At 42.4% G+C, this 144179-nt stretch overlaps 2 protein-coding genes across 6 annotated transcripts; one reads left to right on the top strand and one right to left on the bottom strand.

The window, feature by feature from the left end:
• Positions 1–7851: 7851 nt before the first annotated feature.
• CALM1 (calmodulin 1) lies at positions 7852–19390 on the bottom strand. Of its 2 annotated transcripts, none has more exons than XM_077819258.1 (6): positions 19199–19390; positions 15303–15333; positions 14047–14190; positions 10844–10950; positions 9241–9376; positions 7852–8968 (listed from the first exon to the last, which is right to left on the bottom strand). In XM_077819258.1, the coding sequence occupies exons 1-6, from the start codon at positions 19199–19201 to the stop codon at positions 8940–8942; spliced, it is 450 nt and encodes a 149-aa protein (XP_077675384.1). In that variant the 5' UTR covers positions 19202–19390; the 3' UTR covers positions 7852–8939. The 2 variants fall into 2 exon arrangements, with proteins under 2 accessions (XP_077675384.1, XP_077675385.1); XM_077819259.1 differs by lacking the exon at positions 19199–19390 and adding an exon at positions 15437–15941.
• A 44326-nt stretch (positions 19391–63716) lies between these two features.
• On the top strand, positions 63717–143257 carry NRDE2 (NRDE-2, necessary for RNA interference, domain containing). 4 transcript variants are annotated; one of them, XM_077819256.1, is made up of 14 exons: positions 63717–63866; positions 79937–80045; positions 89107–89334; positions 91625–91774; positions 99189–99645; positions 99926–100331; positions 105746–105879; positions 109084–109207; positions 114651–114823; positions 122221–122604; positions 123804–124732; positions 126690–126828; positions 139461–139532; positions 140190–143257. In XM_077819256.1, the coding sequence occupies exons 1-14, from the start codon at positions 63788–63790 to the stop codon at positions 140313–140315; spliced, it is 3510 nt and encodes a 1169-aa protein (XP_077675382.1). In that variant the 5' UTR covers positions 63717–63787; the 3' UTR covers positions 140316–143257. The 4 variants fall into 4 exon arrangements, 3 of the variants coding, with proteins under 3 accessions (XP_077675382.1, XP_077675381.1, XP_077675383.1); XM_077819255.1 differs by having other exon boundaries at positions 89104–89334; XR_013346417.1 differs by lacking the exon at positions 140190–143257 and having other exon boundaries at positions 89104–89334; positions 126695–126828.
• The last annotated feature ends 922 nt before the right edge of the window (positions 143258–144179 follow it).

Raw genomic sequence — 144179 nt, 5'->3', positions numbered from 1 at the left:
TGGTGATGAGCATTGTAGTGATTATAGGAGGGGTGGGTATCACTGCCTATTTTTAAGGTTGCCCGACACTTCCCATTATAAGACCCTCTTTTCAGTTGCTTATAACTTTGCCAGGTATAATTGTTCGGGCTGAAATTTTCCTTGCTGGGGGTCTATCTCAGGCTTAAATATTTTGGAAAATTTCAGCCAAAACAGTTCAGCTCTTTCTGAGAATAAGGAAAAATAAATTGTGCTGCCCACGTTAACAATTCTGGTGACCTTTTCTTTGAGAAGCTCTAGTGTCCCCATGCTTTGGAGCAGACACTTGAAATTTGGCAGAGAGAGGCCTTTGTTTCAGGGATGTGCCTTTTGCCTCCCCATGAAAAGGAGCCAAATATGACAAAATTATAAGCCTTTGGAAAATCACAGTTCGCAGATGTTTAATAGAGAATTCTTAGATTTCTTAGTTAGATTAGCTACCTTCCCTGAAGAGTCCATCTGCCCTGGTCATGCTCCAGCCCTGAGATAAGCAGGACTTTCCCTGCAATTGAAGCTTGGGCTTCTGCAGGCTGATCCAGGTGCTGTCCAGGCACCGGCAGTGCTACCAGGGAGACTCTCTTGTGCTCTCAGTGACCCCCTGCTGGGCTCAGGCAACTGTAGGGAAGGAAGTTGCCTGATTTCAATGCAGAGGGGACAAAAGCCAGATATGTAGATAGAAGGATGGGAGCGGGGAATAGATTGGAACAAAGAGCCTGTGATGAAGCAGAAACTGGCTGGTCATGGAAACTAGAATTGGGGCTGGAAGCCAGAGGCAGAAGACTAGAACAGGGAGTGGTGGGGTAAATGGAGGGGAGAAGACTGTGATTTGCTGTGCAATGGACTGGGACTGGGAGCCAGGGATGGCCACAAGGCAGGAGGAAAAGAGAGCCAGTCGATGGCGAGGAAGACTGAGATCACATGAGAAGCCCAGGGGCTGGGAAAGGACAAAAGACTGAGACCTGTTGGGAAAGGAGACTGGGACTGAGAATACAGAAGACAGGGAGAAGGTGATGAGGGGGAAGAGGAGACAGATCTGACAAGGAGCCAGTGTCCAGGGGAAGAACCAGTACTGGTTAAGCAAAGAGACTGGGACAAGAAGCCAGGGAGCCGGGGACATTGTGTTTGGATGATGAGCATGTGTAAGTAGATTGGGACTGGGAGCCAGTGGGTATGGGTTATGTAGGGGGTGTGGAAACTAGAGGTCAGGGTCAGAGTGAGAGACAGATTGGATGAGGAGTTGTGGGGGGTGGGGAACTGGGAGGGCAATGAGACTGGGACTGGGATTGGGAAACCTGGGACTGTGATGTGGAGTCCAAAAGGGTAAGATTAGGACTTACTTGGCAATGAGACTGGAAGTGGGATGGGAAGCCTGAGGTATGGAGACTGGTGCTGGGATGAGGAGCCAGTGTGATGAAGAGACAGAACAAGGGCACATTGTAGGGGACAGAGTAGAAGAGAGTCACACTTTGGGGGAATGGTCAGAAGAGCTTCTGTCAGCTAGAGCACATTCACCTCCAGAGCCTGGAACGGAACTCCGGATTCCTGAGACTCAGCATTCTCTGCTGTCTGCAAATAACTTTGAAACACACTGGCAAACTGTCCCATCTCTCCCAGTGGTGCTACTACTGTTGCTATCAGTTATGCCAGTGGCTCAAGTAGAAGATGTCTACGTGCTGAACATAAAGGTTCCAACCTTGCTGATGCCCCATGTGGGTGTCATTATGATGCCAATTGAGGGAAAAATAGTATGTGATCATGTAATTAAAGAGCAACCTATAAGCATGTCAGAATTGCTGGACAACCAGCTGAGACAGGAGCAGATGCAGGCTGGAATAGGTGTTGGCTAGCATGGAAACAGGCACAGGATTATGTTGGAACAGAAGCAGGAGCAAGGGTGGCTACAGCTGGAGAAGAAGCAAGGGGCAGGGACTGGAGCAGGAGCATGGTCACTTTGTTGAAACTACTAATAATGGGAGTACTCCCAGCCAGCTAGTGATATTGAGCAGACAAGAGAGTACTTCTCCTAGGAGCCTATATACCAGCCTTGGGATCACCTGGGTGGGTCCTTGTCTCTGGATTGGCTGAATCCTGGTTGAATGGCATGGGGCCTGTCAACAGACCTGCTGGTAATTGCTTCTGCTAACTCATCAGACTCTCTGACTCTGGGATGAATCATCAGGTTTAGGTAGGTTCAGGCTCACAGGTAACTCAGGCTTAGGCAGGCTCAGAGGTAACTCAGGGATGAGTCATCACAATGTCCAAGGGGGCCAAATTAAGGTTGTACAGGCAACCTTAACTCTGGCATTTCCTAACTTTTGAGAGCTTGACTTTTCAATCTTAATGATGTTCTTTTAATGCATGTTTTTTATATATGTATGTAGAGTAAATCAAAAGAATGACACCCTAAATTGGTGGTGAAATGGCAGGGTCTTTCACTAGAAACTCATTTGTTTGGAAAATATTATGCATAATAGCTTATTTTCACATGTTAACTATGCTTCTGTAAAACATCTTACCTGGCAATGGAAGAGATAAATTAACTCAGTCAGTAAATCAACAAAAGTTATTTTCTTTCAATACTATTCTTATGCTGCTGGATGGCTATCACCATGTGATTATGAGTTTAATTAATCATAAGGACACCTGGAGCTTGTGTGTGGGCATTTCTGATGTACTTACATCTATTAAACAAACATAGTTATTAAAAGAAACCCATCTAAGTTAAAGTCTGAATGCTTGGGGAGATTTATATTTTATTACACTCCACTGCATACACATACACACACAATATACCCAGCAACAACAAAACCTGGCAGTAGTTCAATCAAAACCCATCTAAAATCACTGTTGTGTTTTGCCATCTACCAGAAAGAAAAGCTCAGCATGGGGAGAGCACCTGTTTGACAAGTTTTAGCCTGCAGCAGGTTGACAGCTAAGAGAGTTTTCATAAATGTGTCTGTGTGTGTGTACATGTATATACGTACATAAAGCTGGATGGGAGAAGGGTATATTTTAATGAAAATGTGACACTGAATGACAGCACTGCTGCTAGAGAAAGTCACTCCCCAGCAAGCTTCCATTCAAAATCTGTAGCTTTGTTTACAACAAAATGCTTAAGAAATGAGACAGTATCATGCTCAAATCTCTCTCCTCCCTCCCCATACGCATTCACTATACAAAGGTAACAATTCTTTAATGAGTTAGTATGTACTGCATAACTCTCTGTAAAACAGTTAAGTATGGAAGGATGGGGGATCAAAAGCAGGATTTTTATGGCTGGCTGAATTGAGTTAATTTGTTCCCTTTTGAATGTTTGTTTTTTAAACGCTGCTGGGTGTATTTTTCTAATTAAGTGTTATGGCAACTACAAAACTTGTACAGGAAAGAGTTCTGTGGGGAAATGTTTTTTATTCATTTCAAAAGTGAAACCCCAAAACTCCTTGATATCCTGAACCAAGGATTTTTGGAATATCTACCTTATTGCCTGGAAAAGTTGTGTAGTCAATAACTCCTTTAGTAGCTCAGCAAATGCTGACTTATGAGGCAATTCAAATTAAAGTGGGTTGAAGTGACTTTCTAGAGAGATGTATAAAAGATTTCCCAGCTACATTGTTGAACTGTTTATATGAAAAAGCATAACAGAATAGCAAGACCAAGGCAGCATCAGGAAACTACACCTACACCCACAGGATGCTAGGAGAAAGGGACTAAAACTTCTCTGCTGTCACTGTCTCCATTGTGTGTTGTCTGGCACTGTCTACACCAGGAGATGCTGGGCGAGATGTTTTAAAACCCTTTTCTGCCATTATGATGCAGTGCCATCCATCTTCACCCACTCCAAAGGATCCTGGGAGAGGTTTAAAAGCTGTTTGTGGCTGTATTCTTCACCCCTTTAAGCAAGAGTTTTTGCTCTTCCTGAATATTTTGTCTTTATTACTTGTTACCATTAATTGACTCTTTTCCCCCTTTGAACTTTATAATGTTGAAGCTAAAAATTTTAGAAGTGTACCTCTACTCTGAAAAGTAAAAATCTAGAAGTGTTTTAAAAGGTTCCCCTTTATTATCTCCCAAGGACTTCTGGGTCAAATCTGCTCAATTTACAAAAACAACAGTGGTTTTCCTAACTGTCTGCCCTGCAAGCTCCACCTGGATTCTGAAAATCACCTGTGTTCATTTTCTTGATCTCTACACATGTCCAGCAATACATATTCCACAAACAGAACTTGTTCCCTGAACCTGTAAGAATTGTTGTGTGGACTGATCCTTGTGGCTACACATAGATAGGTGCTGGAACAATGTTTATAGTGGGCGTGCTGAAAGCCATTAAACAAAACTGCAAACTCTGTAAATGATAGAAACTACTTCAAACCAGGGGATGCTGCTGCACCCCCAGCACTCCTACTTCCAGCACATATGTATAGATCCAATGAGTTCACTGGGAGAAAACTTATGCAGTTCTCCTTGAAGAATCAGTCCCCAAAGGGGCTTGGATATTTGAAAATCCCTGGAATAACATTTTGCTCAACAAAGCCTGAGTTAAGTGCCTAGTCTCCCTGTACAATGCGTAAGATGAGATAGGTGCCTAAGAAAGCAATTCACAAAAGCCAGTATGCTAGGCAGGGAACTGCCTAAACTAGCCAATGGGAGATATTGATGAGAGTGGTGGGTCTCATGCACCTCTTAGGAAGTATGGCATCTTAAGTCCAGACTGCAGGGAGATGTCTTTCTCTATTTTTGTTCCACACCCAGGAACACCTGTCTTGGTGTCAGGTGGCTTAGGCACCCAAGATATTTATTGTGGGAAATGCCTCACTCCACACTTGGCAGTGGTGCCCACCTTTTTTTTGCCTAGTGGTTACAGTGCTTGTCTGGGATGTGGGAGAAGCAGGTTCAATTCCTACCTCAGCCTGAGGGTGAGAAAAGATTTGAAGAGGGATCTCCCATCCCTTTCAAGAGGGCACTCTAACCACTGAGCTATGGGCTAATCTAACAGGGGACCTACCTCAGTGTCTCCAGTTGAAGCTATTCAAATGTTAATAAACACTTGTCATTAGGCCAGTAAAAGAGTGAGTGACTGTACAGCCTGGTTAGGGCACCTGCCTAGAAAATGAAAGTCCCAAGGTCCATACCCTTCTCCAATGATTCTTTACTTATGCAACGTGAAACAGCTTTAACAGGAGACACTGAGGCAATCCCACATCAGACTATCCAATAGTTCAGAATTATAGCACTCTCCTGAGAGGTAGGAGACACCTGTTCAAATCCTTTCTGCCCCCTGGAGTGGGGGGTAATTGAACCCAGGTTCTCCCACATCCAGGCAAGTGTTCTAACCACTGGGCTAAAAGTTATATGGGGTCCATTCACTGCTGAGGCACCTCCTTCTGTCTGTTCTAGGGATTAGCTCATTCCCGGTCTAACACCTCCTTCTGCTTCTTGCTTAATCTTAAATACAAATTTTCCTGTATTTATCTTAAACCACTCAGATTTGCAGGGGAAAAAAGTGGCTTCATGTTGTGAGAAGAATTTTCTTTTGCAGGCCTGGTCTACACTAGAAAATTAGGTCAGTTTAGCTCCATTCAGGGGTGTGAAAAATCCAGGTGGTGTTAAGCCACCCCTGTGTAGATAGTGCTTGGTCAATGGAAGAATTCTTCTGTTGATATAGTGACTGCCTCTCAGGGAGCTAGATTATCTATGCCAATGGGAGAAACCTCCCCTCAGCGTAAGTAGTGTCTACACTGAAGCACAACAGTTGCACCTCCAGCATTTTGTGTGTAGACAAGCCCTTAGAAGTTAGATAGTTCATTATTAACTATTCAAAAGTCTCTCCACTATCACAACTTCAGAGGGAAGAAGTTTGATCAAAATTTTTATAATTCCATTATTTGATTGGTTATATTAGCCCTGTATTTGAATGAAATAGTTGAGGGTTTGGGGTTGGTGTTTTGTTGTTTGTAATTGTGTGATCCAGAAAATAGCATTTGTATATATAAATAGGGTTGTAATAGTCAAAAGATTGAATTACTAACAGAATATTTTGAGGAAATCTTTCATTTATGGTCCAGAAACATTGGATATTTGAGTAATCTTGTCTAATTTTACTAGAATTCAATTAATATAAAAAGCAAATGTGACTGCTTGCTACAGATGCCTTCTATAAAAGTTTTGTTACCTAGACAACAATTTTGTTTTCATATTGCCAGAGGCCTAATTTGTGGCCTATTACATTGTCTGACTCTAAATAGCAGTTTGGACTTTGCTCACTATTTTTAAAACTATGAGAAGAGCAGTGATAATCACTCCAGGGGACTGTTTTGATTTTGTAGATTTTAATGGCATAGCAAAATCTAATTTTACAGGATTTTTTTTAAAAAGCAGGTTTGGCTCAACTGTAGCATTAAAGTTTATTTTGGCTCATAAAAGTTAAATATTAGGCTCAGCCTCTTGTACATTTTGACTTATGCTTAAAACTATTTTAGAAGTAAACATTTGGAATTAAGTGTCCAACTTCCCAATTTTAAAAAGATTAAGTACACACAGCCTTAACACATAGCTAACAGAGTGTTGGGAAATCATTAGAAAAAGGGATAGATAAGACAGAAAATATATTGTCTCTATATGAATTCAAGGTATGCCCAAATCTTGAATACTCTGCCTAAGCCTCAGCATGCACACTTCTATTTTTAGTGCACTAGCTGGAGCCCTGCTAGCACAAACCTGTCTACCTGTGGTTGGAGGCTTATACCCAGCTACAGTGTAGACATGCTGCTGCCCTCAAAGAAGATACAGGGCACGTCAGCATTGCCACACTCATTTCTAATCAAGTTAGATACTACTCAGAGCAGAACTCTCTTTACTAGCAAGCATTTAAGTTAACTCACCTAATGTGTTTAAGAATACAGCAGAAGAGATGCAGTCTTTCATAAAGTACCCCACCCACTCCAAGTTAGTGGTTAGGAGATACTACACAATTGCTCAGCCCACAGGGCTTTACATGTGATAAGTGATTGGTACTCTGAAACAGCCACCTGGTTCTACATTTCTGGAAAGGCTGTATTAGTTCAATATAGGGGAAAACTAAAGCTATACTGACATACTAACCCACGTCTCTCCCAAGAATGGAACTGCCACCCTATTATGCCTTGAATTTGTAGTTAACATTTACAAGTCCAGCTAGGTATGTGAAGAAACATTAAGTTACAATTAAGGATCCAAGGACTACATATCCCCCCTGAACACAAAAGCCATCCAAAGTGGATGTAGTCAGATTAAAAGCATTCTTCAAGCTCAGACAGAAAGCTCGGTACACTGCAGATATGGCTGCTGTGCAGTTGTTCACAGAGTTGAGGAATAGAGAATGTCGCTTGGCAGAACTGAAATGATTAAGAATGTTGCTACATGCAGAGGAGTAGTGCCAACTTGTTTTTGACATGGGAAACTGATGTGGCAATATCTGAGAAGTCAGCCGAGACAGCAGTTCTAGCTTCCAAAAAAAGCTTGTGCTAGTTCCTTTGGCCCCACTTTGCTTACTGGAGTGCATCCAAGTGCTCTTTTGCCCTTTCCCCCTGGTGGAACTTAGGTCTTGAATTCCTCCCTGTCCACCCAGTTTTGTTTTGGCACAGAGTGTCAGACAGCCTAGACTCCATGGAGCTGTCCAAGCTTTCAAATAGATTTAAATAATGTGTATATAAGACGACACCTGCATGTAGTTCCTATTGTTAGCACTTAGGCTGACAGCACTCCATTTTAGTGAAATGAAGTGTTGTGTCTACACTGATAGTTGTAGAGTCAGCATTACACTAGTTTGACACCAACTAAATTAACATTGTCATGATATGAAAGGCAAGCACAAGTTCATTTATTTATAGCAAAGGTCTTGGGTTACAAGAGGTCAGTCCTTGCCATCTTTAAGAGATATGGGATAAGTTATTGCATACATGTGCATTATAATTTAGCAGCAAGTCATTCATAAAAACATTTCCTTCCTACTGCTTTTTTGGTTTAGTGTCTAAATTTATATACAAGTCAGCTTTACAAAGCATTTACCACCACCTTTAAGTTAATGGTCTTTTATTGGAAAAAAAAGACTAGCATTTACAACTTGGAATGGACAAACTGTAATAGCTTGAACAGCGATGTTGATAGTTGTGCTGAAGTCCACAGGCTACTCTGCCAGCTCCAAGTCATGGTACAGAAGGTTTTAAAAATAGGAGAGAGTCCAAAGATGCTCCCTTGGTGAAGGTTTCTTTTAAAAATTTTGTGAACGGTAACAGCCTGACACCCGTTTCACTATAGTGCAATGCAGACAATGTTAAACCAATATTATAACAGACATGCCACCCATAGTTAAGATCATCTTTTTTTGGAGCACAATGCTACATACAGGAGAACCATTCAACATTTAGGGCACTTTCCTCTAAATTTTGCATCCTTTGACCATTTTTGCTGCATACCATCCTGAGGTATAAACCAATTTTAAAGTAAACCAGCTATGACAATTTACACTACAAATTGAATTAGAATCCACTGTTGGACAAAATAGTCGATTTTTTGGGTTTTTTTTTTTAAATTAACTACAAATGTCTGACTGTGCTCAATTGTCAAGCTGCATGCATGAAAAATTGGCCAGCCCAAACAGTGTAATAGTCATTAGCAAATGGAACTTGAGTTCACCAAGTGCTTCCTTTTTTTAATTTTTTTTTTTTTTAAAGGTAGTACAGTTACTTGGATTGTAAAACTGATGTTTAACTTGATCTTTTGGGGACAGGACCACCAACCATTACATGCAGTTTGTGGACAGAAGGTATTTTGACATTCAGTTTTGCTATACAGAAACAGAATGAATAAATGAACATTTTTTTGCAAGAGGTAAGTAAAAGATTCAATTTGATTCTTCTAGAGGGGAAAAAGGTGAAAGGAGGTCTTCATTTTGCAGTCATCATCTGTACGAATTCTGAAAAGACAAAAACCACCGTGACTTTCTGTATCTTCAAAGTAATTTTAACTTCACAAGGAAATCTCTTAACTGCCCTTGGCATAAACTTTCCATGCATCTAAAATCTAAACAGAAAGCTCTGATCAAGTCTTTTCACTCAATAATGTAGATAGTTTAGTGAATTGTTAGAGTAATTCAAACTCCAAAATTATCAAGTTTATTTAACATCCAGCAAGCTTTACTTAAGAGTTTGTAAGTGACTGCACAAACAAAAGAGCATCTTTTTCTACCTTCATAGTTCACTTGTCCATCTCCATCGATATCTGCTTCTCTGATCATTTCATCTACTTCTTCATCTGTTAGCTTTTCTCCTAAGTTTGTCATAACATGACGTAGTTCTGCTGCACTGATATAACCATTGCCATCCTGTGAGGAAGATAGTTGCATAGGTTTGAAAATGACAATTCAGAAGACTGGAACATAAAGCCTAGCTGAGATGGTTCTACATTAAACTTATTCTCCAAGATGCCCTGAGGCATCAGTAACCTAGTACCCAGCCTGGAGGCCTGGTGCACTGTTCATCTTATCCAACCACAGAAAATGCTATAGTCATGCCTTCTAAAGCATAGAGGATGGAGCCATTACACAAGGAGGACTGCGTGTTCCAGAACAAAAGTGAAGTCTGCTATACTTATTTGGACCAGGTAAGTAGCCTTACCCGATTTGGTCTTTGTATGCCTTATACACATCTTTGACTCTTTCACCCAGGTAAGCACACACATCTACATTTGTATCATATTTATTAGTTTGGAGGTGTGATTCTTAGAAGTTCTGAATGCTTCCAGACACTTTCAGAAAGTCTCCAGTACCCTGGAGAACAGAATGGTAATTTATCTTTTAATTTGGGTTTCTTTAATTTCAGTATGTCAGCCCAGTGTTTTCAATAACTTAATTCCTCCTGCCAACAGAATGCAAGAGCAGCAAGTTGACCTTTTGTAGCATCACATCCTCAACCAACTGCTGGTTTCCCTAGAGTGTCTTCCTGGGCAATAAGATCTAGAGTACACAAAGCACATTGAGAAATGATCCAAACTCCACCTACTAGCTGCAGTACAGAACCTAGAATGGCAGAGGAGGACTTGAAGCTGGCGTTCTCCAGTGTCCCCAATACTTGAGCTAGTGGAGAGAAACTGTTCTAGTAATGCTCTAGATCTATTCTGGATTTGGGTAATTATTTCTTTTAATAGCTATGGCTATTAAGGCTGTCCTGTTAAGTCTAGTGATGTGAAGATAGTTATCTTACACAATCAAAGGGGGGGAAACCATGCCCTCTGTCATGTAGAGGGAAGAGAATGTTCTTGTGCTTATGTCTGTCTTTTGAGAAAAAATGGAGAGCCTCTGCTTCTGGTAACAAGCTTTCCATAAGCAGAACAGAGAGACTACTAAGCTTCACCTCCTCATACATATTAGAAGTTGAACAGGGGATCTCAACTTTATGAAAGGTCTACATACAGGTGAGCAAAGCCCTCTGCACCTGTTTTCAGGTACTTTAGGTCATGAGACTGGGGGGGGAGGGGGAGAGAAAGAGTGGACACACCTTTCATACCGAAATAGGTAACAAGTCTAATCATCCCAGTTTCTTGAGAGAAGGGCTACCAGGGATTCCAGCATGAAAGAGCCTCAGCTGCCACTGTGCCTCCCCCCCCGGCCAATTCTCCTGGCGGAGCAGTTTCAGCAAGCCTACTCTATAATATCCAAAATAAGTTTTCCTCCTGCTGCTGGTAGAAGGGCTTATACCCACCTTCCAGGCAAGCACAGGGCAATGCTAGGAGTAAGAGGCTCATCATTAAAAACTGTTCAAAAAAAGTCTGAAGCTTTGGATTCTAGCAGTACCTTGTCAAAGACTCTGAATGCCTCACGGATTTCTTCCTCGCTGTCAGTGTCCTTCATTTTTCTGGCCATCATGGTTAAGAACTCAGGGAAATCAATAGTGCCATTGCCTTAAACACAGAAATGAATCTGTACTTTAGAGTCCCATCATTTCCCTGATACCAAAGCTAGCTTTAGAGTTAGGAAGGGACAAGTCTCATTACTGATCAAGTATTTAAGAGCTACCTTCCATTTTTACACTAAAACCAGAGAAGCTTCCAAGAACTTTGTAAGTGGTCACGCTTAGGTCACTCCTCTTCCCCTAAAATGCTAATATAGCATTTTTAGCTCTAGTATGCTCAAGCAACCACTGAAAACATGGAAGTAATGAGGACTATTGTATGGACTGCTACTTTCCCTCCAGACCCACACCCCAGAATTCATCAATTCATCATCCTAGGGGCTATATTTTGACCATGTCCATTTACTGTTAAAAGTGGTTTAATGTGACCAGAGACATGCCTTGTAATGCTGGCAAAACAAGGCCTCAGCTCCTGCTAAGGTCCCCTTGCCTCACTGGACTATTGACAGATGGCTAACTGGGATCAGTCTGGTTCATGTGTGTCAGTATTGTTAAAATATGTATTAGAGTTAGAAAAATTTGCTTATTGTTTAATGCATGCAGCAACTTAAAAGCATTCAATAAAGTCTAATCTCACCTATAACATCTGTATCCCATATTATAAGGCAATACTTGAGCACTTGCACTGTGAGCGCCTAACTGCACAAGTCACCAGACAGGAGAGAAACATTAACTACAACAGGTTTCAGAGTAGCAGCCATGTTAGTCTGTATTCGCAAAAAAAAAAAAAAAAAAAAAAAAAAAAAGGAGTACTAGTGGCACCTTAGAGACTAACAAATTTATCTGAGCATAAGCTTTCGTGAGCTACAGCTCACTTCATCAACTTCATCCGATGAAGTGAACTGTAGCTCACGAAAGCTTATGCTCAGATAAATTTGTTAGTGGCACCTTAGAGACTAATACTCCTTTTCTATGAACTACTATGAAATGCGAAGGTGTTTATCATGCCCAACAAAGAAGGCCCATTGATATATTCTACAATAGTTCATCCAGTGTCAAAGAGGACAAGAGACTGTCGATTGCTCACTTTCACAACTTTTGTTGATCATGAGGAGCTGAAGAGAGAAATTCTTTCATCAGATAAATTTGCAGCTCAAAGCACAAGAGAAAAGGGAATAAAAATCCCTAACAAGGAGGAACTGTATCTCTATGCTGTTGGGGCTCTGAGGGGCAAGGATTACTAAGCATAAGCAAAAGATCCCCAGCGTTTAACCTGGATTAGTTCTTAAGGACATACAGAAGTTGTTCATTACAGCTTATTTTTTGAAACAATTGGAACTCTTTTATATGTGTATGTGCACCTTAACCTTGTAAATAACTCTTATTAATACGTCTTTAATTTATTATAGGATTGGCTACAAGTATGGTCTTTGGTGAGAGATCTAAGGTACAACTGACCTGAGATAAATGGACTGGGAGTAACTTGAATATTGCTGTGATCTTTGGTGTAAAGAACCATCTATCACAAAGGTAAGCTTACCTGGGTGGCCAGACAGATTGAAGTACCCAAGGCAACTATCTGTGTCTAAATGTTAAGGCTGTTCTAGTGCCTGAGAAGTTTACACTTGGTAACTGGTTGGTGAAATCTACATATAGAACTCACAACCAATTTGGGGTTTGTGCCCCATTTCCTCACAGTCTGCCCTGATGCTGGTACCCAAAGTCTTGTGTCAAGCCATCCTGCTGTGGCACATCTATTACATCAAGGTTTGCACTCATGTTTTAGTAGCCTTGTTGCTGTTCTAACAGTTTCCAATCTTGGTTTTTTAGTGTTTAAGAATTCCTTTAGAGGGCCAACAGTGTTTAGACAGCTATATCGATTTTGAAGCTTACTTTTACGTCACATAACAAAAAAAGTTACCCATTTTCAATTCTTGGAAGATTCTTAATGGTTGGCACAATCTGTCAATTAAGTTGATTGCCACCCCAAAAAGAGATTAAAGTAGATTGCACGCTTTTAAGAAGCGTCCATTGCAGGAGGTTATGGCACATCATCCTAGTACAAAAAGTAGCACAAGTTAAATTTAATTAAAGGGATAGAATATGCTCACTATATTGGAGCCCTGAGATTCAGACTCATTTAATTTTCAGGCTAGATTTCATGACACTGATTAGTGACTTGTCTAATTCTTCTATTACACTTGCCTCAGCAACCAAAAGTGGAAGGTGATTCTTTGACACTTGTGCCTTAAGCAATTTGCAAGTAATTGTATCCTGCACTTCACAAGTAGTTTTGGTTTTGATTTTGAGTCTCTTCACAAAGGTCAAATAATCACTTCCCCTTTCAATACACTTTATACCCTTGTCAGAGACACTAAAGAATTTGCTATTATATTGGTAATACCATAGTAGTTAAAATTTTCCTCTCATGACAGAGCCAGTATGAAGCACCTTCCCTTTGCACATCCATGAATCTGAAGCAAGTTTTGAACACAGTTCTTGTGTTACCCTTTCTGGCATCCATTTACCCAAGTCAATCTCCCTATCAGTCTACTAAATAAAGCCTAACTCCTAACCCAGTTTAAGAGAAGAGGAAAAGAAGTCAGTTTTTACTACATGGCCAATACAATGGATTAAAATATATAAATTAAAGATTAAGTTGCCACTGAGACCAATATGGGATGGGTAACTGAATAGGTATGGGAAAGCTACTTGGTACTCCAGTGAACTATAGGTTGCAGTAATTCAAGAGGTGAAAAAAAAAAAACACCCCAAGTTTTTGATGCGGAAGGAAACTGAACCCTGGATAGAAGCAGCGAGCAGGACACAGATGCAGAAGCCCTGATCAGTATTATATTTTGACTCTGACTATCCCATATTCACATGCCTACTGGTATAGTTAATGACAATAACTATGTTCATATTAAACTTAATGTGAAATCAAGTGGTTGTTTTATGTAGATAGGTAAAAAAACCAAAAAACCCCCCCACCCCTACACTGTTTTTGGACCAGATTTTAATGGAATACTGTCAAAGGAAAGAGGGGGACTTTAGAGGCTGCATTACCCAGCTCAAACCCAAGCTTGTACGGTGTGCACACTCACCATGAGTAAAACACTGCCAACTGCATCTTCCCCACACTTACCATCAGCATCTACCTCGTTGATCATATCCTGTAATTCGGCTTCTGTTGGGTTTTGACCCAATGACCTCATGACAGTCCCAAGCTCTTTCGTTGTGATGGTGCCATCACCATCTTTGTCAAATAGGGAGAAAGCTTCCTTGAACTCTGAAGACAGAAACAGCCCAATCATTAAGTACTATGACCACCATCAAAACAGTACCAAAATAATACTTTGTGACAAGACTGACCCCAATGTCCATGCTGTAGGATTTTAAAATGCACTTTGTCTGCAGTCTGTACTAGAAGACTAGTGTTTTTAGACTTGTATTTTCTGACAAATGTATCACAAGTCCAAGCCACTGCCCTCTAACCACACTCCCTAGCCTGTACATTACATCAGGCTGTGCAAGTTTTGGATAAGCACATGCTACCCTGTTTATGAGCGACCCAGTTGGGTCAAGTTCATTTCTCATCAATAGCAGTTATTTGTGGGGGAGTGAGTAATGAATAACACAATATTTCAAATAGTTTGTGCACAATACTCTGAGCAAAGATTAGAGAAACAAGGGAGTTAGCCAGACGTGCCTGACAGAGATGCCTTTGTCATTTATCGGTTATTTTTGAATTACTAAAATGATAATAGTGAGCAACGAATAAATTAAATAGGCTCCCAAAAGTTTAGACCCCATGCTTTACCCTCTTAACCATTTCCTCTAATTTAGAAAGGCAGTGTTAGATTAGAGATGATTTAAGAGAAAAAAGTTTCCTTACATATGTTGCCAACACAAGAGAACTCAAAAGTTTTAAAGATTCTGTTGATTTGGCTTGTGAAAGCAAATGGTAGCAAGTGAAGTTGAGTGCACACGTGTCAGTTCCACTTTCAATCTCAGGAAAGATTGAACTTTTGGAACATTACAATATTTGGATTCCAAACTTTGGAAGGGATTATTTAGCTTCGTTTTGAATTAACTGGATTTTTAATATTTCTATAAGATTTGTTTTTAAAAGTCACACCAGACCTAGGTGCTGGGCCTCAATTATCCAAAGAAGTGTTCCTTCAGCTTCTTTAAACACAAAATTTCCCAAGTGAAATAAGAGGGAAGAGCAATTATGTGCCAAAACTTTTAGAGACTCAATGCAGATTGCCTGTATTGCTCGTTGACTAATATTCAAACTCAGGAGAGAACATCCAGCAGTGTTTTAGAGATATTTTCCAACATTCAAAGGAGATGTTGGCTCTCTTTTGGCTCACCAATTTTCTTAATTGGGATACTTACCAGCAATTTGTTCTTCAGTCAGCTGATCAGCCTACATGAAGAGTAGAAAAGTTATTTTAGAAAATGGTTTTCCTATAGCTCTGTCAAGCCATGGAGATGCAATACAGACTTTGTAAGGAAGTTTAATGTATTACCTTTATACTGCACCTTTCAGTCCCAGAAATCCAGGAGTACTCAATACACAGAAGAATGATTTCACCCACCAATGGCATGCAGCAACATCTAAGACTCAGTGTAATAGCTAATGCTACAAAGAGACTACACATTTTAGGACTAGTTAAGAATGCCATAGCCAGATCAAGTTTATGGAGAAATCCAATATGGCCAAGTTTAAGGCACAAAGCAGAAATCCCCTAGTGATTCAACATAACCCAAGTGTTTCCTGGAGATATTCCATCACAATATTGACCTAGCAGTTTTTTAGCTTGCGATAGGATAATACCATGATTGCAAGATCTGGATTTATGCCATGTTCTTAGAATTATATGCTTTTCTGTCAACATCGCATTTGTTATGCCTTTTAACTAAAGTAACAGTTCCATTAGGTAGGAATGTTACCATGCAATGAAAGGTCTCTGTTAAGCTATAATTTCTTAGGTTTATGCCATTTACAATATGTAAATACTGTGTCTTGAGACCACCAATACATCTGAAATCAGCAGATAACTGCATGTGTGTTTTGTTGGGCCCATAATGGAACCAAACATGTTCCTTTAACACAAGACATTTCATCCTTAGCTTCAAAAAGGGTTTTATTTTTAACCACCCCCAAAAAAGCTCTCTCCATCCCACAGGTTCAGAGAACAATATATAACAGAGTTCAAAACAGAACTAGGCAAGTTCATGGAGGATAGGCCCATCAGTGGCTATTAGCCAGGATGGACAGCGATGGTGTCCCTAGCCTCTGTTTGGCAGAAGCTGGGAATGGGCGACGAGGGATGGATCACATGGTGATTACCTGTTCTGTTCATTCCCTCTGGGGCACCTGGCATTGGCCACTTTCTGAAGACAGGATACTGGGCTAGATGGATCTTTGGTCTGACCCAGTATGGCCATTCTTATGTTCTAAGAACTGTGTAGACCCTTTATCTTCCTTTAGAGACAGGAAAAACCCACCTAATTGGTTTCAGTATTTTTAGAGGATTGCATGGTACCAGGTTAATCATATTTGGTTTCCTAGCACCCTGTGCTTTTAACTCTATTGTTTTAATAAAAATAAATTTTTACACCAAATTGAGAAACAAAAACATAACAAAAAGTTTAACTGATCAGTTAGGAAGGATACCAAGATGCTTATAATTTCTCCTGTGAAACAGCAATAATTTTAAGTCTGGCGCAGTTAGCTACACTAACGTAGCTCTTTTTATGAGGAAATTGTGTCAAATGCTAGTGTGAAATAAGCTGTATATTTGTTACACTCTGTGTTGGTCTCTGGACAATGGGGTTGAAAGGTTGTGTACATTAAATATTTATACACACACACACACCCAAAAGCACTTCCATCTGTAGTTAGACTACTTTTATGGATAATATTACAAAAGGATAGTGATTGAAAGAAATTATTTCTACTAATTATTTAATTGGAGCCTCATATGGACAAAGCTTTTGTGTGTGTGTTTAAGAATATTAAAACATAACTGAGGGTATGTGGGCCAGGGCTCACTTTGTATTAACCCCACCCTCCTCACTACAGTCCCAGTAAAGAGATTCTCTTTTAGTAAGTGAAACAGAAAAGGTAATTTACATAGCATGACATATCAGAGCAATGCTCTGCAGAACAGGAAATAGAGCCACACCTCAATAGAGAGGAACTCAGATCCCCAGCACCAGTTTGAAGCCCCCCCAATTTGAAACTTACAATATTCTGGTCTTCAAGCAGCATTTATGTCTATTTTTAAAAAGCTGACCTTGCAGGTGATCCAGTTCACCCTCCTAAGCAACAGGCACAAACACTGTCTGATCACCCGAGCTACCAGGGCAAAGGTACCTACACCAGAGAAATCACCCCACCCAGCCAAGTCATAAAATCCTGTCCCAGTGATCTCAGCCTTCGCCCAACAGGAAGGGGGAAGTGGAGGGGGTAGGGTGGGGAACACCCAGCATGGCCCACAATCATATTTGGTAATCTGCACCCCAGCTTTCACGGCTCCTATAGGAAGCAAAAACTGCAGGGAGGGGAGACTCTCTCAACCCAGTGTCATTAAGAGTCCAGGGTTGCAGTCCAGCAACCCGATGTTCAGAGCAGACCGAACAGAGGCAGACCCCACAGCCTAGTCTATGCACAAGTGATGCACTTTTAAAGTAAACATGGATAGCACGGATGTTAAAAATCCAGGTCAGTGTGAAAGAAGACCCAAGGAAGGCGAGCCCCTCTTCTCCTAGAGCGCCACAGGCACCCCTCCCCACCAAACCACGGGATCAGCAGCCATGTACTGCAGCAGTACCGCCCGCCCCCCAACAGAAGCAGCTACTCTCGCTATTGTCCAATATCCCGTTTCGTCCTTTGGTTAGGAGCGTGATTCAAGTGTGGAATCTCTCTGCCATCCCCAGACGCCTGCCCATCCCCTTCAGCTCCCAGGTCCCCCTGAAACCCCTCATTCAGGGAGCCAAGCAGCTACTCCTCAGGAGCCACCCGTTCCCATGCGCATCCAGAGTCGTGTCTCCAATGAGGAAGCCAGGCCCCTTCCGGAAAGATAAAGGCTCCAGAGTTGTAGCAGCTGCTCTCCTCCCACTAACCCCTAGCAGAAACTGGGAAGTTTCTAATGGAAACGACGCACACTGCGGCCCTGTCTCACCCTCCTGGGGCTGGCGAGGAAGAGGAGGAGACATGATGTAATGCAGCCTGCGAAGGATTTTGGCGTTACTGCGTTTAAGGACTGGGGGGTAAAAGCGCAGCAGCCGCAGAGCCCTCGCCTCCCCCACCCCAGCCACCCTGCGCAGTGCAGCTGGTGCTGAAATTGGGATTGGTACCTTCATCCCTAGTGCCCCCCTCCCCGCCCAGCTCCCGCCCCCCTCGGGAGCCCTATTCCCTGCCCGAGCGGGGAGGGGAGCAGGGAGCCTGGGGGTGCCCTCGCCCACCCCAGCAATGGAGGGAGGGGCTCTGCTGTCCCCCGCCCCGCTAAGGAGAAGGCCACCCACGTCCGGCATCCGCCCCTTCCCACCCAGGGGCGCTGGGCAGAGCCCCGGAGCAGCCGCTGCAGCCGGCGGCACAGGGCGCCCCGCACCTCCTGCCCCAGCGGCGGCACAGCCACTCCTCTCCCCCGGCGCTGCAGCGCAGACTGCCCGCTCCGGGGCGGCATCCCAGCCAGCCGCCCCAGGCACCCTGCTGGCACCGCCAGCTGCCCAGCGGGACCGGCCCCAGCACTCGGTAAGGGGAGGGAAGCGGCACTGCCAGCAGCCGCGGGAGTGACAGCTTCCTAGCCACGGCGTCCCGCAGCTCCCAGCCCTCGCGGAGAGCGAGCGGCAGCGGGTCCCATCGCTGCGCGATGCAAGGAACCGCGGCCACGCGGCGCAGGGAAACAGCCGGGGGGGGGGGGGTCTGCAGGCTTCAGCCCGGCTGCCCAGTCTCGCCTCACACCGGGGGGGGGGGGCGATCAGCCGCCCCCCTAAACCCCCGCCGCTCACCCACCCCGCTGCTGGGTCCCCTGCAGCCCCTAAGCCAGCCTCGCTCCCACCCAATTCCCCACTGCGGGTGGGCAAGCAGAGGAAGCCGGGCTCCAAGCCCAACGCCACGCGGCTGCCCCAGCCCCTCGCAGCGGCAAGGAAGCTCAGCAGCAGCTCGTCACAAGCCAGCCATCTCCACTGCGATGGCAAATCCAGATGCGTCCAGCCCCCCTCCCCCCGTCCAGGCCAGCTCCAAAGTCTGCCCTACCGGCCGCTGCACGCCAGCTACCTACCATTGCGCGGGGTGGCTGGGCTGGGTTGGGTTGGGTTGGTGCTGCTACACTGGCTGCTCGAGCAAAGGAGCAGGAGCTGCTGCGGCTGCTACCTCCTCCGAGCGGCTCCCCCCTGACAAATGCTGTAGGTGTGAGCCTGCACCTCCCTGCTATATATGTAGGGCTGTATCCCTCCGCCGGAGCAGCGCCTCTCTCCCTTTCCTCCCAGCCTCTGCCTGTGTGAGAGTGACTGCAGCGGGCAGCCCAGCCCCCATGCTCAGCCCCTCCCCGCCAGGCTCACTCCCCTCTGCCAGCCCAGCTGGCAAGCGGGGCAGGCTTTCCCTCTCCCCAGCAGGCGCCGTGCAGGGACGGCAGCGCACGCTGCCTGCCAGGGGTGCAGCACACGCTCACCAGCGGTTAGGCATGGATTGGCCGGATTTAATTCAGCTATAGAACGATCTCTCACCAGGGCGGCCCTCGGGCATCTGAGGACCCTGGGGGGTGGCAGGTGCCTTGCTACCCAAACCCTCAATCAGAAGTCCCACAATGGAAGCAGCGGTAAGAGCCACATTCCCGACATATTATACAGGTGGCAGCAAAGAATGAATGGTCAGGAAGGTGAAAGTGTTTTCACAATCCTGGAAAGACTGTGCAGTCCCCTATTTGATGCTCATAGGGGCTCATGTGACACCCATTCAACCCTTTCTTTGTGCCATGCTGTAAACTGGCGCTCTGCTGTTTTATTTATCCCTTTTCCCAATCTCATCAGCCTCCACTGCAATAGTTTAGTGGAGAGGAGGAGGGGCAGGGGGCACACACTTGCCAATGTCTAAATTTTAGCCATTTCCATCTGTTCACCTGTGCTCTGAATCAAAGTGTAGTAGGTAGGGAAAGAGCTGCAAAATTGTGTCACCTTTGAAATGCACTAAATAGCACAAAGTGGTATATAAGGGAAAAAATGATTTCCCGCTGGAGACCATACCATCAAAATCCTCCTTCACAGGCTTTATCCCCTCTCCTTCTCCACAAAATTAAAACCTGGAGAGGATTATAGGATTTAAAAAAAACAAGAAACAAACAGCATTACTTCTGGTTTCAGAGTAGCAGCTGTGTTAGTCTGTATCCACAAAAAGGAGTACTTGTAGCACCTTAGAGACTAACAAATTTATTTGAACATAAGCTTTCGTGAGCTACAGCTGACTTCATTGGATGCATTCAGTGGAAAATACAGTGGGGAGCTTTATATACATAGAGAACATGAAACAATGGGTGTTACCATACACACTGTAAGGAGAGTGATCAGGTAAGAAGAAAAGGAGTACTTGTGGCACCTTAGAAACTAACCAATTTATTTGAGCATAAGCTTTCGTGAGCTACAGCTCACTTATGCTCAAATAAATTGGTTAGTCTCTAAAGTGCCACAAGTACTCCTTTTCTTTTTGCGAATACAGACTAACACTGCTGTTACTCTGAAACCTGATCAGGTAAGGTGAGCTATTACCAGCAGAAGACGAGGGGTTGGGGGGGCGGGAACCTTTTGTAGTGATAATCAAGGTGGGCCATTTCCAGCAATTGACAAGAACAAATGAGGAACAGTGGGGGAGGGGGGAAAATAAACATGGGGAAATAGTTTTACTTTGTGTAATGACCCATCCACTACCAGTCTCTATTCAAGCCTAAGTTAATTGTATCCAGTTTGCAAATGAATTCCAATTCAGCTGTCTCTCGTTGGAGTCTGTTTTTGAAGTTTTTTTGTTGAAGAATTGCCACTTTTAGGTCTGTAATCAAGTGACCAGAGAGACTGAAGTGTTCTCCGACTGGTTTTTGAACGTTATAATTCTTGATGTCTGATATGTGTCCATTTATTCTTTTACATAGAGACTGTCCAGTTTGGTCAATGTACATGGCAGAGGGGTATTGCTGGCACATGATGGCATATATCACATTAGTAGATGTGCAGGTGAACGAGCCTCTGATAGTGTGGCTGATGTGATTAGGCCCTATGATGGTGTCCCCTGAATAGATATGTGGACACAGTTGGCAATGGGCTTTGTTGCAAGGATAGGTTTCTGGGTTAGTGGTTCTGTTGTGTAGTGTGTGGTTGCAGGTGAGTATTTGCTTCAGGGTGTGGGGCTGTCTGTAAGCAAGGGGCTGTCTGTCTCCCAAGATCTGTGAGAGTGATGCGTCGTCCTTCAAGATAGGTTGTCTGTTTGCTCTGTCTGCCACTACTCCCCTGTACTCTGTCCAATGTGCAGGAAAAGGGAACTTGGGAGAGGGCTGACTGTCCAGACAGGAATTTACATTTCTCAAGAAAACTTTTTAGGACTATTTGATTAAAAGGAGTCGGATATGCCTGGAGTTTGAAGGAGAAGGTAAAACTGGGGTGCAGGGAGTGGGCATGTCTATGATTGCCTTTTTTCAAAATAGGGTAACCAGATGTCCCGATTTTATAGGGATAGTTCTGATATTTGGGGCTTTTTCTTACATAGGCACTTATTACTCCTCACCCCGTATCCTGATTTTTCACACTTGCTATCTGGTCACCCTATTTCAAAACCATATTTTTTTTGTCAAGAACCAACTAGATCACAATAAAGTCCTGACCCAGAATCGGATTGTCTACTAATGATTTAGCACTAGGATCCCTTCCCCACAAAGGTCCAATGTACTACAGACGAGAGGCATCACCATACTGTCCATGTCCTGATTCCAAAGTGCATGGCTTCTCTGCACTAGCCCTACATCTATTTTTTGTGGTTTGTTTCCTAATGTGGTATAAAATATCCCTGATAAATATTTTATATGCTTTCGCACCATGTATTCTGTACCTGTATGGAGACTTAAGAGTAGAGATGGGTCTAAATTAGGATGTAGGATGTTGGTTCCATTCACTAAAAGGTACCCTCTGGATTTGAGCTCATTCTCATAGCTCAAGATTTTATATCTGAGGTTTGGGTTTGGGCCCATCTTTTAAAAGGAGAGTGTCAGATACTTCCAATAAGTGTCTCAATTCTGATTTGTTTGTAATATCTTCTTAAAAGCCTTAAAATACAATTTTTCCTTATTGATTTTTGCTTTTCTTTTTGAAAAACCTCATTTGCTTCTAATGTTTTAAATAAAGGCAAAAACAGGTTGTTGTTATTGTTTAACAACACATTTTTGTTATGTAACTATTTATTTGTTAGTTTCTATGGAATGGAACAGTAGATTTGCACACACAACCTTTAGATATTTAAGATCTGGAAGACTTTCCCCAACAGATTCAACAGTAGCTTTTTAATATGTCACATTTTGGTCCCAAAACTTTAGTAACAGTCCTGTAAGATGCAGTATTTGAAATAGTGTCAAAAATCATTTGCAACTAAAGATTTCACAAATAGGGGGTGGTTTTACTTAAGCTGCAGAATATGTTTTTACTACTAATCACAAAAGTTTTATTTCTTGCAGAGGAAAAACATGAACACTGATCTTTTGTTTACAAAGCTAGAGCAACAATTTTAAACTATTATTTTCTTATTCTTCCTATGATACATAGCAGAATCTTCAATTGGCCTGGGCTGCTGGAAAATATTTTGTTTGGATAAGTGAGTCTTGGATATATGAGTCTTGTAGGATGTCTGAAAGAAGAATGTTAATGTACAAATACTGTCCTTATTCAGATAAAGTTCTCATTTATTGGATCAAGAATCATACTCAAACATTGGATTAAGGGATTTGCATGATTATCCTCTGACGTCAAATATTAAGTCCAATCCTGCAGTTTTTGGCCAAAATTTTGAAATGTGGGAGCTTGAAATTAATAGCTGCAGGGTATGCTTAGGATCTCTGAAAGTCAGGCTACGTGTGTATTTGCCTAAATATAAATGTAGATGCCTAACTTTAGTCCCATATCTGTAAGTTTCCCTTTTTGTGCACATATGTTCTCCATTGATGTAAAAACTTAGTCCCATTAAAAGTGATGGGAGTGAGGTGTACACATCGATCAGGGAATGTGTGTGGAATATATGGAATTAGACAAAATGAAAATAATCTCAAAGAATATTAATATTATAATGTTTAGTACTTCTGTGAAGAAATTCAGAAATGCTATAGTAAAATACTACTAAAAGCAATACTCACTTGCCAAAGATTAAATAAAAAGACTTGGAGAGGAACCGTTATTGTATATTTATGTATAAATCATTTCACAAATTTACTTTTTTAAATCTTTACCTTGTTCATGGCTGCTTATACTAAATATGTATGTTATATATACCAGTTTATAATAAAATAGTATTTTAAAAATAAAGTTACATTTGTGTATTTTTAATATAGGTGTCTCATTTTACTTTAGGATGGAACAGCTTCAATTTTAATAATCAAGAGTCAGTTCTGATCTGTAATAGTTTCTGCAAAATTGCATGATTCTGTATTTGAAAATCTTGCAATGTTAATCCTCAAAATAACATTCTTACTTACTCTAAGCCCTATCATCTGTCTAGTCCTTGCAAATTTGCTTTCACCCGATTGTACAGCTATTGTACAACTAAGTCTTGATCTTGTATTTCTTGTGCATCTAAAACTTAGGGCTTGTCTAGAGTACTGTGCGGGGTTGATCTAAGATATGCAACTTCAGCTACGTGAATAGCATAGCTGAAGTCAACGTACTTAGATCTACTTACCGCGGTGTCTTCACTGCGGTAAGTTGACAGCTGATGCTCTCCCATCTGCTCTCCTTACACTTCTCTTTCTGGTGGAGTACCGGAGTCGACGGGAGAGCGCTTAGCAGTTGATTTATTGTGTCTATACTTACTCTGAGAGTTTGGGCATGCAAGGAATGCAGGATTATTCCCTAGTTTGACTAACATACAAGAAGGTCAAATGACTTGCCCAAGATCTTACATATAAACTGATCCAACTCCAGCTGAAGCCAAAGGGAGTCCTTCCATTGCCCGCAATGGGAGCTGGATTGGGTCAGTAAGTCAGGCAATGTTTGTGTATTTTGTGTATTGTGAATTTAGTACCCCACAGCTATTAGTTTTTTTGCTCTGGACAGTAAGGTAGGCTATGACTGTTATAATGAATAAACTATTTATGACTGGGCGACATTTGCTCTTTTAAATTTTTATTACTACATGATTTAATTATCTAATACTTTTACTGATTAAAAATGTATAATTTGTAATATTAGCAAACTATTACTGTAGCTATACTAGTCAGTGTAACAGACAATTCTGAATCTATACTATCTCCTATTATATTATTTAAAATTGACTTACTATAACAGTAAGATTACAATATTAGGTCTGCTCCTGTGAAGACTGGTGTGCCTACTTTCTCAGGGACTGGGCCAAGACTGTGGAATGGACTCCCACAGGAACTAAGGACCATCACAAAGCTCAGCACCTTCTGCTCTAAGTTCAAGGCTCCTTTCTTTGACGTTGCCTTCTCTAACATAAGCATCTAGTAAAACGTAGTATATATTATTTTTTAAAATCCAAACCAAAACATTCCACTGCACACACTACTTCCCCTGCGGAGAGGATGGGAGAACAAATATGTGACAGATGTTACTCATGTTGCTTAATTCACTACTGAAAGGCACTCAGATCCTATGGCAATGTGCACGGCATAAAAACCTATATAGAATAGAACTTTAACCATATGAATTGTCCTACTGAAGTCAATGGAATTACTTACATACTCAAAGATAAGCATATGCATTAATGTTTGTGGGATTGGGGCCATGCGTTCAAATTCACTCCTGTATTCACTAATGTAAATTCACTAATATCAATTAAGTTGCACTTTTGCACACTAGGTTTGAATTTGTTCAAGAGAAAACCATTCAGCATCCTTTTAAGTCAACTGGAGTTGTGTGGACATATCTGATAGCATAGCTGGGATCACTACATTCTTAATATTGAATACAGCTCAGAGTTTAAAAGCTAAGAGATCTGGGCACCCAATTTCCATTAAAGTTAAGGAAAAGTAAAAAAAGGAGATTAAACCTAACCCTCTCATATCGCTGATTATTTTCCTGTATTCCCCCACTGTTGCATAGGGAAAAGTATGTGCAATTATAGATCTTCACAAGGAAATAACAGCACAAAATCTTGTATATAGAAACTGATTAAGATTGTTATTATGCTGCTATTTAGTCCCATAAATAATTCTAAAATGAGTGCACATGTGTAAAACTGATTAGTCAATTGCTTGAAACTGTATTATTTTTTAATTTAAATTATTGTATGTTTGTGTGTATTGCTATGTAAATTGACCTCATTGAGGACTAACTACTTAGAAAGTTTCACCTTGTAAATCTCAGGCATTTTTGATTTACTGTTTATGCTAATGGGGCTGAAAGACCCTAATCTAACAAAGATATGTATGTGGCAGTTATGGAAATATTCACATGCACACAGCTAAGTGCATGTATACGTTGTCACAGGTTTAGGGTTACAGTCTTTTTTAATAGAAATATTTTTTCATTCTTCTACAGTTAAATGGGGTGAACAGATTTTGCTCTAACTTGAAAAAAAACCCTCACTTTATGGCTGGGATCACATATGGAAAATTCCAGATGATAGGAAGAATTTTCCAGAAAGTTATGAGCATGTGAAAACAAGGGCTTATAAGGCAAGAGTCAGCCTTCACAACCATCAAAAACTAATTCATGCTACAAACAAATGAGTCTGCTATTGAATCATATTTCTTTAAATGCTGATATACATTTTTCTTCTTGGTGGTGAGACTAGACACCAAATAATATAAATTATATTTCAGAAACCAAACACAGAGGTGGGCAGAATTTGTATCTTGTTATTAACTATGTATCTCACATTTCCATAGGTAACACTATTAAACACACTTGGTATTTCAGGCTATTTACTGTTGGCTTACATTCATTCAAATCAGATTCTCTGAGAACCATTATAAGTAATAAACCTGTCAAAAGAAATTAAGTGTTTTACCACAGACTATTTAAAAATATTTTACATAAAAGGATGCATGAGACAGCATTCACTCCAACTACTGAAAATTTTAGTTTTTAACTTTTGTAACTATGAACCACACAAAATTATAGCATATGGATACCATATAATAAACAACCAAAAAACAGATTGTCAAATTACATTTTGAGGATGGTTTTGTATCATCTCCTCTCTCAAGAACACATCAGAAACTTTAGTGAGCCAGCAAACTGGTTTACTTTGTACTTTCAAATTTCTGTGCGGTAACCAATTTATAAAAGCTGAACCATTGTAGCTGTTAGCAAGACATTTTAAACAATTTGTAATTTAAAATAACCTAATACACAATGACAAACAAATAATGTTTCAGAATTTAAAGTCCTAAAAACAAGTTGCAGAGAAAGAGTAATTAGTTTTACTCAGTTCTTTCTTACTCATTTCTGTTTTCATCAATCAACACTGAAATAAGAAAAAAATTCAAAGTTAACTGAGATTATTTTTTTTAACCATGGAAATCCTTAAAAGTTATTTTTTTGCATTGTTTTTGCAACCCACTTTTCACACAAGTGATCCTTATTCATCTGAGTATTTCCATCCAGCCAAATTGGGAGATATAGTCCCACTTGAATTTAATGATAAGTTCTGCTGAAAAAATAGATGCTATAGCTCTCACTGACTTTAGTGGGGCTAATGGCACGTGTAAGGAATAGGCACATGAGTGAAAGGCCCCAATATCATACAAACATAAATGAAAAAGCCTTTTCATATTGTGCTTGTTTGTGATGCTTTGATAGCAATTCAGAACTCAATGAATAGGAATGACATGGAGGTGAACAACACAGGCATCAGAGTGGTAGCCATGTTAGTCTGTATCAGTAAAAAGAACGAGGAGTACTTGTGGCACCTTAGAGACTAACAAATTTATTTGGGCATAAGCTTTCATGGGCTAAAACTCACTTAATCAGATGCATAGGATCACAGGCATAGATCCTATGCATAGATCACAAGCATAGGAAATCCACAGATATTGATCCCAGTGGCCAGACCTGTTGCTCTCCTCAACTTGTATCCCAATTCTATAGTAACTCTGAGTTCTATTATTTTCTGAAAAGTAGAGAGGAAGGGCTAACATAAACATAGAAGCTAAGAAACATAAGAGAACATCTAACAACATGGCATATACATTTCAATCAATACCACTTTTAAATTAGAAGTGTAATCTCTAGGGCAGCAAATCCTCAGCTAGTGTGAATTGTCACAGCTTCCTTCGTTTAAATCAATAGAGCTATGACAATTCACACCAGCTGAGGATCTATCCCTCTGTTTCTAACAAATAAGGTGTCTCTATCACAATTTGCACAAAACCACATCAATAGGCTGTGGGGTGGGGCCAGGAATGAGGAATTCAGGGTGTGGGAGGGGGTCAGGGCTCTGGGCTGGGGGTGCAGGCTCTGGGGTGGGGCCTGGGATGAGGGGTTTGGGGTACAGGAAGGGGCTCTGGGTTTGAGGGGGCTCAGGGCTGGGGCAGAGGATTGGGGTACAGGGTTGGCGCATGGGCTTACCTCGGACAGCTCCTGGTCAGCAGTGCAGCGGGGATAATAAGGCAGGCTTCCTGCCTGTTCTGGCACCGCAGACCACACTGCGCCCCGGAAGCGGCCAGCAGCAGGTCCGGCTCCTAGGCGAAGCGCAACCAGCTCTACGTGGCTCTCACCGGCAGGCTCCACCCCCCAGCTCCCATTGGCTGGTGCTTTGAGCGGGGGCAGCACATGGAGCCCTGTGGTCCCCCCACCTAGGAGCCGGACCTGCTGCTGGCCACTTCCGGGGTGCAGCGTGGTGTCAGAACAGGTAGGGACTAGCCTGCCTTAGCCGGGCAGCACTGCCAACAGGACTTTTAATGGCCTGGTCGGCAGTGCTGACCAGAGTCGCCGCAACCCAGTGCCTTACATTCCACGACGACCTGCAGTTTGAAAACCACTGTTCTAGACAACTGATCTACTGTACCTCACTTATTCTGTTGCACTAAGTGCATGAAGAAAGTTATGCAACCATACCACTTCTCTGGGCAGCCATTTTATGGTATCTGGCCCCACAAAAAGTTACAAGCAAGTCATGCAGGAAAAGTCTGACCAAACCCTAAATTTCCTAGCAACCTGCCAGAGAAACATCTAACTCTATCAGATTGGGAAACTGTCAAAAAATACTCCGCTCTCCCTCAGTGCCACCAGCCTGTCTCTCCCTTGCCTATCTGAGATGGCAGCATCTCGGAATCATAGCACTTTAATCTTCTGAGACTTGAGGCTCTTTAGTAGAAAGGACTAAACTGGATATGACAGGAACCCCTGAAGCCTCCTAAAACCTAGTTTTAAACTCCCTATTTAAATAGTTCCTTTGTCCACCTTGGAGTTCAGTAGCTGGTTTTCTAATTGCTTGGAACCAAAAGTACTCATCCTTGAGAACTGTAGTTTGTGCACTGTCCATTCTCTTATAGTAATTGTGACCCTCAGGACGTACGGTCCTTCCCATACTTAAGGACCTCCGATCACTGCTGCGGCTCTAGAGGTTGTGTACAGAAAGAGAAACTCCCGTCCTTTCTGGGAACAGGAAAAACAGAGCTGGCCCAGTTTGGCTGATTTTCCCAAATTCTTTGTGTGGGTGTTGCTGTCAATAGCTATTGTATCTCTATCTAAATCTCTATCCTGCTATCTTTATTCTGAGACTGACAAAATCTCAGCCTCTCTGGACTGAGGAAATGCCTAAAATTCAACTATGATCCAGGCATCTCACGCACTGGCAAACAGTGTGACCATCCCCTCCACAGGGCTATTTTCTTGTTATTTCTGTTGTGGCAGAAGTCAGCAATATGCTTAGGAGGCATTTATTTTCAGTAAATTTATGGCTAGTTTCTGGACTTGAGGTTAGCAGTGATAGTATTGCAGAGCACAAGCATAACACGAAGGTGCATTGCATCAAGACTGGGATTTGTATGCATTAGAGATAAATCTGATTAGTTTAGTTTGGTTAGTCTTCCGGTTTAGTCTTGGGTTTGCCTGTACTGAGATAAATTTTCCAGTCACGGAGAATCACGTCACGCTCTTTTTTTCACTACTCTGGGCCTAACTCAGTACTTCAGATCATTTCATTTTGGCATCCACTCTGCTTCTGCTCTCTTGCCTTCTCTGTAAACTATTTTAGGTGCAGTTAGGGTACCAATCTCCTTAATGGAAACACAGGTTAACAAAAATTCAACATTGAATAAGCAAAAATGTAAAGGACTTGAAATGCACTCTTTTTTTTATCGTGGGGTTAAGCCTTATTAAACATGAATACTTTCCCTCTCTTCCTTCTTCTCTTTTTCTTCAATCTGTATCTTTTTGCTCTCTCTCATCTTCAGATACATAGTAATGCAGATACACAGGTTTTGCAAAAAGTGGGGTTTTGCACTAAACTCTCTACAGGGTTCATTATGGTAATCTAGTTTGACCTCCTGCATAACACAGGCTGTAGAACTTTATCATGGGAGTCTCGTATCAATCCCATAATTTCTGCTGGAGCTAAAAAATATCTTTTAGAACTACAACCAATCTGGGCATGACTTAGACTCAGGCTGATCCCTCCCTTCAGTTGCTCAAGAAGCTAAGAGCATGGCTACTCTTGCAGATGTAGAGCGCTTTAAGTTAAACCAGCTTTCATAGAGCGTAGTAGGGAAAGCGCTACAATCTGTCCACACTAATAGCTACAAGCGCATTGGTGTGGCCACATTTGCGGCACTTGCAGCGGCATTGGGAGCGGTGCATTATGGGCAGCTATCCCAGCATGCAAGTGGCTGCAACGTGTTTTTCAAATGGGGGCGTGGGGTGGAGTGTGACAGGGAGTGTGTTGTGTGTATGTGGGGGAGAGAGGGTGGGTTTTTGGGGGGCTGAGAGCATGTCAGCATGCTGTCTTATAAGTTTAGACAGCAGCAGACTGCCCTAGCGCCCCCCCCACCTCTCTCTCTCCCACACAGCATTCTACACTAATGGTTGCTTTGTCTCAGAGCAGATAAGCAGCAGGCTGTCAGAAACGGAGCTTTCAAAGGGCATTTCTGCATTCCTACAGCCGATTCCAAACAATGACAAGAACGGCCACTTGACTTAAGGGGATTATGGGATGTTTCCGGAGGCTGCATCAGAGAGCAGTAAAGCAACACCTCGTTCACACTTGCCAGTGTGGATGGGTAGTGAGCTAGTGCACCCAGGCTCCTTTGTTGCGTTGTAACTCGCAAGTGTAGCCAAGCCTTTAGACTCAGCACTGACTGAATGCCTTACTACCTAGTATTATAAATACTTCTCACCATCCCCAAAGGAGGTACAGTTAGCATTAGAAATGCACTGAAGACAACCAACAGCTCCAAATTTTGTTACAAACAAATGGAATTGTGTGGCTGGGCAGTAACGGAGATGGAACTTCTCCAACATCCCTTTAAACTCTGCTTGCATCAAGATTTTCAGGGGCAAATCTCAGACTCTCATGTCTCCATAGTGGGGCACCCATTCCTTTACAGTGGCAACGTGAGCTGAGCTCAAGAAGCACATTTCTCTTTATTCCCCAAAATTGCATTTAAGCTTGGCAAAGTTTCTGTATGAGATTAAAAGGGAAGCAGCTTTGTAAGGAAACAGAGACTCGGCGTCCAATCAGCAAACAAGGAGGCTACAAACTGTTGGAAGTGGATTTACATGGGGGGGTGTGTGTGTAGGGATTGCGTTAACATCAGAAACGGCAGGCTATAGGATTTCTATTTTTGCAAGGGGGTTTCTTTATGGCTGCTGTTGGAGTTGCAGAAATGAGCGGCATACAGAGACTTTGCCCCCAAGCACTGAAACATGCGTGCTGATCATTGCCTGCAGCTGTTTTAAATGCAGCCAACACCATAGCTCCCACAAAGCTGAGAGGACGGAAGCAAGTGCACCCTCAGCTGCAATGGTCTCAAAGCCAGACCTGACAACGTGCCTGGTACCGGGCAGAAGCGATCCGCTCGCACGTGAATTAATTGAAGGCAGGGATTATATCCTCCAGCGGAGGGTTACCAACCTCTCGCGCTCTGCCACAACGCATAACGTAACTGAAAGCTGCTGATGCGTCTGCGGGGAGCATTTTGTCAAGGGCTCTCCGATTGGCCGAAGGGACCCTGCAATGGTTCTTCGGAAAGAGCCGAGCCTCCTGATTGGTTGCGTTGCACCTGCAATGCGTCAAGTAATGATGCCCGAAAGTAAGGGTGCTGGGGCTCGGCTTTCCTGTGAATGGCTGTCGCGCAGCGGCGGGGGAGTGGCGCCTTTCAGACGCGGGAGCTGGCTGCAGAGCGGCGCGCGCGGGGGCAGAAGCTGGGCGCGCGCCTTTGTGGGGAGGGTGTGCGTGCAGATCCAGCAAGCTCTGATACTTGCAGCGGTGGCAGGGACTGGGCTCAGGCGAAGTATCAGGTGTGGCCGGAGGGAGCTTTTCTCCTTCCAGACCCAATCCTCCCCCACCTTTGAAAAAAAACAAAAAACCTCAGCTTCTGCTTTAGAAAGCAGCCAAAAGACAGGAACAGCCTGTCGTCTGAGCGCGCCCCTGTCCAAACACACAGAGCTCCAAGAGCTGCAAACTGGGCGTTAAAATCTCTCTTACGCCCCTGCTGCTGTGGGTGCAAGAAGCATTTACTGGAGGGGTTTTCAGACTGTGGCAATGGGAACGACAGGTGAGGATCTGTACACTGAAGTCAAAAGATGTACAGCCTTGTGACTATCCTATTGAAACACTGCAAAAACCTTCATCGCAAGGAGATGCTTTTGCAAAATTAGAGCCAAATTGAAACTCTCTGCAAACAAATGAGAACTTGTCATATGGTTATTTAAGACACCTAACAGCATCCAAAAATCTCAAACTCGTTGGCCCTGGCTAGAGATCATAGCTGTATATTGCCTAATAAGCTACAAGATAAGGCTGCCAACCTGTGACAGTTTGACATTAAGAAAAAAAGAAAGAGGAGCTAGTTTTTTAAATCATGTAATCCTAGTCTAATACAAATGTTTAATTAAAACACACATGCTGCAAAATATTAAGATGCTTTTAAAAACTGGCTTAATATTGATCCCAAAATTATTGAATTTCTCTTCAAATAAGCAACAATTTGTTGGCATGTCTGCAAAAGCTAGCTACAGGAAAGAATCTAAACATGGGGGTAGTTTACAGAGGCTTATTATTTTATTGAAAGACTTAAGTAATTTTTGTTGTTTGAGGCTTTTTTATTGCCCTTTCAGAATCCTGTTGTTGAAGGGTGAGTCAGCAACAAGTCTGTGAACACAAGGTAGGAAGTTGTATTTTAAATGAGGCTTCACTACTAATACATTAGTAAAAGCATGTTTGCATATGAAGAATCCTACTGCGTCAATTGCAACATTGAATAGGAACATGGGTCCTGACCGCCCAGTTCCTTGACTTAGTGGGAGTTTTGCCTAAGTACAGAATGCAAGGCTCATTGTGTTCTGCTGCAAGCATTTTAAGGTTAAATAATTTTGAATTTTTTTATTCCTTTTGCTCACTATGAAATGAATGTATTTTTATTTTAAAATTATCATGATTTCCTTTTCACAGCTTTGCTGCTATGAACACTTTTTACTGTATTTTTTCCCCAGAAGAATTGTCTCTAAAATTTTCAAGAATCTAAGCACATTGTAGCTTCCAGCCAACTGGAACAAATAGAATGAAACCTTTATTGGAAAATGATATGCCTGTGCAATTATAATTATAATATTTGTGGGTGAAGCAAGGTTTGCTAAAATAAAACATAAAAGCAAGATTATGAGCTCATTCCTTTTCTCACTTGGCCTTTTTGAGTATGAGAGCATCTCTTGGCAATATCATATCTGAAAAACTTGGGTCTAAAACAACTAAAGGGTCTTCAGCAAAGGAATCTAAGGGTATAAAATAATAGGGAACATTGTTTCTAAGTGATCTCTTTCTTTGAGAACAACTGTGTACTAGTAATTATTTGTACTAGAAATTATTCATTTTAATAAAAATGTAATTATGCTGAATTCAATACAATGACTAAAGTATATGAGTGTCAGACTGAATCTGAAAAGGTATTTATAAATTAACATTTTACTGAGGAAATAAGCATGTACATTTTAGGGTTTAAAATTAATTATTTGTTGCTGTGGTCTCTTGAATACATTTATATAAATTTAACATAACAAGAAATAAATATTTGTTTGAAAGGAAAACACTAATGCTCTGAAGATGGAAAAAAATGATGGGTGTTTTGTGATAATATATGTAAAGCAAGAGCTAGTTTACTTGGTTGTTGAAGATGAGTAAGTACAAATAATTGTAAATTATTCCTATATTAAAAATAGGTCACTGATTTAGTTAAAATAATCCAAAACTGAGCTATATAACTAACACTGGTGGGTTTATCAAATAATAATGTACTCTGTGATTCTGCTCCAAAAGCTGTAGTAACCATAGAAAACACCATGGATTGTAAATAATGGACTCTTATTTGCATCCTTTCTATATTTCCAAGTGTGTCATCGTAAAAAATATTCTGATTTGAAGGAAAGTTTTTCCTATGTCCGGTGTTATTATTAGCCACTGCATATAACATGTAGCATCTGTTTTAAAACAACCAATGTATGTTCACTGCAATGGTTGTCACACTGAAAACTAATATATACAGGTCTGCCATCTTATGGACTGTGAATGGTACTACCAAAACATTGGGTACAGCATTATTTTATTAGGATCAGGAGAATACTTGTTTACAGTTTTTTCCTTTCAGATGCGTTCTTTCTACTGGAAGTTGTCCCAGCATTTTGACCAATTATTTTTATCTGCTTTTTCACAGCGATTGTACATAATCTATATATAATCACTATGATATTTTTGTGCATGCCCACACACACACACCCCTCCCAAACTAATTCACTACATAAGAACATTATTAAAGTTAAAGACAAGCACTCAAAAGTTAGGAAATGCTAGAATTAAGGGTGCCTGTGCAACCTTAATTTGGTCCCCTTTTGCATGTGTGTTATGAGAGAGTCTTTAATTACATGCTTACAGACAAATTTTTTTCACAGGATCCCTATCTTATTCATTGCACAGGATGGACAGTGCCTATGTAATTAGAAGTTATTCCGTGTTTTGTTTTCTCCTTACTGTTCAATGTGTGGGCCCATGCCTTATTTACTGCACTCTATTCAAACCCTGTTCTGAAGACAGAATTATTAATTTTCTCATGGGCTTTTCTATGGTGCTCCCCTTCAGTAGACAGAGTGATTTACAAACATAAATTAATTAATCTTCATGACACCCCTGTGAGGTGAGTGGGGGGTATTATTTCCATTTTACAGATAAGGAACCAAGTTACAGATGGATGAAGGTAAAAAGTTTTCACTAATTTTTGTTGGCCAACTTGAGACACCTAGAACCTGACTTTTTCAGAGTGCTTAGCATTATGTAGCACTTTCTGTGTTCAAAGCACAGTTTTCACTGATGTCCGTTGCAGCTGTGAGTACTCAGAACATCTGCAGATCAGACCCCAGGGTATCCTGTTAGCACCCAGAAAATTAGGAACACATAGTGACCACCTGTGAAAAAGTGTGGTTTATATGACTTGAGTAGCATCACAGAGGAACTCTGCCCCAGATTTGTAAAGGGATTTAGGTGCCTAAACAGGCAGATAGGTGTCCAAATCTACCACGTAGGCACCCCTGACATTTAAAAAGTCATAGCTCAGGTACAGCTTAACCTTTCTAGGCACGTAACTTTCCTCTGGTCAGCATTTTCAAAGCAGCTAAGCATTCCTGCCACCCCACTGCTGACGAGCTGTGCAGAGCCCTAGTTTAAACTGGAGGCCCCAAAGCAGGATTCTCAAATGAGGCAGGGGAATGTCTGTCTCACCAATGGGGCCCGATCCCATAGACATGCCCTAAGGGAGGTGCCTAGCTCTGGCTCATCAGCCAGGTGTACCAGATAGATACCTAAGCCCCTTTCCTCCTGTAGGCCTAGTTTGACATGAGTAATTGGACATGGGTGAGGCCTTATATTTTGGGAGTCAGGATTAGGGAGGTAAATGGATCAGCAGGCGGGAAACAGAAGTCTGTACTAGCTAAAATAAGAGAGAACATCCAGGGAACTATTTACAATGGACAAGATAACTGGATAAAATAAGCCTGGAATGCAAGATGAGGCAAAGAGTAAGTCGTGCATGGACAGAGTATGCTGTACACAGGTTGGTTTTTACAAAGTGACCAAGCCAATCCCAAAATGTGTGATGCAATGTAATGTGTAAATGTATATAAGGGAAGCGTTTTCATGCTGTGATGCTCTAGCATGTTTCTACTGAGGATGTGCAAACTGATCTTTTTTCAGTTTATAACTTGGCCAGTGGATTTTCACAGAGATGGCAAAAGGCACATCCTTGATAAAAAGTCACGTCTGTGCCTAATTTTAAGTCTTTGCTCCAAAGCCCAGCGGTATTTGAGCTCAGGGAAAAGGTTGCAAGATTATTTTAACATGGATAAAACAACATATTTTTCCATAGCCTCATTCTTGGAAATGGCTGATCTGTTTTAGCTGATTTTTTTTTTTTTAAATCAGCTTGAGGCAGACACCTGGCATAGAAAATTTCAGCCTGAATGGTTAAAATTTGGCAAAGTTATAAGAGAGGCCCTGTGTAAATCAGGATTTACTGGCTGGGCTCTTGGAGGAAGGAGGTGTGAGTGTCTGGGCTGGAGGGGCATGACTGGGCTCTGGGGGAGAAGTGGTGTGGGTGCACAGAAATTGTGAAAATACCCCAATACTGAGATTTTTTTTTTTAGTATTCTTAAAAAAGAAAAAAAGTGTGAAATACTTTATATTTTATTACAAAAAATCACTTTGGCAAACTGTAATGCTCAGTTGTAACGTGTCTGTGTACTGTTCTTCTGCATGTGCAACACAGAGTGCTGTGTAATACTTTATTCCTGGGGGAATTCTGCATCACTGTGCAATGCAGAATTTTGCAGAAATGAATGTTGGGCGTGCAGAATCCAATTTCTGTGGGGCAGGGGAGAAAGGTACTGCAGAGATGTTGGCTGCCACTAGGGGGTCACTTGACCTGGCACAGCCCAGCTCACAAATAGAAGACAAGGCCTGGGGGAGGGTTCCCAGCCACTGCAGTTCCTAGCATACCCTGAAGGAAGGAGGCGGCTGCATGCAGGAAACTCCATGCAAGCCCAGGACCCAGCATCATGCTGTTTGCCCCCAGAGATCCAGAGGGAGATAGAGTCTGTGAGTGTCTGGGCTGAGCAGACCCCACAGCTGGGCTCAAGGGGGAAAGGGATGTGAGAGTCTGGGCCGGGGGGGCATAGCTGGGCTCTGGGGGAGAAGGGGTTGTGAGTGTCTGGCCCCCCGCTTGGGCTGTGGGGGGAGAGGAGGCAGAGAAGCAGGAACTGAGTCGTTATAGGGGTTTCTTTAACTCTCTACTCCTGGGGGAAAATTTGTGTGTGTCTGTATTGTTACAGACATACTTGCTGATAGGTATTTTGAAATAAATTACCAAAATAATTGAAACTGGCATGATTATGTATCTATGCAAATGAAGAAGTGGGTTTTTTACCCACAAAAGCTTATTCCCAAATAAAACTGTTAGTCTTTAAGGTGCCACCAGACTCCTCATTGTTTTTGTGGATACAGACTAACACGGCTACCCCTCTGATACATGATTATATAGTGTTATTTTGACCAATAAAATTTGCAGAATTTTAAAATGTGTGCAGAATTTTTAATTTTTTGGCGCAGAATTCCCCCAGGAGTAGTAATAAATCAATCTAATTGCAGTCTAGGTGGGAAACACTGAAAGGAAGCCCAGTCCCACTCCCCCCGAAGGCTGCCATGTTGGATCAACTCAGACTTTCCCCAGAGGTGTACCAGAGGAAGTTCCATGAGGAAGTGTTCCCAAAAGGGGACTGTCCACAGGCTGTTGCTTAATGGCTCTGTGATTTAGCCACTCACTGGCTGACCCTGGAAACCAAGACGATGGGTGACCTCATGGGTAGTATTATTTTAGAACAATATTTAAAAATTCTTCCCACAGTGGTAAGGCCTGACTGTCGCTTCTACCCAGCAACCATTTCAGAGACCATAGAGACAATGAAGAGGTTTTTGGAAGCAGAGGTCTGGAGCATTGGGACGATTTCCCCTCCATGAGGTTCACGGGACCCAGACTGTGTTTTGGAGCTCCCAGAACAAGGAGGTGCCTGTAGTTCTGGGCCCCTTGGAGGGACAGAACCCCTACATCCCTGTGGATCTCCAGGGCCCAGTGCTCTAAGTTTCCAGGCCTCAAGGGGGCCTTCATCGACCATTCAAGAGGCTTAGGCTTACATTATTATTATGAGCAACTGAGACACATGCAGTGAGAATGCCATGTGTTGGAGCGTGATTATCTTAGGTGTCACTTTGTCCAATAGGATAAGACCTTATGGCAACCTTTTTAGCGGGTTTGAGAACCTTCTTGGTTCCCACCAAGATAAGACCACACTGGGCAGAAATGTTAATGGACTCTGGCTGTGGCCAAACGGTCATACGCCAAGACTTGCTCCAACTCAAAGTCCTTGAACCCAATCAAACAATCCAAATTGCTTGCATACGTGGTATGACATTATCTGATAAAAATATGACCATATAGATCATTGTTGCAAATGCTGTTATATATTTGCAACAAATCTTGTACAAAATATGGCATGTAAGATGTCTATGAAAAGGTTATGATTTGCTGGTTATGATTATGCTATCTGTATGCATGTATCTTTTGCATTTGAAGTTATGAATATTGGCTCTATACCTGGATTTCAAATGTTTGCTCCTGGGGTAATGCCCACAAGGTACTTAGCCAGCACATCTTGGAGGGACTATTCAAATTGAGTGGCCCATCAAAAGGACACTTAACTCACAATGGACCATGGAGACGCCTATCTACAGATAATGGTCTTTCCTGCTGTGACTAAGCAGAAATATGCATGGACATGTGACTTGCCCATATGATTCCAAACCCCATCTTGTCACCTGTGATTTTCCACTGGCTGTGCTGAGAGCTTTGTTTGGAAACAATGGGTTTCCCTCCACATGGCAGAAGCTACAAAAGGCCCTGGAAACATCTCCATTTTGCCTCTCTCCTGCTCAAACCTCTGGACTTTATACTAACGGGAGCATTCTAGCCAAGGGACTGAGGTCCTTCCAATGACTTGGAAGCAACCAGACTTATTAAGCCAGCAGTTTATTCCATCACTGCTACAAGCCTGAACCAAGAACTTTGCAATTACTGTATGTATTTGATTCCTTTAACCAATTTTAACTCACTTTTCTTTCTTTTTATGAATAAACCTTTAGATTTTAGGTACTAAAGGATTGGCAACAGTGTGATTTTTGGGTAAGATCTGAGTATATATTGCCTTGGGTGTGTGGCTGGTCCTTTGGGGTCAGAAGAACCTTTTATTTGATGAGGCTGGCTGTAAAGAACCACTCATCTTTAAATCCAGTGTTTTCTGGGGTGTTAGAAGAACTGGAATACCTAAGGAAACTGCTTTTATAACTTCTTGTTAGCCAGTGTGGTGAGATAGAAGTTTACTTTTCTTGCTGGTTTGGTATATCTTATGGAGGAACAACATATAGGGAAGAAGCAGATTTTTGTCTGTCCTTCCCAGGCTGCCAGAAGGTAGTCCCTAAGGGATGAGGCTGCGTTCCCTTAATTCCCCCCCCATCATAACAAAACCATTTGAAAGGGTGGGGATTGATATCATAGGCCCCCTTGAGAAAAGGGCCTTGGGCCACAAATTTATTGTAGTACTTGAATATGGCACAAAGTACACAGAGGTGTTCCCTTGCGGTTTACTTAGATCATGATGTTTACTGTCTGGACCAGTGATGACCAAAATAGATCTACCATGTAAACTGCTTAAGCCTTGGAGGTCTCAGGAAAACCTCTTCCCATACAGAAGAAAGAGATGAGGATTTAGGACCCAGCTCACAGAACAGAGGATTCAGCTCACAGAACCAACTGAGGTAGGGATTAAGGGGGTCCTGCGTGGGGATGGGTTGTCCACTGGTCGGAGAGAACAATTAGAGATCTGTTGCAGATGTACCAGGACATATTTTCCCCATTTCCAGGATGAACCTCTGTAATGGCCCACCAATCCATATAAAACCTGGGACCCAACCCAGTCAAAAGTCAGTATCCCATCCCCGAGGGGTTGAAGTCCTAGTTAGTATAAGAGGTCCATAAGATGTTAAACTAGCCGTGATTGAGGAACTGAGAAGTCCCTGGTGTAGTCTGGTACTCCTTGTCCCTACACTGGATGGGACTGTTTGATTCTGCATAGACTTCCACCAAATCAATGTGAACTTTGACTTTGTTGCCCAGGTAGTGCCCCGAATTAATGTCCTGTTTAAGTGGCTCAGCCAGACCTGATACATCTCTACGCTAGACTTAACTAATGGCAATAGGCAGATCCTGCTCTCTCCCAATTCCCGTGCTGAGACAGCCTTCTCAACCTCTCTAGGTCTTTTCCAATTTGTTAATATGCCCTTTGGTTTACACATCAGCCTGGCCACCTTTCAAAGACTCTTGGACCAGGTGATGTGGCACCATCAACCCTGAGCAACAGCCTACTTGGATGATGTGGTAGTCTACAGTCCAGATTTAGCCACAGTTCTGCAGGCCCTGTGGGATGCCGATTTAACCACAAACCGAAAGAAATGCACATTAGGGAAGTGGCAGACCACATACTTAGGGTACCTGGTGGGGAACAGTAAAGTGGAACTCTTGATTGGTAAAGTGGAAGCCATAGCCAACACTCCTGTTCTGAAATCAAAAAAGCAAGTTTGGGCATTTCTTGGTCTGGTGTGGACCAGGGTTTTATAGAAAATTTGTATCCAAGTTTGGCTCTCTATTGACTCCCCTTACTGATCTCATTAAAAAAGCTGCTCTTTGCCAGGTCACTTGGTCTCCTGAATGTGATTGGGCATTCCTAGAAACTAAAAAAGTTCTCTAACAAACCAGTACTGCGTAGCCCTGATTTTTCACAAGAATTTATTTTACACATGGATGCCTCACAGTGGGCACTGTGAGCAGAGTTGTCCTAGATGCTCTACAGTCCGGAACATCCTATTCTGTATATAGGAGTAGGACACTCCAGGACTGTGAAACCCAGTATTTGGTCCTCAATAAGATGTGTCTAGCAATGCACTGGGCAGGGAAAGCCCTGCACTCTTATTTGTTTGGGACTCCCTGTTTTCTTGTCACCAACTACGCAGCACTCTAACAGCTCCAGACAATGCCTGGGTGACCCATTCGTACTTCACCTTACAGCCCTTTTGGTTTTGTATAGAGCATTGGCCTACTAAGGACCACCAGAATGCAGACGTTCAGTCCAGGATGAATGAAGTTATGCAGTGAGTGCCTTGACAGGCCTATTCAAAGCTTACAGTCAAATGCTTGAGGGATTACTGCTTAACTCAGTTCATTTTACCTGCTCATATAGTAGTCCTTGCTGGTGACAGCTGGAGGACCAATGTCTGAGACATAGACAAGCTAACAGCCACAGTCAAAAAGGTTTGTAAACATTGCTGAAGCAGAACATTGCATTTTAAAGAGTATCTGCAAAGCACAAGCTGTGGGTTTGAATCGTCCTAAAAATTGTCCCCGGACCTAGGTAATGTTGACTGAAACAGGAGTTAAAATTAGAAGTGGCACAGATATCTCGGTCTCAGGTTCGCCTTCTACCCATATCTGTCACCGGGGGCTTATATTTCCACATAAAACTCGAACAAAATAAAGGTACAACAGAATTTATAGAAGGGGTGGCAAGGACTGCCAGAATAAACAAGGTAAAACAGATAACAACCAGGCAGATAATAAAAATAAGGCAGGCTGTAACAATAGGGGGACTATGTACAGAAATATCCCCTACTCAAAGTAACTCTTGTGGGGTGAATGGCCTACCCTTAATTACCTGTTCCGTCTCAACTAGACTCTACCACTCAGATGGACCGCAGCGATCTGATCTGAACACTGCCTTATATAGACACTCGGTCACTAGGCAGATTAGATGATTGACAGCCACTGTCTTTTCCCGCCTAAACAGAAAAAGCACCAAACTGGGATGAGGAGGGGACAAGAAGGGCTCACAAAAATGGACGACTAGTTGTCCTTCAGAGGATCCAAGATGGCCTGAGGATTTTTACCTCTACAGTAAGATGGGATGGGGAAGCTGTTACACTACTATTGCATACCATGCACAAGACATTACTTTTTACTCAAATTTTTTGGAAGGGGAAATTAAAATTACAACCAGTATTGCCAGAAATAACCAGTATTAAAGGAGCTAAAATGTCTGCTGGACATTCAGAAATGTTACAGAAACAACTTGACTTAATTGCAGGGTCTGGCAAATAGCTTGTTGATTTAATCAGATGGTTAGAAAGCCATGAGATTTGTGTTCATCAAGTGTACAATAAAGTTGTTGACTTAATCAGCACCTATTGAGCACTTAAAGTTGAGCAAGAAGGATTCAACACCAGTGTAAAAATTTCTACTGAAATTGCAGATAAGCTTACAAACTAGTGTCTCCCTGATCATGGTGAAAGAAAACCCTATTTTACTCAGATAGCACACCAGTTCCTTAAAGCAGTAACAGTTTTTGATTACATGCAAGTTTGTATGTTAAACTTTGATGCCCTCCCACTGGATTCCATACCTGGTTTCAACAAGAGCTTCAAAATTGAATTAGAAGGATACTGGGTTTATACAAAGGAAAGGACCAGTGACCTTTTGATGACTGCCTTTTGGAGGTCTGCAGAACCACACTTTCCCAACATTGCAAAACTGGCCAACCGATATTTGTCTGTTGTCCCCAAATCTGCATGCGAAGCAAAGCGTTTCAGCATATGAGTAGGTTCAGACTGTACAGAGGCAATTCATGAAAGAGGAATGAGTGAACTGGCAAACGATGCTTAACTTTAATTCAAAAATATAAACAGAAATAACTGAACATTTAGTGGACTGTATATATTTGTGTTTACTGTTGATTTTAGTTGTAAATAGGGCTGTCAAGCAATTAAAAAAATTAATTGCGCGATTAATCACAATGTTAAACAATAATAGAATACCATTTATTTTAAATATTTTTGGATGTTTTCTACATTTTCAAATATATTGATTTAAATTATAACACAGAATGCAAAGTGTACAGTGCTCACTTTATATTTATTTTTTATTACAAATATTTGCACTGTAAAGAACAAGATACAGTATTTTTCAATTCGCTTAATATGAGTACAGTAGTGCAATCTCTTTATTGTGAAAGTTGAACCTACAAATGTAGAATTAGGTACAAAAATATAACTGCATTCAAAAATAAAACAATGTAAAACTTCATAGCCTACAAGTCCATTCAGTCCTATTTCTTGTTCAGCCAATTGCTCAGACAAACAAGTTTGTTTACATTTGCAGGAGATAATGCTGCCTGCTTCTTGTTCACAATGTCACCTGAAAGTGAGAACAGGTCTTCTTATGGCTCTTTTGTAGCCAGCATTGCAAGATATTTACATTCCAGATGCGCTAAAGATTCATATGTCCCTTCATGCTTCAGCCACCATTGCAGAGAACATGCGTCCATGCTGATGATGGGTTCTGCTCGATAACAGTCCAAAACAGTGTGGATCGACACATGTTCGTTTTCATCATCTGAGTCAGATGCCACCAGGAGAAGGTTGATTTTCTTTTTTGGTGGTTCAGGTTCTATAGTTTCCGCATTAGAGTGTTGCTCTTTTAAGACTTCTGAAAGCATGCTCCACACCTTGTCATTCTCAGATTTTAGAAGGTATTTCAGATTCTTAAACCTTGGGTCGAGGGCTGTGGCTATCTTTAGAAATCGTACATCGGTACCTTCTTTGTGTTTTATCAAATCTGCAGTGAAAGTGTTCTTAAAATGAACATGTGCTGAGTCATCATCCAAGACTACTATAACATGAAATATATGGCAGAATGCAGGTAAAAAGACATACAATTCTCCCCCAAGGAGTTAAGTCACAAATTTAATTAACGCATTTTTTTTTAACAAACGTCATCTTCATGGAAGCATGTCCTCTGGAATGGTGGCCGAAGCACGAAGGGGCATACGAATGTTTAGCATATCTGGCACGTAAATACCTTGCAATGCCGGCTACAAAAGTGCTATGCAAATGCCTGTTCTCACTTTCTGGTGACATTGTAAATAAGAAGAGGGCAGCATTATCTCCTTCAAATGTAAACAAGCTTGTTTGTCTTAGCGATTGGCTGAATGAGAAGTAGGACTGAGTGGACTTGTAGGCACTAAAGTTTTGCATTGTTTTGTTTTTGGGTGCAGTTATGTAACCAAAAAAAAAAAATCTACATTTGTAAGTTGCACTTTCACGATAAAGAGATTGCACTACAGTACTTGCATGAGGTGAATTGAAAAGTAGTTTCTTTTTTTTATCATTTTTACAGTGCAAATATTTGTAATAAAAAATAATAATATAAAGTGAGCCGCATACACTTTGTATTCTGTGTTGTAATTGAAATAAATATATTTGAAAATGTAGAAAAACATCCAAAATATTTAATAAATTTCAATTGGTATTCTGTTATTTAACAGTGCAATTAAAACTGCAATTAATTGCGATTAATTTTTTTGAGTTATTCGTGTGAATTAACTGCAATTAATCGACAGCCCTAGTTGTAAAGTTAATTAAATTTAGTTATAAAATTAGTTCCATGTGTACTCTGTGAAATTATATATTTTGCCTTTTACATTGTTGTGAATTTTTTAAACAAAATTTGTAATTTACATGAAGCCCTGTTTACAAGCAATGGAAAACAAGGTCTTATAATGGGAAGTGTCAGGTTACTTTAATAATTGGCTTTGCTATCAGCGCAATCTGTTGTACATTTGGGATAGCTAAGAAGAAATGCTATTTTGGCTACTATTAGTTTCCATGTTGCATATTATAATACAATAGCTTCTTTTTTATTTTAAACTGGGGTGCAAAATTTATTTAGCCAAAAAGGCTTTTTACTTTCCACAGGAGGTGCTTATGTCTTTACTATTGAATAAGCTTGCATTAGGATGAGTAGTAGCTGTTTACAGTGATTATTATAATTGCCATTCATTATCATGCAGGTATATCTTTTTATGAAGAATATGATCAGCAACTTCTCCATCACTGAAGAAGGTAAAAAGATTTTTATCATGCATCATGAGGGGATTTTAGTATACTGTATGTGGGGTTCTTAATATTGTTGCCCCTTTTCAATCCAGGTGGCTGGTTAGTGCAGTGACTCAAGCCTTGGCTACTGTGAGAAGAGGCAGAGGCAAACCAATACAATAGAGATCACCTTAAACCTTTTAAAGGAAAAACCCAGAAATTTGACAGGAACGATAATATGAATAATATGAAGTAAGATCAAATACTTGCTTAGGAAAGTAATAAACTGTCAATTACCAGCACAATCAATCAAGTTTTTTTCAACAACATGCTGTGTTACCCCAAGAGGGAATCAATTGCTATCCCGTTTTTGCCTCTCTCCAGTTTGTGATGCTTCTTTGCTTTGATGCTGCAATGACTGCACCTCTTTCCAACAGGTCCACCTGCAAATGACAGCTCCTCTCCCAGAGGGCTACACCTGTTCCCCAGGCAACCAAACTGTATTTCCTCTGTCAGTGTGACAACAGTCAACTTCATTGGTCATATGCTCTATGCCACTTGCGGCTGGGCTCCTTGAACACTGCCCTTTGTGGTCCAGCTTCCTCTAACACAGCTTTTTCTGGCCAGTCCCCTTTTCACCCCAGCGCAGTCTCTTTTCATCTCCTTCTCTAACTGCCTTCCAGCATCAACCTTTGGGCGATTCTGGGCTCCTCCTCCCCAGCTCGAGCTGCCCTCTCACGGGCTGTCTCTCTTCCCAGGACAGCCTTCTATGCTGCCGCACCATAGCTGCAGCAGGTGCTAGTGCCAGGGTTACTACACTAGTCAAAGTTTCAGGCCTTGTGGGTGTTCCAGTTAGGAACAGAAATTGGTTGTAGTCAGGTATTTCTGTGATCAAAATTTGTTTACAAAGAATGTTCAAAGTCCTGACTCTCTGAATGCAGAAGGAAACTAGGAACAGGTAACAGATTCTTTTGCTCACAACACCAAGAGTACTCTTTTCAGTCTGCAGCCCTGACCCAAAAACCTCTCCCCAGATTTCTTCCAGGGACAGCCACGTTTTCAGCAGCTCCTTCAGGCTGTCTGTGTCACTCTCTCCTCCTTTATTTTCTGCCTTCCCTATCATACACACTCCTACTCAAGAAGCGGCAAAGAGTCCTGTGGCACCTTATAGACTAACAGACGTATCGGAGCATGAGCTTTTGTGGGTGAATACCCACTTCGTCGGATGCATGTACTGGAAATTTCCAGAGGCAGGTATAAATATGCAAACAAGAATCAGGCTATGGATAATGAGGTTAGTTCAATCAGGGAGGATGAGGCCCTCTTCTAGCAGCTGAGGTGTGAACACCAAGGGAGGAGAAACTGCTTTTGTAGTTGGCTAGCCATTCACAGTTTTTGTTTAATCCTGAGCTGATGGTGTCAAATTTGCAAATGAACTGAAGCTCAACAGTTTCTCTTTGAAGTCTGGTCCTGAAGTTTTTTTGCTGCAGGATGGCTACCTTTAAATCTGCTATTGTGTGTCCAGCGAGATTGAAGTGTTCTCCTACAGGTTTTTGTATATTGCCATTCCTAATACCTGATTTGTGTCCATTTATCCTTTTACGTAGGGACTGTCCAGTTTGGCCGATGTACATAGCAGAGGGGCATTGCTGGCACATGATGGTGTATATTACATTGGTGAATGAACCGGTGATGGTGTGGCTGATCTGGTTAGGTCCTGTGATGGTGTTGCTGGTGTAGATATGTGGGCAGAGTTGGCATCGAGGTTTGTTGCATGGATTGGTTCCTGAGTTAGAGTTACTATGGTGCGGTGTGTTGTTGCTGGGGAGAATATGCTTCAGGTTGTCAGGTTGTCTGTGGGCGAGGACCGGCCTGCCTCCCGAGGGATTGTCGTCCAGGATGGGTTGTAGATCAGTGATGATGCGTTGGAGAGATTTTAGCTGAGGACTTTATGTGATGGCCAGTGGAGTTCTGTTGGTTTCTTTCTTGGGCTTGTCTTGCAGCAGGAGGCTTCTGAGTGCACGTCTGGCTCTGTTGGTCTGTTTCCTTATTTCCTCGTGTGAGTATCATAGTTTTGAGAATGCTTGGTGAAGATCTTGTAGGTGTTGGTCTCTGTCTGAGGGGTTGGAGCAAATGCGGTTGTACTCAGTGCTTGGCTGTAGACAGTGGATTGTGTGGTGTGTCCAGGGTGGAAGCTGGAGGCATGAAGGTAGGCATAGTGGTCGGTGGGTTTTCGGTATAGGGTGGTGTTAACGTGACCGTCACTTATTTGCACCGTGGAGTCTAGTAAATGGACCTCTCATGTAGATTGGTCCAGGCTGAGGTTGATGGTGGGGTGGAAGCTGTTGAAATCGTGGTGGAATTTCCTTCCCATGGTTCCAGATGATGAAGAGGTCATCAATGTAACATAGGTAGAGAAGGGGCGTGAGTGGATGAGAGCTGAGGAAGCGTTGTTCCAGGTCAGCCATAAAAATGTTGGCATATTGTGGGGCCATGCGAGTGCCCATACTGGTGCCACTGGTCTGAAGGAATATATTGTCACCAAATTTGAAATAATTTTGCGTGAGGATAAAGTTACAGAGCTCAGCAACCAGTTGTGCTGTGGCATCATCAGGGATACTGTTCCTGACAGCTGGTATTCCAGCTGTGTGTGGGATGTTTGTGTAGAGAGCCTCTACATCCATGGTGGCTAGGATGGTGTTTTCTGGAAGATCACCAATGCATTGTAGTTTTCTCAGGAAATCGGTGTCATGGAGATAGCTGGGAGTGCTGGTGGCGTAGGGTCTGAGTAGAGAGTCCAAATATCCAGACAGTCCTTCAGTGAGAGTACCAATGCCTGAGATGATGGGGCGTCCAGGATTTCCGGGTTTGTGGATCTAGGGTAGTAGATAGAATAACCCCGGTCAGGGCTCTAAGGGTATGTTGATTTGTTCCTGTGTTAGTGTAGGGTGTGTCCTGAGGAGATGGTGCAGTTTCTTAGTGTATTCCTCAGTGGGATCTGAGGAAAGTGGCCTGTAGAATTTGGTATTGGAGAGTTGTCTGGTGGCCTCCTTTTGGTAGTTAGACCTGTTCATGATGACAACAGCACCTCCTTTATCAGCCTCTTTGATTATAATGTCAGGGTTGTATCCGAGGCTGTGGATGGCATTGTGTTCTGCACGACTTAGGTTATGAGGCAAGTGATGTTGTTTTTCCACAATTTCTGCCTGTGCACGTCGGCGGAAGCATTCTATGTATAGGTCCAGACTGTCATTTCGACCCTAAGGAGGAGTCCATGTGGAGTTCTTCTTCTTGTGCTGTTGGTGGGAGGGTATTTGTGTATTAGTGTGCTGTTCAGTGTTATCTTGAAAGTATTCTTTGAGTCGAATACGGCAAAAGTAGGCTTCCAGATCACCGCAGAACTATATCATGTTTGTGTGGGTGGCGAGGCAGAAAGAGAGTCCCCGAGATAGGACAGACTCTTCTGCTGGGCTGAGTGTGTAGCTGGATAGATTGACGATATTGACTCCTACTCAAAACAATCCTCAGCAAAAGCTCCTGGGCAGGTTCACATACCCCTTTCTGTGTTAGGTGGGGGCTTATCCTTACAGTTATGTTAATTAAAGGGTGCATTCACTTATTCATCTCAATGAAGTTTTAACTCAGCTCAGGTTTCATCCAGCTCATAGTAATATAGTGAATATGTGGATTTTATGACAGTGAAGGTGGACATTTTCATGAATTGTTCAAGACTCCAGCCCTGGAGCACCCATGGAGTCAGCGCCTCTGCTCTGGCTGCCCTCTCCCCTTGCCCTGTTTCTCTCCATTTACTCACAGACTCTCTGTTTCTCTCAGTCTCTCCCCTGCCTACCTCTGCCCCTCAACTCTTCTCTTCTCCACCTTTCGTCACCTCCTTCCACATTCCCAGAGGGAGGGGCTACGTCCTCTCCATAGATCTATGACAATGAGTTCACCCTGAACACACCCTAATTTATATAACCCCATAAAGGGTTGAGTCCCTTGACCATATTTACATGAGGATGAGAACCACTGGAATACTCCCTCTGGTACAGAACCTCAGTGGAAACGAAGGTTAAACCAGAAGATTAAGTTTTGACATCAAGATACCGGCCTATTGGATGAATTTGAGAAAAATCTTTTGAAGAGAAAACCAAAGTGAACAACCCTGAAGACGAAATATCAGATGAATGAAACAGATGTGAGAGTTGTGAAGGAACAATGTAAATAAAGCTGATCTCACTGAGTCATAGGCTTGAAAAGATATTCGGCATAAAGCTGTCAGTATCAAGAGAACAGATTTGTCAGGAGAGACCCTAAGAGATTCATTGATCAGACTGATGTTAAAAGCAGAATAGGAAAAAATAGAGAGCCAATAAATAATGTGGAAGAGTTTCAGCACTACTGGATGGAAACCTGGTCTGAGGATGTACAACATAATCAGACAGCGGACTGGATTAAAAATTTGAGAGAAAAAGGTAAAAAACACAGAATAGAGAAATACAAAGGGATATATAAGAAAGAAATAGATGAGGTACTGAGAGGAATGAAAAATTGGAAAGCACCCAGACCAGATGGGGTACCTGGATTCTGGCTAAAATACCTAACAACTCTCAATGATTGTTTACTTGAACAACACAGTAACTGTTTGAAGAATGGATGTCCAAGGTGGATGGTGACAAGGAGAACCATCCACAGACAAAAAAAGAAAGAAGGCTGCAATGATCCTAGGAATTATAGACTGATCACGTGTTTACCAAGTATGTGGAAACTTCTAACAGTAATTCTGGCAAAGAAGATCTGGATAGTGCTAGCTCGCAATGGAATGCTGCCTCCTGAGCATAAAAGTTGCACAGTAAACATGAAAGGGACAAAAGACCATCTCAGGCTGAATAGGAAGACCACCAGAGGTGAAAAAACAAAGAAAGAAATACGTAGAGGTGGTGTGGATAAACTGCCAAAAAGCATATGACAGAGTCCTACGTTCGTGGATCATTGAAACACTGAAAATGCACAAGGTTCATCCAAAGATAATTTCCTTTCTGTAGCAATTTATGATTAACTGGAACACTCAACTCTCTCTAGAAGGGGCTCTCATGAATGAGGTCCAAATTAAAAGAGGACTCTTCCAAGGTGATTCCTTATCATCAGTGCTGTTTATGGTAGTGATGGTGCTGCTGCCATGGATACTCCTTGAGATAAACTGTGGTTATCATATCAGCAAAGAGCAACAACCAGTTAACCTTTTGTTACATATGGATGATCTGAAACTATATGGATAATCATAAAAATCAGAGATTGATGACGTATAGAAAAGTTTGGTGAAGATATAAAGCTATGGGTTGGGTTGGTTAAATATGCATTGGATGTCTGTAAAGAGGGGCACACTGGTACAATCAGATGGCATACAAGTTAACAAACATAGTATCCAAGGTATCTCTAAGGTTGGCCCCTACACGTACCCTGGACTCAGGGAACTGTTGGAGTTACAACATAAGGTAAGACAAAGACAGAGTGAGGAAAGAATATTACAGATGAATAAGAACTACTCTAAGGACAAACCTCAGAAAATTTGATCGAAGCCATTAATACATTGGCAATACCAGCAATACGGGTATACTACCAGAGAGATCAAGTGGAAGCAAGAGGCAAAGAAAAAAATTGACACCCGAACAAGAAGGCTCTAAGCAATGCATAGAATAATGAATATCAATCAAGACATGGACAGGAGATACGTCTGATGATATGATGGAGGAAAAGGTCTGCTATCTGTGCACAGTGCTATTAACAATGAAGACTATAATATCAATATATACAATAAGTCAGCCAGACTAAAAGATCATCTGGTCATGATAACTAGCGATGGCTGAAATGCATCCCAGCCCAAGAAAGCATAAAAGAAAGGGAAAAGCAAATTGCCAAAGAAAGACTTGAAAGATTTACACAGAAATCAATGTACAGACCGTGGTGGGGAAGAGATTGAACCCATTAATGACCAAAGATCCTCCAGACATGAGTTTGTTAATATCTCAAAAGAGAGACAGAGAGCTTCATCATGAGTGCACAAGAACAGTCCTTAAGGCTTAATTATGTTCAAAACAAAACGGACCAATGGAACTGCTCCCCAAGTGCAGAAAGTTTTCAGAACATGTGTTGAGCTCCAGCAGGAGCCTGGCTGTGAGAGAATACGTGAACAGACAAAATGTGTGTCTGTGGCAAGTACAGATTTAAATGAACCGTGTGATATTATGATCGCTGTAGAAAATGAAGAGGCTAAGATTATATGGAATCTGGCAACTGTCACAGACGGAACAGTACACACAAATTGGCTGGACATAGTGGTTGTAGAAAAGAAGTCAGACAAGACCATGTTAATTGATATTGCCATATCAACAGACAGAAACAAAACAAAAAAAGAAGAGAAGATAGCAATGTACGAAGAACTCTGCCACAAGATGGAACTATTATGGAAAACTAGAACAAAGATGATTCCAGTGATTATTGAATTACTTGGAGTGATCTTAAGGGTCTGAATGAGCAGCTGAAGAATATGTTAGGACTGCAAGGCATCATGATCAGTGACCTCCAGAGGATACCATCCTAGGCATTGTGAGAATTTTAAGGAAAATCAAAGGAGACTGAATGCACTTGAACACCTAAAATGCAAGAATTCTGCAGAGGGTTTAACAAAACTCCCGACTACCCAAAACTAAGCCGTTGATTTGTGGTCAGGATTTATTGGTGACTCATGCGGATAAACTTTAGACAGTGGCTTCCCCCTTTTTTATGCTTAAAGATCGTGTATGCTGCTAATGCTGTTTGTTTAAAAAAATTCCCCTGATGTAATACTGAGGGATAATAATAATGTAATATATATTGCATACTTGGAAAATCTTTTACTAAATGCAAACAGGAAGCTTCCCAGGCAAATGTGACCATTTCCTTAATGTTCTGCAGAACTTAGGCTTAAAAAAAAAAAAAAAAAAAAAAGCTTCTAGCCAGTATTGAAAAAAAATCTTTAAAAATGTGAACACATGCTGCAGCCCTTGGCTGGTCTGAAAGTAAATGCCATTATTACACTTTTAGGTTGGGGAGCTCTCTTCATTCTAGATCAGTTCAGCAGCAAAAGCAAGTTGAAGGGCAGCTACAATGACCCCTACTGAATCCTCTCTGGATTCTCTGTACTTTGGGCCAGACTGCCTAATTTCTTGCTTTTGGTTGGAGACTCTGGTTTACCTGGTCTGATATCTGACCGCCTTAGAATGTGTCTCCAACTTCTGGCCAGTTCTGACCACAGTAGGCGGGGCCAATATATGATAGTCCATCACCTCTGTGGTATTGGGAACTGTACCTTTAAGTGGCTTAGCTTTGGAAACAAGGAGTCTGAGCAGGGGTGCTGCAGAAGCCCATGATCTGTCATGCAGAGGCAGTTGGAACTGGACATGGAATAAACAGTATCTCTTTCAAACACCCTGGACCTAGAGCAATTCCCGAATATCATAATCTCCTTTTTCCGCCAGCTAGTTAGTGCCCTCGTTGTTCTCAGTTCCTCCCTTGTTTGCCAATGAGAGACAGTAGAAGGATGGTTCACTGATTCTGGTGCTCGCCTGGGACTTGTGAACTGTGAGATCACTTCCCTGCTCCACAACAGGGTGGTGTGTGACCTTAGGCCTGAGTTCCTCATCTGTAAAGTGTAGATAATAGTGAACCCTATATCACAAGTGTATTGTGAGGATATAATAAACGCATTTGAAATTTGTGAAGTGCTCAGATACCATGATAATGTGGGTCATAGGGGCAAGTAGGAGAGAGAAAGGAATAAGACTGGAACATTAACAATTCCTCTGGGCGCTGGGCCAGGCCTATTTCCTACTCAACCACTGGATGGCTAAGCTAAGGTCAGGCCCAGGGTTCTCCTGCTTTGTTGCCAGCCCCAGCCACCTCCTTCTCTTACCCAACTCCAGCTGTTCCTCCCCACTCCTAAAGAAAGGAAGAGAATATACTTAGTTTCTTAGCCTTTTCCACGGAAGGCCACAACATCCTTGGATATCTGCCAGCCTTTCCAAAATTAGAGGACATGGCTAAAGTGGTTCATGAAGATGGTTTAAAGAAGGTGGAGGGACAATATTCTGCCAGGGCAACACAACAGACTCTGAGATTCAACAGACAATGGAGCATAATCCATCTGGAATTCACTGGGATCTCTGTGAACTGTTTGAATGAGTCATGCAAAGAACCAGACAGACTCTGGAGAATCTAACCCTTAGAAAGTCACTTGTAGAACAACCAGATGCAGTTTGCCTCAGGAACTCGTAAAGACCAAGATGATAGGCACAATGCAATGTGAACTATGTACTAGAAAATAGATTGCTAGAACTGCGTAATAGACTGTATTACATTGATGACTATGTACTGCAGAAGAAGTATTGTTCATATTTTTTGGTTTTCTGTTACTATTGTCTCACTCAAAACCAGAGTGATGTCTAAGCGGGAACGGGAAGAGAGTAGAAAGTAAGAAACACCTGGGTCACCTTTTGGGAAGTGGGACAGGAAGTTCCAAGAGGCAGTTGAGGAAATTAAAATAGTTGAAGCCTGCCCTGGGTGTGGAGTGATTGTGGCTATTATCTTATGTCTCCAGTAGAGCTTCAGTTCTGTTCAAACTGATATGGCTGAGACTTTCAGTTCTGTGGTTGATCCTACACAAGGAATGGGGAAGGGCAGAACCCATGAACTCCTCTTGAGGTACTGGAGAATTGATGCTGTAAATGGAGCAGTGAAGTGATGAGGTGTCTGCTGACAGAAGAGGATTTAAGGCCTCACTGGGGAGAAGGATCTGTGATGGCTGCTGCATCTGAGAGGAGGACAGATCCTGGGAGAGGGCCCGAGACAGCTGTAGCAGCTTTGAAAATCCACTGTTCAGAATTAATAGATTTGGTGGGGCAGGGGAGAAAATGATTTGCAAAACAAACAAGAAGTATGCATCGGAGAGATATTTAGATTGTAAGCTCTGTGGAGAGGAGGGACTGTTTTTTTGTTTTGCCTAGCACAATGGGTTCCTGGTCTATGATTGGAGCTCTTAGATGCCACCACAATACAAATAATAAACAAATAACAATTCCAAGGGGGTGTGAGCGTCCATGTGTGGGTGGATGAATAGAATGTCTGGCTGCATGAGAAGGTGTTCAGGGATGACACAGAGAGTGTGTGAAGGAATACTGTGGAATAGGCAGTGGTGGATTTGTGCATATTGGTGTATAAACCATATGTATGGTGTACAGTAATAGTTGGCTAGTAGATTTTTCTTGGAAATTTTGCAAGAGTGATGGAGTCATGCTCTCATGTCTGACTTTTCCTGATTATCTATATGGACATTCAAATAATTTTGCCTGGCTATCTGACAGGGCTAAGCATTAGGTGTGAAGTACAAATGCTTATGTCCCTGTGTAATGGTTTGAAATGCATAGGTTACCATTTCATCCAGCCTCTGAGCTGGATGAGTTGAGTTTATGCAGTTTACTGTGAGGAGGTCAGGGAAGGAAGTGATGGTGGAATCTTTGAGGCAATATCTTAAAAAAAAGTCCAGTCTTCTCTGCATGGATATTAAATTCCCCAACATACTTTTTATAAGTTGGGGTTTGCACAGTGTCCTTGGTCACACATTTCTCTATTCTTAATGTTTTGCAGTGTATTTTATGCCACTTTACTGCTCCTCTTCACCCCAGAGGCAGTTACATTTCCATGCTGCTGCATAAGTTTCGTTTGTAAAGCACTTCAGCTGCCTTTCAGATAAGAGTTCATATAAATATAAAATATTAATGAATATTAACAGATATATTATCTTTAGGTAAGTTTAAAATTAATATTTATATGTCATGATCATCCTTTAGCAGGATCATCCAATATTTCAGTATTGTACTATTACAGTTCAGTGCATTGCAGAGGATCTCTACTGCATATGTATTGACTGGCTTCCCTCTGTCATATTGTTTAGCAACAGCAAACAGCTTTCTGCCAGAGTGATGATACTGCATATGACTTGATCATTATACCACTTGTCCAGTGTAATGAACCAAATTTTATAAACTCTGTACCAATAAAGGATACTTATGGGATATTATGTATGGAAGTTGGCTTCTCTAGCACTGTGGCTTGTTTGTACCTAAATTATCAGAAGTTTGGCAGAACAAAAAAAGGTGGTAATGAGAGTCTCCTACTTACATTGTGATTGATATTCTGGCTGTTGCAGACAGAGGCACTCTGGTGGTGAATGGGTATGCAGAGGGCTAGTGCTGGTGTCTGGATATATTTTGCTTAAGTAGTATTTGAGGGGAGCATGCTGGTAAGCTATGGAACTACAAGAGAAATTATGAAACCCATGGGGAAAAGTAGTGTTAAAGGTTTTCAGATCATGGGATAACAGAACATCCTAGTTGTCATTGGGGCATTGTCTATTTATGTGTACTATGTTTTTATTTTATTTTATGATTTACATTTTGATTATTTAGACTGATTAAATTTATTTGACAGGCTAAATTTTCAAAGGTTGCACAGGGATGTAGTCATTCAACTCCAATTAAATGGTCTGATCCTACAATCCCTGCCCAGGGAACACTCACTCCCATTGTGATGAATGGAAGTTTTCTCTGGACAGTGACTGCAGGATGAAGCCACAAATCAATGTGACTCTTAAGTCCCTGTGTAATGCTTTGAATGTATACCCACCATTTCTGGCTGAGCCATATACCATTCTATTCATAGTAATAAAAACACCCTTTGAAATAAGCCAAACATTTTTTTCCCTTAAGGAGGAATTATTGCTTATTATTTTATAAAGAATGGGTGAAGGGAGACACCAAGCATACAGACAGAAGAATAAGTCAGAAGGAAGGAATGGTCCTACTTTCCTGCAGGAGACCATGTAAAGTGCCATGCTCTGTCATAGAATCATAGAAGATTAGGGTTAGAAGAGGCCTCAGGAGGTCATCTAGTCCAACCCCCTGTTCAAAGCAGGACCAACACCAACTAAATCATCCCAGCCAGGGCTTTGTCAAGCCAGGCCTTAAAACCTCTAAGGATGGAAATTGCAAACCCTCCCTAGGTAACTCATTTCAGTGCTTCACCACCCTCCTAGTGAAATAGTTTTTCCTAATATCCAACCTAGACCTCCCCCCATTGCAACCCGAGACTATTGCTTCTTGTTCTGTCATCTCACATCACTTTGAACAGCCTAGCTCCATCCTCTTTGGAACGCCCCGTTTCGATTGTTGAAGGCTGCTATCAAATCCCCCCTCACTCTTCTCTCCTGCAGACTAAATAAGCCCAGTTTCCTCAGCCTCTCCTAATAAGTCATGTGCCCTAGCCTCCTAATAATTTTCATTGCCCTCCACTGGACTCGCTCCAATTTGCTCACATCCTTTCAGTAGTGGGGGGCGCAAAACTGGACACAATACTCCAGATGGCCTCACTAACGCTGAACAGAAGAGAATAATCACTTCCCTCGCTCTGCTGGCAATGCTCCCACTAATGCAGCCCAATATGCTGTTAGCCTTCTTGGTAACAAGGGCACTCTGTTGACTCATAGCCAGTTTCTCGTCCACTGTAATCCCTAGGTCCTTTTCTGCAGAACTGCCGCTTAGCCAGTCAGTCCCCAGCCTGTAGCAGTGCATGGGATTCTTCTGTCCTAAGTGCAGTACTCTGCACTTGTCCTTGTTGAACCTCATCAGATTTCTTTTGGCCCAATCATCCAATTTGTCTATGCCACTCTGGACCCTATCCCTACCCTCCAGCGTATCTACCTCTCCCCCCAGCTTAGTGTCATCTGCAAACTTGCTGAGGGTGTAATCCATCCCATCATCCAGATCATTAATGACGATGTTGAACAAAACGGGCCCCAGACAGACCCCTGGGGCACTCCGCTTGATACCGGCTGCCAACTAGACAGAGCTGTTGATCACTACCCATTGAGCCCAATGATCTAGCCAGCTTTCTGTTCACCTTATAGTCCATTCATCCAGTTCATACTTTTTTAACTTGCTGGAGAGAATAATGTGGGAGACCGTATCAAAAGCTTTGCTAAAGTCAAGGTTTATCACGTTCCCTTCTTCCCCCTTATCCACAGAACCAGTTATCTCATCATAGATGGCAGTAAGGTTGGTTAGGCCTGACTTGCCCTTAGTGAATCCATGTTGACTGTTCCTGTTCACCTTCCTCTCCTCCACGTGCTTCAAAATGGATTCCTTGAGAATCTGCTCCATGATTTTTCCAGGGACTGCTGTCCCTTTACATCAGTCAGTTGGATGGAATTGTATCCACTTCTAGATATGTAGGTCCTAGCTCCCATTAACTTTAAGGGGAGTTATGGCTGCTCAGCACTTCTAAAAATCAGGCCCAGTCCCGAAGTCTTCATTCAGCAAAACTCTCACGGAAAATTAATGGGAGCTGTATCAGAGGGAATATTGGACGATTGGATCCACCTACTTTTCATTTTGTGCCTGATCTTGCTCCCACTGAAGTCAAAAGCAAAATTCCCATGAACTTCAATGGGAGCAGCACCAAGCCCTCCAGTTTTATATACGTATGGTTTGTTGACATGACCATGTTTGTATGTCTGAGATTTATATACCTTTCCATGAGATCTTCAGCCTAAAAGGCCTATCCAGGGTATGGGCTTCCGAATGAAGGATTTTAATATTAATTTGTCCACTGTTTCTGTTTTTTATCTTTAAACGTACACAAATTTCACACATGCACAGTGAACCTGACTGTTCAAGGCCAGCACTGCCATGTAGCTTGAAAATTGCACTATTCTTCATGTATGCAGAAGCTCACTTACACTAATGCACACTACTCTGAATCTTAAGAGATCTGTATCTGAATTGAGTCCTTTATCTTTATTACGTTTCCACCATAAAAATATCTGCTACAGGTCATCTAACTGGAAGTGTCTAATGCAGTACTGAATGAAGTTTTGAAATTGAAAATTTAATGGATAGCATCCAGGGCAGTAGATAAATCACAAGGATCGTTAATTCAAATAACTGAAAGATAATTTGTTGAATGCTCCAACAGCCTATGTAAAATAATATTAGAAGTGGTGTGGGAAGGGAAAGATTAATATTTTTTTCTATTTATTTTCACCTTCTTAGGGAAAAATGTTTTGCATTCCCATGACATATGATTTAATGTGTTTGTTTTACTAATATGTTTATTAAGCCACTGATTTCTTTATAATGTTTATAAAGTAAGAAAAATATGAAACATGCAGCCTTGAGAAATAAGTAGTATAACAGGGTTATTTAGACAAAATGAAAGTCTTCAATAAGCTATATTACTTTTATACAGAGCCTTTCAAAATGTTTAAGAAATTATACACACAAAAAATTCATCCACCTTGGAATGCAGCTACTTTTGGGGTGAAACATGGTAACTGTTTAATCTCATAGCTCAGGGGTGGCCAACCTGCGGCTCTTCAGAGGTTAAGATGCGGCTCCTTGCAGAGGCGCCAACTACGGGGCTGGAGCTACAGGCACCAACTTTCCAGTGTGCTACAGGGTGCTCACTGCTCAACCCCTGGCTCTGCCACAGGCCCCAGCCCCACTCCACCCCTTCTCCCAAGACCCCCCCCTTCCCCTGAGTCTGCTGCACCCTTGCCCCCTCCCCCGCCTCCTGCACACCACAAAACAGCTGATTGCGTGGGCAGGAGGCGCAGGGATGGAGGGTTAGGTGCTGATCGGTGGTGCTGCTGGCGGGTGGGAGACACGGGGAGTAGGGGGGGAGCTGACGGGGGGCTGCTGATGTGTTACTATGGCTCTTTGGCAATGCACATTGGGAAATTCTGGCTCCTTCTCAGGCTCAGGTTGGCCACCCCTGTCATAGCTGGATAGGGCACAATAGTCTAATACATAATACAGTATATAACCACATTGTTCAAGGAGAATAACTGGAATTTGGTTATTACATGGGCTATCACCCTAACCTTAACAAATACTAAAAATACTGAGGATGCTTTTATGACCACAGCTGGTCAGAATTTGGTTTAAGTCTCATGCAAAAAGATTATGAAATGTAGTTGCTTCAGTTATAGTCACATCTCTGGATAATCCCTTTAAATGATGGATTTAAAGGTCACTCGGTTACACCTTTTCATCAGACTATGTGCAGTTCTGATTTATCAAAATAGTCTTTTTGGGGAGTAAAAGCATAGTACTGCTCCTTTCTCTAGGGGTTGTTCTGGGGTTGTTTTTGCCAATAATTTGAAAATACAGGATTCACATGTACTGTGATAGTAGCTGAAAGGCTTCATGGAACAAGTGCCTTTGGGGAAAACCTTGCAGGCAAAGTCCATAAAAGACATTGAAAAGTACAAGGTAAGACTTTTCCTGCAAGGTTTTCCCCAAAGGCTCTTGTTCCATGAAGCCTTTCAGCTACTATCACAGCACTTGGTGTTTTGCATATATGATACTTGTTTGCATGAGTTGAAAGGACTGCTAGGAAAAGTAGGGTGAGAGGTGAACCATCAGAGAAGAGATTTGACTACCAGTCCAGAGCAGCAGCCACTGAGCACTGCTTCAACTCTTCCCCATAATGATTAAGGGACCTAGGGAAAGGAGACAGGGATATAGAGAAGCCTGAAGGAAAGGGAGTGATAAGAGGAGCTTTGGAAGGGAATAGAAGGAGCCTTGGTTGAAAGGGAAACACACTGGGATGGGGAGGCACGGGGAGCTGTGAGGGCTCCTGGACAACAGTCAGAGGTTGGTAGGAGGGAAGGTCTCCAAGAGGAAGGGGTATGCTGGGAGATAGAAGAGACTGAGGAATTTCACAGTGAGAGAAGCCTGAAAAGAGACAGGGGAAAATGTAGAGGGACTATGGAAACTTGGCATGCTGTCTGAAGAATATTTCTAAGGCCTGGTATACACACAGATTTTGTTCTAAATAATTATATCAATTAGGGGATATGATTTTTTATGGACCATGTGACATATTTAGACCATGTGACAGGGTGCTAAGCAGAAAACTGCTTAGCCAACCCTCTGTCACTGCAGCTCCAATTAGGGGAGGTGAATTGGAGCTGGGTAGATCACCTGGCCGATTGGGGAAGCTGCAACAGCTGCTGCCTCATCAGGCTGGGGCTGGATAAAAGCCCCAGGGGAAGGAAGCCAGGGGAGGAGCTGGAAAGGCAGTGAGGGGAAGCAGGGAGCAATAGCTTGCCCCCTCTCTCCGGTTGGTGGACTGTAAGAAGGGGACTATGTGTATGGTGGAAAGGTGGTGGGAACACAACCTGTAAATAAAAGCACCAAGGTCTCTGTGTGACTTTCTCAGCCCAGCGGGGGCAGGAGCCAGGAGGGCCCTGCAGGGACCCCATTACAGACCATTTCAACTCCTAGTGTGGACATACATATTGGTCAGTCTTATTCCCCTTCCCATGCTGGAATAAGATATATTAATATAAGCATTTTTTTTGCACGTATAACTTCAATCACACTAGAATGATTGAACTTTGGGGTGTAGACAAGGCCTCAGAAGGAGAACAAGATGGAAGCCTGCTGGACTGCCCTGTAGGAGAAGTTGGCTGGGGGTAATGTTATTGGAGAGAAGAGAGAAGAACTTGTGTTATTGTGGGTTTTGCAGGTCTCGTGCTGCAAGGGAATGTATATAAATACACCCAACTATCCCCCCAGCTATGTGGGTAAAATTACTCCATTGAAGAAAACCTTTCTATTCTTCCTGATACAGCTCCCAACTATTTGTGATTTTGTAGATTCTTACAATACGTACATAGTAGGGAGTTACATGATTATCTGATTTCTGGCTTCTACCCTGTTAAATATTGCCCCTAATCAAAATGGTTGCCATCTTCCGTTATTGTCAGACAGATGTAATGTTAACAAGTTACTTAAAATTTCTGTGGAATGAAGAGGCTACATAGCTTATTTGATTAACAAGAGGCAGACAGAAACACATTCATACTATACATAGGTGTCATGAGGGATTTGATGACTTGCTAAAAATGAAACCATAACGAAAAGCTTACCTCCCTATGAAGCTGAAGGTGACAGCAGTGCTAATACATATTACTCCTGAGTCTCTGAAATCTCAAAGGTTTTTATGTCAACAGTTCCTGGGGTCAGATATAACTATAGGGGAGATTAAAAATCTGACTCAGGCTCTTCCTGTAGTAGTTGGGAGGAGTGCTGAACCTGATGGGCTTCCTGAGAAAACTGATTTTCAAACACCCTCTTATTAGTGTAGGCCTAACCTGAGATAAGTAACTTGACATAAGTGAGACCTTGTTTCTCAGTGGGCATGACTGAGAAGGGAATGGAAGATTAAGCTGTAAATAAGGCCGTAACAAGCCTTAGGCTGCAGTCAAGCTAGCTAAGATAAGCAGGAATACCGTGGTACTAGGGACAATGGACAAGATAAATCTGGAATGCAGCCATCATGAACAGCACAAGGACAGAGCATACTGTACAGAGATTGGTTCCTGAACAGTAATCAAGTGAATCATATGATGCAATGTATAGTTGGGAATGCAGATGTCAGTAAAGATGAAAATACGAAAAAGTTTTGCTGTGTAACTTTGGATTTGTGCTGTACCCTGCATCATCCATGTGTCTGAGTTTGGCCAGCCTGGGTGCAGTGTTGTTGTATGCCAGGGATTGGCAACCTTTGGCATGCGGTCCTTCAGGGAAATCTGCTGGCGGGCCGGGACGGTTTGTTTACCTGCAGCATCGCAGGTTCGGCCGATTGCAGCTCCCACTGGCCGTGGTTTGCCGTTCCATGTCAATCGGGGCTGTGGGAAGCGGCGCAGGCCGAGGGATGTGCTCACTTTAAGCATGTGAGCAATCCCACTGAATTCAATGGGAACATGTGCAGGCTTGGATTTAGATATAGAGTGACCAGATGTCCCAATATTACAGGCTTGTCTTGGTTAGGCAACCTATTAGCACCCCACATAACTTCCCGTCCCCTCCCCTCACGATTTTTCACACTTGCTATCTGGTCATCCTATCTTGGTATCACCAAATAAACTGAGATGCAAAGACAGGGTGTCCTTGCATGACTCATTGACAGACTCAGATCCAAAGAGAGACAGAGGTATGTTTGCAGTATAGTGTTTTAAAAGGTTTTAAAAATATCATATTGCAAAAAAACCTTTTTCAAAAACATTTGTCATTTGGATTCAGTGTGAGCTAAGTTTTAAAAATAAAAAACACAAAACACATAAAAATCTATATCAAAAGTTTTGCTGTTAAGATCTCTGTGCTGCTGGAATGTGTTTTTCAGGGGACCAATTAAAAGTGCCATTGGGATCAGTTAGATTTATAAGGATCTCAAGTAGTTATGTGGAAAAGATAAATTAGGCTTGATTAGAAGACTCTCCCCTCCATGAATGAGAGACCTGGGGCAGGGCAGATCTGAATGGGCAGTCTTTTCCTCTCCCAATGAGACACTTGAGGGCAGGTCTTGATGAAGAAGCCCTACCCTCTTCTAAGGAGTAAAACACCATAGGGGAGACTCAGCCCTAAATGGGGGTGTCTTTCCCTCAAACAGTGAGTTTTCTCATCTCTCTCCCAATGAATGAGGAGACCTGCAGTGGATCGTAACTAAATGGCTGCAAGTTGAAGCTAGACAAATTCAGACTGGAAATAAGATGTACCATTTTTAACAGTGAGAGTAATTAACCACTGGTTTATTTACCGTGGGGTTGTAATGGATTCTCCATCCCTGACAATTTTTAAATCAAGACTGGATGATTTTCTGAAAGATCTGGTCTAGGAATAATTTTGGGGAAGGTCTATGGCCTGTGTTATACAGGCCACAGTAGATGATCACAATGGTCCCTTCTGGGCTTGGAATCTGTGAATGAGCAAGTCTTTTCTGACCACTCCACAGAGAGGTGGTGGTGAAAGAGCTGAAGGAGAAAAAGAGTCACGTTCTCCTGCCCCACCAAATAAGTGAGAAGAAAACTAGAAGGGGGTGTCAGATCTCATCAGAATAGAATATTCTCCCTCTATCCCATAAATAGGTGGCGATTGGCAGGGGACACCACAAGTATGAATAGGGTTTGCTCTAGTGTTGCCAACTTTCTAGTCGCACGAAATGGAACACCCTAGTCCCGCCCCTTCCCCAAGGCCCCGCCCCTTCCCACTCCCTTCCCCAAGGCCCTGCCCTCTGCTCATTTCATTCCCCCTCCCTCACTCACTTTCACTGGGCTGGGGCAGGGGGTTGGGAGGGGGTGAGGGCTCCAGCTGGGTGTGTGGGCTCTGGGGTGGGGCTGGGCATGAGAGGTTTGGAGTGCAGGAGGGGGCTCCAGGCTGGGGGTGTGTGTGGAGATTTGGAATGTAGGAGGGGGCTGCAGGTTGAGGCAGAGGATTGGGGTGCAGGAGGGGGTGAGGGCTCTGGGGTGGGGCCAGGGATGAGGGGTTCAGGGTGTGGGAGGAGGCTCTGGGGTGGGGCAGAGGGTTGAATTGCCGGGGGGTGAGGGCTCTGGGGTGGGGCCAGGGATGAGAGGTTTGGGATGCAGGAGGGGGCTCCAGGTTTGTGGGGGCTCAGGGCTGGGGCAGGGGGTTGAGGTGCGGGCTTACCAGTCAGTGGTGCAGCAGGGCTAAGGCAGGCTCCCTGCCTGTCCTGGCTCTGTGTTATATCCTGGAAGCAGCCAGCAGATCTGGGTCCTTGGTGTGGGGGGCCAGGAGGCTCCACACACTGCTCTAGCCCACAGGCACCGTCCCACCCCAGCTCCCATTGGCTGGTGTGGAGCAGGTGCTCGGGACAGCGCACAGAGCCCCATGGACCCTGTGCCTAGGAGCTGGACCTGCTGGCCACTTGTGGGGTGCAATGTGGTGCCAGCCAGGACATGTAGGGACTAGCCTGCCTTAGCCCCGCAGACCAGACTTCTAATGACTTGGTCAGTGGTGCTGACCGGAGCCACAAGGGTCCCTTTTCAACCAGGTGTTCTGGTAAAAAACCGGACACATGGTCACCCTCGTTTGCTTCCCCTCTGCACCCATGAGCCAGAGAAGAACTGCAGGGACAGGTGTGTGGAGACTGCACATTCATATATCAAAATAGAGCTTTTTATCCATGGAAATCAAGGCACTTAAGTGTTTTCCTAAGCAGCAGTACCCCACTGTGTGTGGAGTGGAGTCAGGGCTGAAGAGGGGAATTTCTCTCTCCAACACTGAGAGAGCCCCAGAGGGTGTCAGGCCTAAACTGTTGAGCAAACTCCTCCCTCTCCCAAAATCCAGTGGCGGGGGTAGCGATTGGACGATCGCGAGGAGACTGCCCAGGCGTCTTCCCCCCGACGCCATTTTGGGAGCAGGGGCAGGCGGGACTACATTTCCCAGCATGCTGGGGCAGCGAGCAGCGCCATCTTGCCTCGTTGGGGTGGCCGGGGTCTCCTTGGGAAGCCAGAGGGGAGGAAGGTGTGGTTCAGCCCATGGCTCTTTTCCCGGCCTTTGCCGGCGCCGCAGAGCCCGGGGAGACGCCAGCCAGCGGTAGCGAGGGCTCCAGAAGAGGTAACGTCCTCCTAGGGGGCCGGCATCAGCGGCCTAGTGCTCTGCCAGCCCCGGTCCTTCTGCTCACGCCCCCCTCCACCTAGAAACCCTGCTGGGTCTCCTGCTCCCCATAGAGACCCCTCCCCGCCCAGCGCTCCCCTCGCAGCAACCCCCCTGTGCCAGCCCTGCACACGCTCCCTCCAAGGGGCGGCCCCGCTTCTGCTGCTCCGTGCGTGGAGGTGGGTGCCGGGCCCGGACCCCTGAGGGGACGGCGAAAGCGGCGGCATCAGATACACGCAGGTGCCTGCTGCCCACGTGTGGGCGTGTCAGTTATGCCCGGCTGTCAAGGTGGCCCCCGTTTTATGCCCTGCAGTTGGTACCCGTGAGCGCACTTACTGAGCTGTAATACGCGGGTTTGCAGTGAGGCTACTGCTGGAAAGAAGCTGGCGTGTGAGAAGGCTACCAATCCTCTGGCACACCTCCCCCTAACTTGTGACTGCGCTGGGGGTATGGCGATCTAAAAACACCATGAACTTTGCCGATTTTCAGGCCCTCCCCTCGGGGTACACATCTGTTCCCCTCTGTTCTTTGTCCAGGTTGTGTTAACTTTGGACAAAGTTGGTCTTTATTCCGTTTACCCAGGTCCACAACACAAATATAGTTTTATCTACAGAAACTATCATTTTTGTAAAAAGAAAAGGAGGACTTGTGGCACCTTAGAGACTAACAAATTTATTTGAGCATAAGCTTTTGTGAGCTACAGCTCACTTCATCGGATGCATTCAGTGGAAAATTTGTTAGTCTCTAAGGTGCCACAAGTACTCCTTTTCTTTTTGCGAATACAGACTAACACGGCTGCTACTCTGAAACCTATAATTTTTGTGTGAGACAGTAAGATGATTGCAGAGAGAACCTAAAATAGTGACACCTGCAATTTTTTCCACGAGAGCCCGCCCTCCTGTGTTATACAGTAGTGCAGGGATCGGCAACCTTTGGCACGCGGGCTGGTTTGTTTACCTGCCGCGTCTGCATGTTCGGCCGATCGCAGCTCCCACTGGCTGCGGTTCACCCCTCCAGGCCAATGGGGGCTGCAGGAAGTGGCGCGGGTCGAGGGATGTGTTGGGGGGGCTTACTAGGGCGGGCTGCGTACTAAAGGTTGCTGATCCCTGCAGTAGTGGTTCTCAACCTTTTTCTTTCTGAAACCCACCCAACATGCTAGAAAAACTCAATGGTCCACTTGTGCCACAACAATTGTTTTTTCTGCATATCCAGTAGATTAAAAGCCAAGCCGGCATTAGGGGTAGCAAGCAGGGTAATTGTCTGGGCACCATGGCGCAGCGGGCTTTGCAAAGCTAAGTTGCTCAGGATTCAGCCCTGGGCATTGGGGCTCTGCTTTCTGCCCCAGATCCCAGCAACTCTAACCCCGTCCTGCGCTTTTGTTTATTTTGGCTGACCCCCTGAAATCTGCTCGCTGCCCCCCCTTGGGGCCTTGGACCTCTGTCTGAGAACTGCTGTTATACACCATGCTGTGCTTCCACTAGATGGTACTGTAACTTTTGGTGCTGCCCTCACAATGAGGGGACTTTTTAGCCACATTGGGGGACCTTGTTGGGTAATGAAACCTGGACAGGATGGAGGGTACTGGTTAAAGTCCCAGTCCTGCAAATTACAATGCGTGGGAAGACCTCTGTGCCCATGTGGAGATCCAATAGGGTTTTTCATGGGTGCAGGGCTCTGCCCACACATTGTAACTTGCAGGATTGTGACCTTCGCTTAACCTTACTGTGTATGGACCTCATGTCCCCACAACAATCTTTCATTTTATAGAGTTGAAGGCATATAGAACAAGAGGTTGAGACTGAAATTCAGATTTGGATTCTCTTTTTTAGCACTATTTCTAGACCACAATTTTGTCCACAAGTAATTTTTTAAAGAAATCATTCATTTTAGAAATATTGACACTTTAAGAGGGAATCGTTCAATTACATTGCACTTTCTGCTGTATTTTCTTTTGGTTTTTAACCCCTCCTAATTCTGAAAATTGAGTACAAATATTTTAGCTATATTTCAACCCAAGAAGCTCAGTGCTAATTCATTTTTTGTGTCTGAGCTTGGAGAGGTAGAGATAGAAAGTGATTAGCAAACTAACACATCATTACTTTTCCAGAATTTGTGGAAATATCTTCTATAAATTATCAGCTTCCACTAATTAACAGATTAAGCATATTTTAGTAATGTTATAAAACATTAAATATTAAACAGAAATAACTGTTATACCACCATAAACTGTGATCCCATCAAATTTCACAAATTTAATAGAATAAAATGAATACTTGTCTGAGAACTAGGTACTGTAGAATGTGGTGGTGATGAAAGATGGCACTCTTTCCTTGGAGCCAGTGTCCTTCCTGGGTGTAGGGGCCATTGTGCTGCTGAATGTGTCATTTTTTAGATGATACATAAAACTGAGGTGCTCTTTGTGATCATTTAATATCTCTATGCATTTTTTTTTTTGTAAGAGCTGGGGTATTAACTCTGGTACTCTGGCCAGATTTCATTTTGGGTAATTGCATTCTGCCTACCTATGCTTTCCCCTCTGTTTTATTTGGATTTTGATAGTTTGACTTCCTGTCTGAAACTTTTGCTGTGCCATTTTGTACTCTAGAGGGCACTGCAATTTAGTGGTGAGTGAAGTGAAGGGATGTTATGAAGTTTAATTAGGACCCAATTCTGCAGAAGTTTACTACTAAACATACTGCTTACTAATGTGAGCAGCCCCTTGATGGCAGTCTGTAGTACTTATAAGATTGGACCTGTATGTTATAATGTGCCTTAAACCATCACCTCCAGTGAAAGGTGCTTTAAAAATGAAAAGTATCACTAGGTCCCACAATTTGTGCTAGAACCAGACGTATAGATGTTTGCAAAGCAAAAAAGCTTGATTTGAGATTCTTGAACATTGACTCTGCTGTCAGGTACTGGGAGGTTTTTTCAGGTGGGAAGGGTAGAAAGAGTCTAATGCATTATCTTTCTGGTGTTATGCCCATGAACATGGAAAACAATAGGAAAAAATAAATTTTAACACAAATTATATAGACCAACAATATGCCAGGTGTTTTAAAAAGTTGTATTAAAGTGAAGTCCCTTCCTTGAAAACCGTACAATTTTAGGTTAATGATGATGAGATGTGAGGAATCAAAAGCGGTTCAAATATTTGTTCCCAGCCCAGTATTTCACTGGAGATTATTTACAAGTAGGCTTTAACTAGGTACGTGTTATGTAATGGAATATTTGTTTAATTCTCCCCAAAGTATTAGGTCAGCATGGTTTACCATTTTGTACAGAATAGCAAGAGAATTTTTAACATCTGGCTGGTATAAATGATGATTTAGGGGGCATCTATGCAAGTACATTGATTGTACCGGGGATGGAGTTGGAGTTTCTACCATGATTCTACAAGTTTAAAACACAATTTGGTCTTGTCTACGCAGGCAAAATTGAGCTGTGGACATAGTCAAGGAATTAATGTGTTTATATAATAATTTCTCAAGGTCAAATTGCCTTTGATAAAAGGTCCTGTTACTGGAATCCCAGTGGAGGCCAACTGAGGTCACTCAATTAGGGTGAACTGCAAAGAATGAGGCAGTCAATCCCCAAAGCTGGTGGATATTTCAATATTTAGATTTACACAAAACAGCTTCTTTATTACCTCACTGGTTGCCCAGAAACACAGTTCCCTTAAAGTAACCCGCCTCAGACCTCCATCCAGGTATCCAAGTCAACTAAGATGAAGATTTCTGAAAATCTTATTTCATCATATAGAAGAAAAGGTTCTACCAATCCCAAAGGATCAGACACATTACCTCCCAGGTTAATGAATATTCCAGATTTTACCCAAATATACATTTTCTGCTAATTCTTATTAAGTAAACTAAAATTTATTAAAAAAGAAAAGTGAGTATAGGTTAAAAGATCAATATACATATATACATGAGTTCAATTCTTGAGGCTCAGATACATAGCAGAGATGGTGAGCTTTGTAGTTGTAAAGAGTTCTTTTAGAGTTTAGTCCATAGGTTATAGTCCAGTATCACATCCAGGGTGTACTGGGTTAACTGCTGTCTCATCTTGTGGCTCAAACTTCCTCTGATGAAGCTTAAGCAGATCTGAGATAAACAGGATCAGGACCCAAAGAACTTTTATACAATTTCAGGTCTTCTTTGACAAGTCGGAGTCCCTCAGGGAACAATAGGAATTAGGCTGACTTTGAAGGAGGTCGATCACGGGTACTTAGCTATACAAATTAACATAAGGCAATCGCCTGTTCCTCCACCATTCATAGATGATTTGATATATATTTCAAAGAGAGATGAATACAGCGATGTCCCATGTTTACAATGAATGTAAATGCTAGGATGTTCTTTTGATCTCTGAATTATCAGAATACAGCATAGACAGGGACTGTTGATTACATTGTTGACCACTACCTATATATATGTAAGCACACAAAACCACAAACATTATCTCCCCACATGTCTTTAAGGGTTGAATTTGAGTCATTTATTTTGCAGGATGTTTAACCTTTTCTGGCCATGAGTCACAGGCCCTAAAATGGGAATGTAAAGAATCAGAAACTGAACGATACCTGTGTCCTTTTACTTTTGTGAGCAATCCCATTGATTTTAGTGGGTGCCTTCACCTGTTCTAGGTATAACAGATCCTTCCAGTTAAAGTTCATTTCAGGTTCATGTTTTAAATGTTTTAGATCTGCAGTATTTGGAATGTTTGTTAATAATGGCTCACAGTGAGAATGCTACCTTTTTTATATTTCTCCCTAATTTTTTTGGACAGTCATCTTGAGAAATACACATGAAAAGGGAATATCAATTTCTTTTTTCTTTCCATTTTTTGTTTTTAGAGTGTGGGTCTCACCCTTTGAGCAACTTTTTAAATTTAGAAATATTAGATTTGATAACAATCTTCCACCCTCCCAAAGTGAGATGGTTTCCCTATTCCCTCCCATCTACTGAGCTTTGGTCTCACCCTTCACCCAAACTGACTGAGTAATGGATTAAATACATTTTTGTTCCTACAGTCAATCAGTTTCCTCACTGTTTCTCTGATATCCCCTGCTTGTGATGTCATCACAACAGCTCACCAACCTCTTTCCAAACAGGAAATAGTGTTTAAAAAATGATCTATTAATGTTTTGTTTATATTAAAATCCTTTGAGTTAGGGATTTACCTGACCTGATGTTCCTTCATTTAAAATGTTCTCACCACACCTAATGCTTGAGCATATAATTCTACTGATTTCTGCAAAGAAATAAACTTGAACTGAAATAACTAAAGCAGTTTTGATTTGAAATCGCATTTTCATTCCTATTGTTATAATCACAGACTGGCACAAAAAAATAAAATAAATAATTAAATTTGTTTTAATTTGCAATTTTAGTGCAAATTTGTGTGTTGACCAGCCCTATGCTTTTTTGTGGTTTCTATCCATTGCTGCCTTTTTTTAGTTCTCTGTGCACTGGCATCAAGAGTGATGTAGTCAATAACGTAAACAGTTCAGGGAACAGTGTTTGTAATTAACTAATTCAGAGGTAAAGAGACCCTCATGCATTGTTATTTTACGGTTTTAAGACTCAGATTTTCAGCGGTACAGCGCACCTACAACTCCCATTGTAGTCACAAGGAGCAATGGTCCCTAAAAATCAGGCCCCATATAACAGAATGGAGGGACGGTATCCCTAGCCTCTGTTTTCCAGAAGCTGGGAATGGGCGGTAGGGGCTGGATCACTTGATGATTACCAGTTCTATTTATTCCCTCAGGACACTTGGCATTGGCCACTTTTGGAAGACAGGATACTGGGCTAGATGGGCCTTTGGTCTGACCCTGTATTGCTGTTCTTATGTTCTAATAATAAGAATATTTTTCCCCTTATTGGGGTACTTTTACCATTTTACATCTCAAATGGTTTTATTGTAAACTATCACTTAGCACCTATCCACGTTAATTGTTTAAGGGCCTGATTCTGTACCTATTCTAGTCAGTGACACAGATTTCCTTCACTTCAGTGGTGGTAAGATGCCTTATTTGTTTAGGAAGAATTTCTGAGGCACTGTTGTTTAACAGATTAGGAGTTGGAACGCCTGGGTTCTGAACGTTGTACCAACAGTCTCTGACTTTGGACAAATCACTTAGCTTCACTATGCCATTTGTAAAATGAAGCTAGTACTTTATATAATGCAAATGATCAGAACACTTTCTACTATTAAGTACAAAGTATTATTGTCAATATTTAAAATTTAAATCAGACATGAAATGTAAAAGTATTTACTGTGCAGTAATTACTTTTCATAAGTTTGTATAAAAAGTATTTCAGCCAAAATAAATAATGACTCAATAGTGAGTTATTACATATTTTATTATGTAGGTAAGCAATAATTTATTAATAACGGAAGCTGTGTGGTTATACAGAATACCTGTAATTCTCAAGTACATTGTTAGGCATATGGCCAAAAATATAAATGTGTTCAAAATATCCCGTGGGATAGGTGTAATGATTTTAAGGAGAGTGAACTGACTTATTTCCAGTCCTGTGCTGTTATGCCACATAGCTGCACAACTAGAATCTTTACCAGTCGGTCAGTTTTCTCTTTCATTATGTTCATCTGGGTAATATTGCACAAGTCAAAATAGGCACTTTACAGATTCTACTGTGTGTTTGTGTGAACAAATAAATAATGAAAAGGTCATATACATGAAGGACCAAATCATTAAAATTCTGTAAATCCAGAATAATACCGTTGAAGTCAGTGCAGTTATTCTGGATTACACAAGTATAAATGAGATCAGAGTATGACCAAGGGATCAAACAACTTTTTGGGGCAGTTCCTATCTCCCTCCCCCCACTTTCCCAGAAACAAAAGCACCCCAAAAGCACATGGAAAGAACATTGATGTTATGGCAGAAGTTGATAAGAGCAGTTCCTATTTATGAATATGTATTTCAGTGATAAAAATTAGGAAATAAGGCTGTCTTTTTTTCCAGCACACTCTGTGACATTGACTTAATTACTGCTTTAGGTCCTCATTATGCAATTGTGATGAGTGTATGTTGAAGTTCCATGGATCTTGAATGTAGAAAGACTGCAGGACTAGCCCAGAATCAACCACTCTTGATATTTCCTGGAAAACATAGGGACTGCAGCTTGAGCCTGAACGTGTACACTATAGTTTTGTAGCCCTGCAGCTTGACCCCTGCAAGTCCGAGTCAGTTGACCAGGGCCAGCTGTGGCTGCGTTGCATGTCTTTTATCACAGCGTAGACATGCCCTAAGAAGCATTCTCTTTAGAGTTAGTTCTTCTTATATATCAGTTCTGAAGTACTTCAGTTACAGGGACTGTGTAAGACAATACTTCAGCCTGTGAAATTCCTTGTATCAAGGTTCCTTCCCTACTCTGAACTCTAGGGTACAGATGTGGGGACCTGCATGAAAACCTCCTAAGCTTATTTTTACCAGCTTAGGTTAAAACTTCCGAAAGGTACAAACTATTTTACCTTTTGCCCTTGGACTTTATTGCTGCCACTACCAAGTGTCTAACAAATATATAACAGGGAAAGAGCCCGCTTGGAAACGTCTTTCCTCCCAAAATCCTCCCAAACCCTACACTCCCCTTCCTGGGGAAGGCTTGATAAAAATCCTCACCAATTTGCATAGGTGAACACAGACCAAACCCTTGGATCTTAAGAACAATGAAAAAGCAATCAGGTTCTTAAAAGAAGAATTTTAATAGAAGAAAAAGTAAAAGAATCACCTCTATAAAATCAGGATGGTAAATACCTTACAGAGTAATCAGTTCAAAACATAGAGAATCCCTCTAGGCAAAACCTTAAGTTACAAAAAAACCCAGAAAAACGGGAGTATACATTCCATTCAGCACAGCTTATTTTATCAGCCATTTAAACAAAACAGAATCTAACGCATATCTAGCTAGATTACTTACTAAGTTCTAAGACTCCATTCCTTTCCTGTTCCCAGTAAAAGCATCAAACAGACAGACAGAACCTTTGTTTCTCCCCCACCTCCAGGTTTGAAAGTATCTTGTCTTCTCATTGGTCATTTTGGTGAGGTGCCGGCGAGGTTATCCTAGCTTCTTAACCCTTTATAGGTGAAAGGGTTTTTCCTCTGGCCAGGAGGGATTTTAAAGGAGTTTACCCTTCTCTTTATATTTATGACACCTTGTTTCCTACCTGGCTTGAGTAACATTGTTGATGGCTGAGTCAAATATCTTTAAAGGTCACTTACATGGAAATTTTCCAACATATGTCCCACCAGAGTGGATTGATTTAAATCAACTTTCAATTTGTACTTCATTTTTTTCTAAAGAAAGATTCTTTCTTATTGGTTGATATAACCATTAAAATGTTGATTAATAGCTAAATAGATCCTTTACACTAGGTTTGGTGCATTTTTTGCTTCCTAGGAGGGTATGCTATAACTATATGCATTTATTTAAGCAATTATATAGTGTAGTGTTATGATTGAGCTTTGGGGGCACTCCCAAATAATAAACTTATATGGATATGGTATTTGTAGTGTATATGGGCCTATTGGGTATATAGGTATAGTATGTATATATACATATGACACCACCTCGTATCCAAGCATAATAATCCTTTTCCAATCTGGTGGTGTAGTCTGACTGTTTTACTTTGGTACCGTAGATAGCAACAGATCCCTATTTGGGCAGTTACAGTTACTACCTAGTAGTAGGTTGAGTGTTTTGAAATACTGGGATAGGCATTATTATTACAGTATGTCCCACAGTGCTGTGTATATAAAAAATAAAACAGAAATTTGGAGTAGTGACATTACAAATGAGGCCTTTATATATAATTTCTTGTAATTAGCTACAGTACTGTCCATCCATGTTATATGTTACCCTTACTGCTGGTTGCTTTTACACAATAGCCAAATTCAAATTAAATGACAGTTTAACCTGGTCTAGCTAGTGATTTCTAGCTGATTGCCAATTTAATTGTTCATATATGGTAGACTGAGGTGTAGTTGACCAGTCTCTTACTTATAAAGCACTTCATTTTTCTTTTCTTGGGGCTTCCTTCACTGTACACTGATATCGTCTGGTGTTTTTGTGGTGTGATATCTTCTGGTGTCTTTGGTCTGTGGGATGCAACCTTAAACAGCTAGTTAGTGAACATAATAAAGTTTTTTTTGTTTTGTTTTTACATTTCTTCTTGTTTTCAGTAACCCAAATTTAATACTTATTAACTTAGTGTGTTTACAGTGTAATAGAGACCAAGTCTTTTATAACAAAGCTATACTTTTGCAGATGTATAGACATTCATTTTTCACTTGAGGTGCATTAGTAATATTTAATACTAAATGTAATACTTAACTTCTAAAATAGATGCTCACAATCTTCTGTGAGAAGGTGTAATGCTTTTCCCTGCTGAGCACTCTGTTTTACAAAAGAGTTAGTAACATAATTTTTACCAAGCTTTGTAGAGTTAATTTGCTTGTGATACCAATTCCACTTTTAACTATTTAGAATCATAAACTTTAACAACCACTACCTAACAAAAAAGAAGAGTGTATAACAATTAAACCAAAATACATTTTAAATGCAAGTTCATGCAAACACTTTGAGGGTATTAAATTTTTATGACACTTTATTGCAGGGGTGGGCAAACTTTTTGGCTTGAGGGTCACGTCTGGGAATAGAAATTGTATGGCGGGCCATGAATGCTCACAAAATTGGGGTTGGGGTGTGGGAGGGAGTGAGGGCTCTGGTTGGGGGTGCAGGCTTCAGGGTGCGGCCAGAAATGAGGAGTTCAGGTGCAGGAGGGGACTCTGGGCTGGGGAGGGTGGGGCAGGGGGTTGAGGCGCAGGGGGAGGCTCAGGGGCGCAGGCTCTGGGCGGAGCTTATCTCAAGCGGCTCCTGGAAGCAGCAGCATGTCCTTTCTCCAGCCCCTATGCGGAGGTTCATCCAGGCAGCTCTGCCCTGTCCGCAGTTCAATGGGAGCTGCAGGGGCGGCGCCTGGGGCGGGGGCAGCATGCAGAGCGGAGCCGTCTGGCTGCCCCTTCATGTAGGAGCTGGAGCGGGGCATGCCGCTGCTTCCGGGAGCTGTGTGGAGCGGCCTCCGACCCTGCTCTCTGGCTGGAGCGGGGCAAGCCCCGGACCCCACTCCCCAGCGGGAGCTCGAGGTCCAGATTTGCCCACCCCTGCTTTATTGTGTTTGGGAGCCAAAGGTGGAAACCTGTTGAAATTGTTTGGTTAGCTTTATGCATAAATTATTATTTATGACATTCTTATAACTATATTTAAAAGTGCAAACAAGTTTATCAATTATAAACGCAAACAAGAAATTGATATTTTGTTAATATTATCTTAACCCTTAGATTTTTTTTCTTTGAATAAAAAATAACCCTCTCCCAAAACTGGGATTAATAAAAGAGAATTCTTTTTGTTTGCAGTTGCATTATTTGTTGAGGCATATATTTATAACTGAAACCTTCTTAAACTTTGGAAAAAATAGTAATAATATTATGATGGTTATGATGGACCCCAACCATAATATTAAAATAATGTGGTACCATTTATATTTTTAAAAAAAGGTTATAAGGCATTAAGAATTTAGTTATTAAAACAATGCATTTAAAACAAAAACGAGCAGATAAAAGCGTTAAACACTTAAATAAGCAAGTTATTACCTTTTTATTTAAAACTTTTAATAAACGTTGATAAAATTCATATCATTTGCCAAATTTGTGTTATTAATTTAGTAACTTAACTTAAGCTGTATTTTAAAGAATCCTTATTGAGGTTATAGGGACAAACCATCCCGATGCGTAGAAAGAATAGTAAATATGGCAAGCGACCAGCTTGGCTTAACAGTGAAATCCTTGCTGATCTTAAACACAAAAAAGAAGCTTACAAGAAGTGGAAGATTGTACAGATGACCAGGGATGAGTATAAAAATATTGCTCGGGCATGCAGGAGTGAAATCAGGAAGGCCAAATCACACCTGGAGTTGCAGCTAGCAAGCGATGTTAAGAGTAACAAGAAGGGTTTCTTCAGGTATATTAGCAACAAGAAGAAAGTCAAGGAAAGTGTGGGCCCCTTACTGAATGAGGGAGGCAACCTAGAGACAGAGGATGTGGAAAAAGCTAATGTACTCAATGCTTTTTTTGCTTCTGTCTTCACGAACAAGGTCAGCTCCCAGACTACTGCACTGGGCAGCACAGCATGGGGAGGAGGTGACCAGGCCTCTGTGGAGAAAGAGGTGGTTCGGGACTAATTAGAAAAGCTGGACGAGCACAAGTCCATGGGGCCGGATGCGCTGCATCCAAGAGTGGTAAAGGAGTTGGCGGATGTGATTGCAGAGCCACTGGCCATTATCTTTGAAAACTCATGGCGATCGGGGAAGTCCCGGACGACTGGAAAAAGGCTAATGTAATGCCCATCTTTAAAAAAGGGAAGAAGGAGGATCCTGGGAACTACAGGCCAGTCAGCCTCACCTCAGTCCCTGGAAAAATCATGAAGCAGGTCCTCAAGGAATCCATTCTGAAGCACTTAGAGGAGAGGAAAGTGATCAGGAACAGTCAGCATGGATTCACCAAGGGCAAGTCATGCCTGACTAATCTAATTGCCTTCTGTGATGAGATAACTGGCTCTGTGGATGTGGGGAAAGCAGTGGACGTGTTGTTCCTTGACTTTAGCAAAGCTTTTGACATGGTCTCCCACAGTATTCTTGCCAGCAAGTTAAAGAAGTATGGGCTGGATGAATGGACTATAAGGTGGGTAGAAAGTTGGCTAGATTGTCGGGGTCAACGGGTAGTGATTAATGGCTCCATGTCTAGTTGGCAGCCGGTATCAAGTGGAGTGCCCCAAGGGTTGGTCCTGGGGCCGGTTTTGTTCAATATCTTCATAAATGATCTGGAGGATGGTGTGGATTGCACCCTCAGCAAGTTTGCAGATGACACTAAACTGGGAGGAGATACGCTGGAGGGTAGGGATAGGATACAGAGGGCCCTAGACAAATTGGAGGATTGGGCCAAAAGAAATCTGATGAGGTTCAACAAGGACAAGTGCAGAGTCCTGTACTTAGGACGGAAGAATCCCATGCACTGCTACAGACTAGGGACCGAATGGCTCGGCAGCAGTTCGGCAGAAAAGGACCTAGGGGTTACAGTGGACGAGAAGCTGGATATGAGTCAACAGTGTGCCCTTGTTGCCAAGAAGGCCAAAGGCATTTTGGGATGTATATGTAGGGGCATTGCCAGCAGATCAAAGGATGTGATCGTTTCCCTCTATTTGACATTGGTGAGGCCTCATCTGGAGTACTGTGTCCAGTTTTGGGCCCCACACTACAAGAAGGATGTGGAAAAATTGGAAAGAGTCTAGCGGAGGGCAACAAAAATGATTAGGGGACTGGAACACATGACTTATGAGGAGAGGCTGAGGGAGCTGGGGATGTTTAGTCTGTGGAAGAGAAGAATGAGGGGGGATTTGATAGCTGCTTTCAACTACCTGAAAGGGGGTTCCAAAGAGGATGGATCTAGACTGTTCTCAGTGGTAGCAGATGACAGAACAAGGAGTAATGATCTCAAGTTGCAGTGGGGGAGATTTAGGTTGGATATTAGGAAAAACCTTTTCACTAGGAGGGTGGTGAAACTCTGGAATGCGTTACCTAGGGCGGTGGTGGAATCTCCTTCCTTAGATATTTTTAAGGTCAGGTGTGACAAAGCCCTGGCTGGGATGATTTAGTTGGGGATTGAGCAGGGGGTTTTGAGTCCTGTTATGAGCAGGGGGTTGGACTAGATGACCTCCTGAAGTCCCTTCCAACCCTGATATTCTGTGATTCTATGATTTTTCATTACTTTATATAAACTTTATATTAAAGCTCTGCTGTATGGAAATAAGGAATGCCCACGTTTCAAATATTAGTTAGTGCTTAGGATTAGAAACAGTCTGCTTGTCTGTTGCTTTGCAACCATATCTTCAAGAAAGTTAGGAGTAATTCCAGTTGTTGCATTCCTGAAGGGTTAAAATAATTAATTTACTGGATTTATTTAAAGTAAAGTTTTTACCTTGTTTTCTCTTTGTTGTTTTTTTTTTTTTTCAGCTGCTTTATCTTTTGGAGGTTTCTTTAAAAACTTCAATTTTTAAAACAAAGAGAGAGTGGTAGTACAGAGGAAGAGGTTGGGAGCAACCTAGGATAGTAGGGAGACCTGAGCCAAGAAAGATTAACTCTATCAAGATATATTAAGGTACAGGCAGTAGCAGCGAGTTTAGCAAACTGAGAAAAGATATAAAGGAAAACTTAACCAGTATGTAAAAATATTTGAGAAAGAAGGTTATATTTTTAGATTTGAGCGAGGAGTGTGGCTCCATAGGTTAAAGCAGTTGGGAACCTGCAGCCCTGGTTTTTATCCTGTCTCTGAGAGGAGAGCAGGCGTTGTTTTACTTGCTCTTGCAAAACCTGAATTTGTTCATCCAATCTCTGTTATTTTTGTTTGCATGCCAAATGGATTGCAGGAGTGCCCTTTTTTGCTGCAATTGACTGTTTTTGGGCAACTCCGTGTGTTAATGCATCAATTCTAAGTTTTAACCCGCTTAATCTTGCTTTTTCATTTTGAAATTCTTTTTTATTCACTCCCTTACAGCGTGGATATAAATCAATTATTTTTGTGAGTTAAATTGGATTTTTTTGATAAAATGCTTTTTGAAGAAAAAAACCAATCTAAAGATAGTTTTAATTAAGATACATTATAGCTCAAAGATCTCTCATCATGGAATAGGATTATAAATTCTAATTCTGTAGTATGAAACAATATATTCATGTAACGTTTAAGAAAAGTTTTGTAAATGAGTTCCAATAGTTCATGGATTATGGGGTTTCAGGGGCTTCTGTATAGATTATTTAGGTTAATCTTTCTATCTACCCAATGGGACTCAGTGCTCAGTCTAGAAGGGACCATCAGAGATGCTTAGTTTTGCAGTTCTCAAACTGTGGATTAGTGTCTCCAGAGAGAACATGCTTGTTAACAGCAAAAATGTTTTTAAATAAATAATATATAGAGGTGAGAAATAACAGACTTAAACCCTATTGTCCCTCTACAAATTTGTGTACACAGAGTCAATCCCTTACCTCTCTCTAAAAGTGCAAAGTTTCAAAAAGTTCAATGAATAGAAGATTGTTGGGGGCGGAATAGGGTCTGGACGAGGAGAAGAAGTCTGGAGAAAAATGTGAGAAGGGAGGGACAGGCAGTAGAAATAAAAGTGAAACTGTTTGAGCAGCGTATTCCGGAAGTCTTGAGGTCTTTCTGAGTGTAGCCTTCATTGATTTGAGATCTACCATACCATTCTCTCACTAGAAGGGAAAACCTATAATAGATGCAGGCTGTAAAAGAGACCCACTTTGGGAATAAGAACCATTTAAGAAATATATGTTTGCTGATGATGTTTTAAAGAAAGCCACACCAGTGAACTGGTGGAAGTCACTTAAGCACTTGGATTCAGAGACTGTTGAAGTGATAATCTCACTTTTAACAGCAGTTGCTTCTTCTGCTGGTGTAGAAAGAATATTTTCTTCCTTAGGACTAATTCATTCCAAATTGAGAAATCATTTGGGACCTGAGAAAGCAGGAAAGCTTTTTTTTTCTTTTCCAGATTATGAGCAAACAGGAAAATGAAGGTGAATACGACTGAGTTAGCTGTAGAAGCCAGTATTTTAAAAAGAACAGGAGTACTTGTGGCACCTTAGAGACTAACAAATTTATTTGAGCATAAACTTTAAGTGAGCTATATTTTTTGCCTCCACTAGCTATTTTTCATGATTCTGTAAGGCTGGAATAAATATTTTTTGTATTCTTCCTCATCTTTTTTACGATTTTGAATATTTATGAAAATAGGTCTTTGTTTCTGAATAGTTCCTTTCCTTCTCTTTATTCTCCAGAAGAAGTCCATATCTTCTCTCTTTTACCATTCTAATGTTGTGGAGATAATTTTGATGGCACAAGTAAAAATTATGGCAATGATTAAGTAGCCTGAACAGATGCATTTTTAAACACAAAGAATTGGTATTCATGCAGAGATCTCCAGCAATAAAATGCCTGGGAAGTGAACCACTTCCATATCCTACCATCATCCAGAAAATGTGACATAAGCAAAATTTTGGAGAAGTAATCACTTACAATGCTATATTGTATATCAGAATTAAATGTGAGTGTCTTTGATTTCACTTGATACAGGGGTAATGGTATGTTAGTTGTTAGAGGAGGGGAAGTCTAGGATTTAGGGTTCTAATTCTGGCTCTGCAATGTGAACTTGTACAAGTAACTTAAACTTGCTGAGTGTCCCTATCTGTAAAATGGGTTTAAAAACATTTTTCACACATATAGTATTATGAGGTATAATTAGTTTGTATACATGAAGTGCTTTGATATACTTGAAGGAAATAAATACGAAGTGTTATTTATTTATTTACTTGTAGCACAATCTTATTATTTTTCAGAATTTTTAAGATAAAATAATTTCTATATAGGAATGGTGGTTGAGAGTTTTGTATTGAAATATTGTCTAGGGAAAGCTCTATCTGAATAACACAGGTATTTATGCATTATAATAAACATTGTTAATATTGAGAGCAATACATTCCTTTTGAAGTCCTCTGCTATTTTTTTATTTTAGTAACTACATGTCTGTTGTTTGGGGCATTAAAACCCACGGTCAGCCTGATTTTGACATTCACCATATAGAGAGTTCTAAAGTATGTGAAACTCTTTTGCTTTTCAGTTTACACTTTTAAATATAGTTTTGTAGCATTTTACTTAAAATTTAGATTCATGTCATGGGAGGATTCCAGGTCCTAAAAATGTTTTACTCAGTGGTCTGCTAAGTGAAAATTTCATGGATTGCTTTCTACTATCCTTGCCTCTTATAAATGACTTTAGTGACATTTGCTGTGAATTAGGTTGTCTGCTGACTAGATGAATCTGCACCTTTTAAAGAGTACAACAGGCAAATTGTTGTAGATCTCACGTTTTTCTCTACCTGCAGAATTGGACTGGCTTAGCAATCCAAGCTTCTCCACAGAAGATGCACTGAAACTGCACCAGCACACTGCAAAGGCTTCAGATCCTGCTCCTAAGAGATCACAATTTATAAGGTAGCAGGTTCTTTGCAACTTTTTAAATAGCCTTTTTCTAATGTCCTACTTTTCTTTTGGTGTAAGTGTGGCCAAACTCAGGAGCTTACAGTGTAGCTTTTCGTTGCACGGTTTACTGTTTATATCACCAACAGAAGTTGTTCCAATGAAAGATATTACCTTACCCACCTTGTCGCTCAGTTCACTGGTTAGAAAGCCAGAATTGTGTCATTTGGAAAACTATGAATAATTATTGCATTTCCCTTTATTTAAAGTAATGAGAAATTAGCCTTTTAAAATTACTTTTCCTTTAGCTTTTTCTCACTGGTGCATTCAAATTGCTGCTAATCTTGGTGAAAGGAGGTAGCTGAGTGATCGTGATTATGGCTACATTTTAGTCACAGGTATTTTTAGTAAAAGTCATGGATAACTTTCGGGCAGTAAACAAAAATTCACAGCCTGTGACCTGTTTATAACTTGTACTACCTGTTCATGACTTGTACTACATATACCTGACTAAATCCTGGGGTGGGGGATGGCCAGGGGGTGCTGCAGGTGCATTGGGTGGTGGTGGTGGCCGTGGCCTGGGGGCACCACGGGTACTGGGGGGTGGGGGTTGGCAGGGCTGGCAGGCTCCCTACATGGCCCGTCCCTCCCTGGAAGTGGCGACATAGATTCATAGATACTAAGGTCAGAAGGAACCATTATGATCATCTGGTCCGACCTCCTGCACAACGCAGGCCACAGAATCTCACCCACTCACTCCTGCGATAAACCTCTCACCTATGTCTGAGCTATTGAAGTCCTCAAATCGTGGTTTAAAGACTTCAAGGAGCAGAGAATCCTCCAGGAAGTGACCCGTGCCCCGTGCTACAGAGGAAGGCGAAAAAGCTCCAGGGCCTCTTCCAATCTGCCCCGGAGGAAAATTCCTTCCTGACCCCAAATATGGCGATCAGCTAAACCCTGAGCATATGGGCAAGATTCACCAGCCAGATACCCAGGAAAGAATTTTCTGTAGTAACTCAGATCCCACCCCATCTAACATCCCATCACAGGCCATTAGGCCTATTTACCATGAATATTTAAAGATCAATTAATTACCAAAATAATGTTATCCCATCATACCATCTCCTCCATAAACTTATCGAGTTTAATCTTAAAGCCAGATAGGTCTTTTGCCCCCACTGCTTCCCTTGGAAGGCTATTCCAAAAGTTCACTTCTCTGATGGTTAGAAACTTTCGTCTAATTTCGAGTCTAAACTTCCCGATGACCAGTTTATATCCATTTGTTCTTGTGTCTACATTGGTACTGAGCTTAAATAATTCCTCTCCCTCTCCGGTATTTATCCCTCTGATATATTTATAGAGAGCAATCATATCTCCCCTCAACCTTCTTTTAGTTAAGCTAAACAAGCCAAGCTCCTTGAGTCTCCTTTCATAAGTCAGGTTTTCCATTCCTTGGATCACACTAGTAGCCCTTCTCTGTACCTGTTCCAGTTTGAATTCATCCTTCTTAAACATGGGAGACCAGAACTGCACACAGTATTCCAGGTGAGGTTTCACCAGTGCCTTGTATAACGGTACTAAAACCTCCTTATCGCTACTGGAAATACCTCTCCTGATGCATCCCAAGACGGCATTAGCTTTTTTCATGGCCATATCACATTGGTGGCTCATAGTCATCCTATGATCAACCAATACTCCAAGGTCCTTCTCCTCCTCCATTACTTCGAATTGATGTGTCCCCAGCTTATAACTAAAATTCTTGTTATTAATCCCTAAATGCATAACCTTACATGTCTCACTATTAAATTTCATCCTATTACTATTACTCCAGTTTACAAGGTCATCCAAATCTTCCTGTATGATTTCTGGGTTCTTCTCTAAATTGGCAATACCTCCCAGCTTTATATAATCCGCAGACTTTATTAGCACACTCCCACTTTTTGTGCTGAGGTCAGTAATAAAAAGATTAAATAAGATTGGTCCCAAAACTGATCCCTGAGGAACTCCACTGGTAACCTCCCTCCAGCCTGACAGTTCACCTTTCAGTAGGACCCGCTGTAGTCTCCCTGTTAACCAATTCCTTATCCACCTTTCAATTTTCATATTGATCCCCATCTTTTCCAATTTAACTAATAATTCCCCATGTGGCCCGGTATCAAACACTTTACTGAAATCTAGGTAAATTAGATCCACTGCGTTTTCTTTGTCTAAAAAATCTGTTACTTTCTCAGAGAAGGAGATCAGGTTGGTTTGGCACGATCTACCTTTTGTAAAACCATGTTGTATTTTATCCCATTTACCATTGACTTCAATATCCTTAACTGCTTTCTCCTTCAAAATTTTTTTCCAAGACCTTCCATACTACAGATGTCAAACTAACAAGCCTGTAGTTACCCAAATCACATTTTTTTCCTTTCTGAAAAATAGGAACTATGTTAGCAATTCTCCAATCATATGGTACAACCCCTGAGTTTACAGATTCATTAAAAATTCTTGCTGATGGGCTTGCAATTTCATGTGCCAATTCCTTTAATATTCTTGGCTGAAGATTATCTGGGCCCCCCGATTTAGTCCCATTAAGCTGTTCAAGATTCGCTTCTACCTCAGATATGGTAATAGCTACCTCCATATCCTCATTCCCATTTGTCATGCTACCACTATCCCTAAGATCCTCTTTAGCCTTATTACAGACTGAGGCAAATTATTTGTTAGATATTGGGCCATGCCTAGATTATCCTTGACCTCCACTCCATCCTCAGTATTTAGCGGTCCCACTCTTCTTTCTTTGTTTTCTTCTTATTTATATGACTATAGAACCTTTTACTATTGGTTTTAATTCCCTTTGCAAGGTCCAACTCTACTTTGACTTTTAGCCTGTCTCGCTTTATCCCTACATGTTCTGACCTCAATAAGGTAGCTTTCCTTGCTGATCCCTCCCATCTTCCACTCCGTGTATGCTTTCTGCTTTTTCTTAATCACATCTCTGAGATGCTTGCTCATCCAGCTTGGTCTACAACTCCTGTCTGTGAATTTTTTCCCCTTTCTTGGGTTGCAGGCTTCCGATAGCTTCTGCAGCTTTGATTTAAAGTAATCCCAGGCCTCCTCTGCCTTTAGATCCATAAGTTCTTCAGTCCAATCCACTTCCCTAACTAATTTCCTTAATTTTTGAAAGTCAGCCCTTTTGAGATCAAAAACCCTAGTTGCAGATTTATTTTTGTTAATCCTTCTGTTCAGTTTGAACTGAATTGGCTCATGGTCACTTGAACCAAGATTGTCCCCTATAACCATTTCTTCTATGAGGTCCTCACTACTCACCAAAACCAAATCTAAAATGGCATCCCCTCTAGTTGGTTCAGCAACTACCTGGTGAAGGAATCCATCAGCTATCGCATCTAGGAAAATCTGAGCCCTATTATTATTACTAGCACTCGTCCTCCAGTCTATATCTGGGAAGTAAAGTCTCCCATGATCACAGTTTCCATTAGTATTTACTTCATTAAAAACATTAAAGAGGGCTCTATCCATATCCAAATTAGATCCTGGCGGTCTATAGCACACCCTAAGCACTATCCCAGGGGAGGCTCTAATAATTTTCTTCCCCGGTGTAATTTTTGCCCAGACGGACTCTGTCTTATCCATTCCATCACTTCTTATTTCTTTACATTCTACCTCATCATTGATGTACAATGCTACTCCACCACCTTTACCTTTATTTCTGTCTTTCCTAAACAGCACATACCCTTCAATACCTGTAGTCTAGTCATGACTACTATTCCACCATGTTTCTGTTAAAATATCTGGTTTCACTTACTGCACCGGTAGCTCTAGTTCCTCCATTTTGTTACCTAGGCTCCTTGCATTGATGTACAAACATCTTAATTTTTGCTGTTTGGCCTCGCTCACATTCTGTACCCATTAGGCCCAGTCATTCTACAGCCAGTATATCCTATTAGACTGGTATCCACACTGCCCTTCCTCCTTATATACATTCTCCTACCCACGGCCATATCCTTTCTTAGTTCTTTTTATTCCCTCTCAATGCTAAAATCTGGCGTGGAGATTACCTGGACATCTCCCAACCATGTCCCCCAATTTCCTAGTTTAAAGCTCTCTTAATCAATTGTGCCAGCCTCCATCCTAGAAGTCTATTTCCTTCCCTACTCAGATGAAGTCCATCCTGAGAGAACGGTCCTCTGTCCATGAATGCCTCCCAGTGGTCATACATCCCAAAGCCCTCCTTATAGCGCCACTGTCTAAGCCATCTGTTGATAGTCATAATCTTGTCACACCTTTGTTGCTCTTCTCTAGGAACAGGCAGAATCCCACTAAAGATTACCTGAGCCTCGATTTCCTTAAGCATCTTCCCCAGCCTAGCAAGTCTCCCTTAATACTTTCCAGCGAGAATCTAGCTGTATCATTTGTTCCCACATGAAGGATAATCAGGGGATTCTTTCCTGCTCCCTTTAGGATCCTTTTCAACCTCAGGTCTGCATCCCGTATCGTAGCACCTGGAAGACAGCATACCCTTCTATTCTCTGGATCAGCTCTGGTTACAGGCCTGTCTATTCTTCTCAGTAAAGAGTCCCCGATCACATAGACCTGCCTTTTCCTGGTGACGGTGCTATTCTCCAGTCTATCCCCTATTCCCTCTGGCTGCAAGTTCTTTCCATTCTTATTCTCCCTTGTAATCCTCTTCAACCCACCCTGTATCCTGCTGGGGCTCATATTTGGTGTAGTCTCCATTGACATCTCACTCCCTCAGCTCCTAGGCGGAGGCGCGACCAGGCAGCTCTGCATGCTGCAGCCACCCTGAGTGCCGACTTCCCAGTTCCCATTGGCTGCGACTCCCGGCCAATGGGAGCTGCGAGGGCAGTGCCTGCAGGCAAAAACTGTGCACAGAACCCCCTGGTTGCGAGCCCCCCAAGGTAAGTGCTGCCTAGAAGCCTCACCCCCTCCTGCACCCCAAGCTCTAGCCCCCTCCCACACCCAAACATCTGCTGGTGCTGTGGGAGGGGGGTGCAGTGGCCCAAGACTGCCCTGGCAGTGGCTGCCCCAAGCAGCCGCCCTGGCTGCTGTAGAAGTCACGGAATCTGTGACTTTCTGTGACTTCCGTGACAAACTCACAGCCTTAATCATGATTTTTCATTTGCTTTTAAATATTCTAAGTAATCCTTGAAGGAATGCTGAGGCCTAGGTATCATCTTTGTGATTTTTTTCCCCCTTTTTTATGAAAACCAGTTCAAATAGCCACTTTCCCTACCATAGTCGAATATAGAAAATTGTCAGTTATAAACTGTGCAGAGATGTGAATTAATGAAATACTGTCCTATGTAAAGTTGTGGAGTTGCAATTTAATCTTATAGATGACTTAAATAGCTGATTAAAGCTAATTTTGATTAAAAGAAATAGATCCAGTTTTATGGAATACAGGGTTGTGTTTTAAACACTTTGCCCAAGAGGTGCAATGCTAGATATATTGATTTAAGTCTTGGGTGCATTCTGCAGTAGTTAATGGAGTGGGTGGGTGAGGTTCAATGTGCAGGTCACATGGGTGGGCAAACTTTTTGGCCCGATGGCCACATCAGGGTTGCGAATCGGTTTGGAGGGCCGGTTAGGGAAGGCTGTGCCTCCGCAAACAGCCTGGCTCCTGCCCCCTATCCGCCCCCTCCCACTTCCCGCCCCCTGACTGCCCTCGACTCATCCAACCCCCCCTTCTCCTTGTCCCCTGACCACCCCCTCCCAGGACCCCTCTACCCCAACCGTCTCCCTGGGACCCCACCCCCTATCCAACCCCCCTCCCCCCCACTCCCTGTCCCCTGACTGCCCTGACCCCATCCACACCCAGGACCCCAGATCCATCCAACCCCCCCCTGCTCCTTGTCCCCTGACTGCCCCCTCCCGGGACCCCACCCCCATCCACACCCCTGCCCCTGACAGGCCCCCCAGGATCCCAGACCCATCCAACCCCTCCCCCCCCGTCCTTGCCCCCTGACTGCCCCCTCCCGGGACCCCCGTCCCTAACTGTCCACCTAGGACCCCACCCCCTATCCAACCCTCACACCTGCTCCCTGTCGTCGTCCCCCCCCCCCCCGGGACCCCTGACCCCCTGGGACCCCACCCCCATCCCCTTGTCTCCTGACCGCCTCCCCCATCCAACCGGCCTCTGTCCCCTGACTGCCCCCCGGGACCTCCTGCCTCTTATCCAATCCCCCCTCCCACCACCCCCTTACCATGCCGCTCAGAGTGGCAGGACAGACTTATTGGAAAATCTGGGTGGTGGGTGGGTGCAAGGTGTGCTGCCCACGCGGCAGTGTGCCTGCAGAGGAGGGGCCAGGGGCTAGCCTCCCCGGCCAGGAGCTCAGGGCCAGGCAGGACGGTCTTGCGGGCTGGATGTGGCCCACGGGCCGTAGTTTGCCCAGCTCTGGACTAGATGATCATGATGGTCCCTTCTGACCTTAAAGTCTATGAGTCAGGTTGAAGCAGGAAAGTTCTGAACTTCAGTGATGTGTATTTTGGAACAAAGTCCTCTGTTTGATGTGTTGGCTGCTCTTTGTAATGACAGAAAATGTGTTCATTACAAAAATCAAAGTTGAACCCATCTCTATTCACCAACTTATGTTGGACTTGAGTTATCACAGTATAACTTCTGCAGCTAAACTTGCCAAAACTTTGTGTATTTGTCATTTTTCTTCAAGTCTTTACAGGCTTATAATGTGATAAAGTAAAAGGAATTCTTAAAATTACCTTGCAGACGACATTATGTAAACAGTGAATATTTTAAATAAAATATAATTTGTATTAAACTATCAAGAAAGAAAATATACAGAGGCATTATTTTATTAATTTGACTGCTTAACTTTTGGGTTTCGAGGGTTTTTCCTCAATGATCAGCAGTAGCCCCTTCATGGATTTTTTTTAACACCTGTTTGTTTTCCTGAAAGGTAATCTGTAGATAATTTTTAAAAGGTTGGGTTTGTGCCCTTTTTTTTGGGGGGGGGGGGGGGACATCTTTATGAAGAAGGGTGCAAAGTGTTTTTTATAGATTCCAAGGCCACAAGGAACCATTATGATTATCTAGTTTGACCTCCTGTATAACACAGGCCATAGAACTTCCCCAAAATAATTCATAGAGCATACTTTTTAGAAAAACATCCAATCTAGTTTTAAAAATGGTCAGTGATGGAGAATCCATCATGATTCCTAGAACATAAGAACGGCCATATTGGGTCAGACCAAAGGTCCATCTAGCTCAGTCCCGTCTTCTGACAGTGCCCAGTGCCAGGTGCTTCAGAGGGAATGAACAGAACAGATAATCACCTACGGATTCATCTCCTGTCGCCCGTTCCCAGCTTCTGGGAAACAGAGGCTAGGGATCCATAGTTCCTGGTTAGTTACTCTCACCTTATTTTCCATCTGAATTTGTCTAGCTTCAACTTCTAGCCATTGGATCATGTTTTACCTTTCTCTACTAGATTGAAGAGCACATTATTAAATATTTGTTCCCCATGTAGATACTTAAAAATTGTAATCAAGTCACCCCTTAATCTTCTTTTTTTGTTAAACTATATAGATTGAGCACTTGGAGTCTATCACTGTAAGACATGTTTTCTAATCCTTTAATTCTTCTCGTGGCTCTTCTCTGGACCCTCTCCAATTTATCATCAACATTGAATTGTGGGCACGGACCTCACACAGTATTCTAGCAGTAGTCACACCAGTGCCAAATACTGAGGTAAAATAACCTCTCTACTTCTACTCGAGATTCCCCTGCTTATGCATCCTAGGATCGCGTTAGCTCTTTTGACAATAGCATCACAGTGGAAGCTCTTGTTCAGCTGATGATCAGCCATGACCCCCAAGTTTTTCAGAGTCACTGCTTCCCAGAATAGACTCCCCTTCTATAAGTACAACAAGGAGTCTGGTGGCACCTTAAAGACTAACAGATTTATTTGGGTATAAGCTTTTGTGGGTAAAACACTACTTCTTCAGATGCATCGAAGCTTATGCCCAAATAAAACTGTTAGTCTTTAAGGTGCCACCAGACTCCTTGTTGTTTTTGTGGCTAACACAGCTACCCCCGGATACTTGACATCATTCTATAAGTATCACCTACATTCTTTGTTTCTAGATGTATACCCTTATATTTAATCATGTTAAAATGAATGCTGTTTGGTTGAGTGCAGTTTACCACGCTTCTTTTTTGCCCCTGAAAGAGTGCTTTTTCTGATGGTTTTTGATCTTCGAAATATCAAGAATGTCAAGTCTGGTCTCTCTTGCTTTTTACTGAAAGACGTCTTGAAAGTATCAGATGTTTATTGTCAGCTTGTATCTTAGCTGAGAGGGTACTTATGTTGAATTCTTAACAAAGACATCCCTTCTTCCAACTGTTCATTATATACTGAAATTAACAGTGAGTATCCTCTCAGTTGCTTTCTTTATCTTCTCAATTGCTCAGCTTTCGGTTGCGTGTACTGTCAAAATTTCACTAATTCTCTGGTGATCACTGAGTCTTCCAAAATCAGCAAGAACTGTATTTCTAATCTAAAAAGCATATATATATATATATATATATATTTTACAACACATCTTTCAGGTATTTCTTATGCATCAATAAAAAGCAAAAAAGAGTACTAGTCAATTTCTCCCCTCCCCTGCTTGAAGGCCCCTCCAATCATTTTAACTTGATCTAAAGTGAAAGTGGCTTTGCAAAATTGTCTTGAAAATTTATCAGCATAGGTACAAAAGCAACTCATTCGGTTTTACTCTGGGGGTGGTAATGGAAAGGACTACTGATATTTATTCACTTGTCAAAGTGTACTTACCATGGGCAAGTACAACTTTGTATGACCTGTCTCAAGTAGTAATTTCAAAACAAATTTCAATAATTTTAAAGGTAAATGGTGGCTGTTACGCAGATTTCTTCGATTTTTGTGGCAACCATTGATGCAATTCACTGTCTGAGAGCTATCCTTCCCTATAATTTGGGGGATGAGGAAAACTCTGGTTATGGACTTTCTCACTGGTGAAATTTCTTTAAAATTGTTCTAACTATATAAGGAATTATGTTTCTTAGCAGGAGTCCTTCAAGGTCAGAGCTCTCAGGAGGAAGTGACACCAATGAAGATCTAAAAAAATCAACTAAGAAAAGGAAAGGGAAAAAGAAAAAGCATCATCACCACAAAAAAAGAAAAAAGAAAACCAGAGAGGAATCAAGTAACAGTGAGTCAGACTTGGACAGTGAGTGTATGAGGGATAAACCTAGAGGAAGTGACACAAACCGTGAAAGAGAAGCAGCAACATTGAAGTATGTGCATTTTACTAATATGCTTGGATATAAATATAATCCTATTCTAGTACTGTATGTGGTGTTTGAACTGGTTAGATGAGAATACTCTCACCAGTGGGTCAGTTCTAACTCTTAAAAGAATAAGTTTAAACTTCCATTGTAACTGTCTCAGAACAGAACAAGAAACACTCAAACATTTTTTATTAATTGTTGCATCTGAAAAATTATGCCGAGGAATATTTTATGAAGTATTTTTTTTTTAGAGCTGAACAGAATAGCAGAGCAATGAAAATGTGGTGCTTTTTTAATGTTAATGCTCCCTGTGAATTATTGTAAATCTTTGTTTCCTTATATTAATCCTTGAGTAACCTATTGTGCTTTGAGGGGAATTGTATTAAACGATGTCCTTAGATACTGCAGAAAATTGAAGTTGTTGAATATTGAAGCAAAAATTTGTTTTTCCTAAGGGGAAGTATTTCATTATACTGTGCATTCATAATTTCCCCTCTCAGCAGTGGGCATTCATTATAAGATGTATATTGATGTTTGTATTAATTTAGTATTTTTAGTTTTATTTCTGGCCTTTAGCCATTCATTAGTATGCAGTATGCATCACACACTTTATTTTTTGTATATGTAAATCAAGATTTGAATGAGTGATGTTCTGTTATATCAGTTTTCAGAGTAACAGCCGTGTTAGTCTGTATTCGCAAAAAGAAAAGGAGTACTTGTGGCACCTTAGAGACTAACCAATTTATTTGAGCATGAGCTTTCGTGAGCTACTGATGAAGTGAGCTGTAGCTCACGAAAGCTCATGCTCAAATAAATTGGTTAGTCTCTAAGGTGCCACAAGTACTCCTTTTCTTTTTATTATATCAGTGGTTCTCAACCAGGGAGCACATCAGCTCATCTGGATGTTTGCCTAGTTTTACAACAGGCTACATAAAAAGCATTAGCGAAGTCAGTACAAACTAAAATTTCATACAGACAATGACTTGTTTATACTTCTCTGTATATTATACACTGAAATGTAAATATAATATTTATATTCCAATTGATTTATTTAGAATTGTATGGTAAAAATGAGAAAGGAAGCAATTTTTCAGTAATAGTGTGTTGTGACACTTTTTTATGTTTTTATGTCTAATTTTGTAACCAAGTAGTTTTTAAGTGAGATGAATCTTGGAGTATGCAAGACAAATTGGACTCCTGAAAGGGGTACAGTAGTTTGGAAAGGTTGAGAGTCACTGTATTATATCACCTTGGCTTGCTGCTTTCAGAGACACTAAAATAATGAGTAACTAGTCTATATGTAGCAAGAAAAATATTTTAAAGTGACCAGTATGATGATTTGAATAGGAAAAAGAGCTTACATGGATACATTGGGTGCCCAGGCTCAAAAAGTGGGCCTTCCATTTCGCACTGACCACTCATTGGTCTTTGATGACTTAAATGTAATTCAGGTGCCCAAACAAAAGGATTGATGTTCTTGTACGGTACCTATACTGTGCATATAGGTTGTTTTAAGTTTTCTCAGAAAAAAAAACCTATATAAATACTCTTTAAGTATAAATCTGTGTTAAATTTTAGGTTTAAAACTCAAACTGATGTTAACATGGGACCTATGCGCAGAATTATTCCTGTTAGCATTTCCGTCTGAAACATAAACTGTGAAACCCTCTTGAGTGCCTTGTCACAGGTGAATGTTGGAAACCTTGTCAAGGCGCTGAAGCTCCTTTTTTAATATTCACATTTGTAATACAAATGTGAAAGCAGAATTCACCATATCTTGCAGTTCTTAGAGAGGTAACTTAGCTGCATCTTTTAAAAAAAATATGACTTATGTAACTAATTCATAAAACCTTTACATTTTACTGAATTGCATTGGTATTGTTATAGAAAATTAGCACAGTATAGCACCGATTGTCCCCTTTTTGATTTACTTTTTCTTATAGAGGAAGTTACAGTTAATAGCAATGTTTCTTCTTGCAGGCTTTAGACTTAGTAAGAAACCCATTTATTAAATCCTGTTGAGCACTTTCCATGCTCTTGGAAGTCCATTTTCGAAATGCAGTGAATGATTTTCTCTTGAAAGTTCACTGTATTGGTGGCTCCAGTGGTAAATTTCCACTTCAGTTTTCTCATCTCTTTCACCAGTATGTGACTTATTTGTTAAATGGTACATGTATCATGGCCTTTTGAATGTACATAATTTATTATAGGATCTAGAAATGTTAAATTTCCTGGTTTTGTAAATGCTTAATGTTTAACTCAGATGTTCAGAAAATGCTTCTTCCCCCTTTTTCAGTCTAGAAGACATTACATCAAATGTTGCCACCAATCGCTTTGTTTGGCTTGAGGATATTCAGGCTTTGACAGCAGAAACCTTCAGAACAGACAAGAAACCAGACCCTGCAAACTGGGAATACAAGTCACTGTATCGAGGGGACATAGCAAGGTACAATGCGCTGTTTTGTTTTGATACTTAAAATGTCTCTAGACATGTTAGTGGTGAGATATTAAAAGTTTGACACTAAAAATATTTATTTATAAAACGTAAAACCATGCTCAGTAATATCCCTAGCCTCTGTTTGCCAGAAACTGGGAATGGGCGACAGGGGATGGATCATTTTATGATTACCTGTTCTGTTCATTCCCTCTGAAGCACCTGGCATTGGCCACTATCAGAAGACTCAGTATGGCCATTCTTATGTGAAATTATCTATTCAGACTTTTGTGATTCCACACTCTTCTGTATTGAAACTCAACTTTATGGTATGTGGAAATAGTTTTCACATCACAAAAGATGTCTTGGAATAATCAGAGTAAGTGATGTCATGTTTGCTCATGGATAGTCTTAACATTATGGTGTACAGTCACTCCTCAGTGTACATGTAGAACTACCATTAGAAGATGGCAGTGGAGTCTAGCAGTGCATGCAGGGGACTGGAAGTCAGGAATCCTGGGTTCTGTTCTAGCTTCTGTCTCTGACCTGTTGTGATTTTGGTTAAGTCTTAACATTTCTGTGTCTGTTTTCTCATCTGTAAAATGGGAGTAATACTCAGGGCATGTATACTACAAAGTTTTGCCAATGCAAGTTACATCATCATAGAGGCATTGCGGTTAGTATATTGTTTATGCACATGCACATGCAATGATGCTGGCTTTGGTGGGACCCAACTGAGAGTACCAATTCAGGACAAGCTGCTTCAAACAGGGCAGTTACAGCCTAAGGCTGGGGTTCCTTTACACACCAAGGCAAACCAAACCACCCAAACAACAGAAGACTTCGGTTTTACCCCACTTGCTGACCATAAGTCACACAAGCAATTCCCTTAGACACTCCAGTTTCCCAGTATCACCACCAGTGCCACTCATTATGGGGATGAATGGTTATGAAAACCAATGCCCCAGTAAAAGAAAAAAGGTTCATCCGATCCCAAAAGACTAAGCCCCAGACCAGATCAATATATAAATCAGATCTTACCCACAAATCACACTATTGCCAATCCTTTAGAATTTAAAATCTAATGGTTTATTCATAAAAGGAAAAAGATGAGAGCTAGAATTGGTTAAATGGAATCAATTACATACAGTAATGGCAAAGTTCTTGGTTCAGGCTTGTAGCAGTGATGGAATATACTGCAGGTTCAAATCAAGTCTCTGGAGTACATCCACAGCTGGGATGGGTCATTCAGTCCTTTGTTCAGAGCTTTAGTTTGTAGCAAAGTCCCTCCAGAGGCAAGAAGCAGGACTGAAGACGAAATGGAGGAGATGCAGCAGCCTTTTATAGGCTTTCTCTTGTGGGTGGAAACCCCTTGGTTCTCCTGTCCAAGATCACAGCAAGGTGGAGTTTGGAGTCACATGGGCAAGTCACATGTTCATGCATGACTCAGTTCTTTATAGGCCGACCCCATTGTTTACATGTTAGTTTGAGCATTCCCAGGAAAGCTCAGATGTGGATTGGCGTCTCCCAAAGTTCATTGTCGCTAAGTGTTTCTTGATTGGGCACTTACTGAGAATAGTCCCTTCTCAAGAAGCTGACCAAATGTTTCACTGATGCCACTTAGAATCAAAACACATTAAGATACAAGTACATAGCCAATATTCATAACTTCAATTACAAAAATGATACACACATACAGCTAGCATAATCATAATTAGCAAATCATAACCTTTCCATAGACACCTTACATGACAACCCTTATACAATTTTTGCTGCAAATATATAACAGTGGTTGCAACAATGATCTATACGGTTACAGTTTATGTCAATAACGTCACAGCATACTTGGCTCTATGTGTTGGTGGTGCATGTACTCACCAGGAGTGGTTGTTTTGATGTAGTGTGTGGTGCACCATGGGTAGGTATCCCAGTGTGCAACTTGCCACCGTCCAGTGCACTGTCTTTTGGGAAGTTTTGGAAATGCATGGTGGGGCAGAAATGAGTAGTGCAAGGGAGACTGGGATTGCTGGGTCAAGTTCCCATTATGTAGTTTTCTCCACGCCATAATGCCATCTCCATCCCATAATATTCACTGCTATTTTGAAAATCCCATGAACCTGCACGGGACTTGTCACTATCTGCCATCTGTGACAGAAGCATGGAGCCTGCACAGCTCTCTGCACTATTGTCATGAGTGTTGCAACCACGGGATTCGTGATCCTCTGGTATTTGCAGAGCCACAAGAAGGTGTATGGGGAACATGACGATTTCCTGGAGGGCAGATTGCAAGAATCAGTTCCAAATTATTGGTGGTGGTCATGGAGCAGCTGCAAATAGTGGCATGCTGCTTCTGGGCCTGAGAAATGGAGCACTGAGTGGAGGGAATACATCATAATGTAGGCTTGGGATGATGAGCAGTGGCTACAGAACTTTTGGATGCGCAAGGCCACATTCTTGAATCTCTGTGCCAAGCTCACCCCAGCCCTCAGTGCAGGGACACTAAAATGAGAACTGTACTGACAGTGGAGAAGTGAGTGACAGTCATATTGTGGAAACTTGCAGCGCTGGATTGCTATAGGCAAGGGGGAAATAATTTTAATGTAGCCTCACGCTCTACAAGGCAGCACGAATGGAGGGAGGAGATACAATAGACGCATGGCAATGGCTGCAAACATTCCCTGCAGAAACTGAACATAATGAACTCATGCTATCCCACTGGAGTGCACCACTGCCTCCACTTTCCAAAGTGCTAGGGGGTGCGTGTGTGTGTGCGCGTGTGTGTGTGAGAGAGAGAGAGAGAGAGACGCGCTTTGCCTCTTTAAGTACACTGACCCCACTCTTAAGTACACAGCCTTTTTAAGTAGATCAGCAAGTTGAGACAGCAGCTGCTGCCACCAAGGTCCCTCCATCCTGAGCCCTGTCCTGTTCCCACCATGCTCTGTGGAGATGGGGTACAGGAGCAGGGGGAAGGAGGACACCCTGACATCACCACCCCTCTTCCCCCATCTCCCCAGCAAACAGGAGGCTCCTGGGAGCAGCTCCAAGGCAGAGGGCAGGAGCAGCACATGGCAGTGGTTGGAGGGACACCTGAACTACCTGGCAATTGATAGCCTGCTGGGCGGCTGCTGCACAGGGAACTTACAGGAGCTGATGGGGGGCTGCCAGCTCACCCTGGTTCCAAGCCCCCACCAACTCGCTCCAACGGGTTGCTCTTCCTGCAAGGAGTGGACAAAGCAGGCGGCTGCCAAACAACGTTATAAGGGAGCATTGCGCAACTTTAAATGAGCATGTTCTCTAACAGAACAGCGACCTAATGAAACATTAACTGGGCGATGTTAAGTGAGGAGTTACTGTACACTACCACTGCTTTCACTGACATCAGGCATTATGCAGCATCTGTTGGGAACTAAAAGATAAATTATTTTCCAAACAAGACTTTTATTGACTAACAAAAAGCACCTCAGAATTTTTTTTTTTTTTTTTTTACAAGTTAACAGTAAATACATTAAAACCTTAATTTTAGGATACAGCACAAAGAAGAGGAAGTAACATTCATGTCCATTTAGCTATATGTACACTTACATTCACTGCAGAGGATGTGAGGGAGATTCCCACACCTCAGCCATTTTTTTTAGGTGACAATTCTGAGGAACTGTTCCGGATTGAGGTGTCAATAGAGGAGGTTTTGAAACTAATTGATAAATTAAATAGTAGTAAGGCACCAGGACCGGGTGGTATTCACCCAAGAGTTCAAAAGGAATTCAAATACGAAATTGCAGAACTACTAAGTGGTATGTAACTGGTCACTTAAATCTAATTCTTTTCCAGATGACTGAAGGATAGCTAATATGATGCAAATTTAAAAAAAAGAAAGAAAAAAAGGTGCAAGTGATTCTGGCATTTTCAGGCCAGGAAGCCTAACTTAAGTACCAGGCAAATTGGTTGAAACTATACAAAAGAACAGACTTACCAGACACATAGATGAATATATGTTGGGGATGAGTCAACATGGCTTTTGTAAAGGGAAATCATTGCTCACTAATCTGTTAGTATTCTTTAAGGGAAGTCAACAAACATGTGGACAACAATGATCCAGTGGATATAGTGTACTTGGACTTTCAGAAAGCCTTTGACAAGGTCCCTCACCAAAGGCTCTCAAGCAAAGTAAGCAGCTCTGGGATAAGAGGGAAGGCCCTCTCATGGATCAGTAACTGGTAAGAGACAGGAAACAAAGGGTAGGAATAAATGGTTAGTTTTCAGAATGGAGAGTGGTAAATAGTGGGGTCCCCTAGGGATCCATACTGGGATCAGTGCTGTTCAGCATATTCATAAATCGTCTGGAAATAGGGGTAAACAGTAAAGTAGAAAAATTTGCAGATGATACAGAATTACTCAAAATAGTTAAGTCCAAAGTAGACTGTGAAGAGTTAGAAGGGATCTCTCAAAACTGGTGACCGGGCAACAAAATGGCAGGTGAAATTGTGTTGATAAATCAGAAGCAATGCACATGCAGTTATACATATAAAATGATGAGTTCTAAATTAAATGTTACTATGCAAGAAGACGGCCTTGGAGTCATTGTGGATAGTTCTCTGAAAACATCTGCTTAATGTGCAGCATCGGTCAAAAAACCTAACAGAGCATTAAAAATCATTAGGAAAGGGACATAATAAGACAGAAAATATCAAAATGCCACTATATAAATCTCTGGTATGCCCATCTTGAATACCGTGTACAGTTGTGGTCACCCCATCTCGAAGAAATATTAGAATTGGAAATGGTACAGAGAAGGGCAACAAAAATGATTAGGGTTATGTAATAACTTCCATATGAGGAGAGATTAAAAAGACTGGAATTGTTCATCTTGGGAAAGAGATAACTAAGGGGAGATGTGATAGAGGTCTATAAAATCATGAATGGTGTGGAGAAAGTAAATAAGGAAGTGTTATTTACCCCTTAACATAATACAAGAACCGGGGGCCACCCAATGAAATTAATAGGCAGCAGATTTAAAACAAACAAAAGGAAGTACTGCTTCACACAAGATGCAGTCAGCCTGTGGAACTTAGTGCCATAGGCTGTTGTAAAGTCCAAAAGTATTACTGGGTTCAAAAAAGAATTAGATAAGTTTATGGAGAATAGGTCTGTCAGTGGCTGTTGGCCAGGATGGTCAGGGATGCAACTCCATGCTCTGGGTGTTCCTAAGCCTCTGACTGCTAGATGTTGGGACTGGATGATGGGATGGATCACTTGATTGCCTTGTTCTGTTTGTTCTCTTTGAAGCATCAAGGCATTGGTCACAGTTGGAGGATACTGGGCAAGGTGGAGCATTGGTTTGACCCAGTATGGATGTTCTTATGACCTGTGAGAGCCATGGCTGATGTATGTGAAGCTGTGGTTGTCTTTACTGTACCCTTGTCTGGCGTGGTAGGGGTAGGGATGCGGCACCTGATGCCACGTAGAATGCTGGGGGAAGGGGGTGTAGAGAGGCACTATGCTGCAGGACTGCAAAGGGAGGCGAGTCTGTGATTGTTGAACCTGTAGGTCCACAAGAATCTGCAGCATCTGTGTTTGCTTTTGGAAAAGCGCCATTATACCCTGGTGCATCTCCTTCTTTTCCTGCTAGGCCCCCTGGGCCTTTTTCCTATCCACTCTTTCCATCTCCACATAGCCTGCAATATTCATCCTCCAGGTCATCTGTTCATAGACTGATGCAGCACTGGCTTGCAGGATCTCTCAGAACATGTCCATCCTGAGTCCTTTTTTTCTCCTCTTTATCTGGCTCAGGTGTTCCGTGTGGGTGGAAACCCCTCAAAGCTGCTTCGGCGTAGCTACAGATAGAACACAGAGGAGCCATAGTCAGTATAGTCACAATGGACATCAGAAGTTAAGATTCAGAACTCACTTCCCTTGCTTCCCTAAAGTTTTAAACAAGACTTGTTTATTGACGCTTCTGCTTTGCAGTTATTGTGCATAGCGCCACTCACAGCACCAACCATGGTGAGTATGGCCTGCTGTGGTGAGGGAAATGAGGAGGGAATTGCTTAATTGTATGAATCTCTGTGGGAGTATAGGGCAATGGCATTGAATACTGACACTATTTTCCACAGGCAGTGGTGATTTTAGCTGGTATCTCACTCCTGAAGGTAATAAAGGCACAGAGTACATAGCTGTGCTGGTGTCCCAAAGCTGTTCAGGCCCATATGCTGCTAGCCTGCAATGGTGCCTGTCAAAGTTATCGCTGACTGGCATGGGAAAGTGTCCTACTGAGGAGGAAGAAATGAGGCTGCCATCCATAGAAACCTTCAGGAGAGGATTGCAGTGTACCTCCATGAAAATTTCATTGAGATCACGCAGGAGGATTCAAGGGACATCCCTGTGTACATAAACTGCTCCGCATGGCCCCCTGCCCAACTCTAGAGGGAGAATGAAAAGCTGATAACATTTCTACCTTGTACATTCTTCTGGTACAAATAAATTAATGAAAAGTCAATAGCTGTGTCCTGAAAAGTTGGGGGTGCCTTTACTATAGTGACAAATTTACACAGTTACCCAGGGTTCCTTCTCCTGCATCAGGCTTGCCCATGCTTGACCGCCGGGACTGACTGGACTGCGGTGGAGTCTCAAACAGGTCCTGGTTTACAGCAGAGCAGCCTCCCTCCACCCCCGGACTTGTATTCCCCATCCTCTTCTTCCTCCTCCATCACCTCCTTGTCCTCTGTGTTCACAGAAGGGGCCTGTGACACAGACTGCTTTGCAGTATGCATGTGTGGAGGTGGTCGTGGGGTCTCTGCCAAGTATGGCATGCAGCTCTTTGTAAAAGGAGCAGGTCTGTGTCTTGGCACAGTATTGATTGTTGGCCTCCCTGGCTTTCTGATATGCCTGCCACAGTTCCTTTGCTTTCACATGGCACTGCTGCTGATCCCCATCACACCCCTTCTTCTATGAGCAGATTGCACAGGGGATGTAGATGTCCATGTTTCTATGGTTGGTCCATAGTTGTGTGTGCATAGCCTCTTCTCTACACAGGCCGGGAGATCCATTATCTCCTGTCTACTCCTGGCCAGAGCGCATCAGGATCGTGTAGCTGGCACAACAATGGTGAGCTGCTAGAGGTGTGTTCACCAAAATGCACAGTCAGGAAAAGGCATTTCAAAAATTCACAAGGTTTTAAATGGGGGTATGTGACATTAACCAGGGTACAAGCTGGACTGATGAACAGCTGCGTCCCTTGAATTCTCCAGTCTGGGGCGCCTTTTACACTGTTTTGCTCTGAGAGCTACCACTCCTTTACAAATATCTAATTTAATTAGGAAATACTGAAAAGCCAACTTCTGTCTTCTGAAAGATAAAAATACATATTTGACTAATGTGTATTTTAATAGTCACATTTTTAAAAAATGCATTGTTGTATTTTTTCTTTAAGATACAAGCGGAAAGGTGACTCATGCCTTGGTATTGACCTAAAGAAACAATGTATAACTTGGGAAAGTTCCATGGTAGAAAAGAAACAATCCCCCAAGCGACCTGAACGCTACTTCACGAAGAATAGTGTGAAATTATTGACCACAGATGGAATTCCAGTTTACAGTAAAAGCCAAACTTCATCTGGTTCAAGCACTTTTATACCAGTTTCACAACTGGACAGTGATGCTCCTACTACAACAACCTGTGTGAATCCTCTTGGGATTTATGATCCATTGACCACACTCTGGTTGCAAGGAAAAGGTCCCCCAGAGCATGAGACTTTAAAGCAGCAGGCATCCCAAGAGACCAGTGGGAATGTTAACTCTATTCTAATGGCAAAAGTGGAAGAATATAATAGGATGGTCAGAGAAAATCCAAGAGATGTTCACACTTGGATGGAATTTGTTTCTTTTCAGGTACACAGTCTTGTATTTCTCATTGCAGTACTTGGTGATATATTTATTTTATTTGTATCTGAGTAATAATTTTCTGCTTAACATCTTGTTTCTGAGTTAAATTATATATGTGTGTATACTATTATAGTACATGAAATATTCTTGTGTGATTTAACAACTTGCACTAATAGAGAGAGATGCAGTCATTCATTGTCACTTATGTCAACCTTCTCCTTAGTGCTCCTTCAAAGCCTGAGATCCTTCTGTATTTATAACTGAGTTGATTTCCTTTTCTTTTAAGGATGAAATAATGAGAGGACCTAGCCCTTATGCCATCAAAGAGGGAGAGCAGGAAATAAGGAGAAAATCATTCAAGCTAATCCTAGAAAAGAAACTGGCCATTTTAGAGAGAGCTATTGAAAGCAACCCAAATGATGTTGATCTGAAACTTGCCAAGCTGAAGCTTTGTACAGAATTCTGGGAACCATCAACTTTGATCAAAGAATGGCAGAAGCTGGTTTTTCTGCATCCCAATAATCCACTGCTGTGGCAGAAATATCTCTTATTTTGTCAAAGTCAGTTCAGCACCTTTTCAGTTTCAAAAGTCCATAGTTTATATGGAAAATGTTTGAGCACTTTGGCAGCTGTACAGGATGGCAGCATGGTATCACATCCTATACTGCCTGGCACAGAGGAAGCTATGTTAGGTAAGAAGGTTATCTTTTTATATCTCATTTTATGGCTATTAAGATTTTCACAAAGGCTGAATATATTTTAGGAAGAGATTCTCTCTGTATTTTGCTAATTTTTTGCTTTGCAAAGAGCCTGCTGAAAATATCTGGCATCTTGCCTCTTTAGGTGATAGTAAAAGTAAATATTCAAGCCCAATATGGATACAGCAGATGCTTCTCTTCCCCAAGAGAGCTTGTGATATCACATCCAGTAATGCTCTGAAGAGTTTAAAGTACAAATTTCAAGGGAAGGGAATCTAGCCAACAGCAAATAGGTGTGTTGCTTACCTTCACAAAATAAATTCCTTTGGTTTGCGCAGCAAATAGCAGTTATATCATTTGTTAAAGATGAAACTTTTGAAGTACTCTTAATTAGGGCTGTCAATTAATCACAGTTAACTCACACAATTAACTAAAAAAAATTAATTGTGATTAATCGCACCGTTAAACAATAGAATAGCAATTGAAATTTATTAAATATTTTTGGATGTTTTTCTACATTTTCAAATATATCTATTTCAGTTACATCGAGTACTCACTTTATATTTTTTATTACAAATATTTGCACTGTAAATGATAAAATAGTATTTTTCAATTCACGCCTTATACGAGTACTGTCGTGCAATCTCTTTATCATGAAAGTGTAACTTACCAATTTTTTTTGTTACATAACTCCACTCAAAAACAAAACAATGTAAAACTTTAGAGCCTACAAGTCCACTCAGTCCCCTAACTTCTTGTTCAGCCAATCGCTAAGAGAAACAAGTTTGTTTACATTTACGGGAGGTAATGCTGCCCACTTCTTATTTACAGTGTTACCTGAAAGCGAGAATACGCATTCGCATGACACTGTTATAGCTGGCGTAGCAAGATATTTACTTGCCAGATGCGCTAAAGATTCATATGCCTCTTCATGCTTTGGCCATCGTTCCAGAGGACATGTTTCCATGCTGATGATGCTTGTTAAAAAAATAATGCGTTAATTAAATTTGTGACTGAATCCTTGGGAGAGAATTGCATGTCTCCTGCTCTGTTTTACCCTCTTTCTGCCATATATTTCATATTATGGCAGTCTCGGATGATGACCAAGGACATGCCGTTCATTTTAAGATCACTTTCACTGCAAATTTGACAATATGCAAAGCTGCCAATGTGAAATTTCTAAAGATAGCTACAGCACTCGATCCAAGATTTAAGAATCTGAAGTGCCTTCCAGAATCGGAGAGGGATGAGGTGTGGAGCATGCTTTCAGAAGTCTTAAAAGAGCAACACTCCGATGTGCCAACTACAGAACCCTAACCACCAAAAAAGAAAATCAACCATCTGCAGGTGGCATCTGATTCAGATTATGAAAATGAACATGCATTGGTCTGCACTGCTTTGGATCATTATCGAGCAGAACCTGTTATCAGCATGGACGCATGTCCTCTGGAATGGTGGTTGAAGCATCAAAGGACATAATCTTTAGTGCATTTAGCATGTAAATATCTTGCAGCGCCGGCTACAACAGTGCCATGCGAATGCCTGTTCTCACTTTCAGGTGACATTGTGAACAAGAAGCAGGCAGCATTATCTTCTGCAAATGTAAACAAACCTGTTTGTCTGAGCGAGGCTGAATAAGAAGTAGGGCTGATTGGAATTTGTAGGCTCTAAAGTTTGACATTGTAGAAAATGTAGATAACATCCAAAAATATTTAAATAAATAGTATTCTATTATTGTTTAACAGCGCAATTAATCACAAATAATTGTTGTAATTGGTTAACAGCCCTACTTTTAATTATTGGGGAAAGGATAATGGAAAGTCTCTCTATTTTTTTTGTCCTGAGAATCCCTTCTAGAGAATTTGAAGTTTAAACACTGACAATATATGAATAAAATAATTTATACTGTGAGGAAGGATGGTCAGTGGCTGAGGCACTGAACTGGTGGCAGGAGAGTTGGGTTCAGTTCCCAGCTCTGACACAGGCTTCCTTTGTGGCTGTATCCCAAGTCATGTAATCTCTCATTCTTTCATCTTCCCCATCTGTAAAATTGAGGTTGTAATACTTCCCTACCTAACAGGTTTATTGTGGTGACAAATTCATAAACACTTGAGAAACAGCATGTAGATAAAATATGGATCTTTTGTCTCACAATCAACACCATTTTTCTTTTAGATTCATGGACTTTTAAGGCCAAAAGGGACCATTTATGATCCTCTTGTCTGACCTATATTACAGGCCACAGATTCTCACCTAATAATTTCTGTATCGAGCCCCTAACTTCTGGTTGAGCTATAGTATAGCTTCTAGAAAGATATGCAGTCTTGATTTAAAGTCTTAAAGTGCTGTTTAGTGTTTACCAGTTGGTTTAGAGTGCTTCTATACTGCTTGTTCATTTAAACACGCCTGGACAAAGCACTGGGAAATATACTATAGGAACAAATCTTGCATTGGCAGATAGATGTTGGACCACATGATAATAGCTTCTTACATCTCCAATTTCTGACAATTTAATCACATCCTACAGCAGGGGTGGGCAAACTTTTTGGCCCGAGGGCCACGTCGGGGTGCAAAACTGTATGGAGGGCTGGGTAGGGAAGGCTGTGCCCCCAAAACAGCCTGGCCCCTGCTCCCTATCTGCCCCCTCCCACTTTCCGCCCCCTGACTGCCCCCCTCAGAACCTCTGACCCATCCAACCCCCCCTCCGCTCCTTGTCCCCTGACTACCCCCTCCCGCTGTCCCCTGCCCCTAACCCCACCCCCCAAGGACCCCACCCCATCCAACCCCCCCTGCTCCCTGTCCCCTGACTGCCCCGACCTCTATCCACACCCCCTCCCCCTGACAGGCCCCCCAGGTCTCCCACACCTATCCAAACCCCCCTGCTCCCTATCCCCCCACACCTATCTCCACCCCCTGACAGGCCCCCCGGGACCCCACCCCCATCCAACTCCCCTGCTCCCTGTCTCCTGACTGCCCCCCTCCCCGAACCCAGTCCACACCCCCGCCCCCCGCCAGGCCACCCGGGATCCCATCCCCTATCCAACCCCCCTGTCCGTGGACTGCCCCCCCATCCACATCCCTGTCCCCTGACAGGACTCCCACGCCTATCCAACCCCCCTGTCCCAACTGCCCCCCTGAACCTCTGCCCCATCCAACCGCCCCCTGCTCTCTGTCCCCTGACTGCCCCCCAGGACCTCCTACCCAACTTCTTTTCTTTTATTTTTTTTGGCTGCTGCCTTGCGTGCATGTGTGTGCGCCACCACCGCCGCCCCCTTACCAGGCCGCTCAGAGCGGCAGGACCTCACAGCCCCGCTGCCTGGACAGACCAAGCTGCGGTGCCCGTGCAGCAGTGTTGCTGTGGGGGAGGGGGGATAGCCTCCCTGGCCAGCAGCTCAAGGGCCAGGCAGGACGGTCCCATAGGCCGTAGTTTGCTCACCTCCATCCTACAGCCATCACAGTAAGGGATGTTTCACTGGGTATGTGTATCCTTATTGGTCCTTATTTCTTCATCTGTAAACTCTTCTTCTTACCAAACACCTTTAAACTATTTTCAATGTTTGCCACTTCCTTTGAGGGGGAAAGTTTGCAAATACCTTGTGTTAAATGGACAATGATCAAATTTTTTTTTCAAAGAAACAAACTTTTTGTTTGTTTATTGATATCTTTCTGGTTGAAATGAAAATAGACTCAATTTCACCTTTTGTTTCTGGTCATTTTTCACTTTCTGGTTCTCATGCACTAGCATGATGCTGTTATAGTTGGGTTGCAAACACTTCAGGAGAATGGTTTTGACGTCAGAATTAAAATAATACTAATGGAAATATTTCTGTGAGTTTCAGGTTTTGCGAATGCTTCTTTTAACCAAACCTAAATCTTGGGTTAAATTTGACCTGACAATGTCCCTTTACTTATTAGGAAAATTACCAAATTGTCAGTCATGATAAATGCACCAAGTTTTTTACAGGTGGTATAATCCTGTTATGAAGATAGTGGGTACTACATATGTAGGCATCCTGTTTTCAGCCTTTGACAAGTATGGATAAATGAACGGATTAAAAAACCTGGTGAATTATGCCATCTAGTGTTTAATCAAACATATTGCTAGCTGCATGAAAATAAAGACAACGAGGAGTCTGGTGGAACGTTAAAGACTAAGATTTATTTGGGCATAAGCTTTCTTGGGTAAAAAAAAAACCATTTCAGATGCATGGAGTGAAAATTACAGATACAGGCATAAATATATACTGGCACATGAAAAGAAGGGCGTTACCTTACAAGTGGAGAAGGCCCATTTAGTCAGGGTGGATGTGGCCCGCTCCCAATAATTGATGAGGAGGTGTCAGTGCCCCTCTGCCACGTACATTGGCCAAACCGGACAGTCTCTATGTAAAAGGCTAAATGGACACAAATCAGACATCAGGAATGGTAACATACAAAAGCCAGTAGGAGAACACTTCAATCTCCCTGGACATTCAACAACAGAACTAAAAGTAGCCATTCTTCAACAACAAAACTTCAAAAACAGACTTCAAAGAGAAACTGCAGAGCTACAATACATTTGCAAATTTAACACAATCAATTTGGGCTTGAATAGGGACTAGGAGTGGCTTGCTCACTACAAAAGCAATTTTCTCTCTCTTGGTATCGACACCTCTTCATCAGTTATTGGGAGTGGACCACATCCACTTGGACTAAATAGGCGAGGACTCCCTGCAGCTCTATCTCCCTGCAGCAGCACCTGGGATGGAGTGGGAGAGGTGCCTCTCCCTGTGCGGCAGCTCCGGGGCTAGGGCCGTAGGATAGGCGCCCTTCTCCCAGCCCCTGCAGGTCCGGCTGGGGCTAGGTTCAGGGAGGGGCGTCTCGGCTGCGACAGGTCCGGGCTGGGGTTGGGTTTGGAGAGGGGTGCCCTGTGATAGGGCCGGGCCGCCTTGGTCAGGTTCAGATCTGGGATGCCCTGGCCACAGCTGGGGCCAGGTCTGGCTGGGCTGCGCTGCCCTGACCACGGCTGGGGCTGGGCTGCGCGTGGTAGGGGCACCCCGGCTGTGGCAGATCCAGGCTGCTGCATAGTTGAGATTGGGGGGCTGCTGTGGCAGGTTAGGGGCAGGGCTGGGGTGCCCCTCCTCTGGCTGTAGCAGATCCCCTGGCAGGTTCCCTGAGCACTTGGGCAGCGTTATATAGGCTGCTGCACGGCCACGCAGCTTACAGGGAACTTAGGCCTTGACATAAATCTTGAACATGCCAGTAACACTTAATAATTTTTTGGAAGGTCGTTTTGTTCCAACATAATGAGTCTCCACAGCACTGGGTAGTGGAGGAGATGTGTCTCTTTATATTTGATTTGCAATACAATATTTCGGAACTAACTCTTCCTTTAAAGTATTATGATTTTTGTTCCCTTTGCTTTCCAGCTGTCTTTCTTCAGCAGTGCCATTTTCTTAGACAGGCGGGCCATTCTGAGAAAGCTGTGTCTTTGTTCCAAGCCCTGGTTGATTTCACCTTCTTTAAACCTGACAGCGTAAAAGATCTGCCAACAAGAGGACAGGTAGCAATTTCTATTTAGAACTGTTTTTCACTCTCTCATTGCATGATCTGTTTACGTTGGAGCTTCAGCACTGACAGAAAAATATTTGCTGATTTAAAGATGTTAATCAAAATTAAAAATTGATTCACTATTTAGCACTTCTTCAGGGTGGTCCCTGCATTCTCCCCTGATTGGGAAAGGCAGCCGTAGTGCTGTGAGCTTCTGGAACCTTCTGAAACACATACCCAACAGGGAATGTGCACTCTTATAGCAATGAATATTGGTACCTCAGGTTATATAAAGGAGGTGCAGCCCGCCCCCTCCCCCCTTGTCATCTCATCTCTTCCTTCTGCCCAATTGCAAGTGGAAGAATTCAACTGGTTGCCCAGTGTCTGGTTTGCCCAACTTATAGGGCAAACTAGACATTCCTTATCCCTTTTCTATCTTTGGTGTAATTAGGATTGTGTAAATAGTATTATGTAATTTTGTTATTATAGGGAAAGCGGGTAGTGACCCTATTATTTAGATTACTTAACAATTTCCATTCTAAAATATTCTTGCAAGCTTTTCTTTGAGATGCTCTGACATTTCCATTGTTTGCAGCAGGCCTTTGACATTCAGGAGGAGGAATGCCCTCAGGCCATAGAATCCACACCTTTGAGTGACTGAGTTATATAGGCCTAACTCCCACTGGAGACAGTGCTATGTCCATGGGAGGGCTTCTCCCATCGACATAAATACTGCCCCTTGGGGAGGTCAAGTACCTTTGCTGATGGGAGAAGCCCTCTTGTCGGCGTAGGTAGCGTCTTCACTGAAGCACTATGGCAGTGCAGCTGCGCCACTGCAGCCTTTGAAGGCCATGTCTACACTAGCAAGCTTACAGCGGCACAGCTATACTACGGCTATTACATGGTCACATATTATTTTTTCCACAGGACTGCTGCACTCTCCTCTCGCAAGCACCCCCCGTCTCAGTGCATGTGCCCGCACACTCTCTCTCTCTGTTTGTGGTGGGTCTTCGGTGACTCAGCCCTCTGGCCGAGTCAGTCTGTATGTGAGATAAAATCAAACCCTTTCCGGGATTTAAGTCCAATGGGGGCCTATTGTAGTGCCTTCTGTAAGGTCCCTTTATTTGCAGCCCTAGCTCCTACTGCAGCATGCTGGTTTGAAATGTCTCTCATCCCCTTCTGGACTCCTTTGAATTGTCCCTGCTCTTAAAGCAGTCCTGGCCCTGATGTGGGGCCACATACCCCAGGGCTCCCTTCCTGGAGAGTCTTCGATTCTCCAGGCCTTTCTGGCCCCAGCTCTTCAGCTGGCCCACTAAGAGAGTTCTTTTCCCCTTCTGGGATGTATCACAGTCCAGACCACTTTCCCAGTGACTGCCCTCAACTCCAGGTCCCAGCCCAGGGACCCTATAGATAGCAACCATCTGCCACATCCCTTTAAATAAACTGTGTTGTGGCTACAATTCCCTGGGCTACTTCCCCGTGGCTCCAGCACATTCTTCACCTTTACTTCAGGGCCTTGTCCTGGTTGAGTCCTAGCAGCACAGAACTCCTTTGTGTTCCCCCTGGCCTCTTCCCGCACTGCTCTGTCCAAGTCCTGTAGCTCTCTCAGCTAGCTAGCTAGCTAGCCACACTATCCACACTCCCCCAGCTCCATTAAGGAACTGATCTCACTCTGGCCCTGCAGCTCCTCTTAGACTAGCCTGCTGGGCCCTGATTGGCTGCTTCCCACACAGCCACTCTAGGCTGCTTGGAGGACCTCTCTACTGCCCTTTTCTGGGGCAGGGTGTGGCAGGGCTTCAAGGCCTCGAGCAGGGGGCCTCCGGACCTAGCCCACCCTGTCACAGTAAAACGTTCTCATCTCTGCTCACTTTTTCTTGTTTAACAAATGTATTGGCAGGTTGTATCAAGAACGTGCACAAACTGTTATTACAAATTGTATATCTATTTTAAGAAGAAGCACTCTCTCACAAAGTTAGTATATGCACTGTTAGGAGCTGTATAGAAATAGATTCACTGCCACCAAAAAGAAATAATGTTTTTGGGAGGTTCACAAAAAAGAAATCACTTTTGGTTCTATTTTATGGCTTTCTGTGCCACTTAGTAAAGAAAAGAGACATCTATTGAGTTGTGAAATCATAAACTTAATTTTTTTAAATTTATAAAATGCATGCAGTTACACATCACTTTGTATATAATACAAAAATACACAATGAGGACCTAAAACAAAACAAACTAACAAGTTACATGCAACACTGTATATTCACATCCTGCTGTCAGACAAAAACTTGGGAAAGGATGGACTCTGCCTCATTTCTAAAGTTTCGTCTGTGCTGGGGATTTTTTTTTTTTTTTTACACATTTCCCACCTTTGCCAACACCAATTTAGCTCATATGGTGTTAACACCTTGGGAGCCCTGATTTAGGCAGACTGCCGCTCATGTTTTAAGCACTGTCCTCTAATCCTGCCAGCTGACATGGTTATTAAAACACCAACGGCTCATCTGCGCTTGGATTTGCATCTTTACTAATACCAGTAGAACTTTGCTGTTTTAGCAATGGTGGGAAATTTTTGTAAAATTTTTCCTAGTGTACATTAAGGTCTAACTGTCCATTATAATAGCTGGTTGAATTTCTTCTTCATCTTACCACATCCTATCTTGTAGAACATATTCAGGCTTCTCATCTGCTATATATATTTCTGCTTTAAGTGTAGCTACATGGTGTTCTGGTGTCCATAACTATTTCTGTACTTATTGATTTGGTACCACAATAAGAACTTTGAGTTGTGACTCAGAATTACATGAAATTAGATGCACTATTTCTGATCAGTTTTCAGCATCCCATTCAGCTCAGTGACCCATTTAGTATTTATTTATAGAGCGGTTATTCCCACACAAATGACTCAAGTGCTTGAATGGCCAGAGGTGGATGATGAGTAGCTACTGTCCTGCTTCCACTAATTGACGTGATTTCTAGGAGCCTCATTGCCCATGTTGTATGCAGCAGCCAGCTTGCTCATCCATGTTAAAAGTATACCTACAAAACTTTTTTTTTAAACTTGCCTATATTTCTGTGTTACTTTCTTTCTACTGTGTGCTAATTTAGTTATTCCTTCTTTTTATTAGTGATAGCTTGACAGGATGGACTGCTAAGTCATTTTTAAATGTGGCTACAACATTGAAAATGATGTATAGAATGTTTCTTGCCTCAACAATAGGTAGAGTTCTTTGAACCATTTTGGGATAGTGGAGAGCCTCGGTTTGGAGAAAAAGGAGCAAAAGGCTGGAAATCATGGATGCATCAACAAGAAAAGGGAGGCTGGATTATCATCAATAAACCTGGTAAAACTGTACCCTTTCATACGTTAGTTTTTGACAAGTTTTTTCTTTGCTTTCTCCCATTTATTAACTCATAAAGGCTTCTGGTTTTATTCAGAGCCTGAGAACATTGAGAGTTTCCATAAATATCTATATGTCAGAAACAAATTAAGCCACATGGGCTGAGGGAAATATATTGTAGTTTTCTTCGTGTGCCTTTGCATGTTGCAGGCTATTCCCAGACAAAAATCTTCACCAAGATAGAGATACAGTTGAAAATATATTGCCCTTTAAAAAAAAATAGAGATTTATTTTAAATTAGAACAACCTAAAACTAGAAACTCCAGTTTACATTCCATTTGCAACCTTCATGCCATTCCTGCATCCTAATCCACTTTCCATGATCTACCTATAAATTGGAGACCATTGCCAGTTACTACACTCAAGTTAAGTTGCCTTTGTGCACATATGAATTCTAACAGTTTGCTCTTCAGTCTTATACTTTATTTAAGGTTAAGATTTTGTTAGTTATTTTTAGTAAAAGTCATGGACCGGTTGCAGGCAATAAACAAAAATTCACAGGAGCTGTGACCTGTGCAAGACTCTTACTAAAAATAGTGGGGTGGGGAGAGGACTGTGGGGGGAAGAGGAAAGGGGAAGGGGAAGGAATGGCAGCTGTAGCCCTGGCTGAAGCCATGGGGCAGAGGCATACAGAAATAGCTCCAGTCCCAGCCAAATCCGCGGAGGGCATGAGGGGCACACAGTCCCGGCTCTGTCCGAAGTTGCGGGTCAGCGGTGCACAGCCCCGGCTCCCGCACTGATGAAAAGCGGTGCACAGCCCCGGCCGTAGCTGCGTTGTTGGGGGCACAGCCCAGGCTCCTGTTGTAGCTGCGAGGGGCGTGTGCAGCCCTGACTCTGGCTGAAGCCACGGGTTGGGGGTGCACAGCCCCAGCTTCTGCTGCAGTTGTGAGGGGGGAGCACAGCCCCAGCTCTATTAAAGCTGTGGGTCAGGGGCGTACATCCCCGGCTGCAGCCAAAGTTGTGGGTTGGGGGTGCACAGCCCCAGCTCCATGCCGGCTGCTGCCAGCTGAAGCGAAGTCACGGAGGTCTGGTAAAATCACAGAATCCATGACTTCCCTAACCTCTGTGACTAAATCATATCCTTAAATATGTGTAACATAGCCTGCATCATCAATCCCAGCCAGTATCTGATGTAGGGGTCTCCATCAGATATGAAGACAGTGGCAAGGTTTATCCTTAGAATTTGAGCATGTGGATTTGGTGCCCCATAATGTTTGATATTGAAAAATGGTTCTTTTGTGTTCGTTTTAACTATGTTGAAAATCCCACTATTTCTTGACCATTTTTAATATATTTATTTGATATGGCAGGCCTAGCCCAGAGGCCAGGAAGTCAGACATGCAATGTCCCTCCTGCCTTGAATTAGAAACCATCTCCTTGTCTTGGGCTGTGATGATTCATTGCTGCAGTAGTTGCCACCTGCATTTAGTTAAGTGCTGTCGTGATTTTAAATCCCAAAGCACCTGTCTTGTGTGTTCTTTTGTTATGTTGGTCACGGAAAAATGGATTCCATGATTGTCCATCTTTCCTTGAAAATGGCCCCTCCCCAACTTTTCCAGCCCATCATTCAAGGGAGAGGGATGTGAATATTCAGCTGACACCCACCTGTATCTGCATGGGTTAAAGATACTATCCTTATGAGCCCCTTTGAATATATGTGAGTGAAATTTTCTACTGGAGCAGAATGGTAGTAGCACTGATCCTGGTAGTACTTTCCGGCTTAAACTTTACGATTCTGTTGGCTTTCCCCTGCCTCACTAGGGGTTGTTGTCTGTGATGCTACTTCTGGGAGGAGGCATTGCCTCTAAAGTCAAACATCTCTCACACATCAGCATAGTAGGGCCTTGCCTCCCTCTTCAAGTGGGGCAGAGAGATTGGAGCATTTTGCCCTGGGATGACCCTACCCCCACCCCAACCCCCTTTGCTCAGCAGTGCCTGTTGGAGACCTTTCTGTTGTCCTAGGTGTGAAACAATGGTGACTTAGAAGACTAAGGAGGGAGTAAAAAGGAGTACTTGTGGCACCTTAGAGACTAACAAATTTATTTGAGCATAAGCTTTCGTGAGCTACAGCTCACTTCATCGGATGCATCAAGGAGGGAGTGCTGCTGTGTCTCACGAAAGAACTGTTTGAAGCAGAGTATAGGTTAAGGAGAGAGTACAGGGACTGAAGGTCTCATCATTACCTGTTTCATCCAAAGTGTGGGGGAGAGAGTTGAGTGTCAGTCAACACTAGATGACAGGAACAAAAGCTTAGAGTTGCTGCTACAGTAGTTTTATGAGGGTGGGCTGGAGGAATGGCAATTTTCCTCTTTAAAAACTACAGCTTAACGCCATGGCTTTGAAGACTTTTTTGTTTTTAAGGAGGAGGAATTGTTTTGAAAAGCTCCCCTGCAATCCTATTATTAGGCTACACATTTTTCCATGGGTGCTCATCACTGTAAATGCAAAATTGACATTACAGGCCAAAAAAAAAAAAAAAAGCTTTTAACTATCTAAAATCCTACTGTACATTATAAAACTGCAAAAAGAAAAGGAGTACTTGTGGCACCTTAGAGACTAACCAATTTATTTGAGCATAAGCTTTCGTGAGCTACAGCTCACTTCATCGGATGCATACTGTGGAAAATACAGAAGACGTTTTTATACACACAAACCATGAAAAAATGGGTGATTATCACTACAAAAGGTTTTCTCTCCCCCCACCCCACTCTCCTGCTGGTAATAGCTTATGTAAAGTGATCAGTCTCCTTACAATGCGTATGATAATCAAGGTGGGCCATTTCCAGCACAAATCCAGTGTTTAACAAGAACGTCGGGGGGGGGGGGGGGGAGGAAAAAACAAGGGGAAATAGGTTACCTTGCATAATAACTTAGCCACTCCCACTCTCTATTCAAGCCTAAGTTAATTGTATCCAATTTGCAAATGAATTCCAATTCAGCAGTCTCTCGCTGGAGTCTGGATTTGAAGTTTTTCTGTTGTAATATCGCAACTTTCATGTCTGTAATCGCGTGACCAGAGAGATTGAAGTGTTCTCCGACTGGTTTATGAATGTTATAATTCTTGACATCTGATTTGTGTCCATTTATTCTTTTACGTAGAGACTGTCCAGTCTGACCAATGTACATGGCAGAGGGGCATTGCTGGCACATGATGGCATATATCACATTGGTAGATGTGCAGGTGAATGAGCCTCTGATAGTGTGGCTGATGTTATTAGGCCCTTTGATGGTGTCCCCTGAATAGATATGTGGGCACGGTTGGCAACGGGCTTTGTTGCAAGGATAGGTTCCTGGGTTAGTGGTTCTGTTGTGTGGTATGTGGTTGCTGGTGAGTATTTGCTTCAGGTTGGGGGGCTGTCTGTAGGCAAGGACTCTCCTGTCTCCCAGGATTTGTGAGAGTGTTGGGTCATCTTTCAGGATAGGTTGTAGATCCTTAATAATGCGTTGGAGGGGTTTTAGTTGGGGGCTGAAGGTGACGGCTAGTGGCGTTCTGTTATTTTCTTTGTTAGGCCTGTCCTGTAGTAGGTGACTTCTGGGAACGCTTCTGGCTCTATCAATCTGTTTCTTCACTTCTGCAGGTGGGTATTGTAGTTGTAAGAATGCTTGATAGAGATCTTGTAGGTGTTTGTCTCTGTCTGAGGGGTTGGAGCAAATGCGGTTGTATCGCAGAGCTTGGCTGCAGACGATGGGTCGTGTGGTGTGGTCAGGGTGAAAGCTGGAGGCATTTAGGTAGGAATAGAGGTCAGTAGGTTTCCGGTATAGGGTGGTGTTTATGTGACCATTGTTTATTAGCACTGTAGTGTCCAGGAAGTGGATCTCTTGTGTGGACTGGACCAGGCTGAGGTTGATGGTGGGATGGAAATTGTTGAAATCATGGTGGAATTCCTCAAGGGCTTCTTTTCCATGGGTCCAGATGATGAAGATGTCATCAATATAGCGCAAGTAGAGTAGGGGCGTTAGGGGACTAGAGCTGAGGAAGCGTTGTTCTAAATCAGCCATAAAGATGTTGGCATACTGTGGGGCCATGCGGGTACCCATAGCAGTGCCGCTGATTTGAAGGTATACATTGTCCCCAAATGTAAATGTCTGTAGGCTGCTTTTGCCGGGGACAGAACAGGAATGGAGTCTTAGAACTTTTAATAAGTAATCTAGCTAGGTATGTGTTAGATTATGATTTCTTTAAATGGCTGAGAAAAGACTTGTGCTGAATAGAATGACTATTCCTGTCTGTGTGTCTTTTTTGTAAGTTAAGGTTTTGCCTAGAGGGATTCTCTGTGTTTTGAATCTAATTACCCTGTAAGGTATCTACCATCCTGATTTTACAGAGGTGATTCCTTTACTTCTATTAAAAGTCTTCTTGTAAGAAAACTGAATGCTTTTTCATTGTTCTAAGATCCAAGGGTTTGGGTCTGTGGTCACCTATGCAAATTGGTGAGGATTTTTACCAAACCTTTCCCAGGAAGTGGGGTGCAAGGGTTGGGAGGATTTTGGGGGGAAAGACGTGTCCAAACTACGTTTCCCAGTAAACCCAGATAAAGTTTGGTGGTGGCAGTGGAAATCCAAGGACAAAGGGTAAAATTAATTTGTACCTTGGGGAAGTTTTAACCTAAGCTGGTAAAAGTAAGCTTAGGAGGTTTTCATGCAGGTCCCCACATCTGTACCCTAGAGTTCAGAGTGGGGAAAGAGAGTGGGGTGGGGGGAGAGAAAACTTTTTGTAGTGATAATCACCCATTTTTTCATGGTTTGTGTGTATAAAAACGTCTTCTGTATTTTCCACAGTATGCATCCGATGAAGTGAGCTGTAGCTCACGAAAGCTTATGCTCAAATAAATTGGTTAGTCTCTAAGGTGCCACAAGTACTCCTTTTCTTTTTGCAAATACAGACTAACATGGCTGTTACTCTGAAACCTGTCATTATAAAACTGTAGTCTGATTCCAACACTGGATTTTAGGTTCAGTGAATATTTTTAATCTGAGAAGAATTTAATTGCATTGGCAAGATCTAATGCATGTAAAATTAAAGTCATTGAAAATATCAGTCAGTTTAAAACAGTGATACCAATTTTAATTTGTAATGTTTAATGCCGTAGTAATACTTTTCATACAGCTAGTGCTTTGCATTTTTAAAACACTTTCTGTACATTAATCCTCACAATGCACTAATGAAATAAGTAAGCATGATACTCATTTTACCTATGGGGTAACTAAGACAGAGCAAATTATGATTTTCTTTAGGCCACACATGGAGTTGGTGTCAGAACCAGAATGAGAACTCAGAATTTTTCAGTTCTCAATCTTGTATTTTACATATATGAAGTTTCAGGTTTTGGATGGGTGACTTTAAATTTTGGTGTCTGGGTTTTTTTTTGTTTTCTTTATTTTGTAGATGATGAGGAGGAAGATGGAGATGAAGATCAAGAAATAAAGGATAAAACTCTACCCAAATGGCAAATTTGGCTGGACATTGAATGTTCCCGTGAAACAAGGCATTGGCTGCCTTGGCGACCTGACAAAACTAAAAAGCAGACTGAAGAAGATTGTGAAGATCCGGAGAGACAGGTCATTGTGATATATAAGACAACGTGTGTGTGTGTGTGTGAGATTTCTTTACATTTAAGTTAATCTGTCAAGGACTCCATGCATAATTGTTTTAAACAAAAATAATAATGATTTTGGAAGATCTTGGATATCTCTAGGGCAGTGGTTCTGAAAATTTTTTTTTTTTTACTTGGGTGGGACTGAAAATTCACCAGTGGTTTCTTGCTGGGAGCCATGCAAGTACCCCCAAAACCCACTGATGGGCTTGAGGTAAGGTTGTTCCAGGGAGAGAGGAGGTACTGGTTGGTGAGAGTAGGCTGATGGGGCTCATGGAGATCAGCTATTATGTTGGGGGGAGGGAAGTTCCCAGGAAGAAGTGGAAGGCTAGTGGAAATAGGAAAGGGCATGGGAGTTGAGGTGATGCTTCTCCCTTTTCTCATTGTTTAGCTCCAGAACTGTGCTACTTCACAAAGCTGAAGCTGTCTTGTTGGCACCAAAGCCTATTGGACATGCTGCTTCGCCTCCCCTGGAGCTGAGCACAGTGCAGGCATCAAGAAGGGAGGAGTTGCTGTGGGTTAGAGGTGGGGGTGGAGTGTGCTGATCTTTCTCTCCTCAGACTGTCTCTGGGTCCTAGCTACTGCAAGGTTTGGCTGATTGATTTTTGTTGTTGTTGTTTTGCCCCTGCCCCCGGTTGATTGTGCCCTACAGCTTGAAAAAAACTGCTCTAGGGATTGGAAATGGGAACCTTTGACCTGTAGGTCATTGGTTTATATCCAACCTGTGTCAGTGGTGAGAGATAGCTCTGTGGTGGCATTTCTAAAGTGTGGTAGTGTTCCCAGTCCAATCCTTTTGCAGATAAGTCCTTATTCATAAAATCACTATCACATTTGAACTGTCCCTACAGTTTTATAAGTCAAGGCTTGAAAAATTTACCAGACATCAAACCATAATCTGTATAATCAAGGTGTTGCCCTGGATTTGAGGGTTGTGCATACCCCAGAATATGATCAAGCTAATTGCAACCATATTATGTGCATTCAGCCACCGTGAATTAATGAAATAGAACACCACACAGTTAAGGGTTAATTTGTAGACAGGCTTTCAGAAGCAAGGTCAAAACTACTGTCCGTTTTGCTAATCAGAATGCGAGGAGGGGAGAGGAAAATAAACAACTGAGACTGAAAACCTTGGTGGAAGGAAGACCTTGAGTTTGGACGCCTCTGATATTAGGAAGTTTATTGAAAATTAGGAAGACTGATGATCTAGTAGCGGTCATTATGACCTTTGTGTTTTGTAGAAGCTAATTATAAAAAGTCTAGATAATAGAATGTACTTTGGAGCAGTCCTCTAAAGCCATCTTGAGAGACGTTTTTCCTGATACCTTTTCTCCCCGGTGGGTGAGCAACTGGCAACTGCGAACCTGCTGTTAATTACTTAATAATGTACCAGGTATTAGGTAAATATCTGGGATGTGCTAAACCTATTGCTTATGTCTGTGTGTGCTTAAATCTAATAAGCTGCTGTTTTAGATAGAGCAGGCTTACTTGCATTAATCTTATCAGATGGAATTGCTGTCTTCCTATTGATTTATTCCTGACACCGCCTGGAGTGAAATAGTTAAGGTGCCCCTGCTGTGGGTCCTGAAAACCCTGGGTAACCAAGCAAGATGCAAAAGACAAGGATGGGAGGGTGGAAAAGTGTTTCTCAGCAGGATCTAGAGGCCATACTCTGCTTATGAGCTCAGTACCCTTGTCGCTTCATGTGCTTGAAAGGAAGAAGGTGCTGAGACTTCGACCCCTGCTTGAGGGCTTCCACCTTTATAGCAACCTCTCGCTAGTAGGTGTCTTACAAATTTTAAACTTCTGCTGCTGTAAGGGAAAAGAAATTTCTTCAAATTATCCTTGCTATTGGTTCTTCATGTCAGGAGATTTTTGTCATAGTGTCTGTGATTCCATGCCTGCTCCCTACATATCCTCTTGCTCTGGTATGAAAGTATATAGGAAGGGGCGGATGCTCTGCCACTGCAGTTCCTTCTCAACCACCTGTGGCTTGAGATGGAGCATCATTGTGTCCGGTAGCTAGCTGACCCAGCTTGCTGACTTTTTTTCTTTGTTTGTTTATATTATTTTCTTGTTTAATTTAGCACAGCTTTGTGCTTTTTTGGGAGGGGGGTGTCTTTGTGTCTCAGGTTTCTTTTGCCCATTCCACTCAGCCCCTCTGCATCTGCGGCCTTTCTTCTTGGATTATGCCAAAGATCCTGGGCTTCAAACCTTGCCAGACCTGCCACAGGTCCTTCCCTGTCAGCAAGGGGCATTCCAGCTGCCTTGAAGAGGTGCATGTCCCCTCCATGTGTAGCATCTGATCAGCAGCATATCCAGGAAGCTGAGGAAGGGTTGATTGAAACTGCTTCTTATAGAATATTCCCTGAGACTTGCAAGGTCCCAGTCCCCCCTATTGTTCATCTGCCTCAACTGCTCAGAATGTTCCAGTGGCTGCCCAAGCCTCTGCTCTGGTAACCGCAGACCTGGGAGGGGAGCCTTCAGAGTCTTCAGGAACATCTGATAAGAAGAGACCCCATTTCCCTGAGAAAGATACCAAGAGAAGGGGGAAAGTCCCCCTCTAATTAGAGAACAAGAAGACTTTGTGTCCCAATATGGGTACCATTAAGGCTTTTCCCTCCTCTGATACTGAAATCCCAGTACAACTTCATAATGCGTACTGAGAAGCCTTCTGCAGTACCAGTGTTGGTACTGAAATAGGAGCCTTCTAAATAAAAGGATTCCTTGAAGACCTGGGACTCGGTCATCGTCCTTGGTGTCACTCTGCTCAGGCCACGAGAAAGAGCGCATGGCCCGTACTTCGGTACCGTTCCAGGTATCTCTTGACATGATGACTCCTGAGGAACAGTACCCAGATTCTCTGGTACCATCCAGGATCCTCTTTAATTAAGACCTTTGAATCCTGGAAAAGCCCAAATCACCTCTTCTGAGGGCTACTGAGAGGGATTTCCCACCCATATTGACATTACCGTCTGGTACTATACCACCTCACCCTTTTATGAAGGCTCGGCTGTCCTTACTGATACGGTTGCCAGTCCTTTCTTGCCGTCTGGTACTAAAATGACTCCCATTACTGACACCTGTTGCTCATCCACTAGACATGGGTAAGGACACTTTCTTGGGCTCAGCTGTGTTTGTCTAGAATTCCACCACCTTTCAGCCTTCTTTTATAAAAGGGATTAAGGGCAACCTGGAGAATTACAGACCAGTCAGCCGAACTTCAGTCCTGGAAATATGGAGCAAATAAGTAAGCAATCACTTTGCAGACACCTAGAAGATAAGGTGATAAGTAACAGTCAGCATGGTATTGTCAAAAATAAATCATGTCAAACCAACCTAATAGCTTTCTTTGACAGGGTAACAAGCCTTGTGTATGGGGGCGGAGGGAAGTGGTAGATGTGGTATATCTTGACTTTAGTAAGGCTTTTGATATTGTCTTGCATGATTCTCATCAACTAGGGAAATACAACCGAGACGGAGCTACTATTAGCTGGGTGCATAACTGGTTGGAAAACCATTCCAAGAGAGTAGTTATCAGTGTTTCACAGTCAAGCTGGAAGGGCATATCCTTCGTCCTCTCATGGGAGTTGCTCTAAACTCCCAAAACTCCAGAGGGTACCAGTCCACATAAAAAAGAGTACTTGTGGCACCTTAGAGACTTAACCAATTTATTTGAGCATAAGCTTTCGTGAGCTAAAGCTCACTTCATCGGATGCGTGCAGTGGAAAATACAGTGGGGAGATTTTATATACACAGAGAACATGAAACAATGGGTGTTACCAGACACACTCCTCTCGTTACAGTGTTTATGGTAACACCCGTTGTTTCATGTTCTCTGTGTATATAAAATCTCCCCATTGTATTTCCCACTGCATGCATCCAATGAAGTGAGCTGTAGCTCACGGAAGCTTATGCTCAGATAAATTTGTTAGTCTCTAAGGTTCCACAAGTACTCCTTTTCTTTTTGCGAATACAGACTAACACAGCTGCTACTCTGAAACCAGTCCACATACAGGTTCTCTATGATTTCATTTCCACACTATAGCAGAGCCCACAAACAACAGCAAGGACTTGTTTTCTACTCCTAGGCCACATGGCAGCCTGTACATTCATAACATTTCTGATGTCCTCAAGCCTGCCTCAGGGCTGTCTACACCCCTAATAAGCATAATCTGTCTAAGCAGGTGTCAATACCTCAGAGTGTTCTTGACTCCTTCAACTGCTGGAAGGATCCTCAGAAGGTCTGTGTGGGAGTTGCATTCTCTTATCCAGCCTCCACAAAGATCACCACCACGGATGCTTCCCTGATCAGCTGGGGCATCCATTTCTGGGACTTCACAGCCCAAGGCAGATGAACTCTCCAGCAGATGTGTCTCCATATCAACATTCTCCATCTCAGAGCAGTCTAGTATCCATGCCATTGCTTCCTATCCAGCATCAGAGGCCACTTGGTCAGAGTAATGCTGGACAGTGGGTCTACAGTATAATGATTGTCAAGGAGAAGCAAGATCCCAGTCCTCATAGTTAGAATCCATAAAATTATGGAGTTGGTGCATATCCTGTCACATAGAGATCTCGGCAGTTTATCTGCCAGAGCCACAGAACACCACAGTGGACTCCATGAGCAGGCATTTCTGTCAAGACCTTGCATGGGAGTTGAGCGATGCAGTATTTCAGCATATTTGTCGCACCTACGGCTTCCCAGAGATCGATTTCTTCACAACACCATTCAACACAAAATACCGGTGCTTCCAACTCGCTGAGAGGCACCTTCCTTACCCCTTGGCCTTACATTCTGCTAAATGCTTAATCCCTCCTCCCATGCCACTGCTTCTCAAGCTCCTGAATAAATTGAAAAAAGAGAGATTTGTGACCATCCTTACAGCGCTATCATGGCCAAGACAGGTCTGGCTCCCAGATCTGGTGCACCTATTACCTGCGACTGCCTCTTAGCCTTCCTCTGACAGTGAATATTCTGACCCAGGAATCTGGCACCATGACCCACCCCAATCTCTCATCACTTTAACTCAAGGACTGGCTCCTCAATGGCTATCTGGCATAGAACAGGATTGCCCTCCAGAAGTTCAAACCATATTGCTGAACAGTAGACAACCCACCACAAGGATAAGTTACCTGCAGAAGTGGAAACATTTCCAAGGGTGGTGTTCCCAACTGTCCATATCTTCTCGCAAGTTGCTCCTCATGCACGTTCTGTATTACCTGCTAAATGTAAAACCATAGGTTTATCACTGAGCTCAATTAATGTTCACCTGTAGAGCCTGTTACCCCCCCCCCCCCGAGGGATTTCAGTGTTTGCTCACCCAATGACTGCATGATTAATTAAGGGTCTGTTTAACCTTTTTCCTCCTGTCTAAGAACCTACTCCACCATGGGATTTCAATTTAGTCCTCAATGTCCTGAGAAAATCCCCATTTGAACCTATGGGGAGCTGTTCCCATTTCATATATACTTTAAGACCACATTCCTAATAGCCATTATCCTGGCCAGAGGAGTAGGAGAACTAGGAGATCTTATGGCTGAGCCATTGTGCAGTGTTCTGTCACAGTAAAGGGACTTTACATACCCATCCTTGCTTCCTACCTAAAGTTTCATCAGAATTTCACATTAATCAGAATGTCTGCTGGTGTTTTCTTCAAGCCTCACTTCTTGAGAGAGGAAGTTAGTCTCTGCACACTTGATGTAAGGAGAGCCCTTGCTTTTTACCTTGATAGGACTAAGCCCTTCAGGGCTTCCTTCAGACCCTTTATTTCCTATGGAGAAAGAATGAAAGAGTATCCAATTTCCACTCAGTCTGTTCGAATGGGTTTTTGAGATATATTTTGACCCGTTCCAAAGCCTTTGGGGTGCATCCTCCACCAAGGGTGATTACCCATTCCATCAGGGCTCAGTCTACCTCAGTGGCGTTACTGAAGAACATATCCATCTCGCATATTTACAAGGCTGCCACCTGGTCTTCGGTGCACATGCTATATTGTAGCAGTATGTTATTGCATGTGCTTCTAGAACTGATGAAGCCTTAGAACAAACTCATCAATGATCTGTAGTGAATTTGTCTCCTCAGCACCCTCCTCCTTAATTGGGGTACTGCTCTGGAATCTTCTGACATGGGACACCCATTGGGACAAGAATATGAAGGAGAGATTACTTATCTTGTACAGTAAGTGGAGTGCTTTGAGATGTTTTGTCCATATGGGTGCTCCACTACCCACTCTCCTTCCCCTCTGCTTTGGACTTTGTGGTTGCAAAGGAACTGGAGTGGTGTGGGGATCCACCCCTCCTTGTGCCCTTATATAAGAGCATGAGAATGTGTACGGTGCAAGTGTGGACCCATGGACTAATGATAAAAATCTCTGATCAAGAGTGCATGGGCAAATGCAAATCCTCACATGGAGCACCCATAGGGATGAAACACCTTGAAGAACTCCAGTTACTGTACAGGTAAGTAATCTTTCTGTCTCTTTTCTCCTTTCCAGACCTCCCTAACTGCTGTAAGAAGTGGAGAGGGTGTCCATTACTCTGCCTCTCCCACAGCCTCTTTACCATTCTTCCAGTTGTGTTCTCATTCCTTGTGAATAGCTGAGTGCCTGCCTCTTTGTCATTCATTGCTTTTTCAAGCAGCATGAAACTGATGTGATTTTGGCAATGTTACTGTTGCCCAAAGGGTTCTAAATAGACAGTGAACTTGGCCATTGCCTTGTTAATACCATTCTTCTGCTCCTTGGTGTGCAGGTATGCAGAGACAAAGCACTAAGCAATAGTGGCTGGGGGGCTCTTTGCCTGCCTAGGGAAGAAGAAGGCATAATAGCTCCATGAGTGCTGGAAGGAGTTTGCTCACTAGCAGCAATCATAATACCATACATTTTTCTTTAAAGGCTGCTGCAGTCACGTCCCTCAGCACTTGCCTCCGGAACTAGCAGCACTCCATGTCCCCAGTCCCCTTGGTCATGTGCATATATTGAGGAGTGTAGAGCTGCTATCTTTGTTAGTCAGCCCCGTTCTCAAAGAGCTGCCTGCAGCATTGTGGCTGTCTTTGGAGTTGTACCAGGAGAGGGAAGGAGCTCGAGCTATTTGTGCTCTCTGTTCCCCCACCTCCCCTGCACTCTTTTCACTAATCCAGAACTGTAGAAATCTGTTATCTGCAGATTGGGTCTGCAGTCCTCTCTGGAAGGGGGCTATTACTCGTCTAATTTGCCTTGTTTTTCTTAATTTGAATCAAGTTCCATCACCATTTCATATTCATTTTTGAAAATCTTCATTTAACTCAGAAAGATGCTTGATAAATTATAGACTTATTTGGTTGAATTATAATTAAATTAACTGTTTTATTCCTTTTTCTAGGTATTGTTTGATGATCTTGGGCCATCTTTAATCAGACTTTCTAGTCCAGATCTTCAGTTTCAGCTGCTGTACTCATTTCTGCAATTCTTGGGAGTTCCATGTGGGTGTAGTCTCTTTCCTTCAAATCTCTATATCGCAATGGATGAGAACAACATCTTTGACAATGGGCAGTCTGAAAGGCCGCTGACTTCTTTTGACTCGCTGCTTTCTGGAGTCAATAGTATTGGCCATATGGACACAATGACCAGAGGGAGACAGCACATAGGACACAGTAAGGAAGGAGAGGAGTTCATACAGAATGTCTTTCATTTAATATTGCCGTTATTTTCAGGAAAGGAAAAGTCAAACCTTTCTGTCTGTTGGCTACAATATGAAATCTCAAAGGTAAGTAAATATTTGTGCACTGTCTCTCAATGTGGCTTATAGTTTTATTGTGTACATTTTTATACCATTAAAATAAGCAACATTAAGATAAAGTGAAGGTTGAGCACTCAAATGTCAGGAAAAGCTATAGTTAAGGTGGTGTACTCAGCTTTAACTCCATTCACTTATGCATATGTATCACAGTTGTCTATAATTACACAATAACATGTTATTCTTTGAAAAATAGTATAATTTTTCTACATTCTTAGATACATATTACATTGTCTATTGTTGTGTAATACTTTGTGTATGCTAGAGAGAATCCATAAGTGGTGGTTATACAAAATGCACAATTAGAGAGGCAAGAGCTCCTTGTAATAATTTTACAACCCCCTTTAAACTTACAATAAGAGTAAAAAATGTGTCAATAAGAATGATGAACCTATATAAATTGAGTATATTTTTGGGAGGTTGACAAAGAATAGTGGGGCAGAGGAAAGTGAGAGTTTCTTTGCTTTAAATTGTAATAACATTTTCAGCACTTTGCAAAGTCTCCCCAAATTGCCTGTCATGAAACACTAATATGTGTGGAATGCATGTGAAGGCAGCTTGATAGGGAGTGGTATTCACCTGCAGCAAACAGATCTGACACTTGGCAAAGGATTCAGTCTTTTTTAGGCCTACAAAGGGGTTTTTAGCTTTTGGTATAGCTTCACCAGTGAAGATCCCTAGCTGTAGGTATGACGCATTGGTATGTCTTATCACAGTTTTGAACCATAGTAAAGCACATTGGTAAGTAATGGGTTTACAGTCACACTCTGAGTCTACAATAGAGGCTTGCAGCAGTGTAGCTGCACTGGTGGCTAAAAATCCTGGTGTGGAGAAGGCCTCAGTTTCTCTTTGCTGATTCTCTGTTCCTTACAACCACTCCCTGCAGTATAAGTGACATATGATATCAGCTGGCTGGTGGCCCACGATGGAGAGGGAAACAGATTAATTTTTTTGCATAAGAGCGAAGCTAAGGTGATTAAGGCATTTTTCCCTCCCATCCTCCCAGTGCTTGTGCCTATGGGAAATGCTGTTGATTCAGTAATCTTTAATGGGCTAGTGATGCTAAAGAATACAGAAATAGAATAATGAACCCAAATACAACTATGGGTTGTTGTTTTTTCTTGTTGTTTTTTTTCCTCCAAATTTTGTTCTGTCAATTTTCCATGCAGGTTGGTCAATGTCTCCAAGCAAAAAACAAGAAGAAACTGAAGTCACAGGGAAAGAAAAGCAAAAAACTAGCCAAGAATCTCCTTAAGGCATCTGAAAACCGAAACAACCTTTCCCTCTGGAAACTGTATGCCTACTTGGAATGGTTACTTGGCAACACAGAAGATGCTAGAAAAGTATTTGATACAGCTCTTTGCTTGGCAGGAACTGAAGGAATGAGAAATACCCAACTCTGTAATCTGAGCCTGCTTTATGCTTCACTGGAAGTGGAGCTACTAGAGAGTCTGGAGGAAACTGTTATGTCACGTGCTGTACATATATTGACCAAACTGGCTGAAAGTGGGCCATATGTACCTTATCCTGGGCACGTGTTATCTGTGAATATCTTGAAAGCTCGGAAGGCATATGAGCATGCGTTGCAAGATTATTTAAATGAAAGTCCAGTCTCTAATTGGGATCAGGTCAGCAGTTCTAACCAACTGGTTAGTTTAGTTGGTTGTTATGCACTTTTCCAGTATTTGACTGTTGGGATTGATGCTGCTGTATTAATATGTAGACATATTTCTGAAAAGCTTAAAGGTTCTGCTTCACGGAAGTTTGAAGGTATTGGAGAAAATCTTGGCATTCATAATTTCCCCACTGCTCTTGAAGCAGTCACACTCATGCACACAAATTTACTCAGGTACCATATGAAAGTTAGCATTTACCCTTTAAATCCACTGCGAGAGGCACTAACGGAAGCTTTGAAGCTGTATCCTAGCAACCAGTCTCTTTGGAGGTCATATATCCAGATCCAAAGCAAGTCTCACAATGCTAGCAAAGCACGAAGATTTTTTGATAGTGTCACAAGGTCTGCTAAGTCCCTAGAGCCGTGGCTGTTTGCAATCCAAGCAGAGGAGATGAGAAAGAAGCTTGTCGAGAATGTTCAGAGGTAATAGAACTCGAGACAAAAATAATACTGTCCACTTCACTTCACTCTTCATCTGTAGCTATCAAATCACTTTACCAAGGAGGGTGGGTACTGTCATTATCTTTACAGATGAGGAAACTGAGGTTTGGAGAGGGTATTTGTTCAAGATCTCTCAGTGAATCAGTGGCAGAATCATGAATAGAATGTAAATCTCCTGACTCTTGTCCCATAGTCTTTCTGTTGGATCACACTGCCCTCAAACATTTTCTCAAACCACACAAGTGACAGTCTTGTTCTTGAGCTGTCAGTATAATGAAGTCATAAATTGTAATACTTTGTGATAAAATGTAAAGGAAGACAGCATGTTGCAATTTAGAACTTGCTGTTGGTTGCAGTCTGGACACTGTATTTTGACTGTTGTAACAAGAAGTCTCTTTAAATCACCAGTTGACTATCATAAATATCAGATTAATCTTTGCTCATTGGTGGAAATTTGAGAATAGCCCATGCCTTCTTCCTTCAGAGGACAGGGGCAATTCTCAGGTCTTTGATAGTGAGCAAAGAATTGCCTAGTGTGCTAGTTGGACTGTTTTAATAAATGAAAAGCCCACAATGCTCATTTTACATCATCTGAACACATTAAGTGATTTAATCTGAATCACTGCCACGCAGAGGGAGATCAAGGAGACCTGGTGCTGTAATGGAGAAGAGATCAGAATATTACGAGCTTTTAAAAAATGGATGATTGCAGCTCAGTGCTGTTGGTGTTTGCTTTTTGCCTTCGGTCAGATTACTTTCCCTGCAGTATTTCATTCTTTCCTGAATGAAGTCGTCTTTAACCCAGACACCTTTGTACAGATTGTATTATCCATTTGTATAAATTCCAGTTGACTATTACAGGACGAAGATACAAATGATTAATTAATTATGCATAAAATATGTTGAATGCCCCCACTAATGAAGAATAAGAGGAATTCAGTAAATAGAATCTCTAGTCTTTTTCAAGATTCTTTTTAGCCTCTACAAACTCTACTTGCTCTTTCAGGTTTGCTAAAGATGTATTTTGGGAAATTTCTAGAGAACGGAGAAGGAGCTAGCAAAATGGAAGGTCACTAACTTTTTTTATTTTTTGTATGCTAGTATAGTTTATGTGCTAAATGCACCCCACCCCAGCCTTGTTAGTTGAATGCAAACCTGTTCTTAATTAAGTTTTTGTTTTGGCCTTTTAATTCACCCCCCAGACTCCGTTGTGATTCGTTATGGGAACTTGCACCTACAGGTGATTGAGGCTGACTACAGTGTTGCTTCTTAAATGGTGTCAAAAATATTTCATCTCTGATCACTGATGTTTTTGTGTTGTTTTCAGCATTCTGTGTTAATTACGCTATTTTTATTAGTTACTTAAACGATTGTTATTCATTCTTCAGTATGTTTCTGAATGCAGAACAGAATGTGCAGAACACATTAGACAATTTAAATATGTTGCGTAATCTTGAGAGCATATGTTGATTTTTTTAAACGTGTTACTATTGTTGATGCTAAAAGCCTTGTTTTATTTACTTCTAACATATAGGCTAAAATGTCTGAAGAATAGTGATATGTCATGCTGGGTGAAGACTAGAATCCGTAGGTGCCCTCAGGTTACACTGAATTAGGATATTATAACCTAGAAAAAATGATAATTTTTCTCAACTCTGAGTTTAGAGTGATAATTACTTTGATATGCCAGACGTCCTCTCCACAAAGAAAAATAAATACCTCATTGGGTCTTTTTATTGATTTATATATTAAAATGCCAGTTGGACCAGCATATATTCCAAATCAGTTTAGTCTGATAGCAGATAATGTTAACAGAGAAAGTAGCATGAAGTTCCTAATACATTTTCTGTGGAATGGAAGCAGTGAAATTACTCTTGCCTTCTTGTATAAGTACACAGTTGTTTACCTCATGTATATATTGTTTTCTTTTCTGTTTCAGAGTAGATGTTGGAGAAATATATTCAACAATTCCTGAAACTGGATTAAAAAATCGGATCAAAACTTTATTTGAACACGCAATTCAGAGTGAAAACGGTGCCCATTGTCCGTTGTTGTGGAGAATGTGTTTGAATTTTCTGGTGAGATTAGAATAGTGTTTGGGTTCAGTTTTATTATACCTACCATATTTGGAATTTCTGATTAACAGTGGGCACTATATGGTATGGGTGGGTTGAAAGATGCTTACATTTATCATCTTGAAGTTTGGTGGACATGTTAGTCATATCAGTTCCTACAGAAGGGACTATTTGAGGAAATGCTGTTCAGTCATTTAGTCCAGGGATTCTCAACCTTTTTCTTACTGAGGCTCCCCCCAACATGCTATAAAAACTCCACTGCCCACCTGTGTCACAATTGTTTTTCTGCATATAAAAGCTGGGGCCCGTAGCAAGCATGGCAATTGCCCGGGGCCCTGCAAAGCTCAGTTGCTCAGGCTTTTATATGCAGAAAAACAGTTGTTTTCTGCAGCTTCAGTGTTCTTCAATTTCAGCCCCAGGCAGTGGGAAAGTGGGGATCCGGGCTTCAGCTCCAGGCAGCAGGGCTCGGGACTCTGGCCCCTGTGGGGCAGTGGGGCTCAGCAAACCTCCTGAAACCTGTTTGCAGCCCCCTAGTTTGAGAACTGCTGATTTAAACTGTCTTGGTTTAGTGAAGAGTTGTAATGTCCTTGCAACATAGTTTTAGCAAGTAAGAGATACTAAGTATTATTATTGTTTGCTTATGACAGTGGCCACAATGTGGTAGGAATTTTTCAGACATTCAGGAATGGACTGTCCCTGTTATGGGGAGCTTGCAGTTTAAAGGTAGGTGGACAGAAGTTAAGGAAAGGGGAAGAACAAACAGGAAAATTATAGAAGTCAACTCAGTTGACAGCAGATAAGGATCTTTAAGGTTTTGAAGATTAAGCTGTAGCTGCTTTACTAGCTATATGCGATAATTATGGTTATGTCTCCAGTAGAGTTTGTTTTTGTTGATAAAGTCAAAATGGAAATGTCTGCTGAGATGGCCATAGTGGGCTGGGCACTTCTTTATAAAAAGTTTAATCCCGTTTTTTATTTTGAAAGTGATCTGATCTCTGAACCCCTCTTGTATCACTTCCCTAAGTCAGGGTTTCTCAAACTGGGGTCCGCGGACCCCTGCGGGACCACAAGGGTATTCCGGGGGTCCACAAGTCATGTCTGGGGCTGGCGGCCACACTGATCAATTCCCCCCCCTCCCTCCCAGTGCCTCCTGCACGCCGGAGAACAGCTGTTCAGTGGTGTGCAGGAGGCACTGGAAGGGAGGGGGAGGAGTGGGGCCGGGGCACGCTCATGGGAGGGGGCAGGAAGAGGTTGGGCAGGGGTGGGGCCTTTGGGGAGTCCGTGAAAAATTTAAAATCAAAATGGGGGTCCTCAGGTTGCTAAAGTTTGAGAACCGCTGCTCTAAATGTTCCATTCCCCAACTTTTTGGTTCAAGCTTTTCAGAAAAGGAAGATAAAGGGGGGCTTTTTTATTCTGAACTTAACCCATAGGTAAGCTGGACTGGTTTCCAGCTATGTATTTGTCAGTGTTCAGTGAGGCCCGGTCTGCCAGTATCACATCCCCAACGCTAAACAAAAATTGATTTCACATTTGGACCACGTGTGTCTGAATGATAAAAATGCTAACTATGATAAAATGTGATCTTTACATTTTCATTTGTGGAAGAGTTATTGGTGTCAGATGAGAATAAGACTCAATAATAATTCTTCACCTAACATCGATGGCACCAAAAAGCTTCTTGAGGGGTAAAACCAATTATTTAGTAATGTTCAGCTCTGCAGATATTACCACTTAAAAGTAAATGTTATGTCTGTCCATTGTCACCAGAAAGTCCTGTAGATCTTGTCAGATCTTGTGATGTGTTTAGTTCATTCAGTCTTAAGTATTTTCGACAAGGTATTTCTCCATCTTTAACAGAATCAGTAATTCAGTTGGATTTTGAATCAGTATTCTCCTTCCCCTAAAATCCCATTTATTCTTTAAGAAAGAATTAGAGGCAGAATGATATTTATTGCAAGTTGTTTGCTGAACAACAGGAGATGTAAATTTTAGTTCTCAGTTGTGACAAGTAAATGAAGTGTGTTGCTATCTAGCATTCATAAATCTCACCACACAGTATAAAAGGTTTAGTGATCCAAAAGAACCCAATCGGTATCTACAAATATTTCATCTATGTGAAACAGAACTCCTGCACTTCAGCACAAAACCTGTTGATCTTAATAGCATCGTTAATGTAGTGAGACCAAGTGAAAATGTTAAATCACTTACAGTTGAAGAATCTCCTGCTCCTTGAAGACCCCAAGGAACTTTTGTAAATTATTGGTGTAGGAAGGCATTGTTTAGATCTAGATTTGCCACAGATTTCCCTCTATGTAAAGTTATTTTCAAACCTGGCCAATTCAAAATATTCCCTTCACAAGAAATTATTAAAATCTTTACATATACATGATGACCGAATAAGGAGACTAGCCAACTAATGCACTCAAAGCTGTAGCCTTTTATTCTTCTGTTTTAAAGCTCTATGCTGCTGTTATGTTCTGTACTTGCCCCATCAGATAGCCAAGCTGGCATTTCTAGGAAGAGGATTTACCTTCCTTTAGCTAGATACCATCACAGGTTCTGATGAGCAGCCCCCTCTTGGCCACTCATCAGACTGCTGTGAGGGGATTCAGCTGCTAGATCCTGTTTGTTTTAAGTCTGAACAGAGCCCAGGCATAGTGAACAGGGACAGTCTTACAGCGTCTGAGCATGCTCTCAGGGTGCAGATCTTCTGTCATCCCCACTGAGATCACACAGCCCACTGCCCCATCATTGGAACCGGTGCTTAACTCTCTATCTCCCCTTGTAGTTTGAACCTACCCTCTCCCAGAATGCCACACACAGAAGTGTGAGCCTTCTGGTTTACTTCTTCAAGGGGCCCCGTGGTAGGTGTAACTGTTAAATACACAGACGCTACACAGAATTCTAAAGCACTCCTTGCTAAAGCACAAGAAATACACAGAGTACAGATCATATAGAAAAAAACAAACAACCTGAACATATGCTCACTTTAGTTCAGCCTTCCTTTGGGAGTTCTTGGGGACCCATCTGTGTTCAGATAGGCAGGGCTTGCCCTACCTCATCAGGTTCCTGCAGCAGCTTCTCATATCTTGTGCTGGTTACGATTGCATTTACAAAGATGTTCCAGTCATTCATTTACATAGATGTTCCAGTCTAAGTGTCTTAACCATTTAATAACTGAGGGAAGGGCATTGTGCAAGTCCATGAGGAAACCAGGCAGCTCTTGCTAACAGATGCAGCCTGCAAGTATATGATCTATATCTTCTTGGCCACAGCGCCAATGGGGGGAGTCATGAAAGCCCTACTTATGGTCACTAGAAGTATATCTTATCACTCTACATCTGAAGCAATTGAGCTTTGCTCACAGATGGTGTGGAAAGTCAAAACTAGGGAACTGGACTGTTGGATCTGTCATGAGATAGGCTATGTTGAAAGCTTGTTCTTGCCTCCTAGTATGCTGCCTGCAGGTGACATTGAGGTTCCTTAAAAGGAATTGTGCAAATTGGGTGCCTTGAGCTAAAATGGTAGATTGGTGGATTAGAGACCTCTGTAATTAGTGTTAGACCCAGATTCTGTAAGGTGACTTGTCAACTGATAGCAGAAGGCAATATAGGACAGGACCGGCAACCAGGCCAGGTTGGTTGGTCTCATGGTACCAGTTATTATATACATAATTTCATTCAGGTGCATGTCCACTAGTCCTATGTGAGTGGGGCTAAGCCACAATGGGGAGCAATATTCTGCTACAGAATAGCATGAGGAAAGCCTGGAACTTTTTAGTGACCTCGCATTGGCTCCCTAGTTTGAAATGGATAGCTAGCTGATCAGGACATTTCTTGTCTTTATTTGCAGTGGGGTCTTGATAAGGTATTCCTTGCATGTCCAGGTGTGGCCCAGTGTATCACCTAGATACACAGGCATTATGTTGTTGTTCAGTCTGAGTCCATTCAGGAAGATGTTGAGCTGTTTGTTGGCCTTATGTGTGGTTTAGATCAAACAGCCGGAAACGGTCTTTGACACTTAGAGTCTCCATTTTTTACAGTAGTGGACCAACTTTCTCATATCTGCATTGAAGACTTTGTCTAGGTGACTGAAATCCTGGTCCTGCACTGCCAGACAGATGATGTCTGCATAGATAAAAGGCCTGGCTGTGATGTAGGGAAGGTCATTTGTGAAGAGGATGAAAAGTATCTGTTTAGGCCTATTTGACACTTCTTAGCCTTAACAGTTAGTCCTGCCTCCCTTATGCGCTCAAGGACTTTTTGTAGGTGTTCCAGGTGGTCTGCCCAGGAATCCGAAAATATGGCCACATCGTCAAGGTAGGTGACTGCATATTCTCCTAATCCCGCTAGGAGACCATCTACAAGTCTTTGGAAGGTGGTGGGTGCATTTCGCAGCCCGAAAGGGAGTACATTAAATTCATACAGCCCGAGATGTGTGGTGAAGGCTGACCTTTCCTTGGCAGATTCATCTAGCGGTACCTGCCAGTACCCATGGTTAAGTCCAAGGTAGAGGTGGACTGGGCCCGTCCCAGTTTCTCTAATAGTTCATCTGTGCGTGGCATTGGATAGTTGTCTGGGCGAGTTACAGCATTTAGCTTATGGTAGTCCACGCAAAAATGTATTTCCCCATCTGGTTTGGGAACTAGAACCACTGGAGATGCCCATGCACTTCCAGAGGGGCGGATTACACCCATCTGTAACATATCCTGGATCTCCCGTTCTATAGCAGTTTTAGCTTGAGGAGACACCCGGTAAGGTTGGACCCTAACTGGGTGAGCATTACCTGTGTCAATGGAGTGGTATGCCCGTTCAGTCAGTCCTGGGGTGGCTGAGAACGTTGGCGCGTAGCTAGTGCACAGCTCCTTGATCTGCTGTTGCTGCATACGCCCAAGGGTCATGGAGAGGTTCACCTCTTCCACACCACCAGCACATTTCCCTTCATAGTAGACACCTTCGGGCCACTTAGCATCGTCTCCTCCCTGGGCTGTAAACTGACAAACCTTTAATTCTCTGGAATAAAAGGGCTTTAGAGAATTAATATGGTACACCTTAGGCTTTCGGTTGGAGGTGGGGAATGCTGTGAGATAATTAACAGCTCCCAGGCGCTCCTGGACCATGAATGGCCCTTCCCACGATGCTTCCATTTTATGGGCCTGGAGCGCCTTTAAGGCCATGACCTGGTCTCCTACTTTGAAGGAACGCTCTCTGGCATGTTTATCATACCAGGCTTTTTGCTCTTTTTGAGCATCCTGTAAGTTTTCTTTAGCAAGGGCTAAAGAGGTTCGGAGGGTGTTTTGTAGGTTGGTTACAAAGTCCAGAATGTTAGTTTCTGGAGAATGTGTAAATCCCTCCCATTGCTGCTTCATCAACTGCAGTGGCCCGTTAACCTCACGGCCATATACAAGTTCAAATGGGGAAAACCCTAAACTGGGGTGTGGTACAGCTCTGTAGGCAAAGAGCAACTGCTGCAACACTAGGTCCCAATCATTGGAGTGCTCATTTACGAATTTACGTATCATGGCCCCCAAAGTTCCATTAAACTTCTCCACCATGCCATTTGTCTGATGGTGGTAAGGAGTGGCAACCAAGTGATTTACCCCATGAGCTTCCCAAAGGTTTTCCATAGTTCCTGCTAGGAAATTAATCCCTGCATCTGTGAGGATGTCGGAGGGCCAACCTACCCTGGCAAAAATGTCTGCTAGTGCCTGGCACACACTTTTAGCCCTGGTATTGCTTAGAGCTACTGCTTTCGGCCATCGGGTGGCAAAATCCATGAAAGTCAGTATGTACTGCTTTCCTTTGGGTGTCTTTTTTGGAAAAGGACCCAGAATATCCACAGCTACTCGCTGAAATGGAACTTCAATGATGGGGAGTGGCTGGAGAGGGGCTTTGACCTGGTCTTGGGGTTTCCCCACTCTTCGGCATACCTCACAAGACCGGACATAGGTAGAAACATCCTTGCCTATTCCCTCCCAGTGGAATGACCCCCCCAAACGGTCTTTGGTCCTGTTCACCCCAGCATGGCCACTAGGGTGATCGTGGGCTAAGCCCAAGAGTTTGGCCCAGTATTTAGTTGGAACTACCAACTGTCACTGAGGATGCCAGTCTTCCTGGTGTCCACCAGAAAGAGTTTCCTTGTATAAAAGTCCTCTTTCTACAACAAACCTGGATCGATTAGAAGAGCTGAGAGGTGATGGGTTGCTCCATGCTGCTCTCCAAGCTCTCTGGAGGCTTTCATCTGCCTCCTGTTCGGTCTGGAACTGTTCCCTTGATGTTGGAGACATCGCTTCCAGAGGGACCAAGCATAGGTCCACAATCCCATGAGGAACTGATGTAGGGGATGGGGCTGTTTCCGTTGACTGTGAACCGCTCTCCGCGGGTGCACTATGTTGGGATTCAGGCTCCGGCTGAGCCTCTTGTGTAGGGTTATTGGCTGCTGCCAGTTCAGGTTTGGTGGGGCCCTCTGGTGTTGAGGTTGCAAGTACTGGATTCAGTGCTGGCAATGGGTCTGGTGTTGGTTGTTCGGCTGGTTCCGGTTCTGGGATTGGTTCCGTCTGGGTCTCTGGGACTGGATCCACTACTGCTGTTGCAGACATTGGCCTGGGGTCCGGGTCCATCACCTCTGACCGGGTCCTGATAGAAGTTTCCGGAACAGAGCTAGGCCTCATGGCTTTTTTAGCCTGGCTGCGGGTGACCGTTCCCACCCTCTTGGCCTGCTTCACATGATTGGCCAAGTCTTCCCCCAACAGCATGGGGGATGGGATAATCATCATAGACTGCAAAAGTCCACGTTCCTGACCAGCCCTTGTACTGGACTGGCAACTTGGCTGTAGGCAAATTGAAAGAGTTGGACTTGAAGGGTTGAATCGTCACTTGGATCTCTGTGTTGATTAAATTGGGGTCCACTAAGGAAGCATGGATAGCTGACACTTGTGCTCCAGTGTCCCTCCACGCGGTGACCTTCTTCCCTCCCACACCCACAGTTTCCCTCCGCTCCAAGGGTATCTGGGAGGTATCTGGGCCTGCGGACCTCTGGTGTGATTCCGGTGCAATGAACTGTAATCTGTTGGGATTCTTGGGGCAGTTGGCCTTTACATGCCCCAGCTCGTTACATTTAAAACATCGTCCAGCTGACGGGTCACTGGGGCGAGGTGGGTTGCTGGAGAATGGGGTGGTGGGACGATAAGGGGTCTGGAGGGTTCTTTGGGAGGTAGGTGGGGCCTTGGGCGGCCCCCGGTAATAGGGTGTGGTCTGGGGTTGTCCCTTCTGGTCTCCGCTCCAACTGCGACCAGTTTTCTTCTTCTCTGCCACCTCCACCCATCTGGCTCCAATCTCTCCTGCCTCGATTACAGTTTTGGGCTTCCCATCTAGGATGTATCTTTCCTCAGGAATCCCCTCTAAGAATTGTTCCATTTGCATTAGGAAGGGCAAATTTACTGGAGATTCAACACTTGCTCCTGATATCCAGGCATCCCAATGTTTCACAATGTGGTAGGCATGTCGGGTAAATGACACGTCTGGTTTCCACCTTAGGGCTCTGAACCTCCGACGAGATTGCTTGGGTGTTATCCCCATTCTGACTCTCGCCTTGGATCTAAACAGTTCATACTTGTTCATGTGTTCTTTAGGCATTTCAGCTGCCACCTCAGCTAAGGGTCCACTGAGCTGCGGCCTCAGCTCTACCATGTATTGGTCAGTAGAGATGTTGTACCCAAGGCAGGCCCTTTCAAAATTTTCTAAGAAGGCCTCAGTATCATCGCCTGCCTTGTAGGTGGGGAACTTTCTGGGATGGGAAGTGGTACTTGGAGAAGGATTGCTAGGGTTTGTTGGGATATTCTGCTGAGCCTTTATCTTCTCTATCTCCTCCACATACTTCCTGTCTTTTTCCTTCTCCTCCAGTTCTTTGTCCCTTGCTTCCATAGCTCTCCTGTGAGCAGCCACTTGGTGTTGTTCTGCCTCTTCCGCTGCCTCTCTCGCTGCCTCCCTTTCTTGTTCCTTCTCCTCCTTCTTCAGCCGCATGAGTTCTATCTGTCTTTCATGTTCCCTTTGAAACAGATATGGGGACCTGCATGAAAAACCTCCTAAGCTTATCTTTACCAGCTTAGGTCAAAACTTCCCCAAGGTACAAAATATTCCACCCTTTGTCCTTGGATTGGCCGCTACCACCACCAAACAAATACTGGTTACTGGGGAAGAGCTGTTTGGAAACGTCTTCCCCCCAAAATACTTCCCAAAACCTTGCACCCCACTTCCTGGACAAGGTTTGGTAAAAAGCCTCACCAATTTGCCTAGGTGACTACAGACCCAGACCCTTGGATCTTAAGAACAATGAACAATCCTCCCAACACTTGCAGCCCCCCTTTCCTGGGAAATGTTGGATAAAAAACCTCACCAATTTGCATAGGTGACCACAGACCCAAACCCTTGGATCTGAGAACAATGAAAAAGCATTCAGTTTTCTTACAAGAAGATTTTTAATAAAAATAGAAGTAAATAGAAATAAAGAAATTCCCCCTGTAAAATCAGGATGGTAGATACCTTACAGGGTAATTAGATTCAAAACATAGAGAATCCCTCTAGGCAAAGCCTTAAGTTACAAAAAAGATACACAGACAGAAATAGTTATTCTATTCAGCACAATTCTTTTCTCAGCCATTTAAAGAAATCATAATCTAACACGTACCTAGCTAGATTACTTACTAAAAGTTCTAAGACTCCATTCCTGGTCTATCCCCGGCAGAAACAGCATGTAGACAGACACAGACCCTTTGTTTCTCTCCCTCCTCCCAGCTTTTGAAAGGATCTTGTCTCCTCATTGGTCATTTTGGTCAGGTGTCAGCGAGGTTACCTTTAGCTTCTTAACCCTTTACAGGTGAGAGGCGCTTTCCCCTGGCCAGGAGGGATTTCAAAGGGGTTTATCTTTGAAGGGGTTTACCTTCCCTTTATATTTATGACATGCCCCCCAAATCTCAGCTAGGGTGAAACACTGGCAGGGATTTCTTCCTGGAGCTCTAGGAAAAACAGAGTTAATAAGACACATGCATCTCTAAATATACTACCAAGTACATAAAGACTAACAATATTTTCTACATCTCAAGGACGATTTTAACCAGTTGATTCTGGGAAACTTTCACGGGAGAGTGCATCAGCCACTTTGTTAGAAACTCCTGAGATGTGTTGGATGTCGAAATCAAAATCTTGGAGAGCTAAACTCCACCGAAGAAGTTTTTTGTTATTTTCTTTGACGGTGTGAAGCCACTTCAGTGCAGCATGGTCAGTTTGCAGGTGGAAACGCCGTCCCCAAACATATGGGCGTACCTTTTCCAGAGCGTAGACAATGGCGTAACATTCTTTTTCAGTGACTGATCAGTTGCTTTCCCTCTCAGACAGTTTTTTGCTGAGAAACACTACAGTGTGGAATTCTTGATCAGGTCCTTTCTGCATTAAAACTGGTCCCACACCTCGCTCGGACGCATCTGTGGTTACTAGGAACGGTTTGTCAAAGTCTGGGGCCCTTAGTACAGGGTCAGACATGAGTGTTGCTTTAAGCTTGTTAAAGACCTTCTGACACTTTTCGGTCCACTGAACGGCATTTGGCTGTTTCTGTTTGGTTAGGTCTGTCAGTGGGGTGGCGATTTGGCTGTATTGCGATATAAATCGTCTGTAATAACTGGCCAAGCCTAAGAAGGATTGAACCTGTTTCTTTGACTTTGGGACAGGCCACTTTTGGATAGCATCCACTTTGGCCTGTAGGGGGCTGATAGTTCCTTGACCCACTTGGTGTCCAAGGTAAGTCACTCTGTTTAGGCCTATTTGACACTTCTTAGCCTTAACAGTTAGTCCTGCCTCCCTTATGCGCTCAAGGACTTTTTGTAGATGTTCCAGGTGGTCTGCCCAGGAATCCGAAAATATGGCCACATCGTCAAGGTAGGCGACTGCATATTCTCCTAATCCCGCTAGGAGACCATCTACAAGTCTTTGGAAGGTGGTGGGTGCATTTCGCAGCCCGAAAGGGAGTACATTAAATTCATACAACCCGAGATGTGTGGTGAAGGCTGACCTTTCCTTGGCAGATTCATCTAGCGGTACCTGCCAGTACCCATGGTTAAGTCCAAGGTAGAGATGAACTGGGCCCGTCCCAGTTTCTCTAATAGTTCATCTGTGCGTGGCATTGGATAGTTATCCGATGAAGTGAGCTGTAGCTCACGAAAGCTTATGCTCAAATAAATTGGTTAGTCTCTAAGGTGCCACAAGTACTCCTTTTTGCGAATACAGACTAACATGGCTGTTACTCTGAAACCAGTGCTAGAACTGATTCCTGAGGTATACCATTGTTTTGGGACCTCCAGGATCTGTTTTTTTGTCCATGTGAAACTTAGAACTGGTGGCCTCTCAGCAGCAGTTCCACACCTGTGACAGCCCATCACGGTATGACCAATGACACTTTGCACCTTAAGGCTGTATGCCAGATCGTGTTATATGCAGCAGCAAAGTCTAGGACCTGTCCTCTACCTGGTCTGGAAGCCATTCGTGATGTAGGCAGTGAGTGCCAGCACTTAACCACAGATACTGTGGTTTGGTGTGAAACCTGTTTCATCTACGCTCAGGACAAGGGGTGGGAGCAATTCTCTGAAGGATAAGCCTTTCAAGTAATTTGTACACACATCGTAACAAAGAGATGGGGTTGTGGTAATATGCTGCAACTCGATTGTCTTTCTCAGGTTTTGGCAAGACTATTTATTACCTTTTGTCCTGTGCCAGATCTTAGGCTTTTTATTCTTCTAGATGACTCTTACATCGAATTCTACATGACTCTGGATAGCAAAATGGCTACTCAGTGTTTGCTAGTTTTTCCCAGGCTCTTCAGGAATTCAGCTGAGCTATTACCAAGCCCTTAGCATCATCTGTTTTCAGTGTTTTGATCGCCCTTTCTGTTTCATCTGTGGCAAAAGGCTGAAGTCTTCACTTTTAGATATGCACTGTTTCTAGTGCCGTCATTATTTCTTCATCTCTCCTTCAAACTTTTTGTCCTTATCTGCCTTTGCAACATTTATCAGGTGGGTAGCAATGCTGTTTGGATAGACTGGGTGTTGGCACTATGCTGGATGCTGCTGAGCAGCACCAAGTTTTCTGATTAATGCCCTGGCTTTGTGGCTGGATCTTGAGGTGTTTAGTTCCATATTAACCTGCTCTCATCTTGCTCTTCTAGAAATATTCAAGCTGTCTCAAGGTGTGTGGTGATGTCTGGATCATGACTTTCTTCATACTGATTGAGGAATTCTGCATGCTCCTTATCTAGATAGAGAATGTAGACATTATAACAACCTGTTGGAATTGATGTGGTGAAAGCTTTATACATGGCTCTTGTAAATACCATGTAAGATTCTTCAGTAAAGATGATTTACGATAAAACTGGGCCAGTTTGCTCTCCATAGTTCCAGCAAGGTTTTTTTGTTGGCACTTTCACCAAGTATCCATACCTATTGTAAGTGACTAAAGATCTCAAATCACTCAACTCCTGTCCTTTAATCACTGTCTAGTCTCTGTCAGGTGACCTTAAACCCTTATTAGGTGACTTTGTTGCCAGGTGCCCTCCTCTGACAAACCACTTCTGGGTGGGAGCCTATCTGTTTTCAATTATATTTATATTTGTATAGAGGACCATCCCGAGTTAATGAACCTTTGTCAACCCTGTATCGCTCCCCTGTGGGATTTTTGTCCATTATGGAGGCAAAAGTACAGCAGAGGAGACAGCTACCCCCAGATATTCAAAATGGAGTTTGCAGTCTGCTAAAGATAGACTGTTCATAATCTCACACAGAATTTATAAATTGTATAGCTAGACCTGCCAAATTTATCACAGATGCAAAGTTAATTTTTGCAAACAAAAGGGTCTACATTTTCAAGAAGACCGCAACCCTTTCTCCTGCTGTATGTGTGAAACTATGTGCACTATCATTCCCGCACACATTTTTTGTGGACTATCGCTTTTGTAGGCATGTGATAGAATTATCTAACCCCTTTATAAAATGCAAATATTGTTGTGCATGTAAATATTATTACTTGCTTACAAATAGCAGTATACTAACATTGTATGGACAAATGGAGGGCACTTCTTAGCAAATTTGGAATTGAGGAAAATCTGGAAATGGAACAATTAGATATTCTAGTTTTTTAAGGAGAGAGAAAAGTTAGGATGACACAGTATTTAGCAGGAAAAGATAGTATAGCTCAGTTGCTAATGTACTTGCCTTGGAGCCCCATGCTTCCATGCCATGAGTTGTGTTCTTGCTTAATGCTAACCTTTGACTGCAGTATTAGAGAAGTGCTGTCTTGCAAGTGAAAAGTCAAACAGGTTCTTAGTCATTCTTTGATGTTTCTGTTTCACTCCGCCACTTGTGAGTTATGAAGGGCCAACTCCTACCTCATAAAGGCATTGCTCATATCATAGTCCATTAATATAATATACCATATTACATGTATGCCTATTATACAGTCTGTTCATAAAGGACTCCTCACCAGGGAACCTCTGTCTGAACTTTTGCATGGTTGTTTCTCTGCTTCTAAGAAGACATAAAATATCACTTCAGCAGCCCCATTTTATTTGAAATATGGATTTTTGTCCCCTCACAGTTTTCTCTAGGAGATAAAGAAAGGAGCAAAGGACTGTTTTATAAAGCCCTTCAGAACTGTCCCTGGGCAAAGGTAAGTGTTTTGTTTTGTTTTTAAATTTAAATTGATCATCAAGAAATGAAGATTTTTATAGAAATAAATTTGAAAAGTTTAGGATGTAATTAGCCATGCTACATATGTGGGAAAAGAATGAAAACTGAGGGAACTCTTACTGTCAAAAGATACCAAAAATTGACTACAAATGAGAGGTAAATTTGCAGGGTAAACAATAAATAAATAAAGTGGCCAGTGCAGTTTTCAGTTTCATAAGTTGAGGAATTGTATTGTATAAAGCATGGAGACGATCCCCCTCCCTGTGACCCCGGAGAGATGGTGTTCTGAGTACCGTGTTTAATTCTGAGTATGTCAGTAGCAGAAATATGTAGAAGACAAATTAGAAGGAATTCAGAGAATTACAGAAAATAAATAAATAAATTGGCGAGCACCTATGACTCCCATTGAAATTAAAAGGAGCTTCAAGAGATTCAGCACATTTCAGACCCTACATTTGGATGCTGAATAAGAGACCTAGTCATTTATAGTCCATACCCCTATCTTTATTCTTTCTTATACGTATGCTGAAATGCTGGTTGCATCTGCTAGTTGTATGTACTCCTTTCTGTCTAGTCCCTCTTTCTTGAACAGAAAAATGTCTGAGTAAATGTTCTTTTTTTAAAATTGTATTCATAGGTGCTGTATATGGATGCAATAGAGTATTTTCCAGATCAACTGCAAGAGACCCTAGATCTAATGACTGAAAAAGAATTGAGAGTAAGGGTACCTATAGAAGAACTGGAATTGCTACTGGAAGATTAAAAGAAGATGGTGCAAGAACAAACAAGAAAAAGAAAAAACAAACAAAAAAGGGAATTTTGATGTCCAAAAGACCAACTATAATGGTCTTCAACCATTATCTTTGACTGGGACTTCAACGGACTATGCACATATTTTTCTTACTAAGAATAATTTGTTAAAAACTTTGCTATTACTGTGCCACACCACTAGCTGTAAATATCCTAGAATTTGTTCCACATCTTGTAGTGGGCTGCTTTACACATGTAAATACATCTGTTTTTCTGGAAAGTACAGCGAAATCCACAAAATGATACTTACCGGTAATTAATTTGCTGTTGGACCCCATCTACAACTCGTATGCTACAGTTTAATACAGCCATTCCCTTGAATTCAGTGGAATGTCAAGACATGCCTACTACAATTTGCTAGGCAGCACAGGAAGTAAACATCTGCCAAATGTACCCTTTACAATCTGCTGCTGTCAACAGGCTAAATATGTCCTGCTTGGTGTGGATGTATATATAAATATCCACGTATGTTCCAGTATCTTGCTTTCTGTACAAAACAAGAAGATAAGTAAAACTCTTGAAAAAATATCCAAGCAACGATTAGCTCAATTGATAAACTGTTAACTTGTCAAACAAGTTTTGGCTTTTATCAGCTTTGTCTTTGCATGTGTACATGATATGACAATTCTAATGTAAATATTTATGAAAAACATACTTAAATATTTTAATTTCATTGGAACTTGGATTTTTTATTTTTTAAATGTTAATTTTGGTGAGGAAAATGTATGCATCTTTATTTTTAATACCTAGATTTTTTCTAGCAGCAAGTTTTTGTTTAGTTTTAAATACGCAAGCTATTATTAACTTCCCTGTACTCCCAACATACATTGGGTAATTGTCATGAGAGAAAGAAATGGTAATTCTGTTTTGAGGTGCCGCTTGCTAAGGTGACTGCTCAGGATATTAGACTGTTTATAGCAACTCTGTACTTTACAGGCTAGTCGACACTGATATAAGATGGAATATGGCAACTGTTTAACAGTGTATAGCACATTTTTTCCACTTCCCATTATAAACAAATGTGTAATGTTACTATGTTCAGACGAAAATAAATAGGGAATTTACTTATATAGAAAGTGCTAAAATATGAACAAGACACTGGATTTCGCACCCTTGTTGTTGAGACTGCAGATGATGAGGATCTGAGTTTTCATCTGTGAAAGAAACTACCTCCAACAGCAGAGCCCTTTAATATCATATGGGGTATTGGTTTTGTATCGACTCTGAAGGAAGAGTGCGAGCTACTCAATCACTTATACTTATCTCTGCCGCAATGAGATACACCATGGAGGGCTCCTGTCCAGCCCAACCCTGGTCAGCTGATGAGATCTGTTAGCATTGCAGCACAAGCTAAGTCCATTTTAGTTTGCATTATAATTCATTTATCCATCTTGTGAACGTATTTTGAATAGAGATGGGGATGTGCAAATGTTTGACCATGTTCTTAAATTTTATAATAGTTCTGTAGCAACTTTTATTGAAGATCTTAAATTGCTTTACTTAGTAAATTTAGCCTCATATTATCACTCTGATTAAGTGCAAGTATGGCCACATTTTTGTTTCAAAATTAATGGATTCAATGATATTTTTCTTTTTAAAAAATCCATTACTTCTAAAACCCCAGTTTCATGTGAGTCTGAGAGATGGCAGGAACACTCAAATTAGAGCTAGCAGCTTGTTACTGGGTGGTGGGTGAAGAAAGAGAGGTCAGACTCTAACTTTTCTGTTTCTTTGGTGGATCAAAAATTGAGTCACTCATTCTCTGTTCCCCTTTGAGATGTGGCCAGTGGTAGGGGTGTGGAAGAGGATCTGGCATGCCTAGACTCTGCCCACCCTTGGAGGTCTGTTTCTGCTTTGCTACATTGCTTTGCTTTTTCTCCCATGGGATGGGGAAGTTCCTGGAGCTCCTGCTCTATATTATTCTCCGCCTCTCTCCCTACATTCATCCTCTTGCTCACACTTGTCCATTTTCTCTCCTTCTACTCACTTTACCCTGCTCCTCCTCTCCCAGCACCAGAGCTAGAACGTTTGTGATTTCATGGGTCTCATTTCTCATGCATAAGAGCAAGTCATTGACTCCACCCTCTGAGAAGTGTAAGTGTAAGCAGGTTGGGGGTGGTGGGTGCAGACCCTTTTCTCCGCACCTGAAGACTAAGAGCAGCAACAATGGCTGGCTGGCCCCCAGTTCCATGAACTTACTGTACAGTGCTGTATGCAGATGTAATTGCCATTCCTTATTCTTACATGATATTTCTCCTGCTTATGTATCTGTGTTAGCCCTCTTAACCACAGCTTCAACCTGGTAGCTTATGTTCAGTTGTGCACCATGACCCTAAATCTATTTGAGTCACTGCTTTCCAAGATACAGTTCCTCATTGTGTAAGTGTGACCTACATTCTGTGTTCTTGGCAGTTTGGCTGTATTAAAACACATGTTCAAGTGAGCCCAGCTTATTTTGTGATCCAGATTGATTTATAAAACTCACCTGGCCTTCATTACCATTTCACCAATTTTAGTGTCTTCTTTAACAGAAATGGTTTTATATTTTCTTTGCGATTACTGATAAAGATATTGAATGGCATTGGGCCAACAACAGATTCCTGCAGGATCCCATGTGAAATAGCCTCTTGGATGATGGTTTTCCATTTACAATTTACTTTTTGAGATTTGTCAGTTTGTAATCCATTTCATGGATTACGTTCCATTGGTATTCTTTATATTGTTAATTTTTCAATCAGAATGTTGTCCAGTTCTAAGTCAAATACCTTACAGAAGTCTTAAGCATGCCATATTCTGAATTACTTTTTATTATTCAGGCTTGTAATTTCATCAAGAAAAATGAGCTTTGTGTCACAAGAGTTATTTTTCCATAAAACCATGCTGTCATCAACTACACTACCATCCTTTCATTTGTTACTGATTGCACCCCGTATCAGTCTTTCCATGATTTTGCCTGGGCTGAATGTCAGGCTAGCCGGAGGAGAAAAGACATGGGTCACAGAAATATTACATTACATTCAGTTTCTAGAAATGTCCTTTTTCCACATTCCTAACCCTTTAGGTAAGGGGTTAGAGCATCTCTGAGACACCCAACAAGTTCTGCAGCAAAAGCAGGAGAATTGGACTGTATATTCCTGACATTTCTAAGGTTGTGGTTTTTTTAAAGCAGATTTTTTATTTTTAAATCTTGTAGGTCATCTTTATCCATCATAAAGCAACAAGAGAGCACACAAGCCCAATGTTTAAGAATTCCTTTGCAGGGCCTCTGTAAGACAAGTCACTCCTCAGGCATATAAAAAGAAAGTTTGGCATCACCCTTGTATCGGCCCCTGCTCCTTCGCCATGCAGAACCCATTGTTTTCATACCCATTGTCTTGATCTGTATCAGTGAGCCAGGCTCTGCTCCTCCCCTTTAGTACTGGAGAGTGCCCTAGGCTTGCTGAAGAATTGGAGTAGCAGCAATGGAGCATTAAGCCAGATTCCTCATCTTCCCTCAGCCCGTCAGCACACATGCAGCAGTGGTAATAGTAGGCCTGACAGGAGGGAGACTCTAGCTGGCAAAAGTAGGAGCAGGGTGAGGAAACCTTTGTCCCACCTCCCTGCCTGAAGAATGGGAGCAGCAGCAATGGCAAGCAGCCTGGACCCTTCATGCAGGTACTGACCCCAGCCCTATGTGGGAGGAACTTGGGGTGGGGAGGGATGGCTGGGCAGTCTCCTTTTTCTGTAGCCTCACAGCTGCACCTGGTTCCTCTTTGATTTCTTACTTTTCTGGAGCAGAAGTGCCTGGTGCAGCAGACTAGATTCTTGTGCATTTTAA

Source organism: Eretmochelys imbricata, chromosome 6, assembly GCF_965152235.1.
Source record: "Eretmochelys imbricata isolate rEreImb1 chromosome 6, rEreImb1.hap1, whole genome shotgun sequence".
In the NCBI taxonomy this organism is placed as follows: domain Eukaryota; kingdom Metazoa; phylum Chordata; order Testudines; family Cheloniidae; genus Eretmochelys; species Eretmochelys imbricata.
The sequence above is the reverse complement of the archived record's forward strand: the minus strand, read 5'-3'. Positions and strand labels throughout refer to the sequence as shown.

Coding starts and splice junctions, on each gene's coding strand:
- NRDE2 (XM_077819255.1), top strand. CDS start 63,788: ATGGCTCTTTTCCCGGCCTTTGCCGGCGCCGCAGAGCCCGGGGAGACG. Junction 91,775..99,188: donor TATCGAGGGGACATAGCAAG/GTACAATGCGCT, acceptor TTTTTCTTTAAG/ATACAAGCGGAAAGGTGACT. Junction 114,824..122,220: donor GTGAAGATCCGGAGAGACAG/GTCATTGTGATA, acceptor TCCTTTTTCTAG/GTATTGTTTGATGATCTTGG.
- CALM1 (XM_077819259.1), bottom strand. CDS start 15,592: ATGGCATTCTTAACTAGTCCTAAAATGTGTAGTCTCTTTGTAGCATTA. Junction 9,377..10,843: donor CATTCAGAGTCTTTGACAAG/GTACTGCTAGAA, acceptor TCTTCCTCACAG/GATGGCAATGGTTATATCAG. Junction 8,969..9,240: donor TGGACAAGTGAACTATGAAG/GTAGAAAAAGAT, acceptor TTGTCTTTTCAG/AATTCGTACAGATGATGACT.